This window comes from Rousettus aegyptiacus, unplaced genomic scaffold (assembly GCF_014176215.1).
Source record: "Rousettus aegyptiacus isolate mRouAeg1 unplaced genomic scaffold, mRouAeg1.p scaffold_m13_p_11, whole genome shotgun sequence".
NCBI classification, from domain to species: Eukaryota; Metazoa; Chordata; class Mammalia; order Chiroptera; family Pteropodidae; genus Rousettus; species Rousettus aegyptiacus.
Window position 1 is genome coordinate 6,517,165 of NW_023416286.1, and position 144,179 is coordinate 6,661,343.

General features: G+C 41.7%; 1 protein-coding gene across 3 annotated transcripts; it reads right to left on the reverse strand.

Moving 5' to 3' along the window:
• Nucleotides 1-2,839: 2,839 nt before the first annotated feature.
• On the reverse strand, nucleotides 2,840-85,268 carry TNFRSF19 (TNF receptor superfamily member 19). 3 transcript variants are annotated; one of them, XM_016162664.2, is made up of 10 exons: nucleotides 84,690-85,268; nucleotides 66,456-66,558; nucleotides 64,283-64,393; nucleotides 54,189-54,367; nucleotides 48,219-48,304; nucleotides 15,412-15,576; nucleotides 14,831-14,953; nucleotides 11,132-11,234; nucleotides 10,130-10,535; nucleotides 2,840-5,694 (listed from the first exon to the last, which is right to left on the reverse strand). In XM_016162664.2, the coding sequence occupies exons 2-10, from the start codon at nucleotides 66,522-66,524 to the stop codon at nucleotides 5,686-5,688; spliced, it is 1,251 nt and encodes a 416-aa protein (XP_016018150.2). In that variant the 5' UTR covers nucleotides 66,525-66,558; nucleotides 84,690-85,268; the 3' UTR covers nucleotides 2,840-5,685. The 3 variants fall into 3 exon arrangements, with proteins under 3 accessions (XP_016018150.2, XP_016018151.2, XP_036084358.1); XM_016162665.2 differs by lacking the exon at nucleotides 84,690-85,268 and adding an exon at nucleotides 76,470-76,639; XM_036228465.1 differs by lacking the exon at nucleotides 84,690-85,268 and adding an exon at nucleotides 76,108-76,213.
• Between the last annotated feature and the right edge of the window lie 58,911 nt (nucleotides 85,269-144,179).

Consider the following 144,179-nt stretch of genomic DNA (forward strand, 5'->3'; position numbering starts at 1 on the left):
TGGGTGGACCGTCACCCCGGGCTTCGGTCATCTCAGGGGCGCGGGTAGCATGTCGATTTGACGTGAGCAGCCGCTTCGGCCACGTCCCGAACATATGTCTCGCGTTTGGCACCGTGCCCCTCCGGAATCAGGATGGGACCACGGTGACCTCGACGACAGGCAGGCCATTTCCCGACCAGGGACTGAGTGTCCGCCTCCGCCCACTGTCCAGGGGGCTGTGTCCTCTCAATCGCTGGGGTGATTCTGCTTCCGGCGCGAGTTCTCCTCGCCTAGTTTTCTACCTTCCAAGCTTCTGAAACACTAGAGACTAGAGGCTAATGTCACATCGTTCCTGTGTTTAAAGGCGAGTCAGCGCCCCCAGGCTCAGTTCAACGCCCAGGGCACGGCAGACTAGGCGCTTGTCAAGCTGGCGCTCAGGGCTCAGGACCCAGCAGTGGCCCCCAGCCCCCCACGCACCGACCCCGGGACAACGCAGCCGACAACAGGCAACAACAAGCGCCGTCCAACCAAGGCACACCACGCTCCAGAACCCCGGGAACCCGCAGTAGCGCCACCCAACCCCCACGACGCGTGTCCACCGGCCCCCACCGCGCAGCCCCCGGCCCCCCACGCGCGGGCCCCTGGCCCCTCAGCGCTCCAGCCCCCCACGCGCCAGCCCCCGGGCCCCGCGTGCCGTCTCCCGGCCCCCCACGCGCCGTCCCCCGGCCCCCCACGCTCCGGCCCCCGGCCCCCCACGCTCCGGCCCCCGGGCCCCCGCGCCCCGGCCCCCGGGCCCCCCGCACGCCGTCCCAGGCCCTGCCCCGCACCGTCCCCGCCCCCATCCCCCCCCCCCCCGCCCTCCCCTCGCTTCCCCCTGGCCCCCGTGCGCCGGCCACCGTGCCGCTCGCCGCTCGCAGGTAAGCCGGGCCTTTGCACGTGCCGCGCCCGCGCCTTCCGCTCTCCCCCTGTGGGCTGAGCCCCCTGCAATTCCTCGGGGCCTACCCGAATGCCACCCAGCTTTTGTGCTCGACTCCCCCAGAACGCCCCAGCTCCCGGGGGCCCAGGTGAACTTGCGCTTGAGTCTCCACAATCAAGGCCTATTTCACAAATCCTTAGCAGGCGCGTCTCTCCCTTGCTGCTTCGCCGGGCATTGCATTCGCTCCCAAGTCCGTACCTTACGCTGCCACCTGAATGTACAGTGTATAGAAGAATGAAGGCTGGATGTAGGAAACGGGCCTTTTAGAGTTTTCTGAGGGGAATTAGTCCTGTGTTTAGAACATCAAGGTGTGTGATGTGAACCTCACAGGGCAGGAGGTGGAGTGGGGGGGAGGAGGGGGGTCAACCCGCCTCCCTACCGCGCTATTAAAGGCTCGCCAGCAGACAGTTCTGTAGATCTTCTATTTACTGTAAATAGTCAAACCACGTAAGGAAAATCCCTCCGCAGAGATCTGCTGGCTAAACTCGACCCCAAACAAACCCGATAGAACACAGCTATTTCTGCCTTCAGTGGGAATCCTTAATACCACTAGAAATTAAGATGAAAAGAAAGACTCCTCTGTCTTAATACGCTAGTAATTGAAATCTGCTTCAGAAGACCACCCGTGGTTCCAGAGAAAGGGGCTTTGCTGGTTAAGTTTTTAAAATTCAAGTCTCTTGGAGAGGCTAAGTTGAAAGCAGCCATAAATCACACTAATTCAAATGCCACTGGCGGTTTCTGAAAGGACCTGACCCCGGCCTGCTTAATCTCCGTGGCAGAAATCTTGTGACATAAGCAATATTACTGTGGACTGTCGACTTGATTCGGTGTAATTACATCTTTAGAATCACATCCCAGGTCTTACTGAAATTTATTAGATATTACAGAAGATTCTGGAAATCCTCAGACTGCTGTTCAGTTTCAAGATGACCGAATAATACATTTAAGCTGTGTTTACAACTTTACTCGGTGCCAAATAGGTTTTTAAAAAATCAGAGACTCTTCTCGAGTCAAAACGAGACAAGGAGACAAATTCAGAATGACAAATAGCCAACTGCAAAGAGATCTTAATAACAGTGGTAATAATGAAAATGTGTCATTTATGGGGCCATAGAACACTTGAGACCTCCTGCTAGAACCTCATAGGCTTCGAGTGACTTTTCTCAGAGAGTTGGGGCCCCGATAAACCCAGCCAGTCTTCATGGACACCAGAAACCCACTGAGCCGAGGGCCTGGGGTGCAGGTGCGGGTGCGGGTGGGTGAGGGGGAAGAAAGTCGAAGTGCCACCCCCATCCCCCTCGTCCCAGGAAGCCACACTATCCACTACCACCACCGACTCACCAGCTGGAGCGCTGCGGTCGCCTTAAGGTGACCCAGGTTTTTCCAGGAAGTTTAAAGTCCTCTCTTGAAATCTAATAACAGCTTTGGAAGTGTCACTGAGGGGAAAAGACGGGAAGGAGGGATAAAAGGGTTGAGAAGGGAGGGGTGTAAGAAGCTAGGGAGGAAAGTGGACACTTCGGGGGGCAGGGGGGGATGGCACTGCTCCGTGACAGGGTCCCCGCGGCTGCGGTCCACTCCTCTGCGGAATGCCCTCCTGACCTCCGCAAGGAACGGACAAAAAACGTCCCCGTCTTCAGTTCCTTCCCTCTTTGTGTCATAAAACGAAGGGGGGAGAAAAGAGATCATAATAAAATCTTGATGCTGAAGCTTCTCAAATAACTCAAAGCGTGTTTCAATAGCTTGACGCGCCTGAGAAATATAGCCGGGCCACCAGCAAGGATCTCAGATGTCCCCCATAAAGTCTGAGGGGCCAGAGAGGGTCACATTGGAAGGACCGTAACTTAGCATTCACACCATCAATCATGTTCTTACGGGACGTGCAAATAAGAACACCAGATGACAATTTTATTCACAAATTAAAAAAAAAAAAAAGGTATTACAAAACTATTCATATAAGAAAACGAAGATTTACAAATTTATAAATTCCAGTATGCAAAACGGTAATGATGCGATCTAAATGGATTCGAGCTACCTTAAAGCAGTGACAGATATTTTTTATTTCCCTTTCTCATCTTTTTTTTTTTTTTTACTAGCACATCATCGTGCTCAACCTAGGTAACAGCAACATTTACACTTTATCCAAAGTAGAAAAATCTATATTTGAAAAATATATTCCGTATACACAGAATCAGAAGCCCCATGCCTTTCCGTGGTCGCTCTCTACACCTGCGTCTTACTCTTGTGGACGGGTTGGTGCAGCATTCAGAACCCACCGTGCCCGGCCAGCCGTGCTGTCACGTGACAGTTTCCTGGCATTGGAGAGAGCAGCAGAGTTTACGTGAGTGATGCAGGATATTCCAACGAAGTGAAATGCAAAATGGATTTTTTTTTTCCTCAAGTGTTTACAAAGAGCGCAGATTATATAACACTGTATGTTTCCGTAGTAGGTGGGGGTAAAACGTCTTCATCTTGATAAAAATAAACCCGGACTTCTCAAATGCAGTCATTATCAAATCAAATCGACTTTCGACCCGAAGTATTTCTCTATTGGTCAAAAGCGATGTTTCAGGATTTTGGGCCCAAGTTCATTCCCATCAATCTAGCTTTCTCCAGCGAGTGTTTGTCTTTAAAATCAACGAGGGCTCTACATATGGAAGATATATTCAGGTTACGAAAATGAGTACAACCCCAGCCGACTTTGATCATCCCCCTGTCAAAACAAAAATGATCAGACTGCAAACGAAGGCACGCACATGCGAATCGCGGCAAGGCCCTCGAGGAAACTCTGCTTGCATTTTTATAGCCATTCCTGGTCAAATCCTAAATAGTTCACCTGAGTTCCCTAAAGGCAATTCTCATAAAAGTTGGTATTGAAGTTTAAGAACCACTGGTTTATGTTAAAAAAGCATAAGACAAAGTTGCTCGATTGTGACTGGGCACTTAGTAGACACAAAAGACTGTGGGTTACCATGAGACACTCTAATTTCCTATTTCAGTTAAAGGGACTGTGGTCACGAGAAGTACCAAACCCAGGCAAGCTGACGTACACACATCAGAACCTGAAACTATGGATCAACTTCCAGCCACAGGGATTTGCTAACGTTTTACAAAGAGAGGAAAGCGCGGGGTAGTGAGTGAGAAGACAAAGATGTTCTAGGAAAGACAGATTTTGTAAAGCTCAGTTTATATGTTAGGTAAAAGACACTGGTTTGGGTGGGACAATTCTGAAATAAAATGTTTTAGCTCACTGAAACACACTGATGTTCAAAGGTCTATTTCTTTTTTAAGTGCAAAGGGGACAGAGCTCATAGTAATCAGGGAAAAGACAATGGCCAGGTCTGATCAAATAGGCAACAAATAAATCTTGCTCAATTAATCCCTCTCCAGGGCCTAAAGACGAAGAGCAAATGAACCGGGTTCATTTCTGTCGGCTCCAGAGACGATTCTGGTGTGTCAATACCAGGGCGAGACGGAGCGAGAGCCCGAACGGAAGCGCCAGGCTCAAACCCGCATCCTCTGGCTAAGACGGGACGTCGCTGTCCTAACCAAGCTTCCGGGACTGGGGGCAACACGACAGTGTCCTGGTCAAACTACATGAGGGCTCAACGCTGCCGACGAACTGTGCTTCTTCTGGTTCTAATACGTGGTGTGGTCTCATAAGACTACTCCCTGACTGATGCGCTTCAGCAGCAGGGGATCTTGACAGCTTGTGCTTACTAAAGCCCTTATGATAAGACAGGATGTGAAATCAAGAACAAACACAAAACCCCCAAACCGAGCTCACAGATATAGAGAATGGATTGGTGGTTGTCAGAGGGGGGAGGGGTGGGGGAAAAACAGGAGATTATTTTCCTAAATACTTTTCTATACAAGAGAAATTCTGGATCTTCTAAGCCCGGCCACAGGGACAGAATAATAAACGCTTCCATATCAACTGATTTTCACAGAAATACTATGCTCATCGATGCGTGCAAGTCTCTAGGATATGTGTGGCAAGTGGTTTCCGATGCAGAGTGATGGGCGGCCCCTCCCCCACCTCTTTCCTATCTCAGTCCTCCCGTGATCGCCCCATCATTGTAGCTCTGATTCCCGGTTAGGCCAACTGACCTCACCTAATGAACCCAAGATTTAGGCGGGCAGTGCGAAGTCGGGTCTAACCTTCTAAGCTCATTAGTTTAGATGATGAAAAAGTGACCTTCATCAAAGAGAAACACTCAAGTTCAAACCCATTCCACATAAAAACTGAGGGAACTAATCTGACATTGACTTTCAGTAGGCTAGTCGGCTACGTGAAAGTATTTTCGGAAAGAAAATACAGATGAAAATTTAGACTCTGGGCCTTCCGTCTTAGAAAACCACGTTCACCATGAAAATGAGCATGACCGCATCTCTGGGTCTTGTTTCGGCCCATAATCCCGTAGGCTGCAAACGTGACGCATCGGTCTTTGAAGTCAGGCTTGTGGCGTGGAGGCTTCTTGCTTAGGGAAGATGCAAAAGCGTCGGAAGAGCCTGCAGTCTTTTCTTGTTATTCCTTGAGGTTTCGGCTTACAGCCGGTCTGGCTCAGAAGCAACTGGCTGAGAGGCGTAAAATGCCATCGGGTTGGTTCAGATGTACTTTTTTCCCCCAGATGCCATGCCAGGTCCAGACCTTGCTCAGTCCAGGCTATGCGGGGCAGTGCGTGCCCTTGGGTTCTGTACGTGCACCTCTGTTCCAGTGAGAATGGGCTCCATTAAACCTCCTACAACAGCAAAGGGAGGGAAGCTTTAAAAACCACACCTTACGACTTAACGCTGCGACACTCGTGCTAAAAATTAACATACATAACTTGTACACATATGGACAAGAATGGCATTGAAATATCCAGGTACCTATGTGCTCTGAGAATAAAAGATTTCATAACAACTCAGTCACTCCATGTTTGCAGATAGTACTTAAAAGATGATAATGTAACGCGGAGCAAACAAAATGCATTAACAACCATTTCTTGCTGATTCTCGACCTGTTCAAACATTCAAAGCTTGTTTCTGTGTTGCTCTCCTTGAAAGCACTGTAGGTAAAGGTCTTGGGGCCCTGTGGCCCATTTTTTTTTTTTTTTTTGAAGAACAAAGATGGTTAATGAAGAGTGTCATTCTTGGTCTTCGAATTTAAAACTTACATTAAACTATCGGAGACAGTTTAGAAATAGTTTGGGAATGAGATTTCTCTTATAATGATCTCCGAGGAATACTCGCTTTCACAGGGCCGATGTCCTTCACTAATAAGGTCACAGCTGCTAGATTTGTCCTTATCACAGAAGACAGTGACCTCACCTCACGAGGAAACAAGGCGTCAACTTACTACACGTAACTTTGAGTAAGTAAAACTTTCGGTGCCCCTTCATTAACTTGTGTGCCACCCATTTGGCATTGGTGACATCAGATAAGTTTATCAATGTTTTTTTTCCCCCCTTAGGTCTCAAGAGATTATATGGAAAGAGTTAACTTTGGAGGTACCCTCGATAATGAGATAGTTTTGTCAAATATGTTGATCAATTAATGAAATAATAACCACATTAATGGCGACTGTGGGAGGTAAATTATACTCATTTTGCCAATAAGAAAGAAAACAGAGATTTTAAGAGACTGAAAAACTAGAGCCCAGGTCATTTCATATCTTTCCTACCATTCCATTATTTCGTGTTGACACTTAAAATGTTGGTTAAAAAACACCACCAAAAAAGCTTTTCTTGTAAGTAAAAAGACTATCTTAGTTCTGTTTCCTTCTGGGGGAGGTGCGAATAGGGAAAATTCGATTAAAATTGTCACACAGACTGAAGACTGCTCTCACACATATTTGCTTTATCCTGAACCATAACGATTATCATCAGATTCTGGGTGGTCTCAAACCACCCACAAGAAAACTACTGTGCAAAAATAAAGTGCAACATGCATTTGAAATCTGAGCCTTGCACCCAGGAAAGACAAATGTGCCGTTTTGCGTTTCGTGATAAATACGTGTATCAGATCACATTGTACAGCTTTTAACTTATACAATGCTACATGCCAGTTATATCTCAACGAAGCTGCAGAAAAAAAAAGAGCGGACAGAGGTCAACAAACTGAAAATATAAGTGAAGGCCTGGGGGAAAATTTAAGGTTTTATTTAAAATAAAATAATCACTAAAAAAAAAAAAAAAAAAAGGCTGTTATGGCATTAGCGGCCTTTATATATCCCCCAAATGGAAACACAGTGCTTTTCTGAATTGTGAATGATCCCCTGCCAGGGAGCCAAGCTGACTAAACATGACCTTGAAGAACCTGAAGTTCCTTTGCTGCTTCGGTTCATAATAGTAAGCTGCTGAAGTCAAATTTTTGTATTAGAAGTAAGTCTATTCTTTACCTCAGAGACGTTGCCTGTTGCAGGGAGTCTGAAATGCTTTTTGGAATCTAATAGATTGAGCAAGGTAAGTGCTTGGCTGACCCTTGAAATAAAGAAGAGGGTAAATTTCCCAAAGATGCACAGTCGTGGCTAACTCCTAGTTTCTTTTAAAGATCAAGGTTCACTCACTAAGTCTCACACATTTGGCAAATGCAAGCCAAGAGAAAGTGCTTTTTGGAATCTGGAAAAGATTGTCTCTTAGAATGGGCTCAAAATATTATTTGCTGTTTTTAATTTTAGGGCAAAAACTGAAATGATTTACATTTTAACAATTCCTTCCCTGAATTCAGAATGTCTTATTTAGATTTATCAAAATTATCTAATAATTATAACATATTCTTGGAAAGCTAATAAAAACCTTCCACTAATAAATTACATCATACGACTTGAATGCAATGTTTTAAAGGTAATGATAATTTTCTTTTCACAATCATTTGAGCTGAAAGTATCTTTATGTAGATTATATTCACCTTGACAGCTGTCTTTGAAAGGGATGAATGTCGTCATGCACCAATCTTTCTAAAACTGGTTCTAAAACATGAATTCACGTAGCTGTGATGAGAGCGCTCATCAACCCTGCCTCCACCGCACCCACAACGCAAACAGAAAAAGGCAGAGAGTGAGCTGGTTACACTATGACTTGGTATCAAAATGTTTCATTCCTTAGTCTTAGAATTTACTTCGCAAAACTGTGGACAAACTACAAAATTAAGATGAGCAGTTCTGCAGGCAATACTCTGAAGAACGGTAGTTGGCCAGTCGGTAGCAAAAATTATTCCTGTTACTTAGACTTTCCCAACAACAATGCACAGGAAGCAGTCACACATATTTGCGAAAGTAACACAAGTAAGTTTGTCCTCAAAACCAATTGACTTGATCTACAAGAAACTTCGGCATCTTGTCATGAGGATGTAACTCAGATTAATTTTTAAGAGTCCTAAGACTTTCATTTTGAAGTAGGTGGCAAGGCATCCGACGGGGATGTTGGGATTTGTTGTGAAGGGATCGTGTCCTCCTCATCCTGTTTTCTGCATCTCTCACCTGTGCTCAGGGCTGGTTACCTGCGCGGGGCTGCTGGGCTTTCTCAGCCCCGAAGGTTTGTGGGCCAAAAGCCTTTCCTGAGGCTTACACTCAGCCAGGCTAACTCTTAAGTCTTTTTTTTATTATTATCATGAAAGTTACAACAATTATGGGGTGGGTCAAAAGAACAAGGTCGGTAAACAATCTTTCCCAGCTACAGAGGTATGCATTTTATGTTTTTTTTAAACTACCTAATTTGTTTGTTTTTCCTCCTTTTACTTATCTCTTCTTCATTTCCTTTATTTTGAGAAAAATCAACATTTTCTAAACCCAATGCCAACAAATGGTTTTGTACAGAACTCCCTATAAATTCTCTATAGAAGCTTTGTAGTTAAAAGAAAGTACTGAAGATTTAGATCAATATATAACCTACGTAGTCTTCTTAAAAGGAACACATCTCCACCCAGACTGTGACTTTAGACCGTTTTTGCTATGAGTACACAAGGACGCACTCAGAAGCACGTGCCATGGGCTGTCTTAGCCCCCAGGGTCCCGACTGGGGCAGGAGGGACAAGCGGTGAGAACGGCATTGGTCTCATGGGGCCTGGGAGCCTCCCATTTGCTGGGACTCTGCTCTCTGATGCCTAAGGCTGGCATCATTCTTCCAGAAGGATGCACACCCCCGATATACGTGCTTACATTAAAGAAATATTTATAAACGTTAAGTCAAACTCAGCAAAGGCCACATCTTCACCTGGAGGAAAAAGCAGGGATGGTGCCCAGGTGTTCCTGAGTGCCTCTCTGCCTCCAGGCCTGCGGTCGCCATCTCCCCCCAACCCTGCTTTTAAACCCTTCTATCTAGAAGGTTCTCACGATGCATTTAGTTCCAGATCACAGCTGACAATCAATTTCCAACCAAACTGATCGGCCAAGACATAGTGATCTAGAAAACAGCAGTATAAGAGAGGAGGGAAAGGACTAGCTTTAGGAGATCCGAATGCTCATGAACTTGACACTGAATGAAGTTCACTTAAGTATTGGGCATAAGACTATCTCAAGGAGGAACGAAGGTGAGGAATTGTTGACAAGATGCCCTCATAACTCATTCATCTCTCTCAATCACGAATGGAGTTTGGGGCGCTGTGCTAAGTACAGTTGACCCCTGAATGACACGAGTTTGAACTAAGCGGATTTATTTCAGTAGATATGTATAAGTGCTGTAAATATTTTTTCTCTTCCTTATGATTTTCTTAATAATGTTTTCTTTTCTCTAGCTTACTTTATTATAAGAATACTGTATAAAATCCATATAATAGACAAAATATGTATTAATTGACCATTTAAGTTATCGATAAGGCTTCTTCCGGTAAACAGTAGGCTATATTAGTAGTTTTTGTAAAGTCGAAAGTTACCCTCAGATTTTCGACTGTAAGGGGGAGGGCCCTCCAACCCCCACATTGTTCAAGGGTCAACTGTAATTGGATTTACAAAGAAGAATAAGAAAATGCAGCTGCTCTTTCTGGCCTTATACATTAGCTGTCAAAAAAAAAAAAAAAACAACCCCACAACTCTCGAAATTTAATTTAAAATATATTCTCCTATAACAAATAAGAAGTTGCGAAAGATGGAAAATTTCTCAGCGGTTCCCCTGAATTTGGCGGTGGGAATCGGGTTCCACCCGCTGTGGTCCTCCATGGGCAATGCTATGTGCACTCCGCAGCCAAGCATCGCCTTACCTGGGGGCAGGTCTGAGCGGTCAGGTTGACGCCGCGGCCATTCGTCTGATCCGGCCGGCTTCTAACAGCTCGCGTCTCCTGAGCCAGCGCCGGTTCTGTCAGCGAGCTGCTGCGTCTAGATAATTCTGCAGTTTCTGTAAAGTTTTCGGATGGAGCTTGAATTGAAAAGGCGCCGCCGACCGAGCCCTGGCCACGGTTTGAATCCAAGGACGATGAGCTTCCGTCTTCTGGACCGAGAGAACGAATGTCTTCTCCCATGAGTTCTGGGTAAGAGTCACAAAAAGAGATGTTGTCCCCGCAGATGGGATTTTGCATCAGAGGCCAGGCATCTGAAAACTCGCCGCAGGTGGACGGCGAAAGGGACCGGAAGAGGGCCGGCATCGTGTCGCCCACTGGACCTGCGTTTCTGAACACATGTTCACCAGACAGTTAAGGGCTCCGTGGAAAGAAAACACCCCACTACCAAGCGACGTACGTGTTTCTGTTTTCTGGATGAAATAGCCATTTATTAAGTCAGAATTCTAGTGCTTCTTGTAGTTATGAACTTGCTTTAATACAGTAAGTTCAGTTACTCCACTTACTTTAAAAGCAAATTTATATGCCTACTTCTAATCAACATAGTTATATTTAATCCAATGTTTAAAATATGCAGTTTCCTGGGTCTTAACTGAGTTTGATGGCTGTTCTAAAATTCTAAGAGTACATGACATGTTAAAAATAACTTGCAATGACAGAAGTGTCACAAATCATGAATATAAAACAAAAAGTAAAACTGAGTATAAAGTATGAAAAACGTTGCATTGGGTATTAGTAATTCTGAGACACTCACCTAATTCTTGCCAAACACATGCCCTTCCAGTGTCCAGGATGTCACTAACAGTATCAAAAGAGCGATGCCCCCGTGGAACGTTTTCAAGCGTTTCACACGGAAACTGGTAAATGAGTAGAGTGTGTATTTGCACACGGGAACATGAAATTATATTCTTAAAAATACCCGGATACCTCTCCTGGAGCGTGGCCGTGGACTGCACCCGACAACCAGGCGCCGCGCGGTCGAGGCTGCAAGCGTCGTCACAGCACAGGGACGGGATCAAGTGAACGGGCCCTAGGGAGACCGGCAGGCGTGTGAGGCGCGGCGCTTTTTTTTTCTGGACATGTTCTCTCTCAATACCAGCTCGAGACCGTTCTGGAAATTTTAGCGATTTCTGTTTGGGTAACTTTTTAGGAAAAGGGGATGTGACGCTTAAATTTTTTCTCTTTTTTGTTATTGTAAAAAACAATGAACCTCTGATATGAAGTACCTAAAGTGGTCAAATTCATAGAGGCAGAAGGCAGAAGGGTGGGCGCCAGGGGCTGGGGGTGGGGGGGCTGCAGAGTTTGTGATCCACGGAGACAGTTTCGGTTTGGGAAGGTGACGAAGCTCGTGACGGTGGTGGCGGCGACGGCCGCACAACAGTGTGAATGTGCTTAACTCACTGAACTGTACACTCACAAATTATTAAAACGCTAAGCTTTATGTTACGCCTATCTTATCGCACCAAAATAAAGGATGAAATGCAATGACGTGGTCTGTGAGAGGGTACGTGAAGTGGCATTCATGGACAGCTGATGACAGCAGCGACAGTGCGTTTTTGCTGTGTGGTCGAGCAATACAGAACAAGAACACAGAAACGTTCAAATGCTTTAACTCAGCACACACACACACGCAAATTTTTTTTTTTTTTTTTTTTACTGCTAGGAGTGAAACTAGATATGTGTACATAGCTTTATCAACTATTTTGGTCACTGAAGTAGCATACATTTTGGGTTACAAAGATAATAAATTTATTGAAGAAAAAATTTAAAAATAAGGACAGATATTAGATAAATTTAAAAATAAATATTCCCCCACTCTATAAACTGAAAATAAACACCATCGATATTTGGTGAACAGCTTTCTAGACTTCTCTATCTATACTTACATAAACATATAATTCTGATTTTAAAAAACTATAAACATACTAAAGCATACAGGCAAATAGAAATACACACACATGTTTTTAGAGAGACAGACTTAAAGAAATTATATATTTACATATATGTGTGTGTAGTCAAACTTTTCATGAGTATTATCTCTTTGCTTTTATACTCAGAAAATAACAGTATGAAACTAATATTTCCCTTTTGAAAATAGGGAACGTTAAATACTGAGATGCAATTGCAAATGAATGTTAAGTAGAGTATATGCCCAACACACCTCCGTCTGAATCTCTCCCAATACAGGCCACCATCCTGTGTTCTCTGAATGCTTACTACTATGACCAATGGGAACTCGCCTGGATTCACTACCAAGGAACTCAACAAACATGTGTCATGACTACTGAGGAATTTTTCAAAATTATTTAAAAGCAAAAAATACTGCCATTCCTCGTAGAAATGGTTGGCTCTAGGGCTCAAGCAAGGAAAGTATAAGGCGAGCCTGGAACTTCTTTCTGTACCAGAAAGAAAGTGTTAAAAGAATAATGAAATATGTCAAAATGGCACCGGAACCAGTTTAAAGAGACTTCCACTGGCCACATCTAGGAAAATTGGAAAATCAAAATAATGATCAAAATAACAATGGCAAAGGATTGTAACCATTGAATGGAGTCCACTAATGAAAGGAAATAAGTAAATGGGAATGAGGGAAAGTTCTTTCATACCAGAGGAAGCCAACTAACGAATGTAGAAAGAATGATACGATTAGAAAACCAGCATTTGCTAACCATCCCAGTAATAAGCGACTCAGGTAAGAATCACCAGAGGATGCTCAGCTACTGGGCCAAAGTTTGGAGAGCAACAGGGCACTGACACAGTCTCAAGGAACCGCCCGCAAGGTTTTTGTTAATTACAGGGAATGCCAATAACCGCAGAGCAGAGAAAACCGGCAGACACCACGTTAACAAAGCGACCGGGTTACCGCGGCCGGAAACGGGACAGAGGGATGTGCTGTGACTCCTGGTGTGGGGCACGGAGAAAGGCCAACGCCAGCTCTGAATCTGGCCATAAGGGAACACTGGAAAATCCCAACCTGAGGGTCATTGTACAAAAGGACTGGCCTGTGCTCGCCGAAATTATTAATGTCATGAAATGCAAAGGAAGGTTAAGGAACTACTCCAGATTCAATGAGAGAGAGTAAAGAGATTTGACAACTAAACGCACAGTGTTATCTGGGATTTTCCTTTGCCAGAGAGGACATTAGTGGGACGATTAAGAAAATTTGAATATGCTCTGAAAGTTATGTAATAGCATTATGTAGATCATGTAATAGCATTACTTAATGAATATGCTCTGTAGATTATATAATACCGGTTACTGGTTTTAATAATCACGCTGTTATGTAAGAGAATATTCTTGTTCTTAAAAAACAAACATTGAAGTATTAAAGGATAAAGGGATATCATATCTGCAAACGATTTTTAAGTGGCAAGTGAAAAAACCTGTGTGTCTACACACAGACATACACAAAACATGTTTACACATAAAATATACAAAACAGGTACACACATGTACATACACACGGCATACTTCGAGAGATAAAGATGTTATAAAGGAAATGTGAAATGAGGTAAATGGGAGTATTTGGGGAATCTGGGTAAAGGGTAGGTGAGAATTCTCTGTCGTGATCTTTCAACAGTTTTGGAAGTCTGAAATTACCTCAAAATAATAATTTAAAAGAATAAAGGGACCGTGCTTAAGGAGGAAGCGATTTACTTGAGAAGCTGCAGTGAGCATGGGCAGTGGCCGGCGAGTTAAGCTCAGCGTTTGCGGAGAGGCGACGCGGCAAAGCCAACGTGTATTAAATCTTTCCTTTCAGATAGAAGTTAAGATGAGGCAGAGTTTGCACAAAGCTGTATTTTATTACATTTCAAATTTGAGTTCATCTTCCAAGAAACTATCCCTCCTCACTCTGATTCTAGCGGCAACGTCATGGCGCAGTATCTAGAAACAGAACACTTGGCTACACTTAAGGAACGGTCGGTCACGAGAGACAGAATGGCGCTCTCGGCGTTGCCCCGAAGGAGCCAGGGGAGAGGGCAGGGGGCCGGGGCGGGCTGCCGGCGAGGACGCTGGCCACGCGGAACTTCACTTTGCAGAGGTGGGTGGTTCGGTGGGGATGGGAGTGGGGAATCTAAGCGTGGAAACCTCGTGTTGATGAATGTAAATGAGCGGCAGAGGCAGCTGGCACGACCTTTGCCTGTTTTGCCTGCATCCGAAGCCGATTCCCATTTGCGTTACTTCCCTGAACTTTCATTTCTGTCAATCATCTAGGACGCAGTTACGGTTTGCGGAAAACTCTGTCACAGAGCGTCCTCCTTCCTCTTAAGAAATCCCAAAGGACGCTAAGATCGACACACAAACGTTCAGTGTGAATCCACCAGACAAGAAAGGACACAGACTCCTACTATACGAAAGGTTGACATTGTTTGACATCAATTGATTCAAAACATCAAAGGCAGACTTGCTCAGCAAGTTGCTGGAAAATTCTAGGATTTTAGTGAGATGACTATTTTCTTTTGGGCACTTAAGAGACTCAGCGTGCCTACGACATCGGGGAATGGCGGCGAGTGACCGTGTAACGAGGCCGGTGCTCAGCAGAGAATCACACAGAAAACCCGGCTGTGGGGCAAATGGGAACAGTTCGGTGTGGTCCCTCCGGGTCCCCTCGCGGGCTGAACTTACCGCAGGTCTGGGCCGGGTCTCGGTGGCACTGACAACACGCTCTGGGCGCGGAGTCGCCGAGCTGTCTGTCAAAACACGACAGTTCAGAACCGCGGTGCTGAACGGCCTGCGCTCTCAGAGACCCTAAACAAGGGACGAGAATCCTGTCAGTGGACACGACGGCCTTCGCGGAGGACGTCGCTCACGTCATAACGCGGACCGGCGCCCTTCGGACTTGGACGTTTAGAGACAAGGAAGGCCAGCGTTCACATTTTAAAATACTTCTTACACAGAGGCATAAATACGAAATAATTGTCAACAAGACTCAACACGTAGAGCGCTTGTGTCGCCAGAACTTAGAACGGTTTTTATTGTTGCCTGGTGGCCGGGGACGTCGCTGCCTTTTCAGTCCACTCATCAGTCTGCTCCCTCGGTGCCTCTTTGGGACTAGAGGGCTGTCAGATCCATTTCCCCGCGCCCTCTGTCTCTTTCCTTGATCCTTGTCTTACTCAACTCTCTCGTGGGACACACACATGACAATGACAATGACGATAAACGCGCTTCGACAAAATCCTAAGACACAGCGAGAGCTCAAAACTTACAGCTGGGTTTCTTCTCCATGAACTGCCTCTTACAATAGATGACGCAGAGGATGAGCAGGGCCAGCAGGACGGTGGCCAGGGCGCTGCAGATGACGGCGGCCAGGGCCGTGTCCCGCGGGCTGGAGGCCGTGGACGGGATCTTCACGAGGTTGACCTTGCTGGTACCTGAGAACCACAGGAATGGAATCAGCATACTCTCAACCACCGGGAACTCAGACGCTTACCCCGAACTTGACGGTCATCTTTAGCAATGCCCTTCATGCAGCGTAAATACTGCATGAAAAAAACCCCAGGAAACCAGTGGGAGGTATGTTAAGATGGCCCAAGCACTCTCTCCTCTCAGAAGATTTCTAGAATATTACACCTTCACCCTGAACCCCAAAATATGGGGTTCTGTTCCCACAACATTGGACACACATATCTCAACACACTGAGTTGCAGGACTGTACTTTTAGGTCTTGAGACTTTAGTCGTTCGCAAGCTGGAAATTTGTCACGTTTATCTCCATGTCCCCAGTACTTGGCATAGTGTTTGGCACATAGTAGGTACTTAATATTTGGTATTTAGTTGTAATCAGACTATCTACATTTTTAAGCTGACTGAACTAAGGGGTGCTTTTGGGGGCGACTTAAGGGAAAAACAAGCAGTTACAGCATCCACAACCTTGCACTAGGCCCCTTACTCCTGAGACAGTAGACTTTTTTTAATGTCTTAGCTGTTAAATTACCGAACGACATCTACATTTTGGAGAAAAGACTAATATGTCATTGTACAATGGAGAGGCAGGCATAGCATTGCGTTAAAAAGATGCATTGCACTGTGGTCAAGGGCACAGATCCTGGGATGTCACTGTCTGAGTCGACCTCCAGATGTGTGACCTTAAGCCAATTACTTAATCTCTGAGTCTCCAGCTCACATCTGTTCAAGTGGCGGTCGTAACAGCAGCTGTCTCGCCTGGCTGCTGAGACCATGAAAGTACTTATAGGGAGCCTCCTGTGCCCATCGCTATCCTAGCGATGATGATCACAGTTAGCACTTGAATTATGGGGGGTAGGGAGGGAGAAGGGCCGTACTGGGATGGACAAACTCGGTTCTGAAATCTACATCCAGTGGAGTCACATCACGTCCTATTTAACTAACCTCAAAGGAATTCGAGAAGTAGAAACCTAAATAGAGGGGCGGCTCTGCCTTCTCATCCTCCAAGTAACTCCCATGAGTTGAGGTGGGTGGGGCCACGTCCTGCACCCTTCATTGCTCTCAGCTCCGTAGGGCCACCCAGCGGGAGATCCCCTCTGCGGAGGGCTCCCCCAGACCCCGTGGTGGGAGCATGTGCATATCATGTAATTTTAAGTTGTCTAGAATCCATGTTAAAAAAGAAAAAGTAAACAGGTAAAATTAATCTAGTTTTCTTAACCCAACGGACCTTCAAATATTAATTACCATTTCGACATGTACTCGATATAAAAATCGTTATTGTCATCTTTGGCACTCTTTATTTTGTGCACAAACATCAAAGTTGGGAGTGATTTCACACTGACAGCACATCTCAGTTTGCACCAGCCACATCTCAAGTGCTCGTTAGCCACGTGTGGCTGAGGGCAATCATAATGCACCACAACGCTAGAGACTAAGATCTGGTATCTGCGTTTGTGTACCGCTGCCTGACACTTCAGGCTGGAACCAGAGAGAAACTTCTGGGTTGATGTTTCTGAATCATGAATACAGCAGGAATGGTCATCTTGAAACACTGAGTCTCAGTACTTCTAGCCACACTGATAAAACCTTCTGGCCACCTAGGAAGACAATTTTTTATTCGGGATTTATAGAAATTATATGCCTTGGGCTTGGGAGAATAGGAATCATAAACCAATCACACATTGTAAAGAATATCTGTTCATAAACATGTTTAATATTCATAAAATATATTTTATCATATAGCTATACAGACATACTATAATAATCACATAGCATATATTAAATGCTCATCACACAGCGAGTTAAACAAATTACATCCCAGACCTGATAGAGATTAAATCTAACTCTGTGAGTGGACAAATTCCCTAGAGGACGTATGAACACAGGCATAGCCGTACAAACATCGACAAATAAATAACTGAATAGGCATTTACATCCCCTGCAAGTGAAAAGAGAGGCCACACAGAAGGGGAAGTGACTTGGGAAATACAAGTCTCATCCGTGTGGACCCGATGGGGAGCCGGGGAAGGCTGCCGTCTCACTCACGCTCGTGAGACAGGCGGATCGCTTCAGAGGGCCATCGGGTCCCTTCGCTTAAACTTTCCATCAGACGGGCCGGCTCTGCTCAACACAAGGCTCTAGCAATGGCTGTCATCGGCACGATCCATAAAACGTGACGCGGAGTGGACAACTGCAAAGTCCCTAGCTAGTCCTGCTGTAACCGTTACATGAAGCTAATCAATCAACATGGTATCGGATATTCAGAAAACCCTACTAAGAACAGGTTAATGATTACAGTCTTTTCAGTTCCTCTTGTTTAAAATGTAGTAGTCAACTTGTTTGCCTTTTTGTAAAAGGAACTGTTTCTAATTTATACATGAACTAAAATGCTCCCAAATGGGGATTTTATTTTTAATTTGATGGTTGTGATTCAGGATTTATTTTCCCCAAGCCAATCATAAAAGTCTTGTTACACATTTTTTCAAAGTAGGGAACTAACACTATAATTGCAATAAGATCGAGGTGGCCATAACAATATCAATTTTAAAGGAAATGAGCCCCTTATCCATACATTTCCCAGGCAGCAGCATCTGAAGATGAACAAGAGAAATACGGCCATTGTACGTCTCAGTTTTTGACACCTATATAAGAAAAGGTGTGTTAAATCAAACAGCCTCTCAGCGGGTCCCCATAGGAAGTCGAGGTCTGGAAACCACGGTCTTGATTCTTTCTTGTATGTATGAGTTTACGACAGCACTTTTAGCAGACATAATCTTTTTTATAGGAAATAGGTTCATCATTCTTAGGTCCGATTGTCACATACTGCAGTACAGATGTAAATATGGAAGCTACGGGAACCTGGGCTGAATATCATTTGACTTCAGAGTAACCCCAGAAACTCATTCATACAAGTGCCTTTTTCTGTGAATTTTCTTTTTGATTTGAGCACTAAATTTTAAAAAAAGGGGGTGAACGGAGGAGGAGGTTGGTACTAGTTACATGCAGTGGCTTCTACTCTATTACGTCCTGGTTAATTGAGATGTCGCTGAGAATTGCTCGGAAAAGAATTTATCTGCTACAAACTAAAAAGTATCGTTTTGCTGACCTGTGGCTGCTGCAATGTAATTGAGAGTAAAGATTCTTTCTACCCACAATGCCTTGGTGACATTCCCTGTCCCAGCTCACCAAGCATACTGGATGCCTGCAAGGAACTTCCCTCATACCTTATGAGGATGCTGAAGAATCAGTAATAGGAAAACCCACAATCTTGGGAAAGTTTTCACTTTTCTAGAATACAAGGCATCCCTTACCCTAACCAATTAAGTTATTAAATCCCACTATAATCTTAGCACTAGCCATTGCCGGTTTATTTCAGAGTAAGAACCGCTGTCTTAGCTCGCATTTTGCATTGCATATATGACTCAGGTTCATCTTTGTATTATACATTCCCCTAGGAGCTCAGCTCAGTTGAACAATTAGGTACTGAGTCTCCTCCAAGGCATTCAGTAAGCTGAACGAGAGCCTGAAGAGAAGAAAAAAGCAAAGAAAATGGAGGTCACCAGCAAACCCGGGGCCCATCCGCGGGCCACAGTGTTGACTGAGGCGTGAACCCCGCTTCCGCAGACTCCTGAGTGCTTTCAGACCTGGACACTGCATTGACCCTCCCGCCACAAGTGCTGCCAGTCCCCGGCCGACCCGCACTCCATAGACGAGGAGACCAAGACTTGAGGTGACCTGCATAAGGTCACACAGCGAAGCGGAGGGAGTTTGAGAACTGGAATCGGGCCCTTTGAGCCTTTCCAGCAGATCCCGCGGTCCCACGGGGACATGTAGCTTCCAAGAGGGTGAAGTATTCTGCGAGGGAACGATGTGCAGTGTGGCTCCTGTCTGTTTCTGCTGGGAGACGCCACCCGAGCCACGGAAAAGAAGGCCTGGGGACTGAGTGCGCAGGGCGCCTGCATCAGCTCTCAGAGACGGTCTGGGTGCCCCTCCGCCTCGTGGGGACCTCTGTGTCACATTATGAGCCGGCAGTGGGCACGCCGAGCCATGACTGTCACTGAGGCTGAGGCGGGCTGTACAGGGAGCTTTCTGGAGGCGACTGGATCTGGAAAGGCTGGATTAGCGAGCAGGAAAGGACGTGCAGACACCTCGATGGGAGCGTCAGGCTCGTGGCGCGCTCCGCCCGTGGATCCGGCCCCCTCCCCTGCGCAACCGCAGCTCCGCCCTCGACGCCCCCTACGTGTTCACTCTCGCCTGCCGACTTCCCAGCAGGCTACGTCCAAACACCTGCTCCACGCGAGGTCATTCTCCCGCCGTAAACGCCCCACGAAGGGCCGAGTCAGGAAGGGCCGGCGTGGGAGGAAGGGACCGGTCTCCAGAATCCGGCTCTCACCAGCTCGCAGCTAGCCCTGCACAGGACTCTGAACCCCTCCGAATCTCAGTTTCCTCACAGGGCAGATGAGACAGTGGCTCACTGTGCAGACACTGAGACCCACCACGAGGAGCCACAGAAAAGTCTCTGAGGGCCGACGGGCTTGAGCGGAGCTAGCGCCATGCGCACTTGGACAGGTCTGCCGCTTGGACGTCCCCCGACCTCCCCATGGCCTGGCTGCTTTCTCCCCACAGAAATGAGCACGGCCTTCACGATAAATAAGAAGATGAAGCAGGATGCGGTATTTCAATACTCAGACGTTTGTATTTCCAGTGGAGCTGCTTTCTGAACGCTAGATTCATACATCCGACATCCTACCGAACACCTCCACTTGGACGGAGATGCGTCTTAAACTCGACATAGCCAACCAATGGGCTGTCACAATCAGACCCACTCCCTCCCCAGCAAACGCCCCTGCTCCTCCCACAAATCCTCGCTCCCTGTCATTCCCTTGGTCCGCAACCTTCCTCTCCCGGCTGCCGCCTGGAACGCTCCCTCCGCTGTTCTAGGTCCTCCCTCAAATGTCACCCCCCACTTAGTGAGGCCGCCCCATCAAACTCTAAAATCGCCATCTCTCTCCAGTGCTTCCTCCCTCCTTCCCTGCTTTCTCTTCCCCCCTAGCACTTATGGCCATGTGCCATTGTATATATTTAATGTGTGTGCTCCTTGTCATTCTCCCTGTAGTGGGAGGAACGGCATCCATCCTGCTTCTCCGAACACACCCACCTGCCTGTGCTTAGGCAGGGATCAGCAAGAGGACGCACTTTCCAGCCTCCCTTGCAGCTAGGTGTGAAAACATGGCCAAATTAGAGGGCGCTGAGCAGAAGTGATGTGTGTCGCATCTGTGTCATCTCCAGCCTAGGGACAAATTGCCTGCCCCAGACGCCCCCTCCGCTGTGGGCTGGAAGATGGCGGTAGCAGCAGCTCAGTCCTGACGCTGCAGATGAGGAAGCTGTTCAAAGGCTGGGGAAGCGACAGGCGACAGGAAGCGGGGCCTCTGAATGGCATCCTGCAGCAGAGCTGCCCCACCAGGCTGAACCGACCAGGTCATCACAGAACGGAGCCGGGAAGTTCTACCTGAGGCTGCAACATTTTAGGGTTTCCCTGTTACACAGCCTAGCCTCTGTCCTACCAATTACATCCCTCACTAAAGTATAGGTTTCACAAGGGCCAGAATTTTTGCCAGCTTTGTTCACTCCTGTACTTATAATAACTATAAGAGTTCCTGGCATAGAGTTGATGACTGATAAATATTTGATAAATAACGAAATAAATGAATGCTTGCAAAAGAAACTGGAAAACCCTAAGTATTCCAAAAATTTCATTGAATGGAGAATTGTCCGATCGATAGGACGAGAGTATGCCAACGACAGGTCTGTGTGCTGTCCTTCCACTGGCTTTGTAGCTCGTGACAGTGCAGCTGGCAATAGCTGGGGGCAGGGGGCACAAATGATAGATTAGATTCGTTTGCATGCGCTCGCTTCATATAATCTTGGTTTGACTATGGGTGGAATTGCTCAGATTTAACAACACACAAACCTTGAAGATTATTGAGCATAACTTTTGAACGAACACTGAACAAAAATTCAGCTTTCTCTAGTCAGTTTTAATTAGCATTCCACAGATTCACCGCAAAGGGATCTTACTTTGGTTATTATATGCCAAATGTAATCACAGTTAACAACGCACATACGGCGATGGCAGATTTTAATGAGTTCCCGAAGAAGTTAGAAAGGGGACAAACCTTCTGGAGGTTAATCACGCCTTCCAAAGAATGTTGCTTTGGTGTCAATTTCAGAAAACGACTGGGAAAATTGGATGAATGGAACAATTGAGCATTACTATCTTTTTTTAAAAAATCAAATTAAGCATATTAATCTTACATTTTTGTGTACTCCCGCCCCCCTAAAACGACAAAAGCATCTAGAGGACTGTTAACCACAGGAGCTCGTAATGATTTTTCATGCAAAGTTACCCCAACGATCATGAACAGCATCACAGCCACCACGTGCAAATACCTATGGTAGGCTGGCCCCTCACTTACTCGCTTTGGAAATGTCAAAATAATCCTTTATGGTAAGGATTTTATAGATGAAGAAGTCTACACATATCTATACTTTTTTCATTTCAAATAACAATCAGATAATTGGATCTAGAGTTGAGCCCGGTTTGTCTGACCCTAAAACTTATGCTTTTTCCCTGTGAATTATGCTATGGTCTTTCCAATCATTTAGAGCAAAACATATACTATAGTGTGAAGGATTACTGATTCCAATTTTGTACAAGCCAATAAACTCTAGTTAATCAGTTAACATACACAATATAATTTGACCTACTTTAAAACACAAATATAGCTTCACAAACTCAACCTGTCTCACTCTTAAGATTAAAGAGGTATCACATTTTATTGCAATGAGAAGTAACATATGACTTTTTAAATTTATTTTTTAAATGTTATTTTTAAGGTCTACATGGTATAATTAGATGAGTAGCAAATAAATACAGAGGGGAAGAACGAGTTATAAGTGAATTAATTATGCTGTTTGGACTTCCATTTCTAAAGTTTCACTAATGTCCTGTGTTTTTATCAGAGAGTTTGGCACAGAACACAACGCATCAGATTTCCTTCTGTATCACATGTCACATTGGAAAGGCCAACAAAAGAGGAAACGTGGCATTTTTACTTGTTGATGACCATGTTTGGCATGAGCACTTCAATTAACGATTAGTTCTGGCATATAAACATACAACTTAGACACTTTCTAATCATTTTCGGTAAAAGAGTTTATCTTAGACTTTTATATTTGTTTCAAGAAAAACTACAGTTTGATCCATTGCTTTCTGTGTTCTTCCACCATCATCACCACCAACAACAAAACCAATGTAAAATGAAGGTTTAACAAAATTAAAACCTGACGAATCCTTCTCTAGCCACGCTCTTTAAAAAAATTTTTTAACTAAGAACTCTATGCAATCTTACTGAGACAAAGATACAGTTATGGAGTCTGAGCTTTATCTTGTTAATCTAAACTGGTTAAATAAAAATATCTATGGTAACACTCAACATATGAATTCCAGATGTACCACAAAAGAGTCTGCCAATAAACAAAACAGTTTGATTTTTTTTTTTTATTCACTTTATAGCAAGCACACTGACACTGGATGGATGTGGTCATTTTAGACTGCTCTTAGAACTATGTGGTCTGTTTTTCAATAGCTGATAGTGATATTATTCCAAAGTGAGATTTTTTTTTTCTGTTTGCAGTTAAACAAACAAACAAACGAACGAACAAAACTGGACTGATTTCTGTGGTAAAATATGTAACACGAAATTTACCATTAGTGACACTGAGTACATTCCCAATATTGTGGACCACCACCAGTAATTCCAGAACATGCTCATCACCCAAAAAGGAAACCCCCACCCGTTAGGCAGTCACTCCCCTTCCCCCACTCCCGGCAAGCACTAATCTGCTTTCTATCTCTACGGATTTGCCTGTTCCAGATAGTTCATATCAACGAAATCATAAAAGAGCATGTGGTCTTTTGTGTCCAGCTTCCTTTACTTGGCATTTTTTCAGGGTTCATCCATGTTGTAGCATGTGTGAGAATTTCATTCCTTCTTATGGCTGAATAACATTCCATTGTATGGCTACACAGGTCCCTGCCCCGCTTTGCGCCACTCTTTGAAAGTCTGTCTTACGCTACTTTGCTTTTATGAAAGATCTATGTTAGTACCTATTTTTGTTAACCAAAATGAATCCAAAGAGGATTTCACTTTTATGAAAAAAAGGCGAGAAGCAAAACTAGCGTTTGGCGTTTGTTTTGCAGGAAGCCCTTACAGAGGTAGCAGCACCCCGGGTGGCCCCGCCGAGCTCCTTCCTGGGGACCACGCTCAGCATCTCGGCATCAGGCCGCCAGAGCTCAGGGCTGTGTCTGTGAGCATCTGTGCTTTATCTCCGTTTATTCTGTGCATCTGTCAGCAAGATGTGCCCTAAGGCAATCGCTTCTTAGCTTTATGCCATTTCGGCTTAAAAGGGTTTCAAAGGAACGCTCTGCTTTCAGATAGTGAGGGAAGCCTGTACCACATTTTGTTTATGCATTTATCAGATACTGGGCATTGGGGTTGTCTCCACCTTTTGGTTATTGTGAATGATGTTACTATGAACAATCATGGACAAGCTTTTTTCCATATGTTTTTAAACTTTTCTCAAAGATACACAGGAATTGTTCCACATGCGATCAAAAGATGGATTATCATTACACTAGCATTAAGTTAATTAATATGTCAGTCACATATTTAGTGTTATTACACTAAAGCATTCAGTTAATTAATAAATCAGGAAGATAATATATTTCTTGAGCAAGAACTAGGTGAAGAGTAGAGGGAGATGGTGCCAGGGAAGCTGGTCAGGGTCCGTTCATAAAGGTATTTACATATTTTAGTGAGAAGTTTGGATTCTATTCTAAGAATAATAGGAAGCACTCAATGACAGCAGAGTATGTGCCCTTCTCAAGTGTACGTGGAATTTTCCCCAGGATGCGCCAAATGTTAGGTCACAAAACAAGTCTCAATAAATTTAAAAAGACTGAAATAAGACAGAGAATATTTTCGAATCACAATGAAATTAAACTAGAAATCCTTAACAAAAGGAAAACTGGAATATTCACAAATATGCAGAAATCAAATAATATTCTTTTAAATAACCAATGGGTTGAGAAGAAATCACGAAGGAAATTAGAAAAAATTTTGAGATGAATGAAAATAAAAACAAATACCAAAACTTATGGGAAATAGCAAAAGCAGTATTAGAAGGAAATTTATAGCACTAAATGTCTACATTTAAAAAGACCTAAAATCAATAACCTAACCTTCAACTTTATGACTTTAGAAAAACAAGAGTGAACTAACCCAAAAACTAGTAGATAGAAAGAAACAATAAGGATCACTACAGAGACAAATAAAATTAAGACTAAAAAACAATAGAGAGAATCGATAAAACTAAAAGTTGGTTCTTCTAAAAGATGAACAAAATTGACAAAATTTCAGGTTGACTAAGAAAAGGAGAAGATTCAAATTGCTAAAATCAGAAATAAAAGACAACACATTGCTGTTGACTTTACATAAAAAGGATTATAAAGGCACTATGAAAACTGTGCACCAACAAATTGGATAAACTAGTGAGACAGACGAATTTTTAGAAATATATGAACCAGCAAAACTGACACAAGAAGGAATAGAAAATCAAAAGAGGCCATAATGAGGAGATGGAATCAGCCATCGAAAACCTCTTGATGGCTTTGCCGATGAATTCCGCCAAATATGTAAAGAAAAATTAACAGCAATCCTTCTCAAACTCTTCCCAAGAAGTGGAGAGGAGAAGATATTTCCTAAATCACTGTATGAGGCCAACATTACCCCGACCAAAGTAGATAGTAGCACTACGTGGGAAGAAAACTACAGATCAAGGTCCCTTATAAACATAGATGCAAAAATCCTCAACAGAGTCGTAGTGAATCTACTTTAGGGCAGATTCAAGGATTATACACTGTGACCAGTGAGATATCCCAGGAAGACGAAAATGATTAATCATACAAAAATCAATCCGCCTAATATACAATAAGAAATAAGAGGAGGAAAACCCACGCGATCATCTCAACTATGCTGAAAAAGCGCTTGTCAAAATCCAACACCCTTGCATGGTAAAAACACTCAATAAACCCATGAAATGCCGCCACCACGGCAAGGGGCGGTGCCCTGGGGTTAACAGCCGCTGTCTTCGTGGTCCTGCTCTCCCTCCTACATCTCTGCTGTTAAGAGACTCAGGCCAAGAGACGGCTATACTTTCCCATCTTCTAAACCCAATTTAAATGGCACCTGGATGTCCAATGTAGCAAGGATAGAACAAGTCTTCACTGAATCTGCTAATTCCACATCTTATTTTATTGACACAGAAAAATGTGAGGATCTCAAATTTTATTGAAGAGCATGTGACAGGTCTGACTAGACGATAAATGCCAATATTAAATTTGGTGGAGTTTCATGTACAGGATAAAGAGAGATAACATCCAAAGTTAGCTAAGATTTGATTTTCTTAAATGTGACTTAAGAAGGATGGAAAATAAGAATAGATTCTACCTTATCTAGAGATAAAGGATGGGAAGTGGAACAGAGACTCGCTTTTCATTTGGTTCATTAAATCCATAGGGCCACAAAACAAGTAATATAAAAAACATCCATGGTTCTATTTACGCGTACATTAGAAGGAACTGCCAGGTGTTTCTCGGTACTAATTTGACGCTGATATACTCTAGATAAAGGTTTGCAACATTAATATATCACTGCTCTCTTGGGAACAGAACTCCTTCCTCTGAGGCTTTGGATTTGACACAGCATTTGATGTTTTATGTGGTAATTGACAGGTGCCAGGGCAGAGATGGACTGATATCTATCTCAAATCCAACTATGACAAGTAAATTTTTCTTATATTTGTCACTTATTTCTATGCAACAAGAACACCAGATTCATTTAGCTAAACGAATTCCAATGAGTGGGCATGCATGCCCTCAACAAATTTTAAAGCACTTTTTTATGTCTGAATATGTTGAATAATTTTTACACTCTGAAAAAATTATGTTTCAAAGATAAAATGGACAAATCTTGAAATTAAAAATACAAACATGTGAAGGAGCCAAAACTGTAAATCAAATATTTGGGAAATGAAGACTGGAAGCTAATTGGCATTATATTCAGTAAAACTTTTATACTCTTTCTGTAAATACTTAAAACAAACTCTACAAATAAAAATAGCTACACCTGAAACACTTTCTGTTATCCATCAATATTTTTAGTTATTTACATCTTGGTCCTCAGCCTAAAGTGGGCCTGATTCTAAAAAACAAATCTTTTCATACCTGCCTCAATACACAGAAAACTTTTTAAAAAATAGATACTGCCTACAGTCTTTTATTTACATGATCACACAATGATGCCTAGATAGATGGTCCAGTGTCTAATAAGGCCATAGCAGTCTTCATAACCAAAATCATTTTTTTTCCATCTTTAGAAACTCACATAAGAACAACCACCTCCAGCAGATCTCAAGCTACTGTGTGAGTGAATGGACATTTCCTTTTTTCCCCATACTTGGATGCTGTCCATATATTTTGGATTACATATTATGTTTATATATTTGTGTTTCGATTCATAGTAACTTTTCATGTGATGGAATTGATCTGTATTGAACACAAACTGTACATGAAAAGGAATGGCTGAAAGAGAAAAAAGAGTAAGGATAAAAGAGAATGTCCTTGACATGAAAAGGTCATGTATGAAAAATCCACAGCCGACATCATATTCAACAGTAAAGGATTGAACACTTTTCCTCTGAGATGATGAAGAAGACACAGATGCCCATTTTACCACTTCTACTTGACATAGTACTAGAAGTCCCAGTTGGGCAAGCAAAAGAAATAAAAAGCATCCAAATTGGAAAAAAAGAAGCAAAATTATCTTTGTTTGCAAAGATAATAGATGATCTTATATGCAGAAAACCTTAAAGAGTCCACAATAAACTGACAGAACTCAGTTTAAATGAATTCAGTTTAAGTTTTAGAATACAAAATCAACATGCAAAAACTCAGTTATATTTTTATATACTAGTAATGAACACTTCAAAAGGGAAATTAAGAAAATAATTCCATTTACAATATCATCGAAAAGACTGAAATACTTAGGAATAAATTTAACTAAGGAGGTGCGAAACTTGTACATTGAAAACTGTAAACATTGTTGAAAGAAATTTAAAAAGACCAAATAAATGAAAAGACATTTCATGTTCATAGATTGGAAGACTTAACATTGTTAAGAAAACAACACTATTCGAAGTGATATGCAGAATTAGATGCAATCGCTATCAAAATCCCAAAGCTTTTTCTTTGCAAAAATGAAAAAAACAAATCCACCCTAAAATTCATGTGGAATTTTAAGGATCCCAGAATAGTCAAGACAATCTTGAAACGAACAAAGTTGGAAGACACACACTTCCTGATTTTGAAACTTTCTATAAATGCTACAGTAATGAAGAATGCATGATACTGGAATTGTTACACAATTCGAAGTCCAGAAATAAACTTCTACTTCTATAATCAACTGATTTTTGACAAAGGCGCCAAGACCAGTCAATGAGGAAAGGACAGGCTCTTCAACAAATGGTGTGGGGAAAACTGGATATACACCTACAAAGAATAAGGTTGGATGCTATCTCCTATATGATAGTAAAAATTAACTAAAAAGAATGAAAGACCTAAACTTAAGAGATAAAGCTATAAAATTCTTAGAAGAAAACACAGGGGGAGATCTTCATGACCCTGGATTTGGCAATTGTTCCTGAAATATATACCCAAAACATAGGCAACACAAGAAAAAACAAATTGGGCTTTATCAAATTAAAAACTTTTGTGCTTCAAAGAATACCATCAAGGACATGAAATGACCACAGAATGGGAGAAAATATGTGCAAATCATATGCCTAGTTAAGTATTTAATATCCAGAATAGATAAAGAACTACAACCCAACAACAAACACACAAAAAATCCAATCATGAAGCGGGCATTACACTTGAATAGACATTTCTCCAAAGAAGGTATGCGTGTGGCCACTAAGCACAGGAAAAAACACTCAACATCATTAGTCATTAGGGAAATGCAAATCAAAACCACAATTATCTGCCACTTTATAGGGTGATGAGAATAACAATAACAACAATAAAAATCGATCAGAAGATAATAAGTGTTGGTGGAGATGTGGAGAAAGTACAACCCTTGCACGCTGCAAGAGGGAAATCTGACAGGAGCCACTTAATCTCTTCTGGGCACTGCCCTAATTAGCTGTCCTTTCATGATTTAAATGCAAGTGAACCAAGGCAGAACCCCAAGGCAGCCCCACGCTTGCCCTAAACTTTCTTTTAATACTAATACAGATGATTCACAAAGATGGTTGGATTATAAGCGGATCCCACACCTAAGAAGTAAACTTTATATCTTTATTTCCCACTAGTTCAAGGACTGAATAGTGAGTGTAAATGAAATGAAATGTAAAAGGTGACAGCAAAGGAGAGTTTGGCAGTTCCTTCAAAAATTAAACCTAGAATTACTGTATGACCCAGCAATTTCAATCCTAAGTATATGCCCAAAAGAATAGAAAAAGGAGACTCCGATACTTGTACACCCATGATCAAAGAAACATTATTTATAATAACAAAAAGGTAGAAATAATTCAATCATCCAGTAACAGATGACTGGATAAAAAAAAAAGGTGATATATACATACAGTGGAATATTATTCGGCCCTAAAGAGGAATAAAAATTTGATACGTGCTACAACATGGAAGTATCTTCAAAATATTATGCAGAGTGAGACAAGCCAAACACAAAAGTATAAATATTGACATAATTCCGTGTACGAAATATCTATAATAGGCAAGTTTATAGAGACAGGAAGTAGATTAGAGGTTACTAGGGGCGGGGATGAGAGGGGGCCGGGGAGTCACTGCTTAACTGTCACAGTTTCTGTTTAGAGTGATGGAAGGGTGAAGGAAATAGTGAGCAGTGAAGGTTGCGCAACCTCGTGCATGTAACCAATGCCACTGAAGCGCACAATTGAAAATGGCAAATTTTATGTTATATATATTTTATCACAATAAAAAAAAATACTAGGAAGTGATAACAGGGTTTCGAGCATGGAGCAAACCCCAGACTCATTACGGTTCCATTTACTGATGGGATGGCAAAAGCGGGAGGGACAGTGGATTTGGTGGCAAGCAAGGAGGAAAGGAATAAAAACTTTTGTTCTGAAAAGTTAAGTCTGAGATCCTATGATCTCTCCACTTGGAGCTGTTGAGCTGGCATTTGGATATCCGGACGAGGCAAAAGAAAGATTGTTACTGGAGATAAAAATCTGAAAATCATGAGTGCGTAAAGTCCAAAGTGAGGGGACTGTTAAAATCACCTACGTGCATGCTGCAGATAAGGATGAGGACCGAGGACAGAACCCAGGCACACCATGAAATCAGGAGATCTGACGAGGGTGGGGCAGCCTCTGAGAGAGGAAGAAAAAAGCAGGAACGGTGTCGAGGGAGCCCAGAAAAGAAAGCATTTCGGGGAAGAAGTAGTAGAGCGAAGTGCAAGGGATTGAATTCTTCTGATGCTTAAATAGCTACGCTACGTAAGAGGATCCTATTTGGGGATGAGTTATCGAATGTAAATTTTGAAATTCTGGAGGAAAGTTAAACATATATGGGTTTAAAAAAAATAGTGACCTCGCCAATTGTAGCCACCTACAAATTTATTGTCCAATAAATCTTTGGATTAAAATGAAATCAAAATGTGATTTTGAATTGTGATATCACAGAAATAAGAGGAACAAAGCTTAGGGGGAGTTTATCATGAAGAGTAAACGTGACTTATGAGATTATGTAGAGTAAGAGAGTACCATTTTTCAAATCAATGATAGAAGGATTATACTAGGATGTGTGCCTTTTCCTAAGGAATCATTCTGACCTTACTTTTGAAGCTTCACCCAAAGAAGTATATATATTTTTGGCTCGACAGCTGTTTACCAGCATCTAAGACTAGTAAATAGTGGCCAGACTCTCTTTAACATCTGTACCTAGGACAGCCAGTTGTGCGCGCACAGAACCATAAATTCGTCTTGTCAGACCGGTCTTCAGACACGCTGGGAGTGCTGGGTTTACAAGTTAGTGCTCCTAACTGTTTTTACTTTCCTTTTTGAGTACAGATCACAGCAAAAATAGTACAGCTATGCAAGCATTTTTCCTTTGTTGAGCGATGCTGTAACGTTTGTTTACAAATATAGAACTTCTGAGCTTGATTTCTCCTTTTGAGTTCCCTTCTGGGCACTGCCCTAATTAGCAGTCCTTTCATGATTTAAATGCAAGTGAACCAAGGCAGAACCCCAAGGCAGCCCCACGCTTGCCCTAAGCTTTCTTTTAATACTAATACAGATGATTCACAAAGATGGTTTGATTATAAGCAGATTCCACACCTAAGAAGTAAACTCGATTTCTTTATTTCCCACTTAGCCAAGGGCTCAACAGTAAGAGTAAATGAAATGGAATGTAAAAGGTGACAGCATGGCCCCAGAACCAGAGATCTACAGTATGCTGCCATGGTGATGGCGGGCTCTCCGACTGTGGCATTATGGGATGGAGGTTATCAGATGATTTAGAGACCCTCAGCCACCCACGGAGGATCTTTGAGCCCTCTCTCCATCCAGCAATTCTCACTTATACATGGATTTTTTTCAATAAACACCTACTGCATCTTCGATCCATGGTTGGGAGCCGGAGGATGTGGAGGGCTAACTGTCTGCATTGATCTACTGTCATTTTAGAGAGGGAACCTGAGCATCTGCAGATTTGGGTGTTCCCAGGGGTGGAGGTAGGTGGGGGGGAGGGGGTCCTGGACCAATCCTGCACAGATACAAGTAAGTTTTGGGGGAGTCAAAAATTATACTCATCTTCCTTGGAAAAGTGTCTATTCAGGTTCTGAATTTTCTGAATTCGGCTTCTGCCCATTTTTTTTTTTTTAGTTTGTTTTGTTGTTGTCATTGAGTTGAAAAAATTTAGAATAGAGCTACCATATGACCCAGCAATCTCTCTTCCAGGCATTTACCCTCCAAATTTGAAAACACTTATCCATAAAGGTACACACACGCTTATATATTCGTTGTAGTATTGTTCAAAATAGCCAAGACATGGAAACAACCTAAGTGTCCTCCAACAGATGACTGAATAAAGAAGATGTGGTGCATATATACAGTGGACTACTATGCAGCCATAAAAAAGATGAAATACTGCCATTTGCAACAACATGGATGGATCTTGAGATTATTATGCTAAGTGAAATAAGTCAGATGGAGAAAGACAAGAACTGTATGATTTCGCTCATACGTGAGACATAAAACATAAAGCAGCAAACGAACAAGCAAAATATACATACAAACAAATAAAAAACAAACTCAGATACAGACAACAGAATGGTGGTTGCGGGGGTGGGGAGGGCAGGAGTGGGGTGGATGAGAAGGTTAAAGGGGGTCAAACACACGGTGACGGACGGAGACTAGACTTTAGGTGGTGAGCACAGAACGGGGTACACAGGTGTCGTATTATTAAGTTGTGCATCTGAAATTCATAATAATGTTATTAACCGATGCTACCCCAATACATTTAAAAATTAAAGTTAAATTAAAAAACAGTTAAACGCAGATTTGCAACCGTGCAGGAGGCTGGTGCCCTCCCTGCATTGCCCGAGGGTCAACTGAAGTCTTAAATTTAAAGCACATAGAAAAAATTTAGGTTTATTCTCATATTCTTATTAGAAGAGTCACTTAAACAATAATTTCCTTTAGACTATTAATAAACATTACTCTCTATTATAAAACATTTAAAAAGGCATGATTATAAGCAGTATTCTAAGATGGTTCCAATTATTCCATTATTATCTTTTGAATGATAGAAAGGTCCAAACCTTGCAACTTAAACACCAGTGATATGAATGAAGGCCCTTTAGTACATTCCGTAAAGTTTTCATCAAATCATTTTTCTGAATTTCTTGTAAGAGAAGAGGTGTGTGATTAGAAAAGTAGAAGCTTCTTTAACTGTCTACCGGTTCTCTGTTCTGTCAGTTCTTATCTGCAACTTTGTCTCTGCTCTTAGAAAATCATAGTTGGTGGAACGAGGTAATAAGATAAAAAAGGTAATCAACTGTTAATAGCGTAGTACTGAAAGAACTCTTACGAATCAAAGGGTTAAAGATAAGAACGCAATATCGATACTTTATTTATATAGAAGAACAGTTGTTTTTAACTAGACCTACTAATGATGAAGTAGAAAATGGTCGTGATGGTTGTCCAGATTAATTAGTATACAGAACAACAATGAGCAAATTCTTGTGGTGAACAGCTCAAATATATAGAGCCCATTCAAGCTGTGTTTACACAAACCTGATTTCGCTGAGTGAGAATTTACACAGCGAAACGCATTCTCCCAAAGCCTGACCTGCTTTTTCGCTGAGGCTCTGGAGAAAGGAAGATGCTGGAACCAGAAGCAATGCTTGTCCATCAGCTTAAGCCCTTTGCTTCTCAAGGATTGTAGACCAAATTCTGAGGATTAGGACGGAAGCCTCCCACTGGCACGTGTCAGGCCTTCATCTTTTTTTCCCCTTCCTTCTTCTCCTGGCTTCAAAACTTTCTGTAAAATGCTGAAACTTTCTGTAAGATTCTAACGGTTAAGAGCTTTGTAGTAGACAGTGAGGCTTAAAACCCCAGTTTTGCCATTTCCTAGCTGTGTTACCACTGGCGAATGACAAGCCCCTCAGCTCGGCTTCTGTATCGGGAAGATCAGAACAACAAAACCTGCCTCACAGGGTTTTTGTGAGAATGGAATGAAAAGTCAACATGTAAAAAGTCAGCATGGCACCTCACACACAGTAAAATTTCTGTAAATGTTAGCTGTGCTTTTCCTACTGTTATTTGAAATGAGCCGTTATGATTATTACTACGTTGGAATCTGGATTGTCTTTTAACTCAGTTGAAACCACCTACGTAGTAGGTTGGCTATGGAATAAATTGATGGAATGGGCTATTTGCCACCAATCTTTGGTGCATTTAGCCTCATAACACATTCCTAACGCACTGGGTAGTTCAGGAGGAAAATTAATAAAAACAAGTACAAACTGAGCTCCCCAGAAGTTTAGATGTGTTTCTTATAAAAGCCATGGCTACCATCACTTTTATCTAAGGATCGCAAAGTGTCTTCGCGACATGATGTCCTAATTGGTAACGTTACATGAAGTTATGCAACAATAAGCATGATTAGCATAATAACTAGATCTTGAAGACTATTGTAAATGAAAGAGGCAAAGCTATTACTAAGAAAACCCTTCAGAAAAAAATGCTTTGACAGGCAAATAAGAAAAATGTTCATTACTTGCCAGTTACAGGATACAGAGCTGAAACGCACCCACGAGGCTTTGGAGTAACCCCAGAATTTCATGTTCTCACCCGACAATTTAAAGGACCTGCGCTTCCTTTTCCTCAAATCCATTTGCGGAGAATTCTGCGTTGGATGAGACGTGAGCGGACAGCGCCACGACAGGATAATTTTTGTAAGAGATTTCCAAATCCTTTTCAAAGGCTTTTCTTAAGAATCGTTGGTATAGGTTCTTGGAGAGAATAACCGAAAATAATATGATTGTTTCCTCCCTTGCTCCTTGAGCATTCAAACCATGATTTGGACTTGTTTACCACATAGCGGCAGATAAACAGAAACGGAAACAAACATTAAGCAAAAAAACAATTGCGTGTTTAAATTACACACAAAAGGGGCATAGAAGAAAAAGAAGAAACCTGAAAGGAAGGCGGAGAAGAAACCTATATCCACACAGATATTCGTCTGAGTCAACTACCAATACTTAAATGGTCTGGCCCTATTGCAAAATTACGGCAGAAAAGACCGGCTATCTGGACATGATAATTTTCTTCGTGGACAAGTTGACTTGACTTAATTCATTCATGAGGGTGGATGGGTGACGCTCAGATGAACATCTTCAATGTCTGGATTGCTAACACGGGAAGAGAAACACTCCTATCTGAAGACTATGTCAAGAGAAGGAGAAGTAAGGAGGGTCAGGAGAAAGGAGGCTGGAAAACCATCTGGCCCAGCGCAGCGTTTATAACCACAAAGATGCACTGAGCAACGGAAAGTCCCATCTGATGGTGACACGTTGCCCTCTGCCGCTTCTCTCCTTTGACGTTACCTTTTTGTTTTCACCTGGAGAGAGTCAAGGTCCCACTCAGAGCCGGGTATATTTTAGTAGTCAAGGAAGTCTGTGATCGTCTTTATCTGGCAACAAGCTGACTGTGAATTAGGTAGAAATCTGGCCATTTCAATTCTCATCAACACGGCACGCAACACTTCCTCGCCTGAATTACTAACTTGTGCGGTTACGAAAACTGATTTTCAAAAATAAGGTGGAAGTCACCAAGTCTCTATTCGGTGTGTGCAGACATGGGCTTGGTTCCCTGTCCAACGGAGACGATTACTTTTCATTGCAAATCTCCTCCAACTAAATCAACAGCTCCCTCCCCACAGCGCGTTTTCACAGAGGCTTTGGGCAGACAGCTCCTTTCTCCTGAGACGGCACCACCCAGCACTCTGCCCGCCTCTCCATTCGTCACTAGGCTGGTGTACGAGATGAGTGTAAACGCCAACGGAGACTACAGAGTAAGCCAACAGGGCTTAAGTGCAAAGCCTGTTGCCATGATAACATAGCATTGTTTTGTTTCTAGGTTGAAACACCGCGGTCACCATCATCCATTCTGACTGCAACAGCAAGTACTGTGTACTCAATGGCATCTCCTTTCACATCCAGCATTGTACACTGCTGTGAAAGCCACCTTCCTGAATACCTGGGTCTCTCTCCTCCTTCCCGCCAGCTGCTACCATGGTTCTGGCCCATCGTCAACCCCTGACTGGCCTGCAGCCTTGCAAACTGCTGCCCCACTGCCCAGGTCGGCCACGGGAGCCTGTCATGCTTGGACCACAAGGTACTGGCTGGGGAGCTGCCTCAGAAATAGGCCACGTGGACTCTGAGAACTCCGATCTTCCATGGTGTCCCCCCAACACTGGCAGGGAGACACCAGGGACAAGAGGGGGCGGGGGGGGACAGATATACCCGGGGCGTGGCTGTGGCTGGACACAGGCTGAGCCGATGTCTCGTCCAGGCCTGTCATCATCCAAGAGCACTAATCACGGAGAACTGTCTCAGTGATCGCTGACGCCATTGTAGACAGTGAGTGGCTAAGATATTTAAAAAAAAATTTTTTTTAAATTTGCCTTTGAGTTTTATTTATCGGTACAAAACGTGAGTGTTTCTATCCAGAAAATGAAAATTGACTGCATTTAGCAGGCATTGACCTGAACAGTCATATTTCTTCCCAACAGGAGAGAAGAAAATGACAGATGGACAAGAGGAAGAGTTTTCCAGTCTTCCAGATGTGTGCGTAATTAAATGTACTATCAGAAATGCAATGATAAAACTACAGGGAAACGGGCTGTCGGGGCATTCAGCAACCCAGATGGTGGCCTAGAGGTCTGTCTTCCAGCGGGACTGTGTAGGTCAAATACTATGGTGCATGTCTTTGAGGGAAGAGACGACAGAGCAGGTGATGATCACAGGTGAGTGGCTGGTGGGGACGGGGAGGCGAGTGACGGGCCATCGCAGCCCACCGAGGGATCACGGGATTGACCAAAGACTGTCACTGTCACGCGCTGCTCAGAGAAAGTCTGCTATGCCAACGGCGAGCTCCTTTCTTTAGATTCTTCTTTGGCACTTGGTGGACTGTAAAGCATAACTGTTTGGTGCATCAATGACGCTGAACACCATAATTAACACTGAAAAAGTCACACGCCACAAAATGCCAGCAGACTGACCGTCTACAGTCTCCCTCTGCAAATATGATACAGTAAAAGAATTTCTTCCTGCTTTCAAGGAAGTTTTCCTTCCTTTTCTTATCCCGCAGTCTTAGAAGGTCTTGCTGTGTTTATTTGACTGGTGAAACAATGAAGCTTTTAAACTTCTACACCAAGAAGCAGAAAAGACACCATAAAAGAAACACACGATTATGGCCTTGAACATCTGTGCCCAAGGATACACAAGCTCAAAAACAGTTTTGCTTCGGTAGGGACTGACAGACAGGGCTGCCATCTGGGCCCTGCGACAGAGATATGAAACCTGGCCCCTCCCGGCCCCTTCCTGTGCCTGGGCTCTGCTTAACCTTTGAGGTGCCGGCCTCCACTGAGGGCCCGGGACTCCAGGTCCCCAGGAAGGCGTGGTCTTGTTAAGTTCATCTCATCTCCGGAGAGGACGAAGAGATAGGTAGTACACTTTCACTCGAAGACTCTGCATCCTGTAATTCTCAGGTTCCCTGCTCTTAGTAAAGTGGAGAATTCTTATTTACATCACTGCAGTATTTAGAGAAGTAATCGTCTGTGAAATTATTCTAAGATGTTGAAACTCAAATGATGTCTACCGTTCATTTCCGTCTAAAAAAAATAAAAATATGTGTATGCTGATGCATGGTTTAATATGGCTGGGTCTAAACTGGAAAGAAAATCTGGATCTGGACTGCTGCCTCCTATTCCAACAGACTTGATAATGCTATTAATTTACTTATAATTTTACAGTCGACAGAACTTAATGGTAAAGGACGAAATTCTGGGTTGCGTCAGAAAGGACACATTTTTTGGGAGTCTTGGAACATGAAGCAGATTCAGAAATTGAACCAACGCTTTATTCCTCTTTTAAAATGATCGGAATCTTCATTTGGTTCAGGAGAAAACTGAGGCAGAGAAAAGTTAAGTAACTTGTCTGAAAGTCAGGTGTTAGGACCAGGACTCAAAATCTAGCCCTCTTCATAGTGAAGATTAAGTGAGCGATTCCAGGGAAAACATCAAATAGATATTGGTTTGCATTAGTCTTGAGACGATCGAATAAGGTAGTTATGTGAAAATGTCCCTTGAGTGCTAATTTGCTTTAGAAGTTAGAAACTCCCCGATTTTATTTTTCAGATCTTTATCTGTGTCCCTGGGGTCTAAAAATAATGGAAACCATTTATGAGGAGGGAAAAATCTACAGTAGGATGTAAAATCTTAAGTTAACCTCTTCCAAATTTGTGTTTTGGTCCAATTTAGAAAGAAAATCAACCAAATGCTTATCTGTAATTTTCTGTAATCACGGAGAGCAAAATATGATATTATATTATTAATATAATTAATAATTAAATGAAATGTGTTTCAATTAAATTTCGTAAGTTAAACTAATAATTAACTCTTGAGAAAGGGTGGGAAGCCCATTCTTCAAAGTGTCTACACTTCTTACACCAGCTAAAAAGATGGTGTTTAACTAGTCTCCCTGCTTCATCTCTTGCTCCCCCGAAGGCTAGCCAGAAGGATCTTTTTAAAACTTCAGTCAGATCATGTCCTTCCTGTAGCTGACATTTTCCACCCTTGGAGTCATGACCGGGTCTTTCCCATACCCTAGAAGCCTTCTCTGGTCTACACCGTCGCCCCAAGTCCGGCCTCCCCACTCACCAGCCTCTGCGGAGTGTGTTGCTCAGTCTGCCCTCGGCTTGCTCCCTCCTCCCCTCCTTCAGGGTCCTGTCCCAGGGTCACCTTCTAGAGGCTTTCCGTGACCACCTGGTTTTAACTAATACCCCATTTCGGAGCATTAGAATGTCAGCTCCTGGAGGACTGGAAATTTAGTCTGTGTGTGTCACTATGGGGTCTCCAGTGACCCCATCAGTGCTCAGAGCTGGCACTGGATAGGTTCATTTGTCAATGAACGAGGGGTCAATTTCACGTGTGGGTAATGTGCAACACAGCAGAGATGTTTTCACGTCACATGTCACACGTCACCATGCTCTAGACTAGCCTCAGGCCCTCGAAATGCACTGCTGTTTCCCAGGTTAGACAGCTCAGCACCAACGACTGTAAAAAGTAATTTTTTTCATTTTAAAGAAAAGCATGCCTCCTATGAGACTGAAAAACTTTCCAGGAATGATTAACTTTCAAAGACTTTTTTTTTTATGTTGATATTGGAGATTTTGTAGAAAATCATTTAAAGACAAAATTCAGTATTTTATACCATAACCCTTCGGTCTCTTGATAGAAAATGAAACATGGAGAGAAAACTCTAATATACACCTACGTAAAATTTAAAAAATGCAACAGAATGAAATGATGTCCAAACCGCATTTTCAAGACGGTTGGTAAATAAGACAGAGAGACCCTTCTGAGTTCACTCCTGAGTCACCGCTTAGCACGACCTAGCTTTGTGGGGGGTGGGGAGGGGACAGGAATGTTTTACGCCTTCACCGGGGAGATAATGAGGACAGACCCACGCGTCCGTCAAAGCTCCCCGAATCGTACACTTAGAATGGGTAGCTCTTCTTGTATGTCAACTATATTTCAATAAAGGCAAAAAATGATTTTGCAGCAGCTCTAAAAATGTACTGCTTCCCTTTCATTATAACTGTATAAGTATTGAGCAAAGATGTTTCTTCAATATTTAGTTAAGAAAATAGCTATATGGGTTGTGATACAGACAAAACTTATGAATACTTAAAATAATCTCTCTGAGATGGTGAAAACAATAAATGAAGCAGTTAAAATGTTTTCAACATCTGAAGTGGGATATTGTCTTTAAAAAATTAATTCCTGTTTGGTACTTGACTTCGAGCTTTCACTTTTTACTTTCTAATGTCTTTTTTAACTTTCATTTTACACTATATTTTCCTAGATGGAGGAGTCAATGACATTTCATTTCTAATTTCAGTTTTTTTCTTAATTTTAAAGTTATTTTAAAATGCTCTTATTCCTGGTCCTTCCAAGTTCACCCGGAGGGGCGGCAGTACCCAGCGCGGCTTGTCAGTACCGTTAGGCCGGCGTGGGTTCGAATCCCGTCTCCTCTTCCACATAACTGCTTCCTGGCCATGAAGCGAGGGCATTAGATATGCCCACCACAGAGAAATGTTTGCTATTTAAAATTCTCTTGGTGGTTCTCTCTTTCATCCTCAAAATGATGCTTCTCAAATTCAACCCCCTTCCTTAAGTAGTTGCCATAGGAAGTGGCCAGCCGCTCAGCCATGTTTAAAGACAAAAGGGTCCCACTCCCCGCGAAGCCTACGTGTTCCAGCCTCCTTCAGGATGTGAGCCCAGAGAGGACAAGGTGTCCTGGCACAGCGTGAGTCCTTACACGCTGACTCGTGGGAATAAAAGCCCTGTGTATGAAAGACAGTGATCTCCAAGCTTAACCTGGGTATTTCCACTATAGGTTTGGCATAAACTGTTCAATCGTTTTCCTCCACATTATTTATTTTAAGCATTTAATGTGTACACACGCAAATCACCATTCCATTTGTAAAAGTTCACAACTTAATGAAACAGGCCTGCTGGATTACATATTTTTAAAATAAATTGTACGTAATCTAACGTTCACTTAATTTAGTGAAGGCCTTAAACAAACCACAACCTGTTTCTTCGTGAGTAAATATTTAAACCAGCTCACTGAGTTTAAATGTCTAAAAGAGCCTGAAGATAAAGGCAGAGAGAAGTTAGATTTATAGCTGACTAGGTAATAATCAACCGCTACCGTGCTCGGAGGGCGATCAAAGCCTCTGGTGGCCTGGCCTGCGGCTCGGGACCCTCTCGCCTCCAGACAGTCCAGGCCAAGGAGAATGAGCCAGAGCGTCTCCTTCCAGACTCGAGGCTCCGCTGGGTGGGGATGCTTCTCTTGCCTTCTATTTTCTTCACTTGGAACAAAGTTACTAGCTTACAAATATTTAGCCATTTTATATCGGGGAAAAAGAATGCACGTAGAGCACATGAGTTTAAGAAACCCTTTCAAGAATTTTTTGATTTCTATAACTTCCATGAAACTGGGGCTAAGATAAATGTCTGACATAGCTGAATAATCACCCAAAGCCATTGCATTTATAGACCACTTTTTCTTTAAAGAGGCCAAGACGTTTCAACTGCCCAGCTGTTTTTCTAACATCCTCGGAAAATGAGGACCTTGCTTTAACAAACGAATGTTCAACATATTTTCAGATAGCGGTTGTTCACCTCGATCAGCAAATAAGCTTAAAAAAGGATTGTGTTCTACGGGAATCATTCTGAAATCAATCACAACGGTTTTCTGCTTTCTTACAAAAACGACGAACATACTCTGAACATCTCCACCCCTTTTTCATGTCCAGAATGATAATGAGAAGTATAATTATCGTCCTGAGTAGAACCAGAGAGGAAAATCTCAGGGGTCGGCCCTACACTTAATGGCAGGACTCGCGGTGTGCCCGCAGTTCTTCGTGTGATTTCTGAAGGGTGCCTGACCCCATCCCTCTCTGCTGCGTCTGCCTCTCTGCCTCTCTCAGCCTCATCCGTCTGGTCTCCGTCCCTCACCAGGGCTGTTGAGTTTGGCAGAGCGAGGCTTCCCATAGAAAATAAACGGGGTCCGCGGGAGGGCTTACGAGGCATCCCTCTCGGGCTCGGCATCTGGACGCCGCAGGGAGACCGTCTCTTTGGTTTCCACAGAAGCCGCCTTTGACTACTGCTCAGTCTAGATTTGTTTTTCAATAAAATAATGAAATCGCATCATACCGACAAAAAGAAAAAAAAAAAGCGGGGGAGGTGATACAAAGGGCAAGCGAGGAGCTCTCTAGAGTGGAAGGAAGAGGGAGCGAAAGTACTTTAACCCGACGAATAAAGCAGTGGAGACGGAGGGGCTCTCTGGCGGGGAGGGCTGGCTTTGCAATTCGTTTGCCACAAGCCACGGAGTTCTCTTCGATCGCATTGCCCCCGAAGTTTAACAGGAAAGAACTGCCACGTCGCTGAGACTTCTCTTTATGAAACTCCCCATCTCTGCTGCCGTGGCCATTTGTTGAGGATGCACGATCACACCCATCTTGCCCCCAAAACTGTCCCCAAAGCGAGGCTCCATCAACACAAGACCGGGCAGCAACCCCCCGGCCGGACACTGCCAAGTCTCAGCCTGAGGACCACAGGCCACTTGACACCCTATAGTCAACCGAACCCCTTAATTGTACATACTGGTTTTGTGGACCCATTTTGCAGAAGATCCAGTAAGTCCTGGGGCGATCAGGCCACTAAATATTAGCAAACTCCTCAGAACTCTGTTGCAGAAACAAAACACACACAGGCACAACGAAAACCATGTAATTTTTCCAAAGCAAAGGTGAAGTACTTCTCGACTCCACGCATTGCTTCTGCATCCCGTTTGATGGGCGTGTACTGTGATCAGATTCAGGAAGCCGCAGGACGCAGAGGACGGCCTGCTGGGGACAGCCAGGGGCTGGCGTCCTGACCTGGGGACTCGAGCTGCCAAAGCAGCAGGTGACCTTGAAGCCGGCCTGTAATTCACCTCCTCCTTCTTTAGAGGAAGCCTGAGAAGTCCTGTTGGTACTGATTTCAAAACGCTCCCAATTTATTTCCTTCTCAAGTTGTTTTTGTTTTCTCTAAAAGAGGCGTTTAGCAGGCACCCTTACTTTAAAACAATTTAGCCTTTGCACATCAAGACAACAATGTTAATATCTGTAGACCCATAAACCCACTTGTGGGCATCGATTCATTAGTGCGTAAACATGGAAAAGGGTCTACACAGAGATGCGAGAAGTGGTTCTGCGGGTAGCACGCAGCCTTAAAACCGCACTACTGTCCCAACGCCTGTGGGTTGGTACTTAACAATTTCATGAAAATAATGCTGAGAATAGCATGTGAAAAAAATTTTAACTGAAGCGAAAAGGATACGAAATGATATGTGCAGCATAATTACATGTTTTTTCTTTTCTTTAAATCAGTGGTAGAGAGAGAAAAAAAGACAAAAGAAAACCATCGAAACGCTGCGTTTTGTTTTGTACATTCCGATGTTGCAAATGTTTTGTTTATAGTGTTCTCCCTTTCTTTTTTCTACCAAACTTTGAAAAGTATCTTGAATGAGCAAATATTTCTTTCAAAAGCTTAATTTGAAACTGCTTTGATTTGTTATTTAGAGGACATTTTGAGATTCCTTTGGAAAAAAAGAATCCCTCTTTTAATGACGTGACTTGTTACTTACTGGCACGGAGACCTGCTCTTTTCTGAGCGGTTTAAGCCATGAAAAATTCCTCAGCTGTTTCAAGCCAAGTTCTCTGCTTCTCTCTCTCCCCCACAGGGCGACTTATCTGATCGCTTATCTCTTTGGAATCACGTGGCTTGTTCTACAAAGCCCCCAAGAACAAAGCAAACAGCTAGGTCAAACACACTGGAATAAAGCTGGACTCCAGGTGAAAACCCCTTTGAATGTTTTCAAAGCCATTTGTTCCAACCGCAGCATTTGTTCCGTATTAAGTAAACATTGCTCAAAGACATCACACAAAATCTGCACTTCTTATCAGGCCCAGGGTAGGATATAGTTCTCCTAAAATTTCTTGTGTGTTTCTCCCTGCTTCTCCTTCACGCTCTAAGTGGGCCCAGGTTATCAGGAAGCGAAGCCAGAGGAGGAGCCAAGCCCGAAGCAGAGATTTCTACGGACAGGGTCCCTTTCAGTCACCTGCAATCTCCAGTGATGTCACCAGTCAGCCTTGGGCTGCGTGCCCAACCAGTCCTTCTCACCAATTGATGCTATTAGTGACTGACGAAGATGTTATGGGTGGACTAATCAATTATATTCACAGCTCCATCATTATTTTGGGGGGAGGGGCGAGGCCTTAGGCGATGGGACAGAGGGGAGAGAGAGGCCGCCTTAAGTGGGTTCTCTTCAGCCTGGTCGTCTAGCCAGTCAGGGAACGAACACAAAAAGTCCGCTGCTCACCCGCCTGTGGAGGCAAAGGACCAGCAGGGCAAACATCAGAGCCAGCTGCGTCATGGGGTCCTCCCTGCAGGGGACCCCTCCCAACGCCATGCCCCGCACGGAGCGCCGAGGGCACAGGCGGACGCCGCCATCCCGAGGAAGAGGGCAGGCGGCGGGCAGGCAGCTGTCACTGAGCTCGCTCTGCGGCAGGCGTGCTTCTGGGCACGACTTCGTGTAGCTCCAGCTGAGGGCCGCCAGCGTGGGCGTGGTCGTCCCCATTTTCCAAGGAATAAATGGAGGTTCGAAGTGGGGAGATGCTTTGCTCAAAGTCACACCATCGGGCACAAGGCAGAGCCTCGATGTGAATCCAACACTTCCAGCCACATTGTGTCCTGCTCGGCTCCACTGCCTCTGATAGACGCCAACTCTTCAGGGCTTACGAGTCAAAGGGATAGAAACCCTTTCTTGTTTGTGAAATCACTTTGCAAGTAACACTGGTTTACCCTCCAAGAGAGCAACTTCCATGTACGTGCTTTAAGCTGCTGAGACACAAAGCCGAGCTGCAGAGGACCTCTCCGAGGTTCCCTCGCTCTCCCGCCAGGCTATTCCCCGTGGCGCGGGCACCTGTACGCTCAGTGCTAGCTCGCGGCCGTTCCTTGAGCCACCGCCATGGCCGAATGCCAACCCCCCGGGCCGACACGCGGCCCGTTCACAGGACAGCAGCTCCCTCCGAGTGCTAGGAGAGGGATCGCGGCACCCAAGAAGCGCTGGAGCCCACGGGCTGGAGACGCTGCCTGCTGCCTGCCAGGCGTCGGGCGACGCATGTGTCCTGACCGTTCAGTTGCCTGCCTGGCACCAGGCGGCTCACATATACTCACCATTCGGCACTTACGACGATCTCGGCAGGTAGGCATCGCTCCATTTTACAGGGACTAAAGGGGAGTTACGTGAGTCGCGTGGCCAGTTACACCAGCCACACACGAGGACGGACCTTGGGTGGGCCCCTGGAGAGTGGGCAGGTCCACGGGGAGTGTTCAATCTTGTGTTTTCTATTGTTACTTTTGTTTGCTTCAGGTATTATAGAACTATAATACAACATTTCATTTTAAATTATTTTTGTGTTATTAACACAGTCATCCTTTTTAAAGACTTGTTGGTAGCTTGCTGTACGCCGTGCAGTTAGGGTGCAACTAACAGATGTCTTGAGGCCGCTTCAGAGGCAGCCCGAGTCATCCCTGGAGCAGAAGCCCCTCAGATATCACACAAGGAGCGAACAATGGCTTACAGATGTCACCTGGACCCTGGCTGCTCCTAACCCCCTCGCCTCCCACTCCCTGTACCGAGAACCTCAAACACCTGTGCTCTTCCTTGGCTCGGGCGTCACCTGCTGGAACACAGCGCCTCCTCCCTCGCAGACGCAGAAGCCGAGTGTCATCACCAGCGAGGGACAAGCCCAGCTCACCTGGACAGCAGGGAGCTCTCTCCCCCCGCAGAGGCAGCCAACCGGATCCTGCTCCTGCTGGTCCTTTTGTTCTCTCATGGAACAGCGGACCCTGCGCTCTAACCTGCAGACAGGCGCCGAGCCTCTCGCCTGCACAGCCGAGTCAGACGAAGCCCCTCCCTGTGCGTCGCCTTCGCAGGCCCAGAAGCGTCTCCACTCTCCCAGCAGGTTAAGCTCTCGTTTCAGGCTTCTCTGGCTTCTATACCCACTACTTCTAAACTGGCTCTCGTCAGTGTCATCGAAGACCTCCAGGGTGCCAAGGCCACCTCCCGGGTCAACCGGCTCGCCGTGCGCACAGCCGCACTCTGCTCCCGGGCTTCCTGCGGCTTCCCCGGCCCCGCTGTTCAGTCTCCTCTTTGGGCTCGTCCTCCTCCAGCAGGTCCTTTAAGTCACAGCCCCAAAGCCTGCCCTAGTGCGTCACCGCTGCCGGGTCTGCAGTCTTAGAATACCGTCCCCCCTGTGAGTCGTCATTTGACCGCCCCCACGATGCTGCACCCTTCACGAAGAAAAGGCCTGGGGTCCATCTGTCCTCCGCGGCGTGCCCCACCCCCGGATATTCCATCGACAGACGAACGGAAACGGCTCTGCCTCGCGGCCAGTGCCATTTCACTAGACCGATCACATTCTCTCCTTCGGGAGCCTGAGGAGACCAAAGCGCCCCACTGACAGCATGGGCGGCAACCAGGAGGCGTGAGGAGAGCCCCACAGGCTGAGCCCGCAGCTGCGTGGCCCCTGCTGCTGGGGGTCCCCGTTCCCCGGCCCCCAGGGCTGCCCGGGGCCCCAGGTAAGGGTTCTGAGAATTGCCGGCCTCTCTCGCTACTACCTTTGTCCTTGAAACGAACCCCAGTACTCGAGGCAGCTTGACTGGCGTCACTTCCTTATAGCGAAATGAAGAGTCTGAATAATTCGGGAGCTCCTCATGGGGAAAAAGGACCACCAAAGAAGGTTTTGTTTTTGTTTTTGTTTTTTTTTTTTTTTTTTTGTGGATAAGTTGAAAAGCACAAAGTAGAAGAAACGAAAATGTAAGGCGCCTAACATAATTTCCCCGAAAGACGTCAAGATCACTTTTGAGGAGATTGGTTATGTTCTGGAAGTACTCCCAAGTATTGTGCCAAATGCAGCGGACTTTCCTTGACAGAGATGAGGATTAACACTCACTAAAGACCACCAGGCTGTTGTTTCGTGATTTGGACGGGTAGTTGTAGCTGTGTACACACATTTCTAACTTCAAAAAATAACTTATTTTTCTTTGCTTTCTAAAATGTTTCATATATAGAGAGAAATATATCTATACATGAGTTAAACTAGTGACTTTTCTTTTCAAATTATAACTCAATTGGGGCTTTACAAAGCATTAAAAGTTAAATGTGAAAGCTACTTTTAAAGGCTAATTTATGATGTCCAAACTTGGTCAGATCTCCACAGGCAAAAAATTCCAGTGTCTCAGATTTATGACTAGATTATATTAGATTTAAACCCAACAAATTAAATGAAAATAAAACAACAACAACAACAACAACAACCACAACCTTGGTACTTTCCAATTCTGAACTGAGCAACACCAATTTCTTGGCTAAACCTTTTATCGTAGTTTGGGATGAGGAGCCTAATCTTTGCCTTTTGGGTAAAATGATGGCTGAGCTGACCCATGAGTAAGATGGGGTCACTGCCCCCATTTTAATTGGATTATGGATTGCATAGTATAACAATGCTTTTTGGGGATCTTCTCTACGTTAGATTTTCAGAGTTTTCATTAAATGATGAACATTAAAGCAAATACGAGAAAAAGTCAGCATGCAGTAGATTACATCGGCCAACAGAGGACAGATAGATAGTCTGTTTCTCCTTAGGGAGAAGGCAGTGTGGAGTTAGACCGTCTTGGGTTTGAATCCTGTCTCTGCTAACTGCCAGCCAAAAACGAAAGTCCTTACCCTCTCTGGACCTCGTGTCCTCGTTGACAAATGTGGGCTGATGATGCGATACTGAGAAAATTAAGTAAAACACATCGTTTCTCTATGTTGACAGACATTCAACATTGCATCTGTTAACTGCAACGACTTATTTGGTGAACGTTCACATGTTATAAAAATGACTGTCAAAAGACATTTCCATAAAAGTTACGAGTCTATAATTATTATTGTTGTTATTATTGTTGTTTTTCTATCACTTCCGATGAAAAATAGCAAGTAATGCATTTCGGTAAAGACTGCAAAATTCCATGACGTTTTTGGAGATGGAAGTAGTATGTGGCCTTATCAAATAATGCAACGACTTTCCATTAGTTCGGAGGGGGCTTCTGTCACAGAAAGAAGCAGGAGGACCTATCCCATGCACTGAAAATTCTATCAAAACAACCCGAAGATACAAACACCGATATTACTAATAGACCCCAGCATACGATGGAGCGCCCTCCTGCTCCCCCCACACCCCGATTCTTGTGTACGGAGAAGCGCAGCTCACTGCAGCCCTCCTGGCAAAGACCGGCATGCCCTGAGCACCCCAGCGGGGGCCCCTGCCCATTTCTCGCCCGGCCCGACGCCTATGGGTTTTCCTTGACCAGATTTGTACTTAAGATTGAGAAGAGAGATGAGCCACTCTTCCTCCTCTTCAAACTTGAACTTCATACTTTTGATATCTAAGAAAAACAGTACGGCTAGAAGGATTAAGTGATATCAATATGACAAGAACAGGCACGATTTTCTCATTTATAGTTATATTCCCAGCACATAATGGGTTTTCTCGAGTTTCTTTGTTAAGTGAGAAAAATAAAAGAGTGAATGAAATGAACTAAGATTCCGTTTAACAGTACATTACTTAGTGCAGGTGATTCGTGGAGGGGAACATCTCTGTAATGGCAGAGAAGACGCTACATGGCAGTGTCTGGGGACCAAGACGGGAAGACACAGGAATTCATGAGGCCGTGGCACAAAGACACCCCGCATTAGGGTCTGGACCACGTAGTTAACTGGAGATGCCTGGGTCAAATATCTAGAATGGATGACAAGAGCCTGAATGGAACACAGCAGTGGCAGAACGTCTATATTTCACTCTGAGATTCCAATCAATAGACACAGTTTGCTGACTGAGACGCACGGCAAAAGGGCTTTCTGTCCCGCTAGACGCTTGATAAAAGAGTGCACGCTATAAGCCCCAGGAGAGAGAGATTTTGCTCCATTTGCCAACTGAACAAAGGTCTTAAAAATAATTTTAAAAAGAGGTCGAGAGCCCAGGTTTGTATGAAGTTCACTCACAGTGTGGCTCGTAGGGAGGGGGCGGGTCTCCACAAGGGACGCACTCCATGTCTTGAAAACCAACAAGTTTTGTCTTCCTGTAAAATCTAGAAGAGAAAGGAAAAGAATCCTCATTAGCTCTTTCATTTAAGCCTGCAATGGCAATAAACAGGTTTGTGTCATAAATTACTGGCAGTCTCCATTACCAGTTCTATTTTATTTTTTTAAAAAGGTTCTCAAAGGCTTAACTATAATAATATCTTAGACAGACATCCTTAGAAAGCCTTCTGAGCATGCAGTGAACACTTACGAAATACCAATCCCACTAAACATAACTGTGGCTTTTACTCAGCCTCACTTTTTCTTTGTTGAGGTGGGGGTGCTGGTGAGGGAATATAAAACCAAGTTAAGTGATAAAATGCCTTATAACTAAAGTACTAGTTTTTAACATTTGAAATTAAGAGACAAAAATAGTCAAGCAAACCATGAAAGCAATGGGAAAATGTAGGGAGATACTTATACAATCTGGATATGGGGACATCTTTGTAGTGTTGACAAGAGACCCCGGAGCCAGAAAGGAAGAGATTAACAGCTTTGAACGAACACACACACACACACACACACACACACACACACACACACACACAATTAATGATTCCTCAAGAGCAAAAACAAATAAAGCATCATGAATATAGTTAATGGGCAAAAGAAAATGGAAAAACGATTCTAATCATAGTGTTGTCTATAACTTAAGTCTAGAACATTAAACTTAAAAAATCATTATGGTGAAAGCGAAAAACAGGCGAAGAATGTGAATTCCCAAAAGCATAACATTTCATAATTTCTTAATTTTCATAAATAAAACTAAAAAGAATGATGTAATTAATTTTTTTTAAAAAAATTTAACATTGAAATGTCTAACCTCATCACTAATCAAATAAATAGAAATTGCAATGAAAATACACCATTTGTACTTAGAAAATTGAGAAAATATTGGTATGAGCATAGGCAAATAGGCCCACGTATATGTCGCCAGTGGAAATATGAGCTGGCGCTTGTAGCAGGGCCATTTAGCAATGTGCCATCAGAACTCATAAAGTAGTTTACATCCTTTACCCAATAATTTCATTTTTTTGAAATATATCCTAAAGAAATAATCAGGTGGGTGAAGCTGTATGTGTAAAGATGCAATCATAGTACTGTATATAAATGAAAAAAAGCCCATTAAGCACAATCCCAATATCCGACAGTAGACGTGACGAACCACAGCAGACCCAAAACAAAGGACTACAGGTGGCTTTTGGAAACGATGACGCAGATCTATTACACATAATTTTTAAGTCATGAAATATCAGTAAGTGAAAAAAAGAAGTGTTAATAATAAAATTCTATTTTGTAGGAAAAGACTTCAGTATAGAGTCTTTCAGATTATTTACCAATGCAGCCAAAAACATTTATGTTAATATATTTGCCCTAAAAAAGAATACTATATGTCAAATATTAACGGTGATTATTTCTAGATGGTGAAAATTCCAGCAATTTTCCTTTATAAAGAAAACTTTTGACTTTTCTATGACAAAAATAAAGATATGAAGAATAAATTTATAGATCAAGTCTATAGAAGACAGGTAGATGCAATTATTTTGTATAACTGGATAACGTAATAACAAATCTGTATAATTTATAACTGAAGCGAAATTTGCATTTGAAACCAGGTAAGTTATCTTAAATGCCCAATACCTTCAGTATTTGCACCATGTTCTGTTTTCCTCTGACTATGAAATCTGTCCAAATGATTATAAAATGGTGACTTCCCATCAAATTTTAATTGAAGATATTTATTTTGGAATTTATAAAGTCAAAATCAAAGGACAAAGTTGTAAGATCCATGCTTCCTGACATCCAAATATATTACAAAGCTATATACTAATGCAGTACGGTGCTGGCATAAAGAGAGACATACAGACCAATGGAACAGCATAGAGAGCCAGGGGCAAACCCTCATGTCTGTGGTTAAATGGTCTTTGACAAGGAAACAGAAACCGCTTAATGGGGACAGGACTGAATCTTCAACAAACAGTGCTGGGAAAAATGGATATCCACATGCAAAAGTATGAAGTTGAATCCTTATCCTACACATATACAAAAATTAATTCGAAACAAATTAAAGACCTAAATCGAAGACTCTCAGCTGTAAATTTCCTGGAAAAAAAACACAAGAGTAAAGCTTCATGACATTGAATTTCACGATAATTCCTTGGATATGACGCCAAAAGGCAGTCAAAAGGCATATATGAAACAGGTAACAGAAGGAAAAATATACAAGTTGGACTCCATCAAACTTAAAACTTGTGCATCAAAGGATATAATCAACGTGTACTTACACCCAAACTCACTCAGGTACATTAAATATGTACAGCTTTTCATCTGTCAATCATACATCAACAGAGTAATTTTTAAAAAGTAAGTCACACTAAAAAGAGCTTTAAATTATAATAAAATAATAATAATTCCTTTGGGGATTAAAAATAAAAGACACCATCGACAGTGAAGGGCAACTTACAATATGGGAGAAAATATTTGCAAATCATATTCTAAGCTGGATAAACACTTTCAAAACACTCCGGAACACCTGGGTAAAAGTCACTATATAATTATTGCCTGCCTCATACATTCGTGCTGGCTTAGAAAGGATGTAATTTTAAACTAATCATATAAATAAACTATGAAACATCATTCAAATGTCTACTCATTTCTAACTTTCCCACATCTAAGCGTTTATTTAAAGAATGAGCAAACACTGTAGAAACTAAAGCAGTGGGCTCAGATGACAACAAATGAGGTTAAGCAGGGGAACACACGTTTGCTGGGAGCTCCCCAAAGAGGTACCCATCCAGACTCCAGCAGCACACATCCTGGTTTCCCACGAAAGTCCCCGTGTCCTGAGCTTCCCCCCACACTCTCTGGGCACCGCCGCCTCAGCCCCACCCCTTAAGTCAGGCATAAGGTGGGCCCTGCTTCCTGTGGGCCTCCTCTTTGCCTGCCCCCAGATGAAGAGAACAGACGTGCACACACATGCTTTCATCCAAACTGCAGAACAGGAACACAAAAGACATGTCCCAGGGTTCGGGATGTGCTCGTCAAAGAGATCTGCTCAAGGTCAAAACTCTGGGTAATGATGCTTATCGCTATCCGTGTCTTCTGAGAGTATGGACCATTCCTTTTTTTCAATTAAATAACGGACTTATTGAGATATAACTCACAAGCCACAGAATCCATCCATTTAAAGTATACAGTTAAATGGTCTTTAATAGATCTACGGGTTTGTGTAACCGTTGGCATGATCAATTTTAGAACATTTTCATGCCAGGAAAGAAACCCTGCACACTCTGGCGTCACCTAGCACCCCAGCCCCGCCCTTCCGCACCCTCCTGGCCACGAGCCCTGAACGACCACTACGTTCACTTTCTGTTCCTACACATTTGCCTATTCTGAACATTTCGAGCAATGCGTTCATACAATAGGTGCTCTTTTGTGACTGGCTTCTTTCGCCTAGCATATATATGTCTTCTAGCTTCATCCCTTTTGTAGCACGTATCAGTAATTCATTCCTTTTTATTGCTAAGTAAAATCCACTGTTTGAATACACTCCATTTTGTTTATCCGTTCCTCAGCTGACGGGCATTTGGGTCGTTTCCACTTTTGACTATTGTGTGTAACACTGCTACGAACATTCGTATGCAAGTTTTCGTGTGGATGCGTTTTCAGTTCTCTTGGTTATAAACCGAAGAGCAGAATTGCTGGGTCACATGGCAACTCTGTGTTTAACTCGAGGAACTGCCAGACTGATTTTCTAAGTGGCTACACCATTTTACATGCCTTCCAACAGTCTGAGTGTTCGAATTTCTCCACATCCTCGCCAACGCTTGTTATTGTCTGTCTTGGTTATAGCCATCCTAGTGGGCAAGAATTCTGTGGTTTTAATTTACACTTCCCCGATGGCTAATGATGTTGAGAATTTTTTCATGTGCTATTGACCGCTCGTATATCTTCTTAGAAGAAATATCTTTTCAAATCCTTTGCCCATATCTTAATTGTGTTATTTGCCTTATTATTATTGAGTTGTAAGAGTTCTTTACAGGTTCTAAATAAGAGAATCCCTTACCATGTATGTGATTTACAATAGTTTCTCTAATTCTGAGGGTTGTCCCTTTCTTGATGGTACCCCTTGAAGCACAAAAGATTTAAATTTAATCAAATTCTGACTATTTTTCCTTGGGTCGCCTGTGCTTTCGGTGTGCGGTCCCCGCGGTCACCGTGTTTCGCTCTTGTTTCTGCGTCGCGTGGTTGCGTAACGCCACACTTGAGGCGCAAGGCTCTTTCCCGCCCTGCTTCCGCCCTCCAAGTCCGGAGTGTTCTCTCCCTCTCGCCGCAGCAAGAGCCCTAGAACTCGCCCTGTGCCCTTTGGTCACAAGCTCCCTGATCTTGTGGGCATGTTCTGGCTGAGTCCACTTGGCGTCCTTCCTCTGTGGTGACCTACAGCGCGGATTCTGGCAGCGGACTCCAGGCTGTGGCTCGAAGCCCCACCACACACTGGCTAAGTGATCTCGCCTGAATAACCTCCGACCTTGAGCAGGCTCACCTTCTTCATTCTTAAAACACTGAGGACGTCACGGATCGTGACTCACGTGCGGGGCTTAGCCAAGCGCCTGGCACGTGATAAAGGATAATGTTCGCGGCTCCTGTAATGCTGTTGCTTCTGGATTTTTTATCTCTGCAGTAAAGCCTGCTGTCCACGGCTCCAGGATTCTGGTTTCTCTCTCTCCTGTCTTTGGCTGGTGAAACAGGCTGCACTCCATGCCCGTGAAAGCATCCTGACGTTCTGCTCTGTCTCTCCTTCTTGCCTCGGGCAGTGATGCCTCTCACTCCTAACAGATCATCACCCGAGCCTCCCAGAGTCCCCAGTCTCCATATAGCCTGTCCCCCGGCTGCCCAGCGGTTACCTAGGAGGATTGAAAACTTTAAAATTCCTCCTCCTGGGCTTTGTCTCTCCACCTGGCCCAGGCGTGGTCCCCTTTCTTTCCAAGGTCTGGGTTCATTTTCAGTGTGCACATTTAAGATTTTCACCATTCACACCTGTCCACTCCCTTCCACCACCTCTTTCTACTCTGCTCCTGCCTTCTCCTGAAGATAACTGGCCTCTTTGCAGCGTCTTAGAAATGCCGGGGTCACGTCCCCTTCGGGGCCTGTCGCCTATGGGCCTCTGTCTACAGCGCTCCTCCTCCACATACTCGCCTGGCTAACTGGTCCCCTGAATTCAGGTCTTTACTCGCCTTTAAAGTTGCAACTTGTGTATCCATTTCCCTAGGCATGTCTAACCCCCAGAACTGCTACAGGTTTCCTTTTTTCCCATAGAAATCATCCTGCTCTGCCTTTCTCCATGATTTACTTCTTTAATATATATTGTTTAGATATTTTTCAAAACCTAATCAGGATATAAGCTCCACATGGGTAGTGATCTTCGCCTCGACCTAAGAAAGCCTCATGGCTGCTGGACGAACATCTGTTGAAAAGACTGAACGGTGGTGATCTGCATTTCTCAGATCCCCGAGGAGGACGGATGGCCTCACGTGATCACAGGCCCGACGTGCTTCCTCTTCTGTGAACTGCCTGTTTGTTCTTTTGTCCACTTGTCCATGTTTTTCCCCCCCCTTTTATCGATTTGTAGAACCGATTTAGATGCTCGTGACACTAATCCTTTGTTAGTGTGTTTATTCATTTTATTTGTAATCGGCGCCTGTCACGGCGCATGACACAGGCACAGAGAATCGACCAGGGACGGTTGAGATCCCAAGTCGCGCGCGCTCACCCACTGTTCGGGGGAGTGTCGGTGTGCCTTCACGTTTGGAAGGGAACAAGAGAAAGGCCTGTTTAAAAATCATTGAATAGTTACGAGGTGGGAAAAAAAAAAACAAAAAACGCCTGACATACCCCGGCAGGCAGTCCCCGCACACGGCATCGCTGGTGGCGGAGCAGTTCGCCTTCTGGAAGCGGTTCACCACGGCGCAGTCCAGGCACGGCTTGCATTTCTGAAAGCCCCAGTCCTCCTTGAACCTCTGCGGCCGGCACGTCACGCACTGGGCGTCCTCCCCGTAGCCAAAGCCACATTCCTGCGGGGATTAACAGGCAAGAGAAAGCTATTCAGACACCGCGAGCGTGAAACAGGAAAGACGCTTGGATGAAACCAGGACCTGGGCTAGTAATTACTGAGTGCCGGCCTTCAAAGGCGGCTCTGCAGCAAGTTCAAATGCGTCTCCCACTGCTAATCATCTCTCTTACTAGGAGAAGTCTCCTTAGTCATCCCCTTTATTCGAGAAGCCACGAGCATTTGAAGAATAAAGCTTCCTGCCCTCCTCCCACCCACTGCTGCATTTTTGCACTTTATGGCAGAATTATGGCACTTCCCTCTTTTCTAATTAGTGAATGTTCAGACACTAAATTCAGGGAAATATTCCGACACTTCTTTACTTATAAGGGCAGAAAATAATGACTTTGATATCAACGGTGGTATTTTTAGAAAAAAAAACAATAAACTCACAAGAAATTTCATAAGCTTACAAGCCTGGAAGTCCATCCGGGAGGGAGCACCTTGAAATGCTGGGGACCCGACACTGTCTGACAGCACGAAGGTCCGCACATATTTCTTAAGAGAATACCACTTTCATCTTCTGATAAAACTGTGTGGTGCTGAAGGGCTTAAGCTTCTCTGGATTCGAATGTCAGAACACAGCACTGTTTTCCAAGGGCGGCCGAAAGGAACGGCTCTTTCACCCACAATAGCATCCTTTCCACAAGTCCGGGAACTAAACACACTACAGCGGATCGTATCATGCAATGATAACGCAACCACAAAAGGAAGGATGCTGAGGTGCGCCCATGATGGTTTAAAAAATAAGTCACAACACAAAATTAGAAGCATGAGCCCCTTTCTCACGAAGATACTAACAATGAGTACTAACACGTCCTGGGTGCTTACTCTATGCCAGGAACTTCATATGCTTCATTTCTAATTCATTCCTTCCCAATAAGAAAAAGCACTATCATTATTCCCATTTCACAGATGGAAGTATGGAGCTTCCCAGAAGGTATGTATCTTAGCCAAGGTGACACAGGTAATGTTAGAACCAGGATTCAAACCCACACAGTTTAATCCCAGAGTCAGATTTCACACCATGATACTGTGGGGTTCGTCAGGTACTTTATCTGATGTGTATCTGAAAGATTACCTATCAAATGTTATCACCGGTTACCTATACTTTGTGACAGTTTCTATAGAAACTTGGTCATTAAAAAAAATAAATCAGACAGCAGCTTAAAAACTGGGGGAAGAGCATGCGTGCCAAGAGCAGGCTGAGCAGACCCCCAAACCAGGCGGGATGCGCAGAGCCGGGAAGGGCTCCAACCAAATCCCAAGCCTCAGCTCCTTCATCTGCAAACTACAGGTGCCAGAATGCAGATCCCAGCTGGTTCAATATTCCCATGTTCCTAGAAAACTCGCATATGTTAATTTCTTCAGCCACATTTACATAGTCAACTAAGCGATACTTAGTGGCCCAAGATTAAACCGAAACCAACACGAAGGATAGTATTCCCTGGACTCAGTTTTCTACTCGATAATGAACATTAGCAATAAGACTTCGATCCAGATTTTTTTTTTTTACTAATGAGCTCATCAGCATTTTGGAGGAGTGGTACCTTGCCTCCTCTTTTCCGTTACTCTGCATGTCTTTCACCTTGAACGTGCACAACCCAGAGTAGGGGAGAGAAGAAAGCAGAGGACTGCCGTCCTTCTTGACCCCCGCGCTCCGGCTGGTTTAGACAGCGGTCTAATCCCGAGGCACAGACAGGAGGGAGGGAAAAAGTCAGCGTCTGATCTGGAGAACTAATTCGCAAATTAGAATCTCTTTAAAACTGTTAACAGGGATGACAGGGAGGGAGATTTAGTAGAATTATGAGGTAGTCTCGATTTTTGTAATTTTGTAATAATTCGATTTTTTTTTTTTTTTTTGCAAAAAGCATCTATTTCTCTAATAACCAGGAATATATATATACACACATATGCACAAAGAATTTCCTGGGACATGTCCCAGCTCTCTGTGAGAAGGCCATCATTTATTATTGATTGACTGATTTTTGGTGCTTTATCCTTGGCAATGTGGTTCCACGTGGGGACAGAAATGTGTCTGTGCTGGGCGCATTCGTTGTTGAGAGAGCCCCGTGCACCCACAGGCTTCCTTCGGCACGGCAGTGGGCCTCCCTCCCCGTCTCCCGGGATCGAGGCACGTGAGGGACGCTCTGAGGTGAACCTCGCCGTTCACAGGCTCAGCGTTTCAATGTCAAAGGCAGAGGCAACATTTCAGACTCGTGCTTTGACCCAGACAGCTTGGACCGCAAGGGTCTCATAGACAAGTTAAAACAGCGAAGAAAGGAAATAGGAAGAGAGTAGAGGAAGGGAAAACAAAGAGAAAGAGAAAGGAGAAAGGCGGTTACCTGCATTTCCAAGACTGGTACATAGAATAAAAATAATTTAACCCTACCTCGTTGCGCTGTAACACTAAAAGCTAGGGGCCCCCGTGTGTGGGGGGGGGGGGTGGGGGGTTTCGCTGGCTGTCTTAACGCCCAGCCAGGCAGTCAGCTGTCATGCCTCGCTCCCGCTGAGTCTGCACTGTCTCCAACCATTCGCTTCCTCTCTCCATTCCTGAGAAACTAGATTAAATGATCCAAACAGAAGTGAAATGGGAAGAAATATAAATGGGCGTTTCGATGGTCTCCTCTCTTTTGAGAAAAAAAGCACAGACTTTAGTGCCGAGAGACTTCTGTGCTCATTTGTCAATTCCTGACTGTATCGTAGTTTCCATTGTACGTAAGGACCATTTTGATCAATGCATTTTTGCCACAGGTCATGTTGTGTCATTTACATGCCATCATATTCTGTAGAATGAGGATTTCACGGAAAAAAATAATTTTTGGTCTATTCTACACTGGCTCAAATCATGTACAGAAAAAAGGCTCCAAATGCATCATGGTTTGCCTTCATTATCTGAATATTAACTTACTCTTTCTGCTTAGAATTTGTGATTGATGGCAATAGTAATTGCGTGGCAGATTTAGCTGAAGGGTGGAATAAGGCTTTGTAGCTATTACTACCACAAAATAACGCCAAAATACATGAACCATACAGTCTCCTGCATCCACGATAATCTATGAAATTTATGAAATGACCATTCTACATGTTAAATTAATGAGAAACCTTAAATTAACTAGAAATTCAGAGAAGTTATTTCCAGGAAATTAAATCGCAGTAGCGTGTCCATGGCAGCCACCACGGCAGCCACTTTTAGGACTGTCCTATTTCTAAGCACTAGAAACAGAGAGACGCTGTAGTTATTTGAAATCCAGGCTATAAAGTAAATAGTATTTCTGATCCGAGGTTAGGAATCTGTGGATTTGGAGGGCCAACTAGTTACATGTGGATTTTTGACTGTGGGAGGTCGGCGTCCTAACCCCTGCGTTGTTCAGGGGTCAAGTGTAAATATTAAATTACCGCCAATATAAATGTCTACTTTGATGTTTATATTTCGTTCAGTAAAACTAAGTGGTTAAAGTGCCTTGAACTCTTCCCCATTCAGTTCAGTAAATAACTACGAAGAAAAAAAGAAAGGAGGCTAGAGACCATTCTTTTCCCTTTTCTCTTTATCATCTTTTACACTGAAAAACTACTATGGTGCAAGATTAAAAATAAAATAAAATAGAATAAAAAAAATACACCTTCCTGCCCATCTCTACTCTCTGACCTCCTATTCCCTCCACATAGGCAAATACTGCTATCAGGTTTTGGGGTAAGCTGCCAGAAGCATCCTCTCGTGTGTGTGTGTGTGTGTATGTGTGTGTGTGTGTGTGTGTGTGTGTGTGTGGCGAGGGAGGATAAGTGGGATGGAAACGGAGCATGGGAAGAGGAACTCTGTCACTGGTCTGGGCGCTGGAGTAAGACACGTGTGTTCTATCCTTTCGGATCATGGTCTGCCATCAGTACCCATGGTAGGGATACACTTAAACTTTAAACTAATCCTGTAGTCTTTATTTTTGAAATTATAACCCGGTACCTTAGCAGCTTGAAGGAAAGATCTTCCCTGAATCCCTGAGAAGATATTTCTACTAATAAACTTTGAGGTGGGAAAACATACACATACGTTTTTAAAGAACGCAAAAAAAAAAAAAAGGAAAGGCATTGCTATCGGCTGCCACCTACCCCTGGAGCCACACGGTGAGCCAGCGATCCGTGGTACCTGACGTCTCCCTCCGCCACTCCTGCCCAAGAGCCTGTCATGGCGCTGGGGACTGACCAAACTTCAGCCAAGTCTGAACCTTCTCCCGGGCCCGTCTGTGCACCCCCTTGCCAAAACCAGAGGATGTTTCTGGCAGCTTACCCCAAAACCTGATAACAGGACCTCGTTAAGTCAGTTTAGCCGGAACCCCGCTGCTCTGAGCGTATGGTGGGGTTCCGCGCCCTCCACCACCCCCGGGGGATGTCCGATTGCCCTGGCCTGCATCCCGCAAAGCAGCCCATTAGGTGGGCTTCAGCTGGAACCCCCTTGCTCCGACGTTTCCTCTCGGGGATCTTCCATCCGCTGACCCCACCCCGCTCCTTGGCTGTGAACTCCGGCTGGCCCAGGCTGTGTTCGCAGTTGAGCCCAGTGTCTTCTCCCCATGACATCCCACCGCAGTGGTCCCGATGCTTATTGCGACAAAGGTCAACATCTGCCTGATAAAGTCTGCCAGACCATCGTCACCAAGTGTCGCTGAATATTCTTTTCTCTACCAGTGCAGAACAGGCCTGCGAGTAATAAGTTCTTGCTGAATAAACAAATGGAGAATAACTGCTGCTTGAGGCAGTATTTCCTAAAGCTGTGATGGTGGCTGTTGTTGTTATTACTATTCTATTCCAGAGTGCTGTTCTTATTTCATTCCAGGGAGCAAAGCGCTGTAAAGGCCACAGCGATGCCTCCCACTTGGTAAAGCCAAAGGCCTCCTGGGCTGGGGGGAGGGGAGGGGCAACGAAGGTGGGGGGCGGCGGGGGGCCGTGAGCAGCCTTCCTTACTGTGGCTCCAAGGCAAGAGAGGGCAGGACCCGGCTGGGCCGCTTGCACCCGAGCTGGCGGCAGCAGCGGCCTTGTCACTCTGCCCAATATTTTTGAGCCATATTTGGTGGCTTTGCAGTAGCAGGATGACTCAAAGTAAACAGTCCTCAAATCCCCTTCTCCGTCTTCTCCCTGTGCAAATCCGGCACTTCACAAAAACACAAGCGGCCCCGCGGCGTGGCGGAGGAGGAGGAGGAGCTGTCCCCCAGACCACAGGGGATCCTCGCCGGCCACCGACTGTCCAGGAAACACATGCCGGGGCCTCAGGTCTCCAGCGCTATTTATTTGTACAGCCCATAAGTTATTAACTCTGGTTCTTTGAACTTTAAAAGTTCAATTTGGACAGAGAAGAAGTTATTTGTGGAGAAAATCGAGGGCACACACATGGAAATGACAAATTAGATTTATGCGGCTGGCGTTTAGCTATCGGCTTTTTAATTTCCTTTCATAAAACAACACCAAAGACATATTCCACCCCCAACTTTCAGTCTATGAAAATCTGCAGTTTTGAGTTTTTTAAAGAAAAAGTACAAGCTACAGCTTGTTAATATCTGCCAAACATCACTGGGCTCGATTGGGTATAATTAAACATAAATAAAGTGAGTGACGCTGTAATTAAATGGCAAAAATGAATCTTTTTGAAGCTTGCAAATTACATTAATTGTGTGTGTGTGTGTGTGTGTGCGCGTGCTTGTGTGTTATTTTCTTCATATGGACAAAAATAGTTTTCCAAAAAGTAGGTGTCTTTAAAGATATGAAGCCGTGTGGAGAGAAATTGTGGTGTTGTTTACAAGAGTTAATTTTTCACACCAAATAAAGCCGCCCCAACCATCAGTTAGAAAAGCTTACTCTGAAAACCGTGCCAGAGACCCGAAGTCTGTTTCAAGTGGTTCACGCAGAAACGGGTTTCCCGATGCCGGCCGGGCCATCCCGTTCAAAGCGCGTTGCTGGTCGGGAGGAGGCCGGTGGCCGGGCACAGTGTGGCCAGTAAGAATTAAAAGCCTAATGTGGTCACTTCGGGAAAACAAAAAGTCATCCTCTCCCTCACATCCCAACGATGTTTATTCTCATGAGGCAAAAGGACGGTCGCCTAACCCTGCCGCCCACACTGACCGCCCCAAATGCCCGGCTTGTCCCAGTTACGGGGCCGTGGCAACAAGATTTTGTATTTTTTGCCTCAGAAATAGGGAAAAGACATCATCAATTATCTCTCTCATAAACTTTCAGAAAGTAAACCCTGTAGCAGAAGAGGAAAAAAAAACTAAATATGGCTCCAATGGATAAAAATCCTCAAAACAGACTCGAAATGGCTCAGTGATGTGTCATAGATTTTTCCCAAAAAGACAAGAAAATGACTTATCAAGCTGGATCACTAACAAGAACCTACATGAGGAGGGACGATAACAGTTCGGGGCTTTCGGAGAGGCAACGGCACACCAGGAGAGCTAGGGAGACGGGACCGCTCGGGATGGCGCAAGAGGGGGCGCGGAGGGCGCCCCGGGGAACACCAGGGTTGGCTCCCACGTGGCAAGATGGAGCGGGAGCCGTGGAGGAACAGGAGCAGGCGGTGTGTGGAAACCGGCGGCCAGGACGGAGGCGGCTCGGCCCAGAGAGGGAGCAGGCGGACCAGCTCCTGCACCGCACATGGGCGCGAGGCCAACCCGACGGGGACGGCCACCCGTCCTAGGAGCTGCTCCTAAGCCAGAACTTCGGGAGGAGGATTTATCATGTTTGAGCTGCACTATCCAATACAACAGCCATAACCTCGCATGGTGAAACTTAAATTTAATTAGTTAAAATGAAATGAAAGAAGCGATCTAGTCCCTCAGTAACACAAACCATGTTTCAGTATGTCTTAAAAAGGGAGTAGAGTAATGATATATGTTATTAGAATACATTTAGCATTCCAGTCAAAGTAAATTGTTTATAAATGTAGTTATCTAATGATTAAAACAAATTTAGTCTTAGGCAAAAGGATAAATTTTCCCTTGATTTGTAAAGCATGGAAGTGATGATTAACCAGATATTTGTTAATTTAAGTGATTTGTCTGATTTTAATATATTCAAAACTTACTTTTCTTTCCTGTGAAAGATACATGTTATTGCTAAAAACTTAATAAAGGCAGCCTAAAAAGAAAAAACTGCAAATTTATGATAGGGCGGCTTAGAAATTTCTAGCCCCAAAGTAGTTGCTAATGAAAAACTCAAGCTCTTTGCCTTAATTAGTTAACTGGGAAATAAAAATGCATTTATATTTCCACTGGCACGTTTGGTTCCTTTGACCCTCTCTTAGGCTGTGCATCTTAGTGGATCTTTGTGCACAAGGCTCAGTTGTTAATTTTATTTACTAAGAGCTAAAACCAAGATAAAAGACTTGGTGAAACATATTATTTATAGCACACACACAAACAAATCCATTAACTTTTATGTTCTAGATTTAATTGCCCCTTTTCCCCCTAAACAATCTGAGGTTGACTCATCCATTCACGCCTTTCGCCAAGTTATAGCCTGTGTCTGCTGGGAGCTGGGGCCTCTGTTTAGATTCCCTGTCTGTCCTGAGGGTGCTCACCGGGGGTGCTGGCAGCTGCGTTTGCCCCGAGATAACTCATGGATTACGGTCCTGACCTCACCCCCAAAGTCTGCCGCGAAACACCTCGCTTTTATTATCATTTCCACGTCACTCTAGTAGATTGAGAGTCTTTGGAAACAAAAGACATCATTCTATTTACAGCATTCTGTTTTTAGTAGTGGTGTCTCCATTTACAAAATATTGTCATTCTCATTACACACCCACCAAAAATGTCAAATCCTAGAAAACGCAGCATTCCTACGTGGGATGTGAACATCGTTCTTGGAACAGTTGTTGGCCGAAGATTCATTTGATGAATCCGATTTATGTGTACGTTTCTGTGACATCGGGATTAGCAACAAGTTCTGTTTAGAAATAACTCCAAGAACAGTTCTTACATTTTATTTTCACACTGAAAACCCAGTCAGATTCACGTCGGCCTCAAAGAGCATGTTTATGTAAAATCGAATTAACGCTGGCAGCCAGCTGCATTTTTTTTTTATCTAAGAGGGGAAAGGGTTAGACACAGTAAGGATGAAAGCCGCATGAGCAGGTCACCTGCCGTCAGGGCGGCCACTGCAGGGCACACGAGGACATGGTCACATTTGTCACATTTGCGCATCTGAGTGGGTCTTAGGAATCTAATATTTCAGTGATATCATTGCCTTTACTTTTATTCTTTCTCATTCAATTTCTCCTGGTCATTTTTTTTTTTACCTGAAAAGCAAATAAAATAAGTACACGAAGGAGACGTATTTGAATTGCTTCTCTTTGGCCACTTCCAATGTGACAGGGCTGGACAGCTATTTCAATGCTGAGGGAAAATCGCTACTTAGAGAAAGATATTTCTTCCGGATATCCATGGGACATGATAAAATATGGAAACTGTTACCTGATGATCTCAGCAGTTAGCTTTTTTAAATAAAAAAAAATATTAACGCTGACAGGACCTTCATCCTCGGATTCTCTAGAAATGATCTGGAGGTTATATTCTTTGGATTCAAAGGATGACGTTTAGGGAACTGTTTCTTAGAAATGATTTGCTCATCTTGGCATCTGTATAGCTTTATGCGTATTTTGACAGAGATTTGGGAAAAGAACTTTCGAGGGGTACGAAAGTTTTCCTCTTGGGCGCCGTCACACTTCTAACTGCTCTGTTCACTGATCCTAGACATGCACATCCTCTATAAAGAATCTTTACACACCCACCAGAGCAAAGCCTACGGCTGAAAAGGCATGTAACTACGATCCAGATTTTAAAATACCTGGGAGGCTACAGTTAACTAGACATCACGCAGAGTTCGAAGGTCAGGCAGTGTCAATCCAGATAGAAAGCCCAGGATACTGAAAGCCACCACTTATCCAACACGACGACCGGACAGCCATCACTGGGAATTACTCACGGGATGCAGAAATCCCTGTTTCCTGCTGTTTGTTGATCATAGATCAAAAATCTATGAATGCCACGACTCAACTTTAAATAATGGCGGTCTGTAGGGGAAGAGGACTTCTCATTCACAAGTCACTTTAAATAAAAACGCTTTTGTTCCTTTTCTATCAGGAAGACTTTGATGCTTAGAACAACAAGAAAATGATACATCAATTCTCCACAACTAGTAACATCTTCAAAAGGTCAGAAAATAAAACAAATGGATATATAGCTCTGAACACACTCATGAAAAAGAAGACCCCCAAGAATATGCGGGACTCAGAAATACATTGGGCACACTTTTCCTTAACTGACAGAGGCTAAAATGAACACATTTAAAAATACTTCCTGGGAGTACCACGCGCTCGACGTGGGGAGGTTAATGACACTTGTGTCGTCAAAGGAATGTTCGAAACCCTGGTTTGGAGAAGAAGTGCCACCTTGGGCCAGCATCGCCCGAGGCTCCATCAGCCTCTACTTGACAAGTGAAGGCAACACTCACTCTGAGAAAAAGACGGCCCAGTAAACGGTAGCATTACCGTTTTCTGACACCAATGCTTTGCTTTTAAATCTTTAGTAGGATACGGATTCTTTCCAATTAATGCAAAAAAATCTTAATAATTCTATTCTTTCAATGAAATATGAGAAAGACTAAATTGCATAAAATGATGACATTTGTTGAGTTCTGGTTATTAGAACCTATTTCATTTATCTCGGTAAGAGAAATGAATCAAAAGCACTGAAGAGGGAATTGTGCCATATAAAGGTATGTATGAACCAAGAACTTTGTCACGGTGACCAAATCTTTACCAGTAATTAACTAGAAGAATTGAGCTTAAAAGAATGAATTTAAAACATGCAGATCTATAGCTTCACCACGTTTACCATACCTTGGACAACTCCAGGCCTGGCCCACATTGCTTGCAGAGGACGCAATTTCCGGACCGATCCCTGAATTCTTGTTGTCTGCAGTCCCCGGTTTCACAAATCACTTCACGTGCCTGCAAAAAAAGTTTCACAAAACACTATCTCAATGTAAGTTAATTACATTTTTTTGCAAGAAATAAATAATATTATCAGTATTATTCACACCAATCACTGAATGTAAACCTTAATTTGGAATGAGACCAGTTTAATTTTCATCTGAGGAAGAAAAAGCACTTTATCAATCAGTCAGTGGGACAAATAACTCAGTAAGCCTGATTCTTTTCTGTGTTCCCTGAATGAGGTCTCCTAGGGTCTTAAAATCATCTCTGTCTTCCTCTGATGCGTTTCTGAGGACCTAAGGTAGAAAACAACTTAGAAGATGCCATTTTCTAAGTAAGAGAATGTATAAAAGAATAGTCCTTTTGCAAGATGAAAAATTCTGATTTCAAAACTCTATTTTTGATCGAGAAATATAAGCATATTCAAGAAAAATGAATTGAATAAACAAATAAGTAAATGAAATAATTCGCAGCTACAGAAACCTTCAGACATATCTCCCACCCACTTCTGATACAGAAGTTCTAACCTTTTTCAGTGGAACGGCATTTATTTAGAAATCGTCTTTCAAAAAAATTCTGACAACTGTGAGATCATTAAAATTCTTGATGATGATGAAGATGACAAAAGTGGCCAAACTCTCTGAACTCTCCAAAGTATACGTGCTACGTGATTATAAACTTAATTCTTAAGATTATTATTTAACCACTTAAGCGGGACCTAACAATATACTTTGGTTCACAGCATAGGACTTCAATGGGAAGATGATTTATTTGGCAAAAACAAAGGTTGTAAGTCATTTCCCAAAATACATCCTTTTTTTCTTATTTTATCTAAAAATGGTACGTTCGCCTGACCAACTATCATCCTACAAAAGTGTCTTTAATCTGCTTCTTCACAGTATTTTGTAAAAGATGTTAGAATTAATAGAATCTCAGACTGGTGACAAAATTCAGTGCAACCTTTTATCATCGACAGGAAAGCCCTCGACGACATTCCTGACTATAATTTTGTTTTCCTAAATGAGAGCTGAAGGCCGGAAGCACTGTGGGGACAGGGACTGTCGTTATGGATAATGCCTATCACACACAGGTGCAGAGGAGACTGTTTTTGATGGTTATAATAATAAGCAATTATTCAGTACAAACTACCTCCACCTTGAAGCAAGAGAATCTGTAATGACGTCTGCCAGCGTCTTCACCTGAAAGCAAGGCCTGAACTTCTAGAGCAAGCAGGAGGGAGAGTTCAAGGTGGGGTTCAAGACAAGAACAGGATGTGGAGTTAAAGGTCGGAGGATCTTTTCCAGCCTCTCTAACTCGCCTGACTAACAGTCTGAGGGGAGGCAGACTCCCTCCCACCCCAGAGACTCAATGGTTTTGAGAAAACCATTCCCTGGTCTCTCTCCTAGACATTCATTCCGATGCCTAACAATCTCAATGGAAAGAAAGGAAGTTTTCCTTACAACTGCCTGAATCTCAGACTCCAACCGGACCCCATTTCCTCTCACTTTGTCTTCCAAGAAGACTGGGTAAATAATTCAGTGCAAGTAATTCTTTTCATGGATGTAGATCACAATTATATCTTCAAACTAAGCAAGTTTCAATTCTTTTGAATGCTTTCATAGATCTTTTGTGTCAAGCTTTCAAACATGAGAATTCTCAATCTGTCCTTAATGCTTTTTGGAACCAAGGATATAAGTAACTATATAAAAAATAACAGCACTTTTAAAAATCAGTTCTAAATACTTCACAAACTGTGTCGGTCATGGGCTCCAAATCAAACCTGACGGTCTCGCTAGGATATACTGTGTGTTTGCCTGTGAACCCAACGTAATGATAACAGCCCCGGGGCTGTGAATAAAGCTGTGATTTTATGACTACATCTAACTTTAAATAAAATAATTCCAACAATTATTACAAACATCCAGAATCGGCAGCAATCTTTGACTTATTAAATATAACATTTATAAAATGAAATTTGAAAGAAAAAATTTGAAATATGGAATTAGACATAGAAAATAGTTTTAGTACTACTAAGATAAATTCTTTCACTACATTTATGAAAGTAGAGTTGACTTACCAGATAGGCTATTAAAACTACAATGGTGAAAAATGTTTTCTCTTGTTCTAATAGCACTTTTAAAGCCATTGCTCTTGTTAAATGTATTTATTGTTGAAGATTCCTAAAAGGCAAAAAGATAGAGTTAACATTAATAACAATTAGTGACTGTGCTTGGTATTTACTATGTAATGTTTACTATTTGCTTACAGATACTAGGTAACAGTACTTAGGTTTTAAAAGGAATGACCTTTAAAAAACACACAATAGGCATATAATATGTAATCTTTATAATTTAGGTTATAAGAGGTAATGCTTTGTCTACTTGAATACCACAGGCAAAACTCCCACTGGCTTTGAATTTCTAGGCCTTTATTTTCTGCCCAAGGCTCTAAAATGTTCAATGTACTTCACCCAGTGGAGAATTACATTCAAACAGTGCCTACCAAACATTCCATTCATATGGGTTCAATCCATGCCAACAAGATAATAAAAATGATAAAATAACAATTAACACCTGCTAAGTACTATGAGCCAGATACTGTTCTCAGCATGTTGACGCATTTCATCCTCACAGCTACTCTGGAAGGTCCAGACTAGGGCTATCCCCATTTTAGAGATGGGGAAACTGAAGCTCAATGAGAGCTGGGTCACTTGCCCAAGGTTACTCTGCTACTCAGAGACGGGTGGGGTGGCTCCAGAGTCCCTGTGTCACATACGCCCTGCAGGACGACCTGCTTGCATGGACCTTCAGCTCCACTAAGAAGTGGATGCAGCTAACCTCTGGCATGCGTGAGTTCTTCCCCAAACCAGTTCAGTGCAAGCTAGACATGAGCAGAAAAATAAGGACTCATTTAAAAACATCTGAAAATCATTTACAGGTGATAAAATTAGAGACACTAATCTGACATGTCAATAAAAGATCATCCAAGCCTCTTTTGTCTTCGCTGGAAATGATCTAAAATATAGAAACAAATCTGGTTGTTTTGTACAGATCCACGCAATGACAAGAGTTTTTCTTTCTTTCTCTTTCTTTCTCTCTCTCTCTCTCTCTCTCTCTCTCTCTCTCTTTCTTTCTGTCTTTCTTTCTTTCTTTCTTTCTTTCTTTATTTCTTTAGTCTCTCTCTCTCTCTCTCTTTCTTTCTCTCTCTCTCTCTCTTTTTTCTCTCTTTCTCTCTTTCTCTTTCTCTCTCTCTCTCTCTCTCTCTCTCTCTCTTTTAATAAAGACTTATCTGGTGGCTCCATCTATCAGGTAGAGAAACAGGGGTTCGATTTCCCTTTACAGTTGCATCTTCCAAAACTAACAGACCCAGAGCAGATAATCTGATTCCTGAGAAAGAAACCAGACCAGGGAACCAGAACTGTGGGCCAAAGAGCTCAAGAAAAACAATAACCATAACAACAGAGGAAGCAGCGCTGGGCGGGCCACTGTGGCGACTGCTGGCTGAGCGGCCGGCCAGGAGAGCACCCGAACACAGCCTGGAGATGGTCGACCCAGATGGGCACTGCGGCTGCTGAGCGGGCCCAGTTATATGGGCAATAAACAATCATTTTTATGTTTGTTGAATGAACGATCCAATTTTCGTGACTTCAAACAGCTTTTATTGTTTTTCCAGCTTCTTGGTCCTAACTTTTTTTTCCTCTCCCTTGTATATCTCAAAATCATCCAGCAGGGACCCAACCGTGCAACTCACTGCTTGTGCAGACACAGGATCGGAGTCAGAAGATAAAAATCACAGCTCTGTGAAAGGTATGGTTTATGTTATCTCTTGACATGGTCCTAAAATTTCTTAAAGGTGCTCATTTTTAAAGGTAAAAAGACATCTACATGGAATTAAACTGATACGGAAAAGAGGATATAAATACCAAAGCATTCACACAAAATAGGAGAAAAACGAGCTAGACAGAGTCAGTGTGTACCAAAATTGAGCAACTAGTCTGGACAGAATACTCTAGTGGGATCCTGACTGAGGAACAGACCAATACTGTAGCATCTTCTTGTAAAGGTGATCACTGAAAGGCACATCTAGTTAGAAGTCATGGTAATAGGATTTTGACTTCATAAGATACACCTGTTTTATGTCAAAATGTTATCAATGGTTAGGTTCAGATTGTGGCATTCTGAATGAATTTTTCCCCTCCCTTTCCTAAAATTTCTTTACAGTATAAATATTTCATTAAAAGGAAAAAATATATGTATAATGCTCTTGGGGCGAAAGGTAACTGACATGGTTTTCCCCCTGAAAATTTATGAATTAAAAGAGGTGACAAGATAAAAATCACATAAACACTATCAAAAAAAAGGAGAAAATTAAATAAAGTAACTAGGATTTTTGCATCACGAAGAGTTTTTAAGATGATAGGGTAGAAATATTAATGGAACTGTATCCTATGTGCTAACTTGTATTATTCTTCCAACACGCAAACCAAAATTGACTAGTTTGAATGAGAAATATAAAAACAGCATTGGCCTGCCGAAATGTCCAGTGGAAGAGGTAGGTTTGCTCCCCCAAAATTATCTTCTAGACGCATTAGCTTGGCCCCTGTGCCCTCTACAGTCTCACCCAAGGGCCTGCCAGTCCCACCACGGCTCACTGCCCTCACTGCCCATCCAGCTCAGCCACACGGCCACACTCACACTTCCCGACCGCCCGTGACCTTGCCCGTGACCTTGCCCACAGCCGCAGCCTGTCGTTGCGGTCTGCAGAGCTTTTCTCCCACTGAATCCCTCTAAGAGCCAGCTTCACCGTCACCTGCTGGCTGATGTCCACGGCTAAGCGCGGGGGAGGGAGTCGCTTCCTGTGTCCCCTGCGGCCCCTTCTACGTCCACGTGCAGTATGTGTCACGCTGCACAGCAATCACGCTTATTTAGGTGTCAGTTTTACTCATCAGATTGTGCGCGCCTTTAAAATAGAGACCACACCGGATAGTGTCTGGCACATGAAGGTGCTCAATGAATGTTTGCAAATTAATTAAGTGAATGAAGCAGCACAAGACAATAAAGAATATAGTGCGGAAAACAAGTGAGATTTGATTGTACATGACAGACCTAATTCTTCCGTGGTGAACAGAATAAACACTCTATTCCATACGTATCTATACACACACTATCTTATCACATCTTCGAGGCATTAAAGAATACAGTGATGTATTTTTAAAAATTCTAATCCATTTAAAAGAATGCAAGCAGTTCTTTATAGGAGATTTCTTACATTGGGAACTGAACTGTGCCAGTGAAATATGTCACTTCTCTTCTCTGTGACTTCCCTTTTATCCTCACTTTTTATACCACGAGGCTGGGAAATAATTTAGATGGGGTAGATTGTCCTGACAGCAGTCAGGGTGATCTAAGTCCAGGTTTACCCAATATGGGTAATAAGACCCTGAGTTTCATCAGGAACTGTCAGGGAAAATGGGCAACCAGAGCACCTAGAATTTCAGTTCCATTTCTCAGCAATGTCACTTTGAAACTACCTATCTACAGAGCTAAAAATAGAACCTACTATCTCCTAGGGTTGTGGTGAGGATTAGCTGAGATAACGCTTATGAAGCACTTAGCCTAGCACCCAGAACAGAATGAAAGCGGAATCCATGCTGGTTGTTGACACTGTTATTGTCGCTGCTGTTCTTGAGGCCACTCATCTGCTGTGTGACCTTGGATGAGTGACTTAGCCGAGGTTTCAGTCTCCCCATCTCTAAATCAGGCGCAGTGACAGGACCTACCTCCTGGGATGGCTATGAGGAGTAACTGACTTTAACAGCTGTCAAGCACTTACAGGAGAGTTAATTCATGCAAATTATTTCTGGCTCATCGGAAGTGCTACATAAGTGTCGCCAAGGATGGCTGTCATCGTTAATGATATTATTGAGGATCAAAGGAGCCAATGCGTGTGACAGGGCTTTGATTTTGTTACGCAAACGCAAGACATTATTCAGATGGTTTTAGACTTTTAGACACACAGGCCTGTGGAAAGCGCGCGAAGACTAAGAAGCGACCCAAAGTTTGAACTAACATCAAATGCTGCATTAAGGCCTCAAAATAAGACCCCATTCCCCTTACTACCACCCTTAAAGCAGACATTCACCCCCATATGATGGGAGAGGAAACTGTGGGTCGAAGGACACGTACTAGTAACAGTGGAAACTGAATCAAATTCATGCCTGCTGACTCCGACTGTTGGCCGCTCGGCCGGGGTGACCTGGGGTTGTACCCTACTACGCTGCAGCACCCGGCGCCCCTTCCCTTTGGCATAGTAGGGCTGCATCAACAAAACTGGTCAACGAAAACGAGATTACGGAACCAAATACTACGGTTCCTGACCGAGCCACACGGCCTGGTTTAGTTAGACGCGAACAGTTCAGCTGGTAGACTGTTACAAGGGGGACCTCGGATTTCTTGGACTAAAATGAAATACCTTCAGAAATGCTTTGGCATTCACAAAAAGAAGAAAAATTTAATGAAATGACAAGTGTTTAAGTAATAATATTTAAAATAAAAATAAGGCAATAAAAAGGTATTTATTGAAATTGGTTTTAATTTCTGGGCATTCTGGGTCTGGCCCAAATAGAAAAATGCTTTTACGTGCTCCAGTGTTCTATTATTTGGGGATGACTTGCCAAAGACATACGAATTATTGTTACGTACTGGGGTTGTCATCCTTTGCCACATACAGACTAAACAACATCTATTAATGATCCAGCAACCATTTTTTGCAAAACACGTACAGAAAAACTGGCTACGGCTAAGCATAAGAAGCCTAATGGTGCCTGGTTTACTGTATCTTAGGAGGGGGGGATTTCTGCCTCACTACCGGTAATATCCAGCAGGGTGGTGGTACCAGGAGAACCCGGCACGCAGAAAGGAAGAGAAAGGCGCCCGAAGCCCGGAGCTGGCAAACATTCTGCTGAGCTGCACAGTGTCGGCCATTCAAATCAAGCTGCACAGCCTGCTCCTTTAAATGAATGGGAACCACATGGATGTGTCCCCTCTCAAGGCGGCAAAGGCACAGATGCTGAGATGCACACCCCTCCCACTGCCTCATTCAGATCACGAAACTGTGCTGCTGTGTCGCCAGGCAGAGGGGCAGGGCCTCAGGGGCAGCAGTGCCGGGAGGGACAGTGCTGGCTGCTCCTCTCACTGGCCTGGCAGATGCTGGGCCCCAAATCACAGGGCTCACTCCAGCCTGCACTTCCCTCAACCCCCATTCCCGCTTTCGCCTTAGGGCCTTCCTATATACCCCGCCTTCATCTAGCATGCCTGCCCTCTCCCGCCAATTTGTCAAAGTTCCTCTGGGATCTCCCTAAATGTGGCATGGGCGCCTCTCCTCTATGCTCCTGTAGCATCCTGGACTTACCTCTACCTCATAGCATAATTATCCAGTGACTTTCTCTCTCTTTGTGGCCCCCGTGTTACACATCTGGCCAGCAGCATTATTTAGTTCAGTCATCACAACACTTAATTTTTAAAGTAAGGTTTCAATATTAAAAACGAAGAATTTTCTTGAAAAATTAGAGAATCTGGCCCCCATGAGTTCCCGCATGAGCCAAGGCTGGGCATTCGTTGTCCCTTACACAGAAGAACATATACTTTCCCGTGTCGACCACTCCCTATTGTCACACTGGGCTCCCTTCCTTCGCTTTATCACCAACCAAGCCATTGGAGGTTAGAGGTTAGAGTCTGAGGACTTAATGACAAGAACTATGATTTCGCTCTGGAACTGTAACTTATCCAACATGCCCAATACGTGTTGGACGAATAAAGAAATTCACCAATTAGGGATAATGTTTTACTTCTTACGGTCGTCGTAAGGACTAAAACAATATATGTGAAAAGTACGTGCACCTATAACTTGAGTTTGAAATATAAGTCACTGTGGAAGAATGCAGCTTAGGACAGGACCCCAGTTCTTGAATAAAGAGCTATAATATCAACAACAGTCACTAAGGAGGAAGAGCTGATATTTACCTTTCTAATTTTAACAAATCGGTAACCTTTCTGAGAAGGATCTTTATTTTTGATCTTATAAATGGCCCAAATATATGACTAATTAATTAATTAATCTTAGACTAATTTCAATAATCTGGATAATTTTTTTCATAATAAATAATTTAATTTCTTTACTTTTCCATCCTTTAAAAGCTATTTGATTTATTATCTGACATGCAGGGCGCGCAACAGGTAACAGTTTTTCTAGTAAAACTATATTAACATTATGTAATGAAGCTATATTCAACTCATACATTTTTCCAATATGCAATAAACTGAAAGACTTTTTAAAGAAATCAACATTAAAGTAAACTGGCAAGCTTACAATTTATAAAATCAGCACTGAAATAAAGCCTGTGCTATATACATATAGCCTTTTACGTTTTAATGGTGGAATATAATAATAAATGGCTTAATAATAATGTCAGTCCCATATGCTAAGAGAAAAAAAATAATTAGAAATTTAGTGTACTTCTATTTCCAAACAGGACAACAACCCTAGCCTCTAGATATCCTGTATCTTAGCCTTCAATTTCACTTTATTCTGAAAATTGTTCTTCCTACATCATAGAGTTGGCCGCCCTTTCTGTAGCCTAAGACGTTCACAAAGGTATACTGTAATAAAAAAATATATAGATGTTGCTGTTGGCTAGAAAATGAGAATGATTTTCCTTTTTTCGAGTCATGAAGTATTTTCTACTAAAAACTCTAAGGCTCTAAAACGTTCTGTTGCCAAATACAATATCTTCGATTCCCCCAAAGTTCAAAAACATCAGGGGCCATTCGCTGTCAGGCTTCAATTTTTTTTTTTTTTTTAACAGAACTTAACCTAGGATAGGGTTTTGTGAGACTAATTCCTTTTATTTCTCTGAGTTGGAGACTCTACCATCTTTGCCTTAGGAAAATCACTATCATACAGTGTTCTCAAAACGTTCAATCAGCAGGCATATTGTAACAAAGATATTTTTCCCCCAATTCAAAAATGTTTATCCTAAAATACAAACAGAACAATTGTAGCATCAGGGAATGGGGCGGGGTGGGGGGGCGCTCAAACATCACAGTCTATTCTAAGAGACTTGTGCTAAACCATTTCTAAAACACAGCTGTTTAAATTTGTATCTTAGAAGCGAGTCTGGATCGATTCCAAAACCACTCTCTGCAGCGTTTGGAGTGTTCTTCTCCAGTATAAGTAGCCCCTATTCTTTTAGAATTTCCTCATATTAGACCCAGCCAAGCCCACTAATATAACATTTCATCTTCAGATATGCAAGTTCTTTTGTCTTCTCTAATTGCTGATAGGTGGTTGTTCTTTTTAAAACACAGGTTTTAAAGCTTCAGTTTAAGAGGTACATTTTTTTGTGATGTGTGGACTAGAAGATAACCCAGTACTGTTTAAACAACTTACTTTTAAATGTAAACATTTTAGACAGATAAAACGCGATGAATGAACTCACTGCTTGACCAGTAAATCCTGAAAAGAAATTGTGTTCATACTGCTTTACTGTTCTTTTCCTTCAGCTAGAAGTTTACTTTAAGAAGGCTTGAACATTTAATAATCAGCTGCCAATGAGAAAAATGTATTTAACTGTTTAACTGTTCCTGGCTCTCTTATCACATAAACAGCTGTCTATTTATTAGGTGTACGTTTATTCAAGGTGGGTATTCTTATTCAACCTGTAGTCAACACAGAGCATGCTGGCCTTTTCCAGAATTTTAAATGCATAACTTTAAATATTGATTCGTGAGATTTAAAAGGACGTGGCTTTTTCACATATTAAAATGCCTGCAGTTTTTCATTCATGTTGTGTTAATTTTTGAATGGTGGGACCAATTGTAGGGGACTGGGTTAAGCTAGGAGTCAGAGGCTGAAATAGGTGAAAAAGGAGAATCAAATGAATGTTAGCAGAATTCCTCACTTAGGTTTTAAGTCATACCCTAGATTCATGTACTAGAGCCATAAGTAGTAAATTAAATTAATACATTACACACAGCATCTGACTATTACACGTCTCAATTAATTTCCCGCCTAGTCTTCTGGATAGGAAAGGCACTTTACATTGCAGTTTCAAATGCGTAAAAAGCCTTCATATACCCTTAACTTCATATTCAAGATCCAGCCTGTACTCAAGAGTCAAAAGAGATTCCCGTCAAAGAAACAAATAACTTCCATGAATGTCCCAGAAAATACTAACGCGCCACCCCGGAGTTAGCACTTACTATGGAAAAAAAAAGTTCTGAAGTCAGTAAAGCCCCGTGGCCTGGGGAATAAGGTAGATGTCACAAGACATTTTCACGGGTTAAAAAAAAAAAAAAAAAAGAACTTACAGAGCTTGTGATAACGCACCATGCACTGAGAGGTTAAAGCAATATTTTAAAAGTGAAGTTGCATCTCTATGTTTTGTATTATTTTCAGAACAACTTTCAGAACAACTTTTAACAGGACAACCTAGGATAGGGTTTTGTGAGACTAATTCCTTTTATTTCTCTGAGTTGTAGACTCTACCATCTTTGCCTTAGGAAAATCATTGTCATACAGTGTTCTCAAAATGTTCAATCAACAAGCATATTTTAACAAAGATTTTTTTCCCCCAATTCAAAAATGTTTATCCTAAAATACAAACAAAACAATTGTAGCATCAAGGAATGAGTGTGCGGGGGGTGGGGGGAGCTCAAACATCACAGTCTATTCTAAGAGACTTGTGTTAAACCATTTCTAAAACACAGCTGTTTAAATTTGCAAAGAAAAATTATTTTTATAAGTACCACACCTCTGTGAAGACAGTCAAAAACTGTCTTCCACAGTAGGACTCTAGTTACATATCTTCTAATTAGATAATAAGTAGTGCTTGCAATAAAAAATATTTCTAAACTACATGAAAGTAGCATTGGCAAAAATGCCTCAGGTGAAACTGCATAACAGAAAACAGTGAGTAAATCCTGAACTAATGCAATATAATCCTTCCTTTTGCATAAAGTATTTGAACATGAAAATAAACCCACAACATATTAAAATAAATTCTTCTGTTTTCATAAGCCACCTTTAACAACAACTGTTTCCTATTTACATAAAGAAATCATCTTCTAGTAAAGGAAAACTGTCACTGGCCGGACTCAAAAACCACACCTTCATAAACATTATGAGTTAAATTGTTTCAATTACAGAAATATCAAACAACGCTTATGGTTTTGTTTGAGCAGTGAGTCCTTTTATGCATAAAAAGTGTCATGGATTTCTTACAATGGTAAATGTAGGTTTGGTGCATAGTTAGTTCCCTACCATCAAAACAGATTCTTGAATTTTGATCCTTCCAAACTTCATCTTCAAGAGAGTATTAGCTTAATTTCTATTCCATGAGATGGCATCAGAAACTCGACAGGGGCTGTGAGAGCTGACCTTTCTAACCTACTACTACCTGCTCTTCCCATCACTACACTAAGCAGTACTGCTGACACGTGTGAAACTTTCTTTCTCCCCTCTCCCCGCCTCCCCCGCAGAATAAATATGTTTATAGACTACTTATAAATCGTGTAAATGTTCTTCCGCCTGCCCAGCTACAACAGGGTCGTCCCGGGCTGCAGGCAGCTTCCTCCGGAGAAGCGCGCTCCGGGCGCGGCTGGCGGCGCCTGGGCCCGGGGCCGAGCGCGAGCGGGGAAGGCCCGGGGGAAGCCTCACGCAGACTCACTTACACACTCACGCCCGCTTGCCTGACAAGGTCCCTGGAGAGGAAGACCAAGTCTGGTCACTCCCGTCGCCAGCGGAGACCCGGAGGCGCGCTCGCCCTCTCGTCCCTCACCGAAGCCGCAGCATCTCCGGCGCCCCCGCCCCCCGCAGCCCCCGGCTGTCACTCCTTCCCGGGGGGCGCCCTCGCCCGGCTCAGTCCGCCCTCCTGTGCACTGGAGCAGCCCTCGCCTGCCCCCGCCCTCCTGTGGGCAGCCGCCGCCCCCCCCGCCCCCATTAGGGACGCCATTCCGCGGGAATCCACGGGGGGTGAGGGCTACGAACCACCGCCGCGCGGCACCGCACACCCGGGGTGGAGCGGGGCACTCACCTTCTCTGTCACCTGAGGGGGCCCCGCCCGCGGCGCTCCGCGTCCAGCCCTCCAGGTCCCGGCTGAGGTCGGGGCGCAGGGGCGCGCGGGGCCCGGCCGCGTGCAGGGTGCGGGGCGCGGCGCTGGGTCCCGGTCCGCTCCCCGCGCGCACGCTGTTCGCTGCCCCGCGCCGCCAGCTCCGCGCTCTCCGTAGCCCGGCAACGGCCGCCGCCTCCAGGGCCCCGCCCACTTTTGGGCCCGCCCATCGCACGCCCCGCCCACCTCGGGCCACGCCCCGCGCCACGCCCCATACCGCGGGCAGCTCGGAGGCTCTCTGCAGCGCCCCCTCTCACCCTCCGCTGGGCCCAGCCCCGGCTCCCGGCCTCGCTCGCTGGCGCTGGCCGCCCACCGCCCCCCGCGGCTGCGGGAGCCCGTAAATGCTTACCCCGGGCAGGCCTGGGGCTGGGAGAGGGACACCGAGACCACCGAGAGCTTGGTCGTGTTGGGGGAATTGCCCAGGTGAAGGGAGGGAGCCTTCGTTTCTACTCGGCACGTACTTTCCCGGCACCTTTGTGCCTTTCCCTTGCGGGGTCACAGTCTACCCAGCGCCCGCTTCTGCATGTGAGCTAAAAGCCCCCGCGACAACGGTGTGGCGCATTCCCTCGGGTCGATCAACATCATGATGGCCTAGCTCACCAAGAGCCGCCTCATTCATTCATTGCTGGATTTCTCCAACAGATACTCACCCAAGGCTCATTCACCGACAGAAACCTCTAGAGGTCACGGGTGCTTCCTAGTCAACCGTGGCCACCTCCCCCACGCTCAGACCAGCCCCGTGCAACTCTCGGGGTCACTCAGCAAACTCAAAACCCCTGGCGAGGCGGCGGAGCACAGGGCCGGGGCTTCCTGCTTTCGTCAGTACCTTGTGTAAGGCGCTGAAACTTCTAAACTTCAGTTGGTGAATTATGAAGGGGAGCTAACGGTGCCCACTTTGCACTTTTACTGGAAGCAGTGAAAGAGTCGTGTATGTAAAAAAAGTACTTTTGCAGCAGTAGAATGCCGTAGAAACGTAATTATTGTTTCATCCGTCCAGTGAGTGGATAATAAAGGGACAAAGTACCTTCAAACCCAAGATACTGCACATGACTTTGGTACAAGGAGGCACCCACCATGCCTTTGTTTTCTCCACAGAACTGCACCGTCTCTTCGGATGGAACCAAATCCTACGTTTTCTATACCCTAAGGACCTAGCAGCCTCTTCATAAATATTTGTTGAGTGAATGGACAAGTTATTAGACTTAGCTACTGATAAGCACATCTCCTGGTCCCACACTGAGAACACCGCAGTGCTGTACTAGGCACTTGTGAAAAATACATTAAAAATATCAACCCAAGTGTCACATCGCAGCGCTGTCTGCTTCAAAGCTACCACGGGGAGAATGTAAGTCACAATAATGGCTTCTTTGTAAATGACCTGCAGGTGACATACACTAGCTTATTTGAACCTCAACATGAGTGCACGTTTCCCTACTTGGTGGCTGTTACCTAGTACTACTGCAGACTCATTGTGCTGCACATTGTTATACTCAAGTTACCTGTTTGCCTGGGCTCCTTTCCTCAACTAGATGTCCATCTCCTGGGGGCACTTCTTGTTGTCTTAATGTCGCAGAGCCAGGCTAGCACGTAGGACACTCGGCACATCTTTTTTAAGCTGAATCATTACATCTTCCTTGTAAGGTCTCCCACATTCCCCCCTTCTTCCCCTTTTCCTCCTCGTCACACCACCCCCACCATAGTACAGGCCCTGCCCACCTTTCACCCGAATATTGCCCCCACTGTCAAACCTTTCTCCCTGCTGTTCGGTCCAGCAGACCTGCTTCCCTCTGCCTGTCATCACTGTCACTGCCCAATTAAAAGATGAACAAGAGGTTCCTTATGGTAAAGAGTGGCTTCTATACTCCTTGAATTCGCATTCAGAGATTTCCAGGATTGGGCTCCGCCCACGTTTTCAGCCTTATCTTTCTCTCATCTAGACCATACACTTTAAATTCTGGCCCAACTGGTCTGTGTGCCTTGCCTCAAAGTGCCCTGAACTTGCCCTTCCCTTTGGTCTCTAAGCGTCTTCTTCATACTCACCTGTTTCTCCTACTTCTCTATTCCTTACATACTTTACCTGACTCCTATTTCAGGACTGACTCAAAAGCCACAACTGTCGTGAGTCTCTCCAAGGTCTGTGGCCTTCTCCTTACAACGATACGCTTGCTGCCTTCTTTCTTGTGTCAGAGTTATCTGGGATTGAGCTTTCTTCCTCAAGAATTTAAAAGTAGTTCTTATATCAAACATTCACATAAATGTTCAATAATGTGTTCTGAGTGGAATGTAATCCACTGGCTCAGGAACCAGCTTTTCGACTTTAGCCAAATGTTCTTTTTTCTTGGGCCAACTTCTGTACTTAGAGACAGTGACACATTATGTTCATTAGTCACTGAATGAAACATTTCATGCGCATGTGATTGATCTTCTCAGTGAGCCTATTGACTCACTGGAGAGAGAGACCCCATAATCTAGTCTTGGATGCTACTTGGCCAGTCACTAGTTGCATGCCCTTGGAAAAGTTACTTAATCTCCCTAAAATTTTTCAGCTGTAAAATGAGCTGTTTCATTGGTGGTTGTTAAGTAAGATAAGGCATTGAGATCACTTAGCCCAATGCTTGGCTCATGGTAAGTGTTCACTAAATGGCAGCCATTATTAGCAGCAATATACCTTTTGTAGGGGCAGACGATATCCAGCGTCGGTATATAGGTGATTATAGAAATGATGTTTGACAGCGAGGACAAAGCTTTGAACCTCTGTGCACTAGCTATTAAGTGCACCTTACTGTAAAGAAGAAGCATGTTAAGTCAATAAGTGCTTTCCACTTCGAGTCTATATATGATTTGGGGACAGTACCTGAAGGAGAACCCAGGCCCACACCAGAGGTGGTACAAAAAGAATCACATGATCCCTGGGCTCATTCAGAATGAAATCGATGCTCGGAATTAGAGCTGCAAGCATTTTTCTCCCTTTAAAACACTGACTATTATGAATGGGTTGAAATTTTTACTGTAAAAGCTAAATTGTTATGAGGATCTTGGTAAAAGTGTTGTTTCTAAGATTACATTAAAGCAGAGGTCCTCAAACTTTTTGGCACAAGGGACCGGTGCTCCTATGAGAATCTAATGCCTGATGATCTGAGGTGGAGCTGAGGCGGTGATGCTAGCGCTGGGGAGCGGCTGCAAATACAGATGAAGTTTCACTCACTCCCCAGATGCTCGCCTCCTGCTGTGCAGCCCTTTTTCTTGCCTTTCCTTGACCCAGGGGATCCCTGCATTAAAGGCTGGTTTTCTGAAGTTAATTTTAGCAATATCTAAGCCAATACCAAGTATATTTGTTTAGAACATTTTCCAAAAATAAAGTTTAACTAATGAAGTAACAGACTTCTTGAAAAACAGTTTCAGTGATAACCTAGCTCACTGGAAGAAAATATATAGAAAAATTATTTGACTTCTTGGTAGTTTCTATTGTGAATTACACTATTCCTTGAGAAAATGGAGTAGAATGCAAGCTACATGAAAATTCTGAATTTTTTCCATTAGTTCACAGTGCCTGGCACATGATAGTTACTCATTAAAAATTTGTTGAATGAATTAATAAATGGGGGTAGGGATCTCAAAGATTAACAAAGTTTTCCAAATATAGTTAAGAGAATAAGGGGAAAAATAACCAAGACCCAGCTATTTAAGTAATTCCCAACACCCATTGCTGCCAATTATAGACTATCGGTGTAGGGCTGGAGCCAGACAGTGAGTGAGTGACATGCTCAAGGTCACACGCCAAGTTAAATAATAAAGCTAGAATCAAAATCTGAGCTCCTTTCACCATACCACCAGTGCATGAAGCAATATACATAAAGGCCAAGGAGGTTATTTATTTACTTTACATAATGTCCAGCTCGTGATATTTGTGGAGCAGTGGTTGTAAGTTGTAGCACTTGCACTGATCTGTGTGAGTTCATGACACCCCTGTTGGCCAGACTCTTTCATGTGTTCAGTGACAGAAGAAATGGGTATTGACTCTCTTCCTCAACTTCTGGGTAAATATGGCGGACTCCTCTGCATATGGCTGAATGAAGGAGCAGGCTCACTTGGCAGCAGCCCATGATACGAAGCCATAGGGCTGCCAGAGTATTGCAGACATTAAACAGGATGGAGAAAGCCATACTTATCTGAACTCATCTCAGAGGGAGCATGATTTATGTTGAAGGGTTGGCGTGATAAAGTTGCTCAACACCTCACCTCACCCTTCTCACTAAAGAGCAAAGTTAAGTCACAGTGGATGGTGTTAAAGTACTTTTCAGTCTAAGAATGTGAGACTCAGTAACTTCTGAGTGGGCGGATTTGGAGCCAAAGCTGAATGACTTGTGACAGAAGAAGAGAAACTAAGCACAGCCATCAAGGACCTTCCTTCTGCCCCCATATACATAGCCCATTCCTCTAAATTGAGTGGACAATTTTTTAAAGAATCACTCTTTAAAGGGGCACCAAATTATTCATTTTCTGGGGTGCTTTGAACTGGTCCTGCCATTACAGGGGGGTCTGGCCAAACCAACTGTGGATGCTTGAATTTGGTCCAGTCCTGAGGCAGAGGAAGAACGAATTATGTCCTGAGGTCCTTTATAGCTGAAGATCCTAGGCCAAATGATGGAAAACTATCAAAAATGTCTAATAACTCTCACAAAATATAATCGAAAGAAAGAAAAAAAAACGGAGCTTGTTTTTTAGCCAAAATTTTGGCTATGTTTGCTAATAGAGTTCCACTATTTATATAATTCTTATAACGGAAAGAATTAACTGCCTAACTCTAGAAAAAAAAGGATCCAGACATACTCTAGTGATGCCACTTAATTAGTCCTGTGGCTTTGTATACATTATTTAACCTCTCTGAGACTCATTTTCATCTGAATAACAACCATGACAAATTTCATTATACATTTAAATGAGATAGTGGCTTTAAAAATACTATTAGAGTGCCTTGCACACAAGTGTTCAAAAATATTAATGATTAATTAATAATGGCGAACTAATAAATATTCATTAATGTTACAAAGTAATCATCTATAAAGCTTTAAATTAGACCTTTATGGGGGTCATAAAATATGAGAGACAGATTGCTAATTGGCTTAGAGACTAGTATATAGGTGCATGTTTTACAGTCAATACATAATTTTATTCACAAGAAATATATTCATTTTTTCCAAGAAAAAGAAAGAAAGAAAGAGTTCATGAAAAGGCGCTCAAGGATTCTTAATATAATCAAACATAGAACACAACACACATCATGTACAAACCCATATCAAATTTGCAAACTGAAATCTCACGAAATCTCACTGGGACTCTCCCTTGAGGAGTAATAACCTTTAATTAACAATTACTTTTCATGGAGCCTCTCTAACGTCTTCCAAGAAAATAGCAATTCCTTGGAAACACATGAAGATGTGCTTATATGATGCCAAAATTATATATATACACATACACACAGACACATACATGCAAATATATATATAATTCCACATTGCGTTGATATATTACATTCCTGGTGAAAATTATTCTAAATGTGGTGGTAAATTGTGTGTAGCAGTGATAGTGTTTAGACTGCTTGGAAATACAGAAGCAAAGAGAACAGTTGCGAAATAACCAGACTAATCCAGTTGACTGATATCTCTATCTCGGAAACAAAAAAATGTACTGCAGGAGGAAGTGGCTTTGATCTGTGATCAGCTACCCAGAGCATTTGCATTAGGAGTTGTTGGAAAAAGGACCATGCATGGTGAACTAGAAAGAACATTTGACTAGGACTTAGAAAACTAGCCATGTAACCTTAGTTAAGAGAGTCAAATTACTTTTTTTTCTTTGTCTCAGTTTGCTCATCTGTAAAGTGGCTATAAAAATTCCACTCTGCTTATTGCATGAAGATGATCCGATCGACTCCCTCCTTTCACCCATGAGAAAACTGAGCAGTGAGTGAAGTGACTCTCTTAAGGTCACATAGCTAATCAGTGACAGAATCATGACTGGAAATAAAAGACTTTTGAAGAGTTGGACTTTCTGCGGTAACAAAGCCGCCATTGAAGCGATAGGAAAGGGCTTTGAAACATGTAAAATATAAGGGTTTCGTTTGGTAGAAGTAATTTGGAGTTTATCTACTAAAATCACAGTTGAGATCGTTGAAATGCCTTTTGAGACTGTACCTGTACATTCAGCAATAGCCGTCTTTCTTTTACCATCAAATAGAATCTGTTTCATTTCTCAACGAAGACATGAGAAGTAAACAATTATCTAAATTAATTCAGACACTGAAGTAGATTTTCAAGGACTTGACTTGCCCAAGCTAGTTTTCTACGAAGTCTAGATTAATCAGATAATTGCTAATTCTCTCTTTTGTTTTGTGCTGAGGAGAGCCTGACTTTGTTAAAATGAACCTAGTAACAGAATAAACAGTCATTTAAAACTATTTTAAATCCCAAATCTAAACTAAATGGAGTTCCTAAGTACATTATTTCTTTAGGCATCTTCTCCAGTCTTTACTTTAAAAGCTTAATTTTCTTTATCTGAATGTGAACATTAATACTACTTTTGTGATCTAAAGAGAACTTTTTAAGCAAACAAATAAAAAAAAAACCCAGCCTAAACCGATAATCCAGGATATTGTGAACATGCTTTGTTATACTGTCAGTAAAACAAAAACTTAAATGCCTCTCCCGGCATGACTAATAAACAACAGTTAAGTCTTTTAGATTCAATTCTTACTGACACATTTTAAAAATATAGTCAGCTTAGTACGGTTTTAAATAATCTCCACTTAGCTATCAAAGTTTTATAATTAAGCAAACAGTGCTAATTACCCTCCTTCTAATATCAGGAGGCAAGTTTAGAAAGTAATTTAATTAATTGGCTCTGAAAAATTAATTACATATGAAATGAGCCTCATTAGACCTTTCCTGTTTCATCAGAATTTCAGACTAAAGAATAACTGGTCTTATCACATAATTTCTTTGTGGTTTGCCTAGCATAAAATAGACTTATGATGATGATTAAATATTTTACCCAAATAAATTTTGGACAAGAACATTGTATTGAACTAATGTGAACATGAAGCTCTTACTTTTCCACTGTAATAAGTATTTGCATCTCAATGTAAAGATTTTACTCTGTGTATCTGTTAGATGACTGAACTGACAAAAAAAAAAAAAAAACAACACACATACACACAAAACAAACAAACAAACAAAAAATGCCTCATAATAATTAACTTTCAAATTTGGCCCAGCAATGTATTCTGGCTTTGCTATGTTGAGCATAAACTAAAGTGAAATGTGACTAAAAACTTTATCACATAATAACTGTTGATTACTCAGATAGTTTTCATAAACTGTTGGCAAATTGTAACTTACAACAGCTGTCACTATAAATTTAAAGTAAATGTTAATTTAGGAATATTAACCTTGTAAATGTTTGTGTAAATCAGGCTTGTGCTATTTTCAAAGGTCACAGAATGGCACTAGAGGATTTTTTAAGCAAACTTAAGGCAACTTTCCCCTCGCTGTTTTAAAATTCTTCAGTTTTGCACATAAAAGGCTTTAATCATACTTGAATGCCTTCTCAGTGATTCCCTCGAGGATACAAACCGCATAAAGAAATGCATTTGATAGGTTTATGTCTCGGAGGTGAGAGAATAAATAAACTAAAGAAACAGTATTGCCACAGATGGACTATACTCTTTTATATAAGAAAACAAGGAAAGCATTGGCACCCAGTCCCACCGCCTGTTTACTAAATGAAGCAACCTGTAAATACTTAAGAGCAATTATAGCTTACAGACCACAGGCTCTGCAGCGTCATCCTGGGCTAAAGTTAGCCCTCTTCCTTTTTGTCCTGTTTGAACAACTTATTTCCAAGTAAGATTTGCATGACACATTGCAAAGCCTTTTGTACAAACTCCTAACATGGCATCCAGTGTCATATTTTCTCTGATACAGACATGTAGCCCAATGGAGTAGTCAAGTATAGAAACGCTTGTTTCTAATGGATTAGAACCACTTTTTTTTTTTTTCCTGAGGACGCACAGGCAAAAAGCGAAGCGAAAGCCACAACAAAATATAAAATGCTGTACCTGCAACGTGCTGAACTCTTTCCAGTACTCACCCTTTCGGCAACTTAGCTTCTCCTTGGCAGGGCTGCTGTGCCAAATGCTTGTACCTTCCCAAAATTGTATGTCAGCACAAGCCCAGACGAAACTTCAAATCCAGGAAAATAAAATTAAGCATGCAGATCAAAGGCAGAGGAGCAGGGAGATGAAATGCCAGTAATCTGATCGGTGATCAGTCACAGAGCATCAAAGGCAGGGCTAGGTTTATATATAAGCACGGATATCAAGAAAGTTTGCTTTCAGCAGGTAGCCATCCTCCCGCCTCCTAGTCCACAAATTCTTTTGTTTAACACGGATCGCGTTGTTTTCCTTTCTTTCTTTCTTTCTTTCTTCTTTTTTTTTTTTTTTCCTTCAAGGAGGCAATACCGGTGGTTCTCCCAAGCTTGGGCTGAGTGGCTGGATCCGTAGCCTTTTCGGTTCCCAAGCTGTGTTGTGGAGTGTGTGTACTGGAAGCTGCCTAGTGCCAGCGGGTTCTGCTTTATCCCTTTCATCTCGCTCAACTGCAGATCCCATGACATCATTCAGCGCCGTGGGACTGGTAGGAGAGCTATAATTCAGCCTGTGGGGGAGTACAGCTCAAGTGAAGCCAGACTTCGCCTGATTTCTAATCACATAGACTATAGTGCCTCGGGCAGGACAATTTCTGTTATCTGTTCCTCAGTTGGAAAGGTCTGCAATTGTTGCGTGATGATTGGAATGTGATAGGATCCCTGATCCAGCCAGTTTCCAAATGACAGCATTTAACTGACTCCTCGTTGATGAAAATCAGCAAGTTTTCGCAAAGACCATCAAATAATCAGAATAGTTATATATCACTGTAAGACCACTGCCAGTTGGAGAAAATGACACTTCAAAAATGTGTTTTTGTTTTAAATGTGACAAGTCTTTAAGGATTTTAAGTAAGCTGTCTTTTCCTTGAAGCTTACATTATTAAAATTGACGGCCAATTAAACAGTGAGTGTTTTAATTAAAGTAATTAATGGGCAGATAACCAACAGTTAATCAGTGACTAATATCTGCCACCCTCACTTAAGCACCTGGGCAGAGACTTAATCTTAGCCTTGGTCTTAGTTTGGGATTCTGAAAATTAGATTTTTAAAAAATGCTTAATTCTTAGATAAGTGTAATTCATTAACACCTGTTGAGCTGTTTACAATTCACAAAAGAGAATTATGTAGAGGAAAAAAGCACTTGCCCTGTGCTTAACCCTAGGCTGTTCTTGCCTTTTACTGTTGTGCCTTCTAAATCCAGAGTTGGAACTCCTAACTCACTAAAAATCACCACATTGGTCTAATTTTCCGTAATTTAAAATTGAACTAATTACACATTATTTAGATTTTTTTTTACTACTGTTCCTTAACAATGGCAGTCGATAAAATAAGATTATTTTACTTTTAGCATTTATCGAAATAAAAGATAATAAGAAATTTTATCTTCATTACAACACAGGATACAGCACATTTCTGAATTCCAGACCACTGTTTTATGAAATGGAGGAAAAGTTCTATTTTGTATTGGAAACTTGCCAACTTTTAGAAGGTCACTTAAAAATATCTTTGAAAAACTTAGAAAACAGTCGAAGTTAATCTTTATACAACTTCCTTCCATAATTGGTTTCATCTAATTATTCCTGATGTGATATTTGAAAATGTAGTCTATGATGTCTTTATTTCCAGATTTCTACAATTCTTGAACAAATGTTAATAGCAAGGTATACGGTTTGAACAGTTAATGAGTTCAGTTTTACATTTAAATCATCATGTTTATTGTTCAACATTTCTTTAATGATTTTTCTACCTCAGACACCATTTCTCAAAGATACAGAGAGCTCAGGTGTGATTCTCCATGACTTCTTCAAAGTGGAACAGGAAACCCCTGTGATACCTGGCCTGTTACGTGCCTTTGAATATGAAGAAAATATCAAAAAGAACAAAATATTTCCAAGTGGGCGTTTGTGTCTTTCTTATCTGAGGTAGTCTAACTCTACAACAAACATGAAATTCGTATTCCATCAAACTGCATTCAGCAATAACGTTTCCCAGTACACCGATGTATTAAAGCCTAACCACTGGATGCTCTTTGCTTAGGCTCTTTGAATCAGCGAGTAAATCCTAATGTTATATCTGTTATGTCCAGCGGACGAGTTTATTCACCAAGTCACTGAAAATTATTTTGAATTGATTCTCTTGCGGTCAAGAATCCCACCCTCCACGTGTATGATGAAAGAGGGCAGAGGTTAGGGACTCACCTGTGCCTAAAGGCCTGCCTCGTGAGCTCGCTGGTGCTGTGCCCCGCCCCCGAGCGCCCTCCCTATGAGACTTAACCGTGGTTACTATGGCTACTGCGGACCAGCACCGCGAAGGGAAGTTTGTCTCTTTCCTCTCTCTCCAAGAAGCTTGGAAATTAAATCGAACGCTACGATGACAAGAAACATGTCACTACGCTGTACATAATTATTCGTTTTAATAACGCCAAGTTACAGTACCTTATTGATGCTTCCTCTGGCCATGTCACAGTGTAAGTGGCTTATTTTACAATCTCCACCAAGTCGCATTTCAGCCACCTGGCGTGCCATGGAGTTGAGGCCGCAACCTGACCCATCGCGGGACAGAGGGGCTTACTAAGGGTTCTTTGGGGGAGAGGGGAGGGGGGACAGGGGACGTTCACCCCCGTTGCCACGGAATGCTGTTTTCTTTCCAACACTTGAAACACGCTTCCTTTGTTTCTTCACCTTGACAGTATAAATTACTACGTAGTATAAATTACTACAATTACGAGATATAGATTCAGGAAATTTACGTGTTTTTCCCATTCAATTCCAAAGTCCTTGGAATCACTTAGAACTCTTTTCTAATGCCGTCTTTTCTAAACTTTCTGTTCAGAGGACACAGCCTGGATTATATCAGATAAGCACAGCTTTATACATAAATCGGGAAAAACGACTTTAGAGTTTGTGTCGTTTACACACTCGCATGTGTGGGCATGAAGTGGCTCGACCTTAAGGAAGGGGGTGGCCGCTGGCGTTAGAAAGGTCTTGGCTTACATCTCTCATTACCTGCAACTTGACAACGGTGTGGACACGTCAGGCAAGCCCCTTAATCTCACCGAGCTTCATTCCTGAACCATGAGAAGGGAACAGCATCGATCCTTTCACGTGATTGAGACAAGAAATGTACGTAGAGAGCATCGAGCAATCCCACTCCTGGGTGTTTGTTCAAGGAAAATGAAATCACTATCTTGACGAGATTATTTCATACCGATGTTCACTGTAGCATTATTCCCAGTCGCCAAGATGAAGGAACAACCTAAGTGTCTCTGAATGCAAGAAAATGTGATATATACAGATCCACAATGGAGTATCATTCAACCTTAAGAAAAAAAGGACATCCTGACATTTGCGACAACGCAGATGAATGTGAAGGACTAATGTTAAGTGAAATAAGCCAGATACAGAGGGACAGATAACACATAATCTCACTTACATGTGAATCTAAAGCAAATAAACAAAAACACAACACAAAACAAAAAAACCCACTGAACTCATAGTAAGAGAGAATAGAATGGTGGTTACCAGAGGCTATGGTGTGTGTGTGGGGAGGGGGGGGGGCGGGGAGGAAGAAGAGATTTAAAAAAAAAAAAAAAGTAAAATGGTGGTTGTCGGGGGCTTGGGAGAGGGGGTCACGGGGAGGTGTGTAACAGGTGCAAGAGAAAGAGAGATCAGGAGATGGATGGTGGGGTCAGTTTTGCAACATCGTGGATGCGCTCAATGGCTCTGAACCGTACACTTAAAACTGGTTAAGCTAGTAAATTTTATGTTGCATGTATTTTATCACAATAAAAAAAAAATTGGGGAAAAAAAGAGCATCAAGCAGAATAAACCCTAAATAGAAAAGCTAATTCGGCCCCCTTTTTTTTTCAATGTGAGAATTAAAGCACAATGGTGGACACCATACAAATTGGGGGATCAGACTCAAATATGAGTTGGGTTTATATTCTAAAGGGGAAGGGCAGGCTGTCCCACAGCTCCTAGGTCTGGTTAATCTGAAGCCAGGGTAAACCAGATGTCCTCAAGCCCTCCAATGTCCTGGGACCGTTCTTAAACTATCTGGGACCATCCTATGCGTGCTCATAAAAAGAAAATGGTGTAAGCCTTTTATAGGTTGAACTGTATTCCCCCGAATTCATATGCTGGAGTCCTAATCCTTAGTACCTCTGAATGTGACCTTATATGGAGACAGCGTCTTTTCAGAGGTAATCGAGTTAAAAAAAAAAAAAAAAAGTCACTAGAGCGGGCCCGCATTCAATATGGCTGGTGTCCTTATAGAAAGGGGACATTTGGACACAGACACACTTAGAGGGGAGATGATGTGAAGAGACACGTGAAGAAGACGGCCATGCTTATACTGCGGAGGGAAGCCTGGAACAGACGCTTCGCTCACAGCTCTCAGCAGGGACCAGCCCCGCCAACACCTTGATTGCAGGCTTCTAGTCTCCAGAGCTGAGAGACAATCACTTGGTGCTGTTTTGGCCACTCAGTCTGTAGCGCTTTGTCATGGGAGCCCTGGCAAGCTCTTACAGAGCCCCCACGCAACATTTCAGAAGGCTCACCTTCTCCTCCTCAGTGCACTCTATAATCCTCTGTTCCTGCGGGCGTCCCCTGCTCTGGTCATACTTCCTTCTCTCAAAGTGCCAGTTCAGGGGTACTGTTGAGTGAAACAGAGTGTTATTGAAAGTAATTAAAGAAAGAGATTAAAACACCATTTTTGGCTATCAGAAATAAAGTAGCTATGAACACTTGTGTACAAGTTTTTGAGTGGGTATATATTTTTATTCTTCTTAGGTAAATACCTAGAAGTGGAATTTCTGGGTTGGATGGTGTATGTTTAACTGTATAAGAAACTGCCAAATCATTTTCCAAAGTGGTTGTACCATTTTTCATTCCTGTCAACAATGTATGATATTTTCATTTATTTCCTCTACTTCCTCGATGACACTTGCTATTGTTAGTCTTTATAATTTTAGCCATTCAAATGGAGTTTAGTAGTACCTCATGATAATTTTTAAGTTTATTTATACATATAGACTTCATTACTAAGAATAGTTTTAGACTTATAGGAAAATTGAGCAGTTACTACAGTTATTTCTCATATACCGTCTGTGCCTTGTGCATAGTTTAACCTATTACTAGTATCTTGCATTAGTGGAGTATAATTGTAATAATTAATGAACTAATATTGATACATTATTGAAGTCCTTAGTTTTTACTAAAGTTCACACTTCGTGTACAGTTCTATGGATTTTCACAAACACATAATGTCATGTATCATACATGGGATTTTGACTGTGATTGCATTGACTCGAAAGAGCACATTGGGAAAAGCTGGCATCTTAGCAATAGTTATCCATGGACATGGTATATCTCTCCATTTATTTAGATCTTTGATTTCTTTCATCAGCATTTTATAATTTTATTCACATAGATCTTGTACATTAAAAAATGTGTACCTATTTTAGGGTTTTTTTGGGTGGGTGTTAATATAAATGATATTATGTTTATAATTTCAAGTTTCAATTGTTCAATGCTCCACCTATGTAGAAAAGCAATTGACTTTTGCATATTAACCTTTTATCCTGCAAACTAGTTGTTATCACTTATTAGATCCAGGAGTTTGTTTGTTTGTTTGTTCTGTGGGCCTGAGTCCTTGAGCTGTGAAACATTTCTTAGCTTTTTAAAGCCAATTATTTTATGTGAGACAGGAATGTTAGAGGGGACTGGGTTGACTTACAGCTCTTCCCCCAGGTCAGATAAGTCTGTTTCCTCTGGAGAACAGGTGTTGGTTATGTAGAATGTTCTGGGCATATGTAAAAGTAGTTACTCTTCTCCTTTCTCTGCCCAACACACAAGTTTTTTTCATTTTGTTTTGTTTTCGTTTTTGTTTTTTCCCTTGGATCATCATTGCCAGACGTTGGTGGAGTTCCTGGAGGTAAAATCTAAGAAGTCTGGTGGTTGCATTAGGACTGGGACCCCAAGAGCTTTTAACTCTCACACAAGTCTACTCAGCCTCCAGGAATTCATCAAAATGATCACTTCAGTGTTTTTATCAGCAGCTACTGGCTCCTTGTGGCTTCTGCTTCAAGTAATCACAACTCTGTTTTGATTTTCCATATTTGCCTGTCTCTGCAGATTTGGGGGTGGCAGTTTGCCCTGTGACCTCAATTCTCTGATGGATCTAGAAAAGTCATTGTTTTTCAGTTTGTTTTTCAGCTTTTTTTCCTTGTCATCGTCCAAGCTCTCTCCTTGTGGGAGCCGAAACCAGAAGTCCTTTGAACCCCATAGTGTTTTAGGAATTATTGTCATTATCTAAATATTCAACAATTTTGGTTTTGATTTTTTTCTTTGAACCACTTATGGCTTAAGAAAGGATTTCATCGTTTCCAGGTATGTAATACTTACTTTGATTCTCTTTATACTAAAAATATATGTTCAACTATTATTTCAATTTTTGTTAATTATCATGATTTTTCGGTGACTTTAAAAATATATCATGGTACTATGGTTCTAATTAAAATGTTGTGCATTCTCTATTATCAGAGCAACAAAATTAATTTTACTGATAATAGTACTGAGTTTTTAAAGCCTTACATTTGTTTTACATTGTGTGCACTGTTAGCTTTAATTTTTAAGTGTTCCTCATTCATTGTTGGAAATTAGAAGTATTCATTCATAATTACAGGACAATAGAGCCATTAGTGATTAAACAACCTGTGAAGTTCAAGAGGCTCTAAGTAGTGACCCATCAATAGTGAATCTGATAAAACTCTTTACAGTGCAGTGGCTCTGATTCTGATAAAACAGCAGCAGCAAATTAATTCAGCAGATGCAAACATACACACCCACAATCAGTGATCGAAAGTGTCCTTTATTACGATGCAGTTACCTGAAATCATCTGGCTACACCTCTGCTACCTTTCGTTCTTCACATTTCCTTAAGAGATTCCAAAACCATTCTTACCTGTCACATCATCCTCAAACACTTTTCCAAGCCGGGGCCGATTCTCGGATAAGCATCAAATTTATATTTTCTAAAAGTAATTAAATGCTTTTTATTTCCTTTCCTGCCTATTTAAAACTTGTGCTGATTAATACAACACTTTATTATGAATCTTGGTTCTCAGTAGAGTCTGACAAGGCTAACAAAACTACTAATGGAATGGTGAGAAAACTCAGAAAGAGACAGTAAGAAATGGCTTTAGAATAATATCACGAGGGAGAGAGAGAGAGGGAGAGAGAGAGAGAGCGAGAGAGAGAGAGAGAAAGAGAGAGAGAGAGAGAGAGAGAGAGAGAGAGAGAGAGAGAAAGTTGGCTTCATCAGGAAATACAATGTTTAATAAAGACAGGCTTGCCCTTTAAAGTACTACTTTAAGAAATGCTGATCTAATGTCAAAATATTTAATATTTAGGAATGTGACCATTTATCAAATTGAAAAAGCATCTACCATATAATTAGGGACATAAACACACAGAATAGTTATAATTCCTGACTAAAATCAGGAAGAGAGAAAATTTGTTTTTGGAAAAAAGTATAATAGATAGTCCTGCTAAATAAAAGTGAACTACAAATTAAAGTGTTAGAGTAGATGAAGGATCATTCACTTTTAGACAGTGAGAAACAGCTTAAGAGAATGTTTACAAATACAGTCTGTAGTACATTTTTAAAACAAAATTTCTAAGGCCGGATTATTTTTTTGTCTTTTAATATGTTACATAGAAAACAGAAGAGAGTTTAATTGTGTGAGAAATTCTATTCAGTGAAGCATAATCAGCTTATTATAAAAGAAAAAACTTTTTATTTTGAGATACATTTGAGATACATTTAGACGTACAGAAGAACTGCAAAAATAGTACAGAGAGTTCCCGTATATGTGATGCCCAGCTTCTTTATACATAACCATCTTATGTAATGGTAGAACAATTTTTAAAATTATACGATACTATTTTTAGATGATACTGTCAGATAAACTATAGAAATTATTCAGAACATTTACTCTGTATTGTATAGTGCTGTGGTTTCTGACAAATGCAAAATCCTGTTTCTACCACCACAGCTCCATACACTGGTTTTATCGCCCCCTAAATATCCTCGTATTGTCCCTTGATATTATTCAACGCCTCCCTGCAAGCTCCGCCCTCTGGTCTTTTTTTATCTCCCTCTCTATATTTTTCGCCTTTGCACAGTAACATATAAATGGAATTATACGAGATGCTGTCTTTTGGGTCTGGTTGTTTCACTTAGCAAAACTCATTTAAGATTTAGTAACATTTCTGTGTGGATCAATAGTTGCCTTTTTTAAAGGCTGAGTAATATTCCATTGAATAGATGTACCACTGTTTGTCTATCCATTCACAAGCTGAAGGACGTATGAGTTGTTTTAAAGTTTGGCAATTATCAACAAAGCTGCTAATTATATACACGTACAAGTTCTTGTTCGAATGAAATAATTTTCATTTCTTCTGAGTGGATATCTAGTAGTGGATTTTCTGAGGCATATAATAGCTGTTTAAGTTTATAAAAAACATCCTAACTGTTTTCTAAAGACAGTGTACCATTTTGTATTCCTTCCAGCAACGTGTGAGGGTTCTAATTGTCTACGCTCTCGCTAGAATTTGTTATTGCCACTTTTTAATTTTCTATTCTATTGGTGTGTAGTGTCAGCTGCTCACTGTGGTTTTAACTCTCAATTCCCTAATAATTAATGATAGTGAACATCTTTTCATATACTTATTTGCCACTTGTATATATACATTTTTTTGGTGAAGAGTCTGTTCAGATTTTTTCCCCATTTTTAAATTGGTGTTTCATTTTCTTGTTGTTGAGTTTTCAGACTTCTTTGTCAAAAATACAATTTGGAAATAAATTCATCTGGTTTGTGACTTGTCTTTTTTATTCTCTTATCAGTATATTTCACAGAGGAAACATTTTAAATTTTAATAAAGTCCAATGCAGTAATTTTTAAAATGGATCTTTTTGATATCCTATTTTAAAACTTGTCGACAAACCAATGTAATGCATATTTTCTCCTATATTTTCTTCTAGTAGTTTTATAGTTTTACACTTTACCTTTAAATCTATCATCCACTTTAGGTAAAATATAATGCGAGGTGCAGATTAAGTTTCATTTCTTGGTCTATGACCGTCCAGTTATTTCGCAACCATTTGTTGAAAGGGCTACATTTTCTCCATTAAATTTTCTTTGCAACTTTGTTTAAAAAAGTCAATTGACTTTATTTCCTGTGTGTCTATTTCTGGGCTCTATAATTTTGCCAATACCAAATTATATTCATTACTGTAGCTTTATAATAAGTCTTTAAATCATATAGTGTGAACCCTCTAACTTCATTTCTTTCCAGAATTACTTTGGCTATTCTAGTTCTTTTAGATAAGCCTGTTGAAATCTATAAAAAAAACTTCCTGGGATTTTAATTGATACTATGTTGACTACACAGGTCTTATTTGGGAGATTTGACATTCTAGCAATATTAAGTTTTCCAATCCATGAACGTAGTAGTATATCTCTCTCTCTTTTGATTATCTTTGACTAGTGTTTTATAAGAGTAAATATTATTCACATATTGTGCTAAATTTATACCTAAGTATTTAATATTTTGGTGCTATTGTAAATTACGTTGTGTTCTTCATTTTGAATTCCAATTGTTTATCACTAGTCTATAGAAATACAGTTAATTTTTGTATCCTGGCCTTTTATCTTGTCAACTTGCTAGATTCATTTACTAGTTCTAGGATTTTTAAAAAAAAGTTCTTTGGGTTTTCTATAATGACAATGATACTGTCTGCAATTGGAGATTATTTTATTATTTCTCCAATCTCTATGTCTTTTATTTGTTTTTCTTGCCTTACTGCATTAGCTAGGACTTCCATTATGATGTTGAATTGGAGTAGTGAAAGAAGACACTCTTGCCTTTGTCGTAATCTCAAGGAGAAAGTGTCATACCTTTACGTATAATGGTAGCTGTAGGGTTTTTGTTTTCTGGTAGATGCTCTTCTTCAAATTGAGGGAGGCACCCTCTAGCCTTAATTTCTGAGAGTTTTGATCATAGAATAGATGGCAACTTTTGTGAAATGCTTTGCTGCATCTATTGAGATGATCACACATTTTTTTCTTCAGTTTGTTTATCCGATAAATGACACTGATTGATGTTTGAATGTTGGGTCAGTCTTGCATTCTTGGGACTCAGTTGTGATGTATAAATCTTTTTATATCTTGCTCAATCCAGTGTGCTGATTTTTTTTTTTTTGCATTTATGTTCAAAAGATAGTGATGTCTAGCTTTCTTTTTCTGTTATGTCTTTGATTGGTTTTAGTATAAGGTAATGTTGAATTGGGAAGTATTACCTCCTCTTTTATTTTTGAGGAGCATTTGTGTAGAATTGCTATTTTTTCTTCCCCAGAGATTAAATTAACTTTTAATAAAGATCATACCATGGCACGGTTTGCTATTGCTAATTTGTAGAAAATGACTACCTTATGGAATCTTCCTAATTTTATTCAAGATCATATCCTATCAACTATATGAGCCTCAGAGTTTAGTTTCTACTTATTCTCCAGCTTCACAGATCATTAAAAGCAAGTAAGTGATGCTTACATTGATGGAAATAGGAATTTTGCAAAAGAAAGCTGGTCTGCTCAACTTTGTATTTTCAAATGCCTTAGTTAGAGGGTCACGCTGCTTGCGTGGATGGCCTCTTGCATCAGGCTGCCTTGGCTCAAATTCCAGCACTTTCACATGAACTTCTGCATGTGAATAAGTCACTTCAAACTTCAGATTCCTTATTTCTAAAATGAGGACGATAAGAGTACCTACTCCCTGGGGTCTTTGTAAACATTAGAATAGTGCTGGCATGTCATAAGTATAAAACACATGTTAACTCTCAGCTCCAGTATTGCTTGGAAAACGTCATTCCTGATTTACTTTAACAGGCAAGAAAAATTTGTTCCTCCTTGAAAGAGAAAGGCACTCTGTATTCTGCTTTATCTAAGCCTTTCGCTTGTTGAAACCAAAAGATATGTTGCATTTTGGCAAGTAACATGTTTTATAGCATTTGAAAATGGACAGCTTTGATTTTTAAGAATTACTACTGTGATGTTTCAGTACTGTACAACTAAAAGGTCCTAAGGCTATCATGATAGTCTTCAGAGGATACTCCATGTTCACGTTAGAATTCAAGGTTAAGGATGTATCATTCTTTAGATAAATGTATGAGATAATAAATAAGATTCTTTCAAAATAAAAAGTGAACTCTGTGTGTGTGTGTGTGTGTGTGTGTGTGTGTGTGTGTGTTTGTGAACTTCAATGATGGATAGAGACTTTCATATACAGGTACAACTAGACGGTGAGCGAGTTTTCCACCATCAGCGGGGCAGAGCTCCCCAGGACAGAGAAGGATGCTTGGTTCTTCACAAGTGCCCAGGCTCAGAGTGTGGGGGAGAACAAGCGTCTCCATGGAGACAGGGAGGAATAACTGGGAAGTCAGGGCAGGGGCGGCACTTGGCGATTGTGCTGTTTTGGCTTGGTAAGTTTCCTAGAGAGAGGACAGAAATGTGGAGGTGCTGGGAAGAAAGAGAACTCCTTGTGCTGTCAAGGGTAAGATTTAGAAGGGCTGCCCATGGCATGGGCGAAGAGCAAAGACCTCAGCTGGTCAAAGAGGACGTCTAACTGGTAAAAACTCAGGAGAGCGACAGAAAGTGAAGGCCCTTGGGGCCAAGGGCACATGGGACACTGGCAAGAGAGGTACTATGATCAGAGGCAGAAAGTGTCCAGTCTTCCCAAGGGTGCCTTCATGATCTGACAGCTCATTTGGGGTCGCCAAGAGACTGGGAATACAGCAGAACTCGATTTTTATTTGCATTATGCGGAGCTATTAACAATAGCTCCTGGTTAACTCTCTCCCTTCAACCTGGCATCCAGCGAGCTTTGTAATCAACTTCTCCAGTGCATGGACCAGGAGACTAAGGGTCAGAAAAGCTATGTCACTTTCCAAAGTCACACGGCTAAAATCTACCTCAGGAGTATATGACTCTAAAGCCGTGTTCTTTTACAAGCTCACACTATTTCATTATTGTTTTCTGTTAATTAAATGTTTCTAGAACGCCATTTTAGTTTTCACAAGTAGAAAGCCGTGCCAGCTTAAGTGTTAATAGCTTCTGTAAATTAAGTAGGCTTCTTGGGCCACAGGAGGCTGATGGGTCCTCCTTATGTTAAATTTCAAGCACCGTTTCTTTTTGATCACCAAACAGCATGCATTTATTATAAAAAACAAGATAAGTAGAGAAAAATGAAGTAAAAAAAAATCACCCATAATTCTAACTTACTCTTCTTTTGAAAAGAATATAGAGTTAAAGAATTAAAGCAAGAAGCAGAAGCCTGGTCCTCTCCTCAGAGGTAACTCCTGCCAACAGCTTGACCATACTTCTAGAATGATATTCTTTTGATTTGAGGACACATTTGTAGCTCAGCCAATATCATTGCCACCTCTCTTGTGAGTTCCTTTTTCTTTACTGGCAAACCCTGAATAGAGAAGGTAGCTAACACTAGCATCTGCCAAGGGTTTCTTCCTTTTTTATTTATTTAACCTCTGGTCGGGATCTTAAGTGCTACTTCAGTGTGATACTTGATACAGGAAGTGCGTTGCTGCTGCTTTATCTCACAAATGTATCTACGCGCAAAGCTTTATGAAACAAATGTTTCTGACAATCACTCCCTTTATTGAGAACGTCTCAGACATGGGTGGGAGGGCGGGACGGGAGAGATTGCAAAATAAGACACTGTCCTCAAGTGAGGTTCCTAAAAGAAAGGTCTCTTGTGTTGGAATTTGAATAGAAATAGAACCTTTTCCTCTTTAAAGGTCCTGCATGAACAGAGGAGCATGAACACCAGGACAGGAGTCCGTAATAACTCAGAGGACACCGAAATGTGTACAGTGACAGTGAACTCCTGCCCTCGTCGCTTCCATTCCAATCTCATTACATGGGGACAACTTTGCCGACTGTGTGATGGGAGACCTTTTAAACGTGCGGGTTCACACACACACTTCACACTCACACACAGCATCCGCACCCCCCACCCCTCCATGGACACATACTACACAATACACACAAACTCACCACGCACACACACACATATACCACATATGCACAGCACACACACATCCCTCACACGAATACACACCACGCACACGCACGTGCACACGCCGTTAATTTTTTTAAGACAAAAAGGTGGCTATGCTATGCTCTGCTGTATTGTTTTAATACTTACTTTTGTACGCAAAAATTTCAGAATGCTAGCAGTGATATACCCCTATTAGTGGATATTAAGTTGTTTACAATTATTTTGTTATTGTAGATGATACTATAGTTAGTATCTCTGTCAGCTTGTGCTAATATTTCTTTAGGAAAGAAAGCTAGAAGATTGCTGGGTCAAAACATATGCATTTAAAATTTTATGGTAATGCCATATTACTCTTAAAAAGGTTGTAACAATTGATGTTATTGGCAGGATATATGAAAATGAACTGTTTTCTTCAGCCTTTACCCTTGACTCTCATTAAATTTTATCAGTATTTCCAATGTTTTTGGACAACTAGGTAGGTGAAAAATATTACCTCATTTTTAAAATTTGCATTCTTTATTAGGTTGTACGAGAAGTTAGGCAGTTTTTTATGTTTATTAGCCATTTGTATTTTCATTACTGTGATTTCCTAACTTTTTCTATTATTTTACATATTTTGATTTATCTGAAACAGTGACTTTTATATTATAATAGCATTTCTATTATATACGTTGCCAATATTGTCTCGAAATTGTCTACTTGCATTTTAAACTTGTCTATGTTTGTATATGCATAGAACACAATCAATCAAATGGATTATTCTTAGCTCGTAGCATACTATTATCTGTCTTCAGACTTCTAGTTTATTATTTTATTTTATTTTATTTTATTTTATCGTATTGTATTTTCCTTCATTTTATTTTACATGTTTTCTCTTCTATCCTCATTTCTAATTTTACGTTCTCTTCTCTTCCCCACTTATTGACCTTTGCGTATTAATGCACAAGGAAAAAGTTTGACCTTTTCTTTCGGTTTTTGGATTTTGTGTTATGACAGGGGAGCCTAAGTTCTCCAAACTAGAGTGTTCTTCTTTTTAACAGCGATATCAAACTATCGAGTCACCTTCGAAGAACTTAGCTTGTGGTGCACAAGGGTTTTCAGAGTTTGTATGCCTTCTTGGAAATTTTTAGGGTAGCTGTTTTTAAGGTATAAATAATTTCTTTACATATGACAGTGCAGGGTAAGTTTTTACTCTGGGATGAGTTCTTTAATTTTGACTGAGAAGTGTATGAGCTCATCATTTTCCCAGGAAGTGAAGGCATTTTCTGTGCCTTGCCTCTAAGTCTCAACCTCTGCCAACTTACTTCCCTACTGTCCTCGGTCCGGCTCATCTGAAACCTCTCATACGGTCACATGTCCAACTCAGCTCAGGCCACTCTACCAAGTTACTGTAGACTGGAAGGCTGAACAGCAAACACTCATTTCTTGCAGTTCTAGAGGCTGGAAGCCTGAGATTGGGGTGCTGCTAGCTGGTCACCTTCTTGCTGTGTCCTCATATGGGGACAGAAAGGGTTGGGGGAAGGGCCGGAGAATCAGAGAGAGGAATCGCTCTTTCTCCTTTCTCTCCTTATAAGGGAACTAATCCCGTTAAGAAGCCTCTGCTCTCATGACCTACTGGCCTTCCCAAGGCCCACCTCCAAATGCCATCACACTGGGGATTAGGAGCTCCACATATGAATCTGGGGTGACACAAACACTCAGTCCACAGCTTTGCATCATCCCCTCTTTCCCTATAGGACGGAGACTCAGCTTTCTTATGATTATGTGTCATCTAACCTCTGTTTTTAAGGTATAAATGACGTCATACATGTGACAGTGCGGAATAATGTTTACATCAGATGAATGTAAACCCGACTTCTTTGCAACGCTAACTTTGTGTCGCAGCAGCACAAACTCCATGTTTGTTTGGCAGCGTGTACCCAGGTGCGTACCCACTGTCCTTCCTACCCACTTCAATCCCTTCCTTCAAATTCCTGATAAACTGCTGGGGAGGCATAGGAAGGGGGGTAACTTGTCATATGCTGATAGTGGAATTATAAATTTGACTTATCCATTCCAGTTGGGGAATGTGCCCTATGTGTATGCAAGTGTCATCGACAAAGACGTCCACCTCAACATCGTCTGTGTGGCAGAGGAAATGATAGCTTTGCTGCTGTTCTCAGTGGAGAAACTTGGAGAACAGAGGAAACAGGATTGCTTGTGGTGTCGTTTGCCATGATGGTTCACGCAGAAGCATGCCCAGATAATGCCTAGCTAATGCCCAGCTAATGTGAAGACATTGTTAATAAACAGTAATCAGGCCAGGAGAGAAATTGCACCTTTGACATAGTTTGGCTCAGGCCATTACTTTGTAAAGAACAGGGTCTGAGTCAGGGCGATTGGAGAAACAGGCTTGACCGGAAGTCCCTCATGTGGATTAGTGGTAAATTATGTTTCCTCAGGTATTTCAGGAGATCGATCGGCCTCAGTTTTGCTGGTGGAGAGACACCAAGAGATGTCCATTTCTATAACCCCTCCTTCCCTGGGACGAGGGCTAGACCATCTTTCCAGAGCTGAGGTGTGACACAGGCGAGAGAGGGCCTCCACTGAGGTCCGGCTGAGGCGTCAGCCTTGGCCTTCCAGGGTGGGGCCTGCTTTCGTAATGTCAGACCTCTGGAGGGTTGGGAGCGGAGGGAAGGCTTAGAGGATCAGGGACTATCCACCTGGAATGGCCTCCAAAGGACTACACAGAGATACACCGCCCCTCGGGTGGAACAACGGAAGGAATTAGGTGAACGAACGGCCACCACCACCTCCCCCTTTCCCTCACCCTGCCCCTGAATCCGAAACACTGTAGGATACTCAAGATGCCTTGTCTTTAAGCAGAAGTAGGGCGCTTGGAGGCCAATGTATATTTTATCTTAAAAAGATAGTGACATTGCATTTACAGGTGTTTGTTTATTTGTTTGTTTGTTTGTTTGTTTAAATGCAGCCCCTCATCCACACTTTTCTGAAAAGTTCCAGCCATCCAGCTGTAGACCACTGGTGGAGAGGAATGCCGACCAGCAAAGGACCCCAACTCCAGCAGCTGTAAGGATGACCTTCTGACCTATCCTCACGTCCAATGGACAGACGAACACCTCCCATGGGACCAAAATGAGGAGCAAGTTGTCACTCGGATTATGTTAGTAATCAGTAAAAGTCAGAAACGATCCGATTGTCCTGAAATGGAGCAACGGTTAAATAAATGGTGGAAATACATACTTTCTAGCTATTTGAAAAAGGGAGGTAGATATGTAGGAAAGGATATCTATGATATTTCTTGATTTTTTTAAAAAGAACAAGTTGCATAACAATATGTATGATATAAACACACTGAGCACTCTTAACATGAAAATCTGTGCACATATAGAGAGATGCAGAAGAGGAAGGATGCTTGGCGATCGAAAAGGATCAACATTTTGGACGCTGCCCTAACCTCAGCAGGGCTAGGTGCCTCCTCCCTCTCCCTCTTAGACACCCCACCCTAGCACTCCACCCAAGCACCCATCGTATAAAGCGGTTTCTGTTTCCACTTTGCACCTCAGACCCTGAGTTCTCTGAGGGCAGGACGCATGTTTTTCTCACCTTTGTTTCCCTCAAGTTTGGCTAAACGCTGGGAACCTAATAGGTAACCAATGAGTGTGAGTTCTGGTGGTGAAACATGGCAGTCATTAGCAGATGCTGCTGCTCACACCACAGTCATCTTGTCACTAGTGACATTCTGAAGTCAAAAGAATTAACCACAGCCCCAAGTTTCAGTAAAATACTTCGTTTGGTAAGATCGTCCCAGATGATGGTGAGAATGCCATAATGGTTCTCGGCAGCTCAAGGTCTTCTATCTCAGACTTGAGCATGCGGCCACAAGAAGCTCCGTCTAAGTAGAGAAGTTGCTGTGTGTGAGGGAGACGCCCTCCCCATCGACTCCAAACATCTCACTGTGTGAAAGACGATGCATGGGTTGACCTGTGGTGAGATCTAGCTTCAATGTGATCTTCACATTAGGATAAGAGCCGTGCTGTTGGAGACCTAATTTGTGATTTTGATGAACTCTGTTCTAAAGCGATAATGAAAGTGTGGGAATTTGTAAATCTGACGAAGAAAAAAAAATCCTAAAATTTGCTAATCATAGCTTTAAGAAAAAACAAAATAGAGACTCACACACAGAGTGAGAGGGTATTGCATTTTTGGAAGGAAAAAGGCATCTCCATGTTATGGGAATCAGGACCCCCTGGGTGAAGACCTGGATTTTTGTCCCTGCTCAGTCAGCAGGTGTCTGCATCTTAGAGGCATCACCGGCCCCTCTGATGAGGGTGGTTACCTCACGTTTGCTTCTGGTCATGGAAATTTTGTGATTCTAAACAGTGCCTTCCTTGATTAACGAAGACGCTACACAGGGAACACAGCTATGCAGATGCTTCTTATTTGTCTATGTCTATATGACTTTGCTGCATAAATCATATTCTGCCAAAAAGTAGGTACAATGTCATTGTTGGGACATTTAAGGAGATGGAAGGATTTGGATAACAGGTAGAAGAAGACGAGTTAGTTAAGTATTGCATGATGGGTAAAAGAGGAAAGGGAGCCAATAAGATACAGTTGCCAGCAAACGAGGGAGGTTATTTGTGGTGAGTTTCTGCTGCAGGCATAGTGGATGTCATGCCTTACACTGTCTAATTTTGCAAAAAGCTCAATTGTTGTTTGTTGGAAATATGTCCCGATATTCTGGGTCTATTATTCTTTCTTTAGTTTTACCTTTACCATTTCACATTATGTCACCTCCAAGTAATCACAATGACTTGCCTTCTTCAGTGTTAACGCCTTTTAAATATTTGTAGACTCTTATCGAGTGCCCAGGTATCTCCTCTCCATTGTTACTTCGCCAATCCACACACTGCCATGCCTTTTGATCTTAATGCAGAAGTCATTCCTTTGATCATTTGGGTGCCTTGTTCTGGACCTTCTCAACTGTATCAGCTTACTGCTGTTAACAAATCCTGCTCCGCACAGGCCAGCTGTAGCCTTTGGGGAAGCAGATTGCAGAGAGCATATTTCTTTATTGTTCCATAGTCTTTATTCCCGGAATATATGACCCATATCAAGACTTTCTTTTTGACCATAACTAAAGTTATTTCAAGCTTACAGTTCAATAAGCTGACCTTTCAAATTGTTAACGATAGTAAAATGGGGAATAGCATTAGCTGTGGGCTGACAGAAAGGGCTCTTTATTGTCGTCTTCTGCTGATGGATTCATCTCTACCTTCTTCCGATTTGTTTTCCTGCAGCCAATCAAGCCTTTCAGTGGAAGTAGATCAGCTCTAAAATATGAGTAACACTGGATACATGAATTACCACTGAGACATAATTACACTAACCATATATATTTCTTAGAATAAATTTTTAATTTTGGTGCATAGAATTAGAAAATTAACCATAGAGAGGGGGAAAAGGGCTGGGAGAAGATTGCCAAAAATGGAACATAAATGTCATGTTGTGTGTTTCTTAAATTGGCTTGAGGCCAACCTGCCCTTAGGGTTCCTTTGGAGGCTGGATCAATGCCATATACAAATAAGTTGGTAGCCATTCCAAGCATCTCATAGGGGTTGTTGCACAGCAGATGGCCAATAAAAATTGGTTAAATAAATGACTAATTTCTGTTTCTCAAATGTGATCCCCTTGATTCTGTTACTCTTTGAATGGGTGTTCTCTTTTCTAAGCTACACGTTATTTTGTAATATCTTATCTCTTTTTTTTTGTTCCATAAATTCTTTAGCATTATTCTCCAAATCTGTTTTCTATAATGTTTCTCAGTTTCATGTGAAATTTTGCCAGCCTAGTCCTATTGTCCGTGATCTGAAAAAGACAGATCGGGTATTATTCACAATTGCGCCTGCTTAACCTAATGCGAATTAACATGAGGGTGATTAAGAGAATGTTATCTCCTCAAGACCAGATTTCCACTCCCTGAATTTCAGATCTTTGCATCACAAGCAGTAGCAGAGCTCAGCGTCTTAATGACCTTGAAATGTACACGAGAGAAAGCGAAGCTCTCTGAGGAATTTTTACCTGGACAATAGAGCTTTGTAGATTAAAACCAGCCACTCTGAGTTACCGTAAGAAGTAAAATAGAAACCTTCTTTTAGAGGCCAGAGAATCTAGATTTCTTCATGGCTAACTTTCCAAAGCAGACGTTGCTACTTAAAGCAGTTGTTGTTGCCGGTGAGATGCAGAGAAATTCTCAAAGGAATGTTTCTGCAGAAACCACAGAGAGACAGACTCCTGTGGTGGCACATACTGTCAGAGGATTTTAAAAGACACTTCAGAGCTTTTAAGTCAGAGATCTTTTTTTTCTCCCTTAGCCTGTTCGATTCTGCAATGTCGTATGTTGAACCCAGAAATGGGAACATTTTCCAATGGGAATTGGTCCTCATTCCTAAACAAGAAAGAATTTTCCTTTGAGTGTACAATGTTTAGGAAAAGACTTTTGTCTCGGTTTCCTAGGTGCCCAGAATATTTTTAATATATATATATTTTTTAATATGAGCAAAATGCTATGGTAGATACAGAGGGCATAAAACATAGCCCTGGCCTTAAAGAAGCTTCCCTCTGGCGACAGGGACAGATGTGCACTTCGACGATGAGACCGATGAGAACGTAGCGCTGGTAGGAAGCGTGCAGGTGAGGCTCAGCGCAGCATCTGCCAGGCTTCAGAGTCCAACCGGAAACGCTGCGGTTCCGCGGTCTCGGGGTGCTGTGGAGAACGCAGGTAGACGCGGGTATCACTTTCATCTTAGAAGACATTTCCCCTGCATTCATGAAGAATGACTTTAATCTCGAGCTCCTCTTTCTGTTGCCCAGGCAATAATCTGGATTGTAAATCTGGCTGAATGTGAGGCCGTGAAGTGCATCTACCAAAACGCTCATTTCCTGCCTTTTCTGTCTTTGGGAGCGGTAGGCTTCTCAGCACACTGATCTAACGAGGGTTCTTTTTCCTCCCATTGTTCTTCCTGAAGCTGAATTCACTATGAGGATACAGAGAGGAAGGAGACATAGTTTGTACCCCAAGAAGCCCACCCAATGTGTCAGTGAGAGCTTCTCAAACTTCTGTACCCACTACCACCGATGACTGAACATTCCCTACAGAGCCCCAAGGCGCTGGTGAAGCCTGTGCATTTGCCACAAGGGAGAAATTTCTCAGGAGTCTCCACTTTGAGCTTACAATTGACGTGAATTGAGTTTGTTATTTCATAGCTCCTATATATGCGTGGGGGGGGGGAGGTGGTTTTTATTTTAAAAAGGCTTTAACTGATAATTGAAGTCAGAATAGTGATTATCTGGGGCAGAAGTTGTATAAACTAGGATGGAGCACAAGTGAAATTTACAGGGTGCCGAACTTTACTATTACTTTAGCTGATGGTCACATGGTGTATACATATATAGAAGTCATCGAGTTGCACACTTAAGATTAATGTACATCATTATATAAATATTATTCATCAGTTTAAAATAAGAATATGAAAAATAAAAGACAATACGCATTACTTAAATTTATTTAATGCTGGTATTTGCCATATTTGCTTCTTTTTTTTTTTTTGCTGATTACAATATAAAACAATACGAAATACATTTGGAGACATCCTCATACTCTACCCGCATACTCATACTCTTGGTCCCCAGAGGCAGTCACTATCCTAAAAGAGGACCACATCCTGACCACTGTGCCTTTACATTTCGGTCTGAGCCTACTCTGCACCAGGCAATGTTCTAGGTCCTAGGGGCTCAGCAGTAAATAAAACAGACAAATGCCCCTGGCCTCCTGGAGCTGACGTTTTGAAAGATGCAGGGACAGACAATGAGCCGTTAGGTGAGAAGAAGCGCTTTGGAGGGAAATAAAGCAGGGAAGGGAAAGAGGGAAGGTGCGGCGGTGGGCGGGGCATCTAATAAGGTGACCGGATAACAGCTGAGGAAGAGAGACCTGAAGAAGGTGGAGGAGCGAGGCACACAGACATCAGGGGACTCATTCCAGGCCAAGGGAGCTTAAGTTCTGGGAACGAGGAGAGGTCGGGGTGGCTCCTGAGGAATGAACAAGATCCAAGGGACAAGGGCTGGGGCGGGGCGGACCCTTGCAGGCCAGCATAGGGAGTTTTCAGGGCAGGAGCAGTTGGAGTGACGTAACTGACACGTGTTTAACAGAACCATGCTGCCCACTGTGTAGAGAAGAGATGCCAGGCGGAGCGTGACCAGAAGCGGGAACGCCCGTGTGCAGGGCGCAGCAACCGTACAGGGCGGATATGGCGGAAGCTTGGCCTCGCGGGGCAGCACGGTTGGACTCCGTCTGCATTCGGGAGCTGTGTGCTGCTGTACCTCTGTCTGCATCAACAACGCGTCATGTTGTTTGTGTGCTTTGAAAGTTGATTTCTATGGATTTCTACTCTACAAATCCTTGCGCAGGCCATTTTTCTTTGAGACTCATCGATGTTGCTGCATGGAGTTTGTTTTCTCTGCCGTATGACACAGCATGGTGTAAATGTACCAGATTGCATTGATTCACATACAGAACAAGTGCTGAGCATCTACTAAGACCCAGGCATTGTTCTAGGTGTTGAGACTCAGGAAAGGACAAAAGAGACATATATCTGCTGCATGGATCTTAACGTTGAATGTCTGTTTATTGCCTTGGCAATAAATATTTAGGCTGTTCGTAGCTTTTGACTATTACGAAATGCTTCAAGGGACATCCATTGAACATCTTTATATGTGATTCCAAGTGCACATATATGAGAATTTTACAAGGGCACCTAAATGCAGAATTTGGGGACTTGCTAGCCATCCCTAAGTTGCTGATTTTGTGGGCTCCACAGGCCCTCATTCTTCCACAGCCCCCAACCAATGTTTGGTTTTAAACCTTGGCCAGCTAATGAGTACGAAATAATATTTGCTGTATTTTCCTGGTTACTAGTGAGATTGAGTATCTTTTTAAATGCTTATTAGGCACTTATATTTCTTCTTTGAACTACCCATGTATTTTGCCAATTTTCCCTGTTGGTTTGTCTTCTTATATTTGATGGATATTACATATAAATTTTGTTACTAATTTGTGGGTGGTTATATGTGTGGCAATTACCTTTTAGCTTTGACTAAGGTTACTTTTTTTTAACACAGAAGTTAACTGATATTAATATAAAAAAGTATAAATCTTTTTGTTGAATCCATAAGGTGTTTACATTTTCTCGTTTAAGTAATATTTCTCTATTCCAAGGCCATAAGGATATTCTCTAATATTTTCTTCTAGTTTTTGATCTTTTACTTTTCACACTTAGATTTTTAAATCCATTTGGAATTTATTTTCATGTATAAAATGAAATAGATTTATTTTCCCCCAGGGGATAGCCATTCATCCTGGTATATGGAATATAACTATCTGCACATAATAAAATTGTAGCTGAAATATTATTAGTAAGAGATGAGATATTTAGTCTTTTTGACTTTCTGTAAAGTAGTTCAGACTTTTAACCAATGTTTGCTAGGATATTTAGATTACCACGAGGGGTGGGGGGAGTCAAATTCCTTCCAGGTAGTAAAAGAAGTACAATTTGTTCAACAGTTCATATTTTTCTCACTGGTTTGCAATGCTACCTCTATAGTATTGCATACATATTATACATAAAATGAACTGTTCCTTGATTTTTATTTTATCCTATAGATCTATTTGATGTTAGATTTGAGTACAACATTTTTCAAGTTATGAAAGGTCTCTTTCATTTCTTGTTTGTTATGTTTTTTAAAAATCATAAATTTGTTTGAAATTACATATCAAAACTATGATACATCTTTTAACATGATCACAAGATTTTCCTCCTTTTATCTATTAATGAGATGAATTACATTCCTTGAATTTTCTTAAGTTAACTTTTTTGGGAATAAACAACTTGGTCAGTTACAAACTGACCTAAATAAATTAGGTCATGCCTAACTCTTAGCTGCTGTTGGGTAGAAAGCAGTAAACTTTGAAAAATTTGAAGTGGGAGAAAGTTAGCTTCTGCCCCCACAACCAGGCATAAAGAAAGCATATCTTAAACAAGATTCTGTACACGTACTAACATTTACTAAATAAATATTCATTGGAAAGTAGGCGTAAAACTATTCATATACCCAGGTCTCTAATCTAGATGAAATTTCAGCTCTCCATACATTTGACTGCTCTGACTAGCACTTTGCATAAAATGCATGACAACTTTCCATTGTTGATGTCAGGCAAAGAGATATTTGCCTAGACCGATGTCTGGAGACAAGACTATCTAAAGATTAAGCCTCAAAACATCACTAAGGATTCAAACTATAGGCTTGTTGAATTCTTATTTCCTATCGGGGTGAGGACTATTTCTGAAATATGTTAGCCTATCCACATACTCCAAATACCTTCTGATTTCACCTAAGCGAGCCCATTTTTTTTACATACATTATGCTAATTAATAATGCCTCAAGTTCTGACTGATGTAGTAAACACCCTTAGATGTAGACTCACGATTATGGAAATCGTGTCATGTCGAAACCTGAATTTGCAGGAACAAATATAGTATCACTCTTTCTTGGCTTAAGTATTGAAAGTACAGACTAAATAAATGATCGATTTAATAATTTAACAAATACTTATGATTTATTTTGGGTAATGGAGATATACTAGGAAGAAAACAGATCAAAGTCTCAGACCTTACAGAACTTACTTTCAGTTTCAGAAGAAATTGAAAAAAAGAGGCAGGGGAAAAAGGTTATGTACAGCTCCACTTCCAGTCATGTCGTAGCCATTGTCACTGGACATGTCCTCCTGCTGTGGACAACTAGAAAAGTAGCGAAAATATATGAAACAACTGTTTGAAGGCATTGGGCCACAAGGAGCACAGAATTTTGATTCCCAAGGGAAGGGAAAGAAACAATGTGAGACCTACTATCATCCTAGCTTTAGACCTGGAAAACTTCAAAGAATTCAGGATTTAAAAGAAGACATGTACATAATGAGAAGAAAAATGTTTAAACATATACATATATATATGTATATATATCTGTGTGTGTGTGTGTGTATATATATATATATATATAGTCTAAGATATGTATGAATACATATGTCAAGGCCATCTAGAGTGGAAAAATATGATACCTGAAAAGAAAAATTCACTGAGAAGGATTAATAGCAGATTAAATACTGCAGAAGAAAAATATCAGTGAAATTCAAGACATAGTAATAGAAACCATCCAGATTGAAGCACAGAATGGAAAAAAAAAAGATGGAACAAAATGAATAGTACTTTACTGACATGTGAGAAAGTATCAAATGATTTAATATATCATTTATTTGAATGAGAAGAGGGCATAGAAAACTTTTTGAAGAAAAAATAGTCGAAAGTTTTTCAAAATTTGATAAAAACTATAAACCGATAGATTCAAGAAGCTAAATAAATTCTAAGTGGATATGAAATATGAATAAAAACACACCAAGGCGCATCATACTCAAATTACTGGAAACCAATGATGAAGAGAAAATCTGAAATGCAGCCAGAAGGCTGCATAAAGAAGACATTATGTAGGCAAGAATAGAATGGATGGGAGGGGGTCGGGGTCCGGGAGAAAAAGATAAAGGGAGTGAGCAGTACAAATTGGCAGTTACGAGACAGTCACAGGGATGTGGAGTACAGCGTAGGGAATATTGTCCATAATATTGTAATAACCATGTGTGGTGTCGGGTCGGTACTAGCTTTATCGGGGGGATCACTTTGTAAGTTATATAAATGTCTAACCACTATGCTGTACACCTGAAACTAATATAACATTAAATGTCAACTGTCATTGAAACAAATTCAAATTCAAATAAAAAAGAAACGTGATAAACAAATTCAAGGATATTCATTGTGACATCGTTTGTAATGGCTAAAATTTATTAACACAAGTATCCATCTTCTTCTGGACCAAAAAAATTTCAAGTTTTCAATTTATAAGAATCATCAATCGTTTTATTAACCCATCCAGTACAACCTCAAAGCAAGGAGCTAAGGGAAATAATTTCAATGGTAGAACTCTTAATCTCAGCAAGTAAACTGTAAGGAAAAGCAAACAAACATACAGTTTTAGTATAACAAGGAGTAAGGTAAATCAACAACGCATGAGTGAGAACTACGTGTATCCACAGGGATAGGTCTGAAAAAACAGGTAGCAAAAAGGTCTGATGCCATTTGTATAACATTTAAAACACACAACATGTTCCCAGGTGTTGTTCATAGATACATTCACATGTGGTAGAAGGATAAAAACATGAACACCGAGGACACGCCTCAACTTTGGGATAGTGGATGCCTCTGGGGCGCAAGAGAAATGGGAGTGGAACAAAAGGAATTTTTCAGTGTACCTATAGTGTTTTATGTCTTATAAACCAGCTCCGTAATAAAAAATAAATAAATAATGGCTTAGCCATATGCCAGAGCACTGTGCAAACATTAAGATGAATGAGATTGACTTATGTGTACAGTTATAGAAAGATTTTTAAGGTATATTAAATTTAAAAACTCTGTGAAATTAAAAAAAAAAAAACCTGTCCCACAGTTCTTATCAGAACCACTGAAATCCAGAAAACAGTAGAAAGAGGTTTTTAAATTACTGATAGAAGAGTAGGAATACAGTGGTATCTATCCAATGAAAAAATTCAAAACTGAAGTCGAAATAGTCATTTTCAGACAAAATCTGGAAAAGCTTCTTTCCCAGTGGGTCTGTACCATAAAAAAATGTTAAAAGAAATTCCTCAGGTTGAAGTAAAATCATACCAGTAGCTTGGCTCTTAAAAAGGAGATAAGAGTACCAGAAATGGTAAATTCACAGGTAAATGTCAAAGAGAATTTAAAGAAGTAATAGCTATTTATTGTGGAGTTTGTAATAAATGTAGAAGTAAAACGTATGACAACATTACAAAGAATGAGATGGAGTGAAAGGAAGTATACTGTAAAACTAATAAGCCAATAATGGAGATAAAATAAAATGTGTAAAAATACTAAAATAATCCCATAGGAGGTAAAAATACAGGAATAAAGGAACAAAGAACAGAAGAGTTTCCTAGAAAATAGATGGCAAGGTGCTACATTTAAGCCCAAATGTACAGATTTGTAAAGAAAAATCATCTAAACAATTGGAATTGAAAACTGGATAAAAATGCAAGACCCAATAGTATTCTGGTTATAGGAAATTAAGTACAAAAACACAGATGTATTAAAATGTAAAAAGTGGGAAAAAATAAAACATGGACAACAGTAATCAAAAGACAAAAAGCCAAAGCTTGTATTAATAATATCAGACAAGGTAGCCTTTGTGACAAGAACTGTCACCCGAGATTATAAAAGATATTTCATAATGATTAAATGGTTAATGGATAAAGAAAATCTAATAATTATAGGTATCAATGCATCTAATTTATGGCTTTAAAACATGTGAAGTAAAAACTGATGGAAATATAAATAAAGAAAGATAGTACTAAATAACCTATGATACAAAAAAGAAAGAAATCACAATGAAAATTAAAAAATATTTTGGACTGATCGATAATGAAAATACAATGTATAAAATTTATAAGATGCAGCTTAAGTAGTATCTAGAAGTAAATATATATCATTAAATGCTTATATTAGAAAAGAAAAAGAATCTAGAATAATCATCTAAGCTTATGCTTTTAAAAGCCACAAAAAATTAAGCCCGAAGTAAGTAAAAGGAAAAACTTAAGACTAGAGCAGCTGTTAATATACTAGAAATCAAGCAAACAATAGAGAAAACAGTGTAAGCAAAAGCTGTTTTCTATAAAAATCAATACAATGTACGAATCTCCAGCTAGAATTGTAAAGAAAAAAATATGTGAACTACCAGTATTAGGAATGAGAGTGGGAAATCCCTGCAGATCATACAGATATTAAAAGAATAATAGGGGGATATTATGAACAACTTTAGGTCAATAAATTAAAAACCTTAGATTAGCTGAACAAATTATTTGAACTACACAATATGATTCAAGAGGAAATAGAAAATATGAATAGGCTTATATTTATCAAATATTTTAATCTGCAATTGAATCTCTCTTGATTAAGAAAATACCAGACTCAGACAGTCTAGTACTGGTGAATTCTACACAGCTTTTCCATCAACTTGAGAACAAAGGAGAGAGGTGAACACTTCTTAATTTTGTCATGTGAATATTACCTAGATACCAAATCCAAAAAAGACATTTTACAAAAACTATTATAAATACCTACTGTGAACATAGATATGTGAACATAGCAAATAATCCTTATCAAGATTTTAGCCAATGAAACCCATCAATATACAAGAGGATTGCATCACATTCAAGTGAGTTTTATCCTGGAAATCTACAGATGAAAACATTTAAAAACCAGCAAGATACTTCACCCAGAAAACAATGCTGAGAGAAATGAAAGGATATCTAAATAGATAAAGAGATAAATCGTGTTTCTAGATTGGGAAACCCAATATATATTTAAATTTTTTAATTGTAGTAAAATACACACAACATAAAATGTACCACTGTAGCCATTTTTGAGTGTACACCTCAGTGGCATTAAGTACACGCACATTGTTCTGCAGCCAATCTCCAGAATTTTTTTCATCTTGCAAAACTGAAACTCTGTCCCCACTAATAATAAGTCTTCATACTCTTTCTGCACCTTAGCCTCTGGTAACCACCATTCTGCATTCTGTTTCTATGCCTTGACTGCTCGGAGCACTCACATAAGTGAAATCACACAGTATTTGTCTTTTCTTGACTGGCTTATTTCACTTATCACCATGTCCTCAAGGCTCATGTTCGTAGCAGCATGTGTCATAATTCCCTGGAGGGCTTCTGATTTAGTGGGTCTGGGTGAGGCCAGAAAACTTGCATTTCTAATAAGTTCTCAGGTAATGCTGTTGCGACCAATTTGTGAAATACACTTGGAGAATCACTGGCTTAACTAATTTAATTCTGACAAATACCTATGAGGGAGACATGATTATTAACCCCATTTTACACACAAGGAAAATGAGACACAGAGAGACTAACAGGCTCCACTGTCCCCCTCCCCCAAAGAAGGTGGTGAGGCTGAATTTGAACCCAGGCAGTCCGATTCTGGTCCTGAATTTAAATGTTACACCACACAGTGTCCTATGCAATTAGTTCCACCAGAGAAATCTTATCCATCTAAAACAGCATCCTGGTGGACTTCTTGCCATCTACTACAGTTTTAAAGATATTATTCCTCAAAGGCAGCAAATATTTGTGAGTTAGTGAAATAAGCTACAAATATTGCCAAAATCTTGGTTAGAAAAAAAAAAGTCATTGTGATAATCGTCTTTCAAAACAATTAAGTCAGATACTAAACAAGGTAGAAGTTAACATAATGGGTGGATAAACCTTATAAAACTTTCAAATCTTTCTGGAATTTTAAGGTTTAACCCTGAATGTGGATTACTGTTTGCACAGAATTGAAAAGCTTTTTAAATCTATTTACAGTTTTCTCTTCTGGCTTCCTGCTGGGCTGAACAGGTCAAAACGTGTTATATAAACTCAACAGAAAACATTTCCAAGTTAAATTTAGTTACTATGGAGTCTACAATTTAAGGCACAGTGGGCAAACAGAACACATCTCAGATCCAATGATGAATATAATTTTTAACTGAAATGACATCAAATGTGCTCTCAATGGCTATAGTCTCTTTTAAGGCCTTAAAATAAGTGTAAAGATAACATTAATCTATAGTTAAGTCGGTTCAGAAAACGAAGAAGAAAAAATATACTCTGATCAGAATGTCTAAAGTTAGATGGATCTTCAGAAAACCCTACAAGCCTGCTTTCCCCAAAATCTCGTCAAAGGGAAGAAAACCTGTGAAGAGGTCCATGTAGCCATAATCATGAAGTAAAGACGTCTTCTTAGCTTGTAATTATTTCATAGCATCATCATCTGGTGATGAGAGAATGGGAATAACCATCACCACATCTCTGTTTTCTCTATGTCAGAAGGTTGGGAAACACCCCTGCTTATGTGGTTCAGAGTCTCGACCCAATTTAAGCCCCCTTAGGTGTAACTCTCACACTCCTGACATTCTTCGTCGAGGTCGTTATTGTCATTTGGGTGGGGGGGCTGTCCCCTGCATTGTAGGGTGTTCAGCCACACCCCTGGCCTCTGCATCTTACATGAGAGTTGCAGCTGCATCCAAGACCCCGCTGAGATGGTGAAAAATATCTCCAGACATTGTAAATGTCCCCTGGGGGACAAAAGTCCCCTCAATTGTGAGAAACACTGATTTAGACCTATTCATTTTCTATCTTAAAACATTGTCAGCAGGGCCCAGGCCATACTTTGCAGGTCTTGGAACTAATTGTTAAGTCATTAATACTTAATTATTCCCTTTAGTTTTTTTCCCCTCTAGATGAAACAACTTCAAATTATCTAGCTCTCGTCTTCAGTGATGAGAACCTGCACACTAAGGCTCATGAAAGAATGTATTCCATCCAGTTGTATAAGAGAAAGGATATAAAATAATGGTTTAAAACTCTGCAAAAAGGGACCTAATAAATTATAGAAGAAAGACTGTTGCTACCAGTAATGCTAGGAAAAGCAAGGTTGTGGTTGGGTAACCCCGTAGACGCGCCCTGGCAGCCACGTGGGACACATTTTTTGAAGCCATGAGCATCTGATCAGTTTACATCCGCCCTGTAACCCCATTTGCTAGTTTTTGTGATACATGTCTATTGTTTATGTTTTGAATGAATCAAATGGCAATTGGTGTTCAGTGGGAGATAAATAACATGTTTTGACGAGCACGTGCCCTTCCTCTTGCAGGAGCTGTGCTGAGCGCTGGGGTTTGATGGTGTGCGGAGAACTCGGTGGCAGTAGCCAGAGAAAATGACAGTGGTTTCATGAACTCTGTTCCCAGAACTTGTGTTTTCAGGTCTGTATGAGGCACGGCAACATTACGGCAAGCTCATTTTTGGTAGTTCAAGTATACTGAATGCTACTAACATTTAAAAATATTCTATTATACCCAGGCCTCCAGTGCGGTCTGTTTGGTTTTACAGTTACTCTGGAAGTGGGCAAGAAACTTGACCCATCCCCAGTACTGTGGAATGGGAATCATTCTACGGTGTTTTGATAAAGGGTAACGGCGTGAGGTAGGGAAGAATGGTCTTTAGAAAGTCGGAAATGACTCTGACTCTAGCTAAGAGTAGCCTTCCCTGAGCCTCAGTGTCTGTTTCTGAGATAAGGGTAATGATAACACATGGCTTTTTGTCTTACCTCAGTTCTAGACTTGAAGGAGCTAAACTGTAGGGAAGTACTTTGCATACTTTTATGAACTCTATGAACTCTACTTCAAACTAATGCTAAAATAGTGATAGCGTAGAGGTCACTTTTCCTTGTACTTTAAAAGTACCTACACACTAAGCATTAAGTCATATCATAGTTTTAATGATGAAAAATGATAATGATGAGAAACCTGAATGGTTTTCTCTGTCCTTTTAGCATTGTCTTAATCAGTTTGGGCTGCTATAACCAAGATACCATAGACTCGGTGGCTTATCAATGACAAACATTTATTTCTCACAGTTCTGGAAGCTGGGAAGTCCAAGACCAAGGAGCCAATAAGCGGACTCGGCGTGTGTGGGAGCCGGCTTCCTGGTTCATTGTGTTTTTACTGTTGAAGTCACATGGTGAAAATGGGGAGGAGTCTCTTTAGGGTCTCTTTTAAAAGGGCACTAATCCCCATCGAGATGACTCTAGCTTCATGCCCACCTCCTAATACCATCGTTTTGGGGGTTTAGGACTTCACTGTATAGGTTTTAGGGGGACACAAGCATTCAGTCTATTGCAAGCATTTTAATGTGAAAGTGGCCAAATGAGCAACGTGTAACATTTCCAAGGACAGTCACTGTTCCAGAGCAAACTTCACCAGCTTGTCCACAGGCCTTCTCACCCAGCACCCATCCCTGGACTTGGTCACGGTGAAGGTGTCCCCTTGCTTTGCAATGGACTGACGGGTGCGGGTGCAGGTCAAAAATCATGTCCTAAGGGCAGAAGAGTTTTGCTCTGTGAAAACACGTCAGGTCAGATTTCTCCGAAGCCTGCAAGAATATTTCTTCACATGGGGAAGGCCAAAACAGTATGTTGTTGCCTGCGGCCCTCCACCAGCTCCTTGCCCTGGGGTAGAGTTATCCAAAAGGAGACAGATGTCTTCAGGGCCACCCAAAGCCAGCAATTTGCCACCAGCAGCACTAGCTGGAGGAAAGAGAGCTTTGAATGCACAAGACTTGAATCTGAATGAACTTGCACCTGCATTCTAGCCAATGCTTCTATCCTCTATTTAGTATATGTTAAATCGATTCCACTATATTCCTAGATATTCCTTGCATGTGGGTGGCATTTTAATCCCATTATTCTCTCTTTTGGCAGAATGATCCTAGTGTTTGCCTGTGACAGGTAGTTTTTAAAATCCCAAGGATTGCATGAACGGGCACAGCAGTCAAATAATCATAGTGTCTTTAAACAGAAGTGATTACAAAACAAACAAATCCATACTTTAAAGCAATGGAATGATTAAACATTAAATGAACCAACTGTGCATTCAGAGAGAGCTTCAGAAACCGTAAGATGTTCTGAGCTTTCACGAAAATGAGAATTCTCACTCCTGGTTAGAGTAAGGTCCAGAGGAATCATGTTTCTTACTGTCTTGACAACGTTATTTAGTTTCAACGCACAGCTTCTGAATTACCCCGGCTCCTTCTGAGTGAGGCAGAATTGCCCTGTACCACCTTGAATCATTCCGAAGCAACTTTTCAGAAATGCTCGGTGAAATAAGATACGTTTCCTAGAGCTCTCTGGTAGGAGACTTTATAACCTTTAAATAGCTATCTTTGAGATGAAACAGTTAAGAATGCTTCCCAGGAGAAGGGCAGGCTTGTAAAGCTCCTTGGAGGTGTGTCTATGACTTTCGTCTCTTCTGTCGTTTGGAACTAATGGACTAAAAGAAGAGAGAGAGAGAAAAAATCTCAGTTTTTAATCTCTTTTTTTCACTTGTGATGGAAGCTCTCCATCACACACATGCACACACACGCGCGCACGCACACACACACACACACACACACACATTTATTGAGTACTCAATTTCACGTTGCACTGTGATAAATGCAGGACAGCGCCTGGGCCAGGTCTTAGCCTCCTCAATATTATTATCTCCACTTTGTAGATGGAATAGCCTGGTTCTAGAAGCGATAAACAGCTTGCCCTAGTTATTCGGTTAGCTCTCAGTGGAGAAGTGGCACCCAGGTGTCCTGGCCACGCGAAGCCCCTCTGAAAGGCTGAATACACTCACTGGACAGATTCAGCGAGGAGTCCTTTCACTGCGAGCATTTTCTGAGTGATGGCAGCGACCCAGCTCACACCTTGTCCTCACAGTCCCTTGGGGCTCTCATTTGCCTTCCCAGCCGGCAACAGCCAAAACAGAATCACCTCAGGGTTCAAACAATCTGCCTGGACCATGCAGAATTTCAAAAGACACCACAGACAGCGGCCACATTAATGGACGCTAATGGGAATGACCTCCACTGATTAAACCCTGTCTCAGCTATCTGGCCCCTACAAGCACGATAGTGAGGCTTTTAGAGACACAATAGCTTTTATTTTCCCTCTGCGCTGAGCTTTCTGCAAATGAGTGAACGAAGCCGCCTGTGTTGTTCTTGAGCAAGAGACTTCTGTGGCGTGTCCTTGAAGCAGGCTCTCCCCCCAGATAACTGCTCCTCGTGGTCCGGGAAATCAAGGGACCAGCAAGGGGCTGTCACTGTCCATGTGGTGCTTCCACTTCCTCCACACTCCACTCATTGCTCGGCCCCGTGTCACGTGACTTCTGTCCTGCCTTGTCTCAGTGACCGCTACCCACTTAACGCCGTTTCAATGTCTGTCCCCTGTACCCTCCCAGGTCTGGCCCGGTAGGACTTGTTTGGCTCACGTAGTGTGGGCCATCATATTTTTACTTCTTAAACTTGATTTATTTGCTAAGGTTTAATGTTTGCATGTTGGTCTGCATTCCGGCTTTCCTCGAAGACTCAGAAGATTTGGATCGACCGAGCCAAGGCTCCCTGGGAGCCGAGGATTGCTGGCGCCCTCAGGGGATGCTGTGGTCCCACAGGTACTTTCAAGAGTTTCCTCTCCCTGCCCGTCTCAGCGTATGACGCTACCGACCTCTCCTTTGAAAACTCTTCTCTTCGGTTTGTCTGATGGCTGCTCTTTGGCTACGTCTCTCTTTTCTTTCTGTGCCCTTCTTTAATTACTTTTCTACCTTTTCCTGTCCTTCAAACGTAGGTGTCCCCTGAAGAGATCTATCCTTGGTACTCTCTTTCCCGTGTTTTTACTCTCTGTCAGAACCTCATCTGTCTCCATGATTTAAATTAGCAGTACTCTAAAGATGTCGTTGATAGCTCTTATCAAGTCAACCAAGTATGGTTGAGCATAAGTGCAAAGATGAAAACTAGACACTGTTACTTTTCTCAAGGAGCTCAGTAAGATATGTGTATGAACGCACACAGCGCGATTTGGAAAATGCTCCCTTAGTGGTACCAAACAACAGTCTCCACAGAGGGCAGCCTCTGACCTGCGGCTTGAACATGGAGGGCCATTCCCAAAAAGAATAACGGGAAAGTGTGAGTCTTAGAGATTTTTGTTTCTCCTGTGTCTTTGGAAGCATTTCCAACTCCTCATCAAGCACCTCTATTTGATAGTCCACCAGCGATCAGATGAAACGCTTCCGCATCGGACCTCTCCTCTTCTGCCCCAGTTACCACATGCACCTTCCTCCACGCGCCTGTCCTTCCTCGGACTTTCTCTTAGCAGTTGTGTCATTCCCATCCTCCCGATGGTCTAACCTGAGAGACCTCATCCTTGACTCGTCTCTGATGCCTAACCACGTCCATTCTGAGAGTCTCCCTTTGTCTCTTGAATCTGCACCCTCCTGCTTTAGGTCATCAGTATGTCATCTCAAATGACGATGTCAGTAGCCTCGTGAAGGCCCCGCTCCCTCCCCCTCCCCCAGCCTTTCCCTCTCAGCACCTGCCATCCGACCCACCTGGAACAGGGAAAACAGAACTATGGGTTCAGGTCGTACCCAGCCGAGCTTGAAATGCCTTACACGTATTAACTCATTCAGTCCCCACGCCAACCCAGCTAGGTCGGACTATTATTGCCCACCCCGTAACTGGTCCACGTTGACACATCAGCAGGTAGCAGGGAGAGGACACAAGCCCCACCCACCCACTTACAGGCTGGCATTGCAGAGCACATCCTTGCTCAAAAATACATCGTGACGCCCCTCGGCCTCCAGAATATTGTCACCTTCTTGGAGCCCTGAAGGCTCGTGACAGGTTGGCCCTGAGCCAGTGCTTTCGTCTCCCTCTCTGTCCCTCAGTTTTCCCTTAGAGCTTGCCCCGAGGACTAAGAGTTAACACAGGGACATGTGCCTACTCCTCAGGAAGGATACTGCTGACTCTACCAACCTGTGTGGAATTCTGATGATTCTTAGTTAAATGTCTCTTGAATCCACCCCTTCCTCTTCCCTTAGTGGCCGTAGGGATGACATGTGTCTGTTTGCCCTCATCAATGGCAGGCTTCAGAAAAAAAGTCAACAGCAGTTTCCAGATGTGCTGGGCCCTCTCCTTTTGACTCAGCCATCCTGTTCCTCTGCCCGGAATGTCTGTCCTTCGGTTCATTTAGGCTTATGTGAATGCCATTATCCCCAAGTGACACGGATATTTCCTGCCTTCTTTCCCAGTCATTTCCCCATCTCTACCTGCACTTTACCAGAGAGAGCTCTTCCTCCTCTGTGTTTCTGGACCATCTGCTCACGCCTCTGAGGTAGGCTGACCGCATTCTGCTTTTGAGCAGGAGTGTGCATAGCCCTTAATCTCTTCCCTTTTTGAGATAATAAACTTCTTGAGATCCAAGAGCATCACTGTTTCACTTTTTTCTTTGCCGGGGCTGAGCTCAGTGACTTTTTTTTTTATACTTAATGAGTGTTTACTGAATAACATGGGTAATGTGAAAAATGATACACGGGCTCCACCGTCACCTGGATCATTCATTTGATAACTTAATGTGAAAGCTGAGTAGCAAAATTAGGCACAAGTAAAATTAGCAATGAAAAGGATAAAACATATATCCCATGTTTACATTTTAAGTGTGATATTAGAACGTATTAGGAGCAAAATGCGTCTTAAGGCACGATGTCTGCAAATATAATGAGTGTCAATGGGATAATGTGAATCCATATAAAATAGGCTATCTAATACAAGTTTATAAGATTATATAAAAAATCTATATTCGAACTACAGGGAAATGTTAGAGACCTGCATTTATGTGGCATAGAAAGTTCCGTGTTTGGTTAGAATCAGGTTAGAGAGAATATCTTTGGGGGCAGGGTGAATCTGAGCTGTTCTAAACCCTTTGTCAAGTGCACATAAACACAACCATAACTAAATAAAGCGGGGCTTTGTCTGAGAATCTGGGAGTCGTGGAGTCTGGGGGAGAGAGACCATTCAGGTCCCCAGAGGGGCTCATGTAAAGGGCCTGGTGGTGAGAGCAGAGGAAGGGAGGAGGGCAGGTCAGGGGAGGTTGCCAGGAGCCGGCCAGCTGGGTGCACTGGAATGCAGGTGCCGATAAGGAAAGTGAGCTGCCAGGGGCAACCAAGTGCCCGCTTTGAAGCTCAAGGGGCAGATCCTGGAAGTGCTCCAGGTGGCGGTGAGATTACTTAAGGCTTAGGTAGGTTACCCGAGGATATCTTTGATTATCACGGAAGAGTAGGGAATGAGGGAAATTTTGTCTAATCTCCTATGTGAGTCTGAGTACTGAGTCTTATGTTGATACAAGTTGAAAAGAAACAGATCATCAGTTCTTAGACAGTCAGCTGTCTCTGTGACATCGGGCAGAATGCTCAGTCTTTCTAGGATCGTCTGTCATTTGTAAAATTGGGGTTCATTTTGAAGTGAAATTAAATCTATTTAAATGTGTCTTTAAAGTCCATTTTAAAGAGAGAGTGTGCAGTGGGGTGGGATTTTTTTCTGGTTGGCATTCCTGTAAGGGTGGGGTAGCCTTCTCAACAGCTAAGGAGGGCCATCGCATCTAGTGGAACTTTCAACCTGTGGGCTGGCTTGGATCCGAGTAGAAAACCTTTAATCTAACACTGAATTAACATTTATGAATAAAATATGAGAAGAAACACATTGGGAGACCCAAGACTTTGATCTCAATAATGGAACTATCTCTTCGTAGCTGTTTTACCCAAGTTTATGAAACTCCACAGCACAGTGTCTGGCACAGAGAATAAGAATTAAATTTAGGTCTAGTTTATTCTTTCTTCTCTGATGCTTACAAATGTGTTTAGACTTCTCCTGCGTCCTCTCTTATCAGCTGTCAAAATAAGTAATTAAAGAAACACATCGAGTCACAGAAGAGTTAGGAATTTGAAGCAGATCATACAGAAAATAATTAAGTACATTTTTAAACTATTCAAAATTTCTGTGATTATTTTAGTGTACAAAGTGCTTTACATTTTTGAATTGATTTTGTTTATTGTCCACAACATATCCCACAGTTCAATATTTTCATCACTGAACAATAACAATAGTAAATTGCTCTAGACCAGTCTTGATTATATAGGATCTCATCTCTGATTGGAAGCAGAGAGTCAGACAGAGAATGGGAGACGGAAGCTTGGCAGACAAGGACCCTCAGATCTGGGGACCCGGATCTAATCCTGAACCCTACCGGGTGGGCGAAAAGAAGAGTGTGGAGTCCATGGAGTCACATCACAGATAACTGCTCTCTCTTGGAAACCGTAAATGATCTTGTGTGTGTTTTCCCAATGTGTTTCCATGTCAAGAACCTGGAGAAAGCAGAGGAAGCGAGATGTGAGCTAACAAATACGAAATTTGTCGTAATGCCTAAAATGATCCACTACAGGTTCAACCAGAACCAGATGTGCAGAGTCAACAAGGTGGTTGGGGTGGGGAGGGGTAATGCGTTATGCAAGCAGCATAAGTTGACATTAAAAAGGACTTGACCATCATTTCAAAAGCAACATCCAGTGTGCTACTAGTACCCGACGTGAGAGAACTTATTGTTTTTTTCTGTGAATATTTTCTATGGTTTTTGCACCACCTGCTGGCATCGAAGGAAGGTGACATATTTCAAATACTGGCAAGAAAGGACTGGGGAGATCAAAATGAACTGTGTTGGAAACTTGCAGTCACCACTGCTAAACAGCGCCCAATTCCTTGTCACCCCCTTGTTAACGAGTTTTAAATTGTGCCAGGTGATACGCACAGGTGTTTTCTTTCTGAAAGACTCATGCTAACATGTGAAGATTATTCTGGATTAAGTTAGTGGAAAAGGGAATATTATTTTCAGCAATTAAGAGTCACAGTCTACCTAACACCTGTCTGACATCCAGACCGACCTTTTTTTGGAAAGTTCTTCCAGGCTACCCCCATTTAAAAATGCCGAAGCAACATTATTTATGTATTTGTTTATTGCCAAGAAGGCATTTAGATTTGGGGGATTGAACAACACTTCTGGAACAGTTCGAGAGTATGACATTTGACACTGAGCGCTTGAAGTGGCTTTCCTGAGTGAGATTTCAGAGAACATATTGAGACCTTTCCATTGCGCTCTTTTTGCCACTTTGGAAGGAATTTAGCTTTTTGTTTGTTTGTTTTGTTTCTCTTTCATCTGCAGGGATGGAAAGGCTGAGCTAAAGGAGTAGGGAGTCAAAGAGACTGAAGACTTCACCCAGGTTCAAGGCATCTCCGCCACTGCTCCATGATACTCTGCAGCCGGAAACCCGGGCTGGGGGCAGGACCGTGATGGAGCTTCCGGTGCACCTGGAGTTCAGCAGGAAGTTCCCGCCTCTACACACGAACATTGTTTCATGGGGGGAGGCGGGGTTTATGAGAGTACACTGAATGCAACTCAAATGCTTTCCTTTAAATAGTCATTCCATTCCCCAATGATCAGGATGAATTTCTTTATTCTACGAATACGTTTTTGTGAACTTCTTTTGATTTCGAATAAATGTCTCCTTCATCTTCGTTTTTAGTCTCTCTTTCATCCATTGCGTCCTTCTATTTCATTCCATTCCACTGCGCTTGAACTCAACGTTTATAAATAGTCAACATGTAGAGAATCTGTATTTGGAAGACCTTAGGGGAGACGCAGATGTGAAGATGTGGTTAATATTCTTGAAAAATCCAGTGCTTACTTCAGGAGAGAAGGCACGCACCTGAATCTTCTTGGTACAATGACATAACTCTCCTTAGAGGGACATTAACTCTCCTTAGAGGACAGGCAGATTACTTTGGCTGAGTGAACTAGAGAAGGGCGCAGAAAAAGAACAAAGCAGAACTACTTAAAAGGAAATCTATGCCTCGAATCCTCATTCTTTCTTTTAACTGATTTCTTTTATCTCTATTTTTTGTAATGAAAGCGTCTTTTCCAGACACAGATTCTTATCTGTTCCCATCACCAGTTTCGTTTTCCAGAGGCACAGGCATGGTGCCTTGGTCACAGGAGGGTAGGCATTTAGTAGACTCCATTAAACTCTCTTTTGATAGGTGCAAAATGTTTCGGTAGCCCTTAGAAAGAACAAATTAATGTTTTCAACCAGCAGAAGTAGGTACTATTAAGGATAAACGTTGTTCCAAATGTTGCCTCCATTGGGAAGTTAAGCTCTGTTTGTTATTTTAAAGTGGCATCTGGAAAAATACTTTTGATCTAATATTGAAGTCCTCTGGAAGTGCCTAAGCTGTTCCACATGGAAGCAGATGCACAGAATGTGTCTTGGGAGGCTATTTCAAAGACAGAGGAATTGAATTCCTGTGTGGTGGCAACGTCGATGTCTTCCAGGCTCTCATAACCCTTTTGTTTTCCAAATAAATTCATGAAACAGATGTGACTGAAGGATATTGAGGAGATGCCAATGTGAAATGAACTAGCCACGTTAAAAGCACAAGTGGCTTCCTTTAGAAACGATGCCCCGAGTTGTGATTTTACATCTTGTTCGGATCAACTGCGATTCTGTCATAAACAAATGAAGTCATACTTAGGTCCTTTTAAGACAGAGGAACTAGTAGCAAAGGTGGTGGTATTTTGAAATAGCTTATATGAATCTGAACAATGCAAGGTGAAGGACAATCTTAATAGTTTTCTGACATAGAAGTTAAATAATTGAAGAATTGCAAGGAACATATTTTCTCTCTAAATTTATTTTAGATTTATAGTCAATTAGAAATTCTCTAGTCAAATAAATTCTTAAATAATTTTAAATGAATAAAAAAATGAGGGAAGGCATATGCGAACATTTTAATTTTTAAAAAATATTTACATCCCCAAATAACTCTTATCTTTAAAGAATATACAGTGAGCTAATTGATAAGGGTTCGTTAGCATAAGCAATGAGATTGTGAAATTGGGTGATCTGTTATAAATGCTTAAAGAAAGCTACTGTCCTTGTCTAAAAGTTACATTTCAAAGTATAGGTAGATTTTGGTTAAAATACCTATCCATTTGGTATTCTTTCCTTCTAAATGTGTTTCTTATCGAACAAATGATTGGTTTATCTTTTCATTTTAGATGTGGAATTAGCATCGATGTCCTCTCTGGAGAAGGGTTTGGCCTAGTTGGCTTCCAGAAACACATTCTTGCTCTGTCATTCCCCATTGCAAAGGAAAACTTGCAAAGCCGGGCACATAAGCTAGTTAGACAGATTTTTGCTCTTCCACGAACAGAGTCATATTCAAAACTGAGTGCTTTATCTCAGATGTGATGCCTCCCCTGCTGCTCTTTTGGAATAATCCATGACCTCTGAGTTGGGCACAGTGCCACCACGTTGGAGGGGTCCCTGGGAAAATCCTGCCGGTAGGAGCGGGCCCACCTCGAATGCTCTCACAAGTCTCAGCCTTCAGCTCTGGCCAGGGCCTCTGGCCATTATACTCAATTAAAAAGGCATGTGCTCCCTATTTGGTGGTCTGAGATTTGTGATACCAGAATTCAAGGCTTTGATTATAAACATTCAACTTCTGGTAATTGTAATTTAAACTATGAAAAAATTACTTCAGAAAAAAAGATTGCAGCATGTGGCCCCTGTAACTGTATTTATAACTTTTTTATTAGGGAAAAAGCAGTCATCTGCCATCATTTAAATTTAAACCTGCTTGCTTCAAAACTTTAAACAATATAATTTCTTGGTACGGTCTTCAAGCGACTTAACGAAAACTGGTGTTTATCTCATTGCTGTAGTATGCAAGCTCAAATGGACATTTTTGCTCGCTTTCTCCAAGCCTGGTGTGCCCCAGCCAGAAACATGGGCTGCACAAGGATGAGTTAACGCAGAAAAATGAAGACAATAAGAGAGCCGGTTATTCATTAAGATGTTTTTATAATGGACTCTATAGTTTGAGAAAGTAAGTTAACTATCGGGAAGGTACTAAACCTTCATTTTTCCATGTAGACTTCATCATCTATTTTCCTGAATCAATAAAGCTCAAGAAAAAAGTATAACTCTGTCAAGTACAGATCCATGGTAACCAAGCTCGTGGTAACTTTAGAGAGTTAATATCATGGAGGTTTAAATTATCTGGATTGACTGCGTTGATAAAATTACTAAATTTAATTACTAAAAGGATTCATCTCTAGTTCTCTTTATACCATGTAGGCCTTGTACATTGCTCTTCAAAGATCCTGAATTTATGAGATTTTGCCCCCAATAACACCTTGATAACTGTGCAGGAGGCTCCCATTCTCCGACCCTGTCTGTAATCTGATTTGGGATCAGGGGGGTTGGTTACCCAGGTGCTGCGGGCGCGATACTGATAAAACCCAGCTGGCGAGTGTAACTGGTACGGGAACCCTGGGAAAGGGTCCGAGCCCATCCCGTGTCTTCCTCTGCATGGTGCTGGATGGTAGGAAGGCGAGGGAGGAGCTGCGAACCGAGAAACTGCAGCCGAGAGGGCATTAGTGCAACAGTCAAGGCACAGGCCCTCCTCCCGGTCCAAAATGGCACCTGCGGGGAGCTCCGCTTCCACACAGGATGTAGGAACCTGCAAAGAGAACGTGACCCCTACGCTGGCAATGACAAAAAGCGAGGTAATCTACAAAATCAGAACTTTCCCGGAGCCTGTCAGAGAGCTGAGGCCACCAAGAAAGCAGAATTTCCAAGAGGGACCAGTCCTTCAAGGAGGGCCCAGATCAGCGGCACCAGAAGGGAAGGCGGCCCCACAGCAAGAGGAAACCAGAGAGGATGATACCAGACCGCCGACGGCAGGGTGTGGGCGCCCGTGCGCCTCCAGGATAGCTGCTACTCCACCTGTGAAGGTGGTTCTCACCCACCACCTGCTCTCGCAGGAGACTCGCAGGTCCGAAGACTGTGGGGGAGCCCCACCCCTAATGGTAGGTAGCAGAGGTGAGCCGCTGCCCCTGGGGATGGCACAAAGCTCGGCTACCCAGGGACCTTCCCTCTTACCAAGCAAAGGCCTTGATGGTTAAGGGAAGGGAGCAAACTCTAGAGCTAGGGTCCAGCAAGACTCTGCTTCTGGAGTGGTAAAATGAAACCCCGCTGCCTGTTGGGGCGGCGAGGGGTTGGGAGGTGAGAGGTGGGGGCGGGGGTGTGGGGGGGGATGGAAAACTCTGCTGCCCAACAGTCATAAACAACACGCCTCTGTTTCTCAGGAAGAGGGAGAAACTAGTTTCCCATGCGCTAGAGGAACAGGTTCTTGAAATAGTGACTCAGTTAACTGAACCCACGTGTCCATATCCTTACCTAGTTAATGATTAATATCTCCTCAAATTTGAGGCAGCTTGGAATAAAATATAATTAAATTGGTAAGTTGAATAGACCAAAATCAGAAAAGAAAACACTCTAGCTATGAGGGTTAATGTAGTTACTGTGATCGAACATGGATGGCATTTGGTTCTGATTTGGCGGCAAGGGCAAAAAGCGAAGCTTAGGCGGGTAAATAATTCTAATGGAGGATGCTTATAGATTCTTTAAAAGAGACGACATTTCCTTGGTGGCAAATTCTGAGGGGATCGTGTTAGACTTTACTCAAGGGGTCTCGAGTGATGAAATAGTGTTGTTCATTCACCCATTAAATGAATGTTTATTGTTCATCAGACTAGGTCTTTGCTAATTGCTGCTCCTTAGGAAATTTCAATCAAGTCGTTTAGAGATATGTCTTGGTTACCAATGAGTAAGAGTGATCTCCTGTTACAGATGGTGAAAAATCTGGCCAGGGTTGTCACTGAAACGAAAATCCAAACAGGCTACAGGCAGAGCTGGGGTCTCCCTCTAAGTTAAGCTCTGTCCCTCTAAGTTAAACTTTGAATTCATCCAAATATCTTTGCACAGATTCATTCAGACTGTGGACTTCCCGCCTGGTGCATGGCAAAGACAGCCTTCACACAGAAATATTTTCTTGTCCTTGTCACCAGTTGTTTATGTAGGTAAAAAAGCACTTAGCAGACCCCCTGGGAACATCTGGTTCTATACTCCTGTTGTCTGATGGGACGAGTTAGCTGTGAGCACTTCTACGTAAATTGTGTTATCAATGTCAGCGATGAAGATGGTACCCCAGAATGTCACACTTAGGGTTATGGAAGAAAATGTTTAGACCGGAACAAACTCAAACCAGTGTTTGGCTAGGATAAAATTTTTAAAATCTGAATTTTGGTGAGAATGAAATAAAACTAAGATGCCACAGGATGCCCTATCACAGTTCCTGAAACTTTTTGGCTGCCTGCTGGTGAATTGGTACTTCTGAAAATAGGTCTAGTCCTCCCTCTCTCCTTCTTTCTGTCCCTCTCTGTCCTTTAACACTTCCAAAGGCCTTGGAGAGAGACACAGCTGCTGTGATTGGAGCTTGATGGTTGTCATGTGGGACTTGATGCTCGGGAAGTAGAGGTGGATGTTTTTCCCACAAACCATTTTCCAACCCATGAGAAAGATCCAGAAAACGTCTTGCATAGCAAACTCTGTCTAAACTGGCACTGCAGAGAATTATTAGGATTCTAAGAGGAAAAAGACTTGTAACCAAATATTTATCCCTTGATGAATTATCTCTAGCTAGAACTGTTCTGAATCAGTTCATTGTCTCCAGGCGGGGTGTCTAAAGAAGCATACAGCTTGTTCTCACTACTGTGGGTTGAGGATTTTGAGACTTATCAAGAAAATGGCGCCATAAATATGTTTGAGCATATAGTTATCATTCAGCAACATATGACTTATTATCCATTTTAATACCTAATTTTTCACAGTACCTCAAATTATCCAAAAAATCACTTCCTATTTAAACTTGGAAAGAAATTTTTTTTTTTTGCATTAATCAAAACCTTTTATCACATCAGAGAGGGAAATTTCTCACAGGCCAACTATATAAAATTTATTGTGAAAGCAGATGATTATCTACAGAGCTTCTGGAATGTCTCCCAGGATAAATTTATCAGTGATCTAGTCAGCAATAACTCATCGTGCTTATTTTTAGTTGAAGGAAAGTTTCAGAAATTTTACATGAACTTTTATTTATGCAACTTTTGGCATACACAAGGGAACTCGTATGGTTGTTAGTCTTTGCTTCCTGGAGGATGAGCTGGTTTTAATTCAGAAAAGTGCATGGGAACATCCAGATGTTCACTGAGCGTAAAACGAAGCAGAAAGGTTCACACAGTCTTTGGTAATATTAATTTTCCGAAAACGGTTTATAATTCAATGAGGTTATGACTCAAGCCAATGTTTTTAGAGACTTTGCTTTAGATATTATAGAAGGTATCGGTAGTTCTAATAGATTTTTGATCTTTTAAGCTGTTGTAATTTTGAAATTCCTCAAATGTAATATTGCTTCATTGTTATTAACGAAACCCCAGACTTTCTTCAAATTTCAGTCGTCCCATTAATTCTTTTTCCTGTCTCCAGATCCCATCTGGATGCCTCCAGTATCGTGTCTCTTTGGTTCCTCTGGTCTGTGACAATTTCTCAGGTCTTCCTTCTTTTTCTTAACCATGACAGTTTCTGGGAGTACTGGTTAGGTATTTTGTCAAAGGTCCCTTATTTGGGGCTTTTCTGATGTCTTTCTCATAACTGGGCTGCGACAATGGGTTTCTGGAAAGAATATCACAGAAGGGCAGTGTCCTCATAAAGCAGTCACACCGGGCACACTATCTACATGACATCCCTGGTCGTGTTAACCGTTGTCAACTGTTTCAGGTAGTGTTTGTCAGATTTCGCCATTGTAAAGTCATTATTTTTCTCTTTCCATTTCTTTATTCTTTGGAAGCAAGTCGCTAAGCCCACTCCATCCTCTAAAAGGGGCCATTAAGTTCCACCTCCTAGAGAGGGGCGTGTCTACCCATATTATTGTAATTCTTCTGTAAGTAAAATGTCCCTTCTCCCTCACTTACGTGTTCAGTATTATTTACATAATTATGGACTCATGGATATTTATTTTTTACTCGGCATTTGCTTCCATTCTACATTATTTATTCTGTTGCCCTAACTGTTTCAGCTCCATTGGGAGCTCTTTCAGGCTGAATCCTGTGTCCCTTTGACACGCCCCCATTCCCTTGATTTTCGAGCATGTCTGGCAGGAGAAAACTTTTACCTTGCCCCTTAGTTCTTCTAGTTGGTCAAATAATTCACATAATGCTCAGCAGATTAACAGGGGAAAAATCAAATTTTAATATATGTGCATGGGGAATTCATAGAGGCATGAAAGTTCCCAAGACAGTGAGGCAAAATGAATTTATATATATATATATATATATATATATATATATATATATATATATATCACTTTGGACTAAGGAGGAGGAGGTAGGCAACTCACGGGTAGAAGAGAAAGAGCAAACATTGATTGGGCAAACAAATTCTTACAGGGCCACAACGGGACTCAAAAGGGGATCTTGGGGACAGACTTTTGCTTAGAGCCTCGCTGTCTACCACACTCAATTCACATGTGCTGTGGTGAATATGCTGAGCTTCTCTACCTGAATCTTGTTAGGCAGGAAAGGGGAGGTAAAAGCTCTTTTGAATTCATTGGGCTTTAATTGTTATTGGCTTGAAATAACCTGCTCACCAGGGGGGCACAGTTCTGAAGCATCTCCTCCTGACCCCCACAAGCACCTCCTCACCTTCTGACACTACAAGTTGTCCCAGGTGCATCTTTCATATTCCCTGCCCTCACCCAAGAATCGATTGTCTCTCCAAAGAGCCCTGGTTTCTTTCATTACAGAATGACATTTACAAACCAAGATCTGGGCCCTGCGGGAGCAGTTTGCTACCAGGCGCCATTGGCTTCTCGGCTGATCGTCGTAATCTTTTCAATGCTTAGAGATTTTAAAGACTTTATATTGACCCTACGTAGGATTTCTAATACAGTATCAGCCACATATACATACATTTCTGATCTGCTTCCCACCCATCTTCTCCCTTCTTATTTTTTATTTACTTCGGAAACTGTCTTTGCTTTCTCAAGTTCCTCTCTTTGCCTCCTATCCCTTTGTTGACACATTTCCTCCTTTACTGCTTGTTCTCTTTCCAGCTGGTGAGGGTCTAACCTAGTCATCAGAAGGAAAATAATCTGCTTAAATGAATTTTCCCATAGAAAAATGAGAGGCGAATGGCCGATACTAGTTTATGGAAATGGATGATTCTCAGAATTTTATGTGCAAAGAGTCATTCATTGAGCTCTTGAAAATACAAGTACCTGGACTCCTTGTTCCAGATTGAATGGGAATCTTGGGGAGCTGGGGGAAGGCTTTGACACCCATAATTCTATAACCTAAACTGTTTTGTGTCTTTATGATACACGCAAACCGAGATCACTGTAGCAATACAAAGATAATTAGTGAGTGAGTGAGTGTGTGTGTGTGTGTATGTATGGGGGTATATCTATTATTCTACCTCTATTTTCCATACATGTATATTTACACATAACTATACATACTTTTCAAGTTCCTGGAAAACCTGTTCAGGTGTAGTCTAAGCCAACGATTTTGGCTCAAATATCGGGTGTGCTGGTTATTCCCCATTTTCTCCTTCCCTCTTCTCTTCCCAACCCGTTCTTTACTCTTCTGTCTGAATCCTGGGAGATTGACCCCTCTGAACTTCGTTTTCCAGCTTCTTATCAGCTCACCGCAGGGAATGGCAAGAGAATAGAGAGCACCAGGAGAGAGAAGTTAGCATCTTTTGCCTCTTGCCTCCTGTGTGAACCCCACAGTTCAGGTAATCACTGCCCCTCTGAGATTGTAGCTACTGGGCTCTGGTCAGCCTCTGCCCTCTCCCTGCTCCATGAAGTCCAGGGGCCACACTGGCTTCCCACTTTGCTAACCTATGGGTGCCTCAGCATCTCTGGTGGATCACCGATGGTGGCACACACCTGTGTAAGAAGTCCCTGTGTTGAAGTTGTATATAGTGGGTCTTTTGAGTGAACTGTTTTCCTCTGAGACTCTGATACACAAAGGGTTAGGATTACCTTTCTTATCCGTGAAGGCCTGCATGGCTTATGGAGCCGTGAAAATGGATGATTCTCAGAATTTTATGTGCGATGTTCAAAGGAAGAAAAGAAAGACTTACCGTTTTAAGTAAGGGGTCCAACTTTATGATTTGTGAAAGACTAGGAAATCCATGCTTTACTGAAGACCTCCCCGCCACACACACACACACACACACACACACACACACACTACATTTTTTGGTGTTCAAGGGGATTAAGACTTATTTCCCAATTTTATAGTTGCAGTTGACTTCATATCAGACTTAAAATTAAATCAACCAAGAATCTGGTCTAGCATTTCTAGTGGCATTATTTTAGGATAATCTTCTGTAGAGTTTTTGGTTTAGAAAATTGGTCCAGGGCACTATTTCCAAAGGCTTTTTGGGTTCGGATGCTTCTGGGGTGGGTGGGGGTGGGGTGGGAAGGAGACATGACATCTTGGGAAACGCAGCAATATTTAATGGAAGAAGTCAATCCTGGCTCAAATGTGTTGGTTTTGAATTTTTACAGGATACGCCCCTACTGTTTGCATGAATTGGTTTATTATTTCCCCTTTCTGGTTACCCTGTCTGCCTGAGACGGGCTGGAATTATGTTTATGCATTTTCCCAACTTTGCTGGCAAAGTACAATTCAGTAAACCCAAACAGATGGGAGCAGAATGCACTGTCAGTCACTGGAAGGCCAGCTTTTGTTCATGTCATTTGTTTCTTGTTTCTTCTGCCTTATTATAAGGCACTGCAAATCTGATCTTTTATTTAGGATTCTAGATTCTTAGTAGTCCCGACATTTTCTTTTTAGCCATGATTGCCTCTCCCAGGTAATCTCTTCTTGAGCCTTCTCGGTGGTCTGTGACTTCCTCCAGACTGTTATTTTTCCTTACTGAATCTTTTTCTTGAAAACTGAGATCAAGAACTCTTGGATAGCCCCAGAGTTTAGATAATATCGAGTCACTCTTTAGAAGTAAAGTGGAGAATGATCAAATATAGTCCAGGTTCCAACATCATCCCTTATTCGAGTGAAAGTCATTGTTTCCCACAGATACAAGTAAACTACAGCATGCCTTCTGTGAAAATTCTTACACTTAGTAATGTACAGCCTGGGGAATACGATCGATAATATTCTAATAACTATGTGTGGTGTCAGATGGCTACTAGACTTATCAGGGTGATCACTTTGTAAGTTATATAAATATCTAATCTCTACGTTGTATACCTGAAACTAATATAATATTGTATGTCAACTGTAATTTAAAAATTATTTAAAAATAAATTTAAAAAACACTTATGCTTAGAGCTTAGATACCAAAGCCATAAACCTCAAATTACTATTCAAATTTTCACAAAATGATCTTAAGTCTTTAAAGTCAATTCTATTTCGTGATGTGAGACATTCTATTTTCTACTTCTAATATATTTCTTATTAGTTCCAGAAGTTTCTAATTCCAGAAAGTTCCAGTAATTTCTAACTACAATGACTTTAAGTATATATGTCTAAAGTCTTTATTTTCCTCCTAATTGGAGCTAGTTTGGAGTTGTTAATGGAAGCTCCTGATTTCCATGTTTTTTTTGGTATCAAAGCAAATCCTCCTGGTGCCAAACCCTTTGTCAGTTGGATTATTTTTGTATGTCTTTATCTTAGCTTTGATTTTTACCAGTTATACATGGCCATGGTCTAAGCCAGCAAGCAGGCCATGAAAAACAACAGGCTCCATCCCCTTCTCTCTAATATTCTATGCCCCAAAATACCCACTTTTACTTCTTTTAGCTAATAATAGTTTTTGTTTTACCTCTGTCTCTCTAAATGACAGTCTTGTAGTTATATTTTCAATGTTAGATTATCTCTCTACTATAAAAGATGATTATTTAACTATATTTCCTCTTATTAACTGTGTTTCTACCCATTCTCCAAACTCCCAAATAGTTATAATGTAAAATAATTAGCTCAATATTCATTACTTACATCATTATGTCTAGATAAATGTTATTCACAGCTAAGCCAAGGAGCAAATGATGTTTGCTTTTTTCATTTCTGTGCAAAGTTCTGTGTTTTCCTGGAGTTAATAATCTTCCCCCCACTCCGTTTTCCGTCTTTTTGCTAATTCGACCACAAACACATCACAAATTATCTAAATCTTCCCTCAAGATTTTTACATCCATCAGGCATTCTTCTGATTTCATTTTTCTGAAGAAGTCTCTTCGACAAACTCCCAGTTTCCTGTAATCTGGATGGCTTGTCCTCTGCGCCTGTCCACAGCTGTCATTTTGAAATCTAGTAGCTTTTTGTGAGAGGCTATCAAAGGAAAAAAAAAAAAACTTTTTCGAGAACTCGTACATTTTAAAATACTGTTATTATGTTCTTACCCTTGATCTGTAGTTGGCTTTGGTATATATTCTAGGATGAAAACATTTCCCTTAGAATTTCAAAGGCATCACTCATTGCCTTCTGGCTTCCATTGTTTGTGCTGAGATGTTCAAAGTTATGTGGTATTTTCTTTCTTTCATCTTTAGAAGATTTTAGTATCATCTCCTTGTCCTGGAATTTTCAAAACGTTTGGTAAATTTTAGGTTAAGTGAATTGTCAGGCAGTACAACCCTTATGGTATAACTGTGGTGAGCTTGTTAAATCTGTGAGTTCGATAATAATCTTGGCTTTGACCCAGGCTTTCCATGAAGAGACATGTCAGCAGAGAGGATTGGAAAGTGGGGATAAATGTGCAAGAAGAGAACAATTCTAATCATTTATTCTTATTCGTATTTTCCTAACTCAGTGTTTAGGATGTTCAGTATCATCAGCATCCTTTCAGACACACACGCATGCTCCTATACACATGATAACGGGCTCTTGTACACACAATAACAGCTTCTATACACACACATGCTCCCATACACACAATAATGGGCTCACACAGCCAACCTCAGTGAAACTGAACAAAACTCAACATCTACACATATCTGTAGAATGTACAACACACAGCATTTGACAATATTTTAGTCTCTACTGTTATCATTTTATAAATGTGCCACGTATAACAACCATTGAGAGTAAAGTCATTGTTTTATGACCCATGAAATGGTTTGCATCTTTCCTGGTCCATCCTACTTACATGTCCATAAACATCAGCCAGATTTCTTAGCAGTCAGTCATGAGACACATAACCTGGTAACTAAAGATAAGTGACAAGTGCTTTGTGATGGGACAAATGCTAAGAAAACAGTACAGGGGTGAATTGATCAATGCTCCCAGGCAATTCATAACATTCTCTCAGATTCCCTCTTCCTGCATTTTCTACTACAGGAAGTGGTCAGTTTTGTGACTTTTGTAAATGATGATGAGAGACTGATCAGGTAAAGAATTCCCTTCAGAAAGTTAAATAAGGATAAAAAGTGACCCAGGCAGTTGAAGGAGCCCTTGGGGTGAGATGGAAAGGCCAACGGAGGATTGGCAGGTCAGTGACAGCAGCAGATGCTGAATGCCTGCATTCTGGCGCTTGGTCTGAAGCCAGGAGTGTCGCTATGTGTGGAGAACCAGCCCCGGAAAGCAGGGAGAGGAATGTGGGCACCCGGAGCTTTGTGAATCGACCCAAGAGAACATCAGGCTCCCACTTCTCTGGCTCATAACTGACTTTCTCCTATAATTCAATTTCAAACTGGTTGAAGGAACATTTTAAATAGAAATGGGATTTTGAAAAGATAAACAAAGACCGTTATTAGGTAAAATTGTGTATCATGATTGAATAGTGTTCTTTAATTCTCGTGGTTTCTTTATCAAACAAAGTTGCTGGCATTGCATTTGAACCACATTAAAACGGCCTTTTTCTAAGAAAATGAGCATTTTCAAAAGTAGCTTTGAAAAAATAAGTACCATTTTAATGTGAGATGCTCCGTTTTAGAACGTTTATTGCATTATGTTCCAAATTTTAGTTCAAAGGAAATGGAGATAATGGAGTTGGAATGCTTCTACTCCCTTGCCAGCCCTCGTAAGCTGATACGTCATGGGGGCCTGGCAGAGTTAAGAGTTCTGAGCACAGAGGCTGCCGCCTACCACTGGAATTAGTTGAGGTCACCGTAGCCTTTTTCAACTTTGCTTTTAATTGCCTCATCGTGGTCACATCTTGTCAAATGTGATAGCCTCATTGTTAGGTGTTCTAGTAATGACCATACTGCTGCACAATAGTCTGCCATCGCTGGGCTAAGCGCTTTTTAAATGTTGTCTCATGTTATCTCGTTTGATCCTCACGCAAATTTGGGAGGTTGGTACTGTCATTATTCACATACCACAGATGAGGAAACTTGCCCTAAGTCCCAAAGCTTAGTCACTGCTGAAGCTGGAATCGAACTCTGGCGGGGCTGCCTCATTGTCCCTACCCACTGACCTATTACTGACTTGCTCCTGACACTTCCTAAAAACACAGCAGGGAACAACATCAGCTGTGTCTCTGCCCTGGTGAAAAGAGAGGAGAGGAATTCTCTGTCTTCCTCACACCCAATTCCACAGTGTTCTTTCCTTCCAGCATTTATATAAACCTTAAGATCGATGTTCAAATTGTAAACTGGGCTCTCCTTCTTTTTTTAACATTTATTTCCATACAACTTTTTTTTTTTTTTTTTTTTTTTTTTTTTTACTACAAGGTACATAAAATTGGATGATTTTACAACTCGAAAAGGATGAGATGGCTCAGAATTTAATAACCACCATTAAGTTTTATAAAAAATATTTAGTCAGCAACTAGAAAGCCCAAGAAGCTTGTAAAAATTTAGATGTATTCCTTCACCAGTGGCTTTATCCATCTGGGAAAGTTATTCTTTTTATCTACATTACTAATATATGCTATCTATCTCACACTCTCCAGAAAATACAGCTTTCTTTAAAGTTGGGGGCACAGAATATAATAAGTTCACAATGCAGCTAGTCTTGTAAAGACTGTGAATACATACACCAGACTCTCATTCCTGGAGTAAGATAAAGGGAAGAGCTCAAATAGAGTGAAAGCAAATGAAGTAGTAATAAAAAAAAGCTGATCTCTAGTGAGTGCTTTCTCATATTCAGGAATCTTCTAAGTGCCTTCTGTGAATTAACTCATTTAATGTGTACAACAGCCTTATGCACAACAACCTGCCTTCAGATCCCAACTCTCCGACCTCAAACTTTGTGACCTCAAGGCACTTAACTTTTCCGAGTCTCAGTTACCTCACTTGTAAACTACTATTACTACTAGCAGTACCCACCATTATATGTTTCAAGCATGTGTGATTGAAACGTGGTGTATGCTTTATACGTGTGATCATGTTTAAGCTAATGACAGCCCTGTAAGGTACCAAGATGGAAGAGGGGAAAGCTTAAGTGTTAAAGACCTTGAGTAAGATCCCAGATCCCAGAACTAGTAAGTGGCCAATCTAGTGAGCAACGCTGACTCTACTGGAGCCCACACCTCAACTGCTAGGCGTGAAGGTTTAAATGGCCTTACCAAGTGTTGGTCTTGATAGTCATACCAAACCCCTTTCAACCATACCTGAGTTAATGGGGTAGCTTTTGGAAAGCACCTAAAGATGGGGGCTGGTGGCCAGGGGAAAGAGCCACATGATTGGAAGGTTGGAACTTTCAGTTCCATCTCCGCTACCCCAAGATCCGGGGAGGGAGGAGGAGCTGGAGGTTGAACTGATCATCATTGGCCAATCATTTAGTCAATCATGCCGAGGTAACATAGTCCCCATAAAAACCTAAAAGCTAAAAAGATGGGGTTCTGAGAGCTTCAGGGCTGATGAGCACATAGAGATTCGGGGGAGGGATGCCCCTTCCCATACACCGTGTTCTATGCATCTCTTCCATTGGACTGTTCCTGAGTTAGATCATTTTATAATAAACCAGTAATCTAGTATGCACAGTGTTTCTTTGAGTTCTGTGAGTTGCTCTAGAAAAGGAATTGAACCCAAAGGAGAGATTGTAGGGATTTCCAAACTATGGCCGGTTGATAAGAAGCACAGGTGATGACCTCAATGTCCATTTGGCATTTGAAGTTGGGAGGACAGTCCTGTAGGACTGAGCCCTTAACCCATGGACTCTGATGCTCTCCCCAGGTAAACAGTATCAGAACTGAGAGCATGCGTGGGGTATTAGAAGGAAGGGGATTGGGCAGCGACTCGGCCCCCAGCATAACTCTTGCCGGGCTGCGGCTGACTCCATGCTGGTTGCTCACTCTTCTCTGGAGTAGAAGCCTGGGGCATGCAGATCACAAGGGCAACCCTCCCCCCCCTTATCCTCAGTGCCTGCAGGGCTCCCCGTTTGTACATCTGGCTAATGAGCTGAGTCCTGAGGCTGTAAGTTCCAGGCGCTCAGGCAAGAGGCAGGACCATGAAAGGTCTGGTCTCGCTTTTACTTGGGGACCGTTGGGTTGTGTGAAGTTGGCGGAAAGGCGGGCATAGTCCCGTTTCTTGTTCTCTCGTGTTTAGAACAACTGTGTGAGCCACATATCTGCTTGGCTGCATGTAATCACCTGCTTGGTTTATTATTTTTACCACCACTCATGTAGCTCTTTACTTTAAAGGGAATCCACGTCTGAAGTTTCTGGTTACCCAACAAAACTATACTGAAAAATCCCCATGCCCTTCGTAGTGACTTCGACGCTGAGTGTGTTAGTTACTAAACCAGCTGCAAGGCCATCAGCTTGTAGCTTTAAGTCCTCATGATCCATCCCATTACTTCATATCTCAAAAACTTCTTAATATTTGCTTTCCACAGCCAACAGCCTCTCCTCAGCCGCCATATCGGTTTCAGCTCAGGTTAAGAAGGCTGTCTCATGAGGCTCAATGCCCAAGTATATAGCTGGTTGCTTTGGCTGTGTTCTTACATAAACAGATGAAGACAGCTGATAACACTAGTGACTTCGCTTGTCATCTCGTTTTTCTAGGGCATTTGCTTCCTTGGAAATTATTTATGTTTGATCTGTTAATCCATGGCAACCACGTAACACAGCTGTACCAAATGGTGTCCTGGGGACAGCCAGCAGCTTATTCTCCTTCACACTGTTCTATTTTGGGAGCACTGGGGACTTTTGACTCTTGCCTCCATCATGTTACCAATGGTGGCTTGTGAGAGAGTTTGCCACTGGGCCTTGATCTTTAGGAGGAAAAATAAATTCTGCTCGTTTATCAAGATGGCATTGTTCCTTACACTTAAATTCTAAAAGATTAAAGGTAGAAAAAAAATTTTCTGCATCAAGGAATCTAGAACAAAAAACTTTAGTAATGTATTGTAGCAATATACGCATTGATTAAAAACGTCCAAATGGTACAGGAAAGTATGACAACAGCCTCCATTGCATTTCTCCTCACCCTGTCCCATTGCTCCTAGATAGTTCTTCAAATCATTTCTATTTTTGTTCTTGTCGGGTACCTACTTACCTCTATTATGCTTTTACATTTATTCTTTGACCTATCGATTTTTTATGAGCCCTTTTTTTAAAGACAGCTTTATTGACATGTAATGTATATACCATAAAATTCAGTTATTTTAAGTAAATGATGAAATGCATTTTTAGTAAATTTGGAGAGTGGTTTAAGCATCACTACGATCTAATTTTAGAACGTTCATTTCACTCCAAGAAGATCCCTCGTGGCCATTTGTAGTCACCCCGCGTTTTTGGTCCCGATCCCAGGCAATCGCGATTCTATGCTGTCTCTGTAGATTTGACTAGTCTGACATTTCACAGGAATGGAAGTGACCAATTTAAGGCCATATTTATCGATTTTCTGATATGAAAAGTCATATTTGTTTCACTTATAGAACGTCTTTCCCTCACTCCCATTTCTCTCAGTTTTTGACAATTATATATTATTTTAAAAATTCTTATGTTGGTTCTTTTTTGTCACTTTAAGAAACGCGCTCCTGTTTCGTTTCATCAACTTTCGTCATTGTCTCCTGCCTCCCTTACCCACACAGAAAATGCCTCATGCTTTTCATTCTTTGTCCTTTCTCTCGTTGGCTGGTAACTTCTGGTAACTTAAGACGGTTGTGCCTTTATTTTTTATTATTAAGGCTGAAAATATTTTATCTTCTATTCTGTGTCTATAATTGAGTCTTCAGTGTTTATAGGTTGTTTCCAAAAGTAGAAAGCTAAGAGTAGCTCATAAGAAAGCTATGAGCATGTAAATATTGCTGTGTTCGGATCTGAGTAGATTGCCCAGATACTATTTCTTTCCCTCAGTGTCCAACTGAGAGTCTGCACAGAAAATGTCACTTGTGTCTGTCAGAAGAACCCGCTTTCTGTGTCCTCCATTAAATGCTCCAGATCTCAGCCTAGTATGATAAGTGTCATACCCGTGCCATTCTTTTATATCCTTTCAGTTTTTCTACTAGAGTTTTAAATTATTTTTTATCCTGCTTGTTGGAAAAGGAATCATATACCTTGGCCGTACCCTAAAATTTATCTGCCTCTCGATCACAATAACTACATGAAATCCTCTTTTCCCCAGAGCCTTAATTGTTCTGATTTTAAGTGGGTTTTCTGTGGGCCCAGTGTATGTGTGAGTCTTCTGTTCACTCTGTGCCTGGACCCTAAGTTGACCTCTATCATGTGCTTCCGTGGTTTTCTCGTTACTCGCCTGGGGTGTATTCTTCAGCAAATTCCTGGGGGTGGGGGGTGGTGTGTATGAGAGATGAACTTCTCAATATCACATAAAATGTGTTTATTTCTTTTCACAGTTTTTTGCTTGTCTGGGCCCATTATTGAACTTTCAGAATTATTTTTTTTTCCTCCGAATCTGAAGGTATTGCTTCAGTGGTTTCTATCGTATTGTGTTGCTGAAGAAAAAAATCTGATGCCAGCTGAACTCTTACTCCTTAGTTGGTGGTTTCTTTTTTCTCTTTGAAATATTTTTAGATCTTCTATTTATTGTTACTGTTCTGATACTTCACAAACAGAAGGATTAAGCCTTTTACTTTCTTTTATCCTGCTTAGAATTCAATGGTCCCATTCAATCTGAGAACATAACATTTTCAGTTCTAAAATAAGTTTTGTCCCCCTCACACTATATAAAAAAAAATAATTTTCCCCTGTCAATTTTCTGTTATTTCTTTTTAGAACTCCTGCTAGTCGGGTTATTGGACCTCCTGGATTGCCTTTTTCTCTTAGTTCTTTTAAAATGCTTTCCTATCTCACTCACTATTTTTCCCTCTTTTGTGTGCTTGTTATTTTTATCAACGTGAAAATCCTTTCTTTTGAAAAACGTTTTTTTGACAATTGTGTTCTTTTTTCATTTTCAAATGCTTTTTTTATTCTCTTTTTCAAGACATCCTGTCCTCATATTTATGTTTTAAAAGAAAAACTACTTGAATCAGAAAAAAAAAATTCTTAATTTCTCTTGTTGAATCTCTAATGATTCAGTTAAACTTTCTTCTAAGGTTCTCTTCTGTTCTCTGAATCCTTTTTTGTTCTTCTTTTTTTCTCTTCACTTCAGAGTCACTTGCTTTATTTTCTTTGCCTGTTTCAGGCTTTGATTTTTCTCATGTGCTAATTCTCATTCGTTGAATTCGTGTGTGAGTGAATAAATGAATGAATGAATTAGTCGGTTATTGTGACTAGCTAGTGTGGGATGGCCTGGATGTCGTTTAAATAGGTCCACTTTTCTCGTAGGACTGTCCTTTGGATAGGGATTTTGCTTAGAGCTCATGTATGTGACAGGATTTTGCTCAGGAAAGTGCCACTCAAAGTATATGCTGGAGACTGGTGCTGGTCCACAAGTCATTTGTTACTGGTCCACAATGAGATAAATATGGAAATTTGGAAGGCTCATATAGATACTTTTATAGCATTTTAACACATTGTTTAGAAACCCAAGCTGGCATGCATCATGTTAGCAAATATGATTTTACATCTCAGTTTTGTATAGAAGTATATTCTGATGACTCAGCTACAATGAGAGGAAATTATTTTACTCATAGAATGCAGATCAGTATACTACTTATTTCATGGAGAAAGACTTTCTTTAAAAAACAAAAAACAAAAATAGCCTTACTAAACTATGCCTTGAGACATAGAAAAATTGAATTATGTAAATGTAATGTGTAAAATTTGAAATTATTTTCTTTTAATTAGTGATAATATGGAAGTTGATTATGAACAATTATTAATGCTTGCTGAGGTGTTATGATTGTAGAGGGAAAAAGTTCTGTTGAAAATGTTTACGATGAAAAATGAACTCAGTCTCTCTGCAAGATAAGGAACAATTGTCCAATTTTTAAAAGGTGTGAATTGGCAGTCAATCTTGCTGATTTTTCAATATCTTCAATAATTAAAAAATGATCACCAGCCTTCTATGCAAGAAAGGAAAGTAACATGCTTTTCAATGTCACATACAATGAAAAGACAAAAGTGATATTTAGATGCTTCGAAGAACAGAGTTTGCATGGAGTGTTGTGAATACTTTCATACTTTATTGACAGTGAAATTGGAGATGATATTGATATTGCAAGTCTGTTAACATTTATCATCAAACACCTTTAAATATGATTAAAGATTGTGAATTTGGTTTTCTACAAAAAGAAGACTACATATAGGATATTCATAGAACCTGAATCCCTATCTTTCATCAAAGATAATTCAGATTTTTAAAAGCTAATTTAAATTTAACTGAAATTTAAGAATAAATGATTGAACCTGGTTACTAATGAATGGTGAAAGGTGAATTTTGAAAACACAGCATCACTTTATTTTGAATTAAATTTAAAAATGAATATACTGAGTTTACTAAAAAAATTTTCTAAAATCTCTCCTTCCACTTCCATTCTGTGAAGCCAGTTTTATACTGTGTAGATTACTAAAACAAAACATAGAAACAAACAATATCAGTGAAAAGCAGAGCAAGGATGTCTCAAAATTCGCCCCTTCAAAAAAGCAATAAATAAATTAAAAGTATCAGAGTCTTTTCCAGATCTCTGAAAAATTAAGCAGATGCTTGCAGCAACCGAGGAAGCATTTATTTGAGACAAATATTTGACTCTTAGTAAGAGCAGTCATTTTCGTGGAATTTTAATTTGCCCTAGTCCCAGCTCCCACTCTCCATCTCCACAGTAGCCTAGAAAAATAACTGTCACATCTGGGTACCGAGGGGTAAGTACAGAGCTGGAGCTCTTTCCAAGTCTCATTCCCAAAGGACTGACATCATTTGACCCATCTGTGATGCTCTAGAAGACTCCAATCCAAAAGCTCACCTTTATTAGACCTGACTTGAAGTTTGCCAACTGCTAAAAGCCTCTCCTGGGGTTGAGGAGGCATTTGTTGACACAAATTTCAGGCAAGTCCTTTAACTAGGCGGCTGCTTGAGATGAATAACAATTGCACAAACAATAGACTAACCAAAAAGCTTAAAAGGGCAACCTAAGGAATAGGATGTCCACAGGGACTTTGAAAAGCTCTGACACATTCCTGAGAATCTAAAAGGGCATGGCCACGTGTAGATCTGTGGTTATGCTTAAGAAAGCCCTGAGAAGGCCAAGGCTCTCACCTCTAGATGACCTTGAGGCCCTGCACAAACAGGAAGTGAAGGCTAAGGCAGAGTTGTAAACTGCCTGGCGGAGTGTTAAAGGCATGACTCAGTATGAAAGTAGAACCCCCTGGCCAGGCACAGGTTTAGAGGTTTATCGGCTTCAGGTGTTTAAGGAAACCTGTCTGGGGTGGTTCAATATACAATATCAATCAGGGTAACACAAATTATTAATAGAATAAAGGAAAAAAAGACCCATGTGATCTCAATGGATTCAGAAAAAGCATTCGACAAAATCACACACTTTCATAACTAAAAACAGTTAACAAATTAGGAATTGAAGGGAACTTCCTCAACCTGATAAAATGCATCTATGAAAAATCCACAGTTGACATAAGGTGAAAGACAGAAAGTTCAGGAACAAGACACTGCCCTGGGAATTCTACCCAGGGCAATAGAGAATAAAATGTAATAAAAGGTATCAAGACTGGAAAGAAAGAAGTAAAACTATCTCTTTTTTGCAGATGACAGATCTTATATATAGTTTAAACCCTAAAGAATTTACAAAAAAATCTGTTAGAGCTAATAAATTCATTTAGCAAATAAATTGATTTTAAAACTGATGAAAAAAAAGATCAGTTGTATTTTACACTAGTAATGAATAGTCCAAAAATAAAATTAAGAAAACAACTTTATTTGAACTAGAATAAAAAAAAAATACTTAGAAATAAGTTTAACAAAGGAAGTGCAGGACTTATACATTGAAAACTACAAAACACTGTTGAAAGAAATTAAAGAAGACCTAAATTAATTTAAAGACATCTCATGTTTGCGAATCAAAAGGCTTAATATTGTTAAGATGAGAATACTACCCAAATAGATGTACAGTTTTAATGTGATCACTATCAAAATATCTGTGGCTATTTTTGTAGAAATTATCAAACTGATCCTAAACTGTATATGGAAATGCCAAGAACATAGAATAGCCAAAACAATTTCAAAAAAGAACAAAGTTGGTGATTCGCACATCTCAATTTCAAAACTTATTTCAAAGCTACAGTAATCAAGACAGTGTGGTATTGACGTGAGAATAGACATACGGAATAATGAAATAGAATTGAGAGTCTAGAAATGAAGCCATGCATCTGTGGTCAAATAATATTTGATAAAAGGTGCCAAGACCATTTGATGAAGAAAAGAATAGTAT

Excerpts from the sequence above, each read along its gene's own strand:
- TNFRSF19 (XM_016162664.2), bottom strand. The coding sequence starts at position 66,524 with ATGGCTTTAAAAGTGCTATTAGAACAAGAGAAAACATTTTTCACCATT. Across the intron at positions 64,394-66,455 it reads TAGTTTTAATAGCCTATCTG|GCACGTGAAGTGATTTGTGA; the intron begins GTAAGTCAACTC and ends CTTTTTTTGCAG. Across the intron at positions 15,577-48,218 it reads CCCTCCCTACGAGCCACACT|GTACCAGCAAGGTCAACCTC; the intron begins GTGAGTGAACTT and ends TGTGGTTCTCAG.